The sequence below is a fragment of the Odocoileus virginianus genome, chromosome 2, assembly GCF_023699985.2.
Source record: "Odocoileus virginianus isolate 20LAN1187 ecotype Illinois chromosome 2, Ovbor_1.2, whole genome shotgun sequence".
Lineage (NCBI taxonomy): Eukaryota > Metazoa > Chordata > Mammalia > Artiodactyla > Cervidae > Odocoileus > Odocoileus virginianus.
This window is the reverse complement of record NC_069675.1, coordinates 44,727,379-44,871,557: the sequence shown is the minus strand read 5'-3', so window position 1 is coordinate 44,871,557 and position 144,179 is coordinate 44,727,379. Positions and strand designations below refer to the sequence as shown.

The 144,179-nt window shown below is 48.1% G+C and overlaps 1 protein-coding gene and 1 long non-coding RNA gene across 2 annotated transcripts; both read left to right on the top strand.

Annotated features, from left to right (window-relative positions):
• Positions 1–51,348: 51,348 nt before the first annotated feature.
• On the top strand, positions 51,349–51,939 carry LOC139039088 (uncharacterized). Its single transcript, XR_011492262.1, has 2 exons — positions 51,349–51,451; positions 51,818–51,939. It is a non-coding gene; the product is annotated as an uncharacterized lncRNA (long non-coding RNA).
• Positions 51,940–78,919: 26,980 nt separating this feature from the next.
• On the top strand, positions 78,920–140,580 carry PAX8 (paired box 8). The gene is made up of 12 exons (XM_070472741.1): positions 78,920–79,054; positions 79,337–79,436; positions 113,294–113,459; positions 115,459–115,659; positions 117,468–117,556; positions 117,850–117,975; positions 118,418–118,593; positions 122,402–122,522; positions 122,955–123,161; positions 130,854–130,955; positions 137,944–138,030; positions 139,445–140,580. Exons 1-12 carry the CDS (start codon positions 78,920–78,922, stop codon positions 139,519–139,521), a joined length of 1,587 nt encoding a protein of 528 aa, XP_070328842.1. The 3' UTR covers positions 139,522–140,580.
• The last annotated feature ends 3,599 nt before the right edge of the window (positions 140,581–144,179 follow it).

Here is a 144,179-nt window from a genome sequence, read left to right as displayed (position 1 = left end):
TGGACTATATTGTGGGTATGAGTTTGGTAGAGGACCCAGACAAGGAAAATTAATATTTATAACTCAGAGGGAACAGTATCTAGTGCTCTGGACACACCTCAACCCAACAAGACCACTAAACTCCTCTTACTGAAGTCTATATGGCCAGCACCTGGCACACAGATCATTACACATGCATAATGATAACTTCATAAGGGAATGAATGGTGGGAGGGTCAACTGTATGAATGGGTGGATGGACAGACAGTTGACTGAATGAAGCTCAAGAGCCAAAATAACATGAAAATATTTAATAGAAGCTCTAGGGCAAATGGGAGAAGGCAGCAGGAAGCTAAATAAGATTTGAGAACTGCAGCCGGAACTTCCTTTCTCCTATCTCCCGAATGCACTCAATCAGATAAAATTAGAATCATCTAATTTAGCATAAACCTAATTGAATCCCTCTTTATTAAATGAAAAGAAGACTAACTGTTAATTCGGCACAACCCTACCGCCACCACCCTATCCTCACCAGTCAGCTTGGAGAATTGCCTGTTCTTTTTCAACTCTCTCATGTTTGCCCTGAACCCAGCTCAGTTTTCCTAATGTACTTTGATTATGAACACCCTTTACTGGTTTGCAAGCGTGATGCCTTTCTGGACCCTTCTAGGGTGTAGGCTTGATGAAGGGAAATGTGTTCTACTCATCTGCTAATCCTGCATCTATTATGGTACTTTACGGATCACATGTGTTAGACACATACTTCTTTTGAAATTAACAGACAGGAGATGCATTAAAAGCAGTGTATCTGAGTCAATGATTCCAAACTCAAATATTAATAGATCAGCAGAGTAGGAATCTCAAAATCAGAAGGAAGGGCAAAAATAAAAAGTAGACCCTAGGCTGATAATGGCTAAGATGTAAAAAAGCACTTTACACCAAGCCCTGAAGTCTTGCAGAGTCTTCTACTAAGCCAAGCCAATCTGAGGCACACAATATGCCTAGCGGGCCACACACAGCCTAGGGGATAGAGTCTCCGTAAAGTTTAGACAAGCTATCTTTAGAAGGTTGAGTAAAAGTCGGCTTTGTGGAGACTCAAGGGGGAGCATATATGGTATACTTACAGCTGTATATATGATATAGTATATATACGTGTATACATACAGTATATGTGGTATACTTATGTGGGCTTCCTTGATGGCTTAGATGATAAAGAATCTGCCAGCAATTCAGGAGACCTGGATTCAGTCCCTGGGTTGAGAAGATCCCCCAAAGAAGAGAATAACTACCCACTCCAGTATTCTGGCCTGGAGATTTCCATGGACAGGGGAGCCTGGCAGGTTACAGTCCATGGGGTTGAAAAGAGTCAGACACAACTGAGTGACTAGAACTTTCACTTTTTACTTATAGCTGATTCACATTGTACAGCAGAAACCAACACAGCACTGTAAAGCGATTATTCCCCAATTAAAAATTGTTAAAAATTCAGCTTTGAAAAATAGGATGTTTGAGATAAAAAAAATTATTTTTGGTATTTATCCCTGGAAAACACTCACTTTAGGCTGCCCTGGAAAGGACAGGTAGGTGACAAGGCCAGGAAGATGTGCAGAAACACAGTGAGGTGAAGGAGCGGGGGGAAGTCACACACAGAGAAGGGTGAGCCTTGCATGGAATTAATCACACCTCTGTGATGACTCAGGTCATTGTCTGCATTGATCCTATAAGAATTCTTGTGCAGTAGCCAAAAAACTCAGTTAAAATTCTTCTAGCAGACACTGCTGCAAATTTCTCTTTGAAAAATCTAACTAAGTTGCTTGATTTTGTTTATACACTAAATGCCTGTTTGCATCCAAATGTAAAAGCAGAACTCAAGGACGAGACCAGAACTCATAACTGGATCTGATGATTTCTTTCCTTCTTCCTTTTGGAAATATTCTCAAATCTCAGTAGTTTGCCTGATTGGTGAAAGGTGCTGTTGTTCAGCCACTGGATGACATGCCACACAAGAGCAACAACAGGGCTATTACAACGTGTTGACTGGTTGACCACTCACTACGTGCAGGTACTCTCTTAATCCATGAACCTGCATTTTCCTTGAAAGAGTCACAATAGTGCCCTCGAGTCGGAATTATTACTCCATTCTCTATATGAGAAAACTGACTTTTGAGAGAGAGAGTAAGCTAAGCAAAGGTATGTCTCCATGCCTATCTAATTTAATCTTCTTCTATTTGATATTCATAAAAAGACACCTTTAGGGATGTCCCTGGTGGTCCAGTGGTTAGGACTTCCCCTTCCAATGCAGGGGGTGCAGGTTCCATCCCTTGTTGGGCAGCTAAGATCCCACACACCTCAGGACCAAAAAATCAAAACATAAAACAGAAGCGAGACTGTAACAAATTCAGTCAAGACTTTAAAAATGGTCCACACCAAAACAAAACAAAAAAATCTAAAAAAAAAAAAGAAAGAAAGAAGGACATCTCTAAGAAATACTGGGCTCTCTGCAAATATTGTCAGATAGTTCTATCCACTTAGAGGGCACAAAACAGCCACTATTAAATCATGGGAAACTCATGGGCAGGGGTCAGCAGAGAACTGGGCACCATGAAACTCAGTACATTTACTGATTGAATTTTGTTCAGAGATAATGTGGGGCATCAGGGCTTCGAAAATGTCGAAGAGTGAGAATTTCCCACTGCCTGTGGTCCTTCTTTCCTTTTCTCTTCTTTCCCTTCCTCCCCTTCTTCCTTCGTCTCCTGCCTACCTTCCATTAAATGAGCATTTTTAAGTACCTGCTAAGTACAAGCTTTGTGCTAGGACCTGAGACACAAAATAAACATGGATCCACACTTGGGTATCTTGATGAAGAGATGTGGAAACACATCATAACACAATGAGAGAGAGGCTATGCAAACTCTAGGGAAGAGTGGACAGACAGGCAGAGTCAAATTCATCTACTTGTCCTCGTGTTCATCCAGTAGACTACAGGGCCATGCTTCCAAATGGGAGAGGAAAACCAGGGACATCTGCCTGGCATAGTGAAGCCAGGTTCATCCACAAATGAACCAAACCACATTATACATAAAGAAGGACAGTGTGATTACACAGAGGAAGAGCCATCAGCCAGTGGGGGAGGGAAAGAGGGGCCAGGAGAGAGACAGTCTCCCCCAGCCCTAGGAAGAGGGGAAATAAGCAAAATTCCTTTCTGACCAGTCACTCTCCCACTCCCACTCTCAACCCCTTCATCTCCCAAGGAGGACTTAACTTCTCTCCATCCTTAATCATGTAAATAAGAACCAAGAATGTAAATTGCATCAACACTGGTGAGCAGGACAGAACCAGAGCCTGCCCATTGAATGGAGGGGGAAGATCCATTCCAATATTTATTTATTATTATTATTTCGAGGAGAGAAAAAAAAGGCCGAAATATTTCCAAAATGTCAACACTATTAAGGAAATCTGAACACCTTAATCCATTTAAATGTCAGCTAGAAACCAGGCGCGGGTTTTCAGGAGGGGAGAATGAGAAAGTAAGGAGGGGCAAAGGGAATTAATGCCAGATTCCACATAATCTATCAAAGTTTCTTTCTTTTCTTAATATATTAAATATTAAATGCTTCTTTGCATCTGAGTGAGAGAGGAGAGAGAAAGGGACCAGGGTGGAACTCATAAATGCCTAGATAATTGGTTTTGAGGGTTTTTTTTTTTCTTCTTTCTTTCTTTCTTCTTGGCGGATTCTCAATTTCCCTATAAAAGAGAAAATTCATTTCCAGCCGCTAATGTAATGTCAGCGTGCTGTTTACTAAGCATGGATGATGTATAGGGGGACACTACTTTCAGAGGACTACTTAATGATGCATAGAATTAAATCCTGAGCTCCTCAGCTGAGCCTCCTCCCTCCCTCCTGGTTCCCAGGCTCCCAGTGCATCCTGGGAGAAGCAGGGTTGGCCTAACCTGTCTCCCCAGTTGCTAGAATTCTGGGGGCTCTGCCAAGGAAGCTTGAAAATAGCCCCTTACCCACCACAGACACATTTGCCCCTGGCATAGCTGGGGGTGACCTCCTGGGTGGAAAGAAACTGATGAACTAGGGGAAAGATGACTGCTTAGGGCTGGGGAGAGAGGGGAGGGGCGTTAGTGGGAGGCACCCGCATGGGAGTGTTGGGGCATGAGCGGATAGGAAGGGGGCAAGTGGAGAGCCTTGGGAGGGAGTGGGATGACCAGGAAGAGCTGGAGGTGGAGCTTTTCTGAGCACGCCCTCTGCCCTCTGAAAACCAGTGTTTGGCTGTCAAGGAAAATAGATGTGGGCAGTTCGGCTGCATCCTCGGGGGCCCTCGAGGCTGTCATGGCAAGAGCACACCTTCCTCCTTCTCCTGCACCAGTGGGCGCTGTGTCAGCTCATGGTGCTCTCAGGGCAGGGCTGGGCAGCCCGAGGAATCCTGGCCTGCCGAGGGGCAGCATCCACCAGGGGGACCACCCAGCTTCCTGCCCTGGGGAGGTGACCCAGCCATGCCATCTAAGAGACCACTGGTGGGCTGGCATGGCCACCTGGAGATTGAGAGAGCCGGTAGGAAGGTAGACGGTGAAGCCATTGGTGAGCTGAGGGGAACTGGGGAGATGCAGGGCTTAGTGTAGAGATGTGGGGAAGGAGTAACCACATAGCCCATTCTGCACCTCCTCCAGGGCTGCTCTGGCCCCCACCATCCTGCTGAGACCAGTCCCCCTTCTGTCCCTGGGTAAGACAGGTGGCCTCATTTCTCTGTCCTCTCGAGCATTTGATGTCACTGACCACTCCTGCTTTCTGGAAGTCCTCTACTCCTCTGGCATCCTGTACGCCACGCTCCTGACAGCTCATTGCTTGTATCCCTCAGGGATATCTTTTGTTCCTGCTGTCTGCACACCGTGGACTTTCTACAGGCATCTTTCTTGGGAGTTCACTCCTTTGTGTTTTCACTCCTTATACAGGTTCCCGTCTTTTGTGACTACAAGCCTCTGTCTCTAGTCTAATCATGCTCCTGGGCTCTCAGGGCACATTGGCAACCAGTTCTGGACACCTCAGTACAGGTGCCTGGCTCTTGGGTCATGTTCGGTTTCATCCCTACGGTCAATCACACTTCTCCCACTGCATTTCTGCCAGTGTGTTAGTCTCTCAATCATGTCAGACTCTTTGTGACTCCATGGACTACAGCTCACAGCTCCCCTGTCCATGGAATTCTCCAGGCAAGAATACTGGAGTGGGTTGCCATTCCCTTCTCCAGGGGATCTTCCCAACCCAGGAACTGATCCTGCAGTGCAGGCAGATTCTTTACCGTGTGAGCCACAGAGAAGCCTTGTTTCTACCCATGCATTTGCTATTTTTCCAAGTTCTCAGATCAGAAAACTGGGAGTTATCATTGTCTCTTCTCTCATGTATCGGTTTTGAAATGTCCTCTGGCTTCGATTCTTTTCTATTCATTCTTGGGCCCAGAATCACCCTGATCCAGCCCTGATACCTGGATTTCTGCCAAGGTCCCCCAGGTTTCACCTGACACCAACCTGAACTCTGAGACTGGACTCATCTTCACAAAACAGCATATTTATTAATACTAAGTCATTAATATTATATCATCACCTAGGGCTTCCCAGGTGGCACAGTGGTAAAGAATCTGCCTGCCAGTGCAGCAGATGTGGGTTCCATCTCAGGGTCGGGAAGATCCCCTGGAGGAGGAAATGGCAACCCACTCCAGTATTCGTGCTTGGAAAATTGCATGGACAGAGGAGCTGGGGGGCGACAGTCCATAGGGTCACAAAGAGTTGAACACGACTGACTGACTGAGCACAGGTCCCCACCCACTCAGCTGTGTCCAAACAACACAGTCCTGCTCAGACCCCACCCCAAAGAAGAATCAGCCTCAAGCCCATAGCAGTAGCACTAGTCAAAACTGGGAGGAGATCCCGGCCTGCTTGTGGAAAAGTGATTGAAGAAACTGACTTTACAAACTCAAAGAAGGAAGGCTAAACATTTGAGCTTAATTTGAAAATCTAAAGAGCTTCTCTACAGCCAAGAAGGATCAGGAGTTGACTGACACAGGGGGACATTTCTGGAACACATGGACACAAGAAATCATGAGCTAGATTTTAGCAGAACTTTCCAACAGTCAGAGACATCCAAAGGTGAAATTGTGTTCTCCTGTGCCTATGTATGTTTCAACAAAAATTGATGATCATAGGTAGGGTTATTATAGAAGAGACCCACATGTGGGACTGGTGAGGCAGGAAGAGTTTTTCTAACAGGGCTTTAATAAGTTCCTCCCTACCCAGAAGTTCTATGCTGTTCTACTGAACTTCAATGCCCTCCATCACCTGACCTCATGTCTGTATCTATCTTTTCCAGCATCCTCAGCATGTGTCCAGACAGGCCAGATTCTTCACTATCCACACACACTCAATGAAAAGTCTTTGCCCATGTGGCTTCTGGAACAAAGAATGCCTCCTGCTGATCCTTCAGATCCACTCAGTCGTCTCTGCTCTCTCCCACCTTTGACCCACATCCATTCGACCACATAGTCTTGTACTGTACTTTCTCTTTTTACCCTCAAATATTTCTAAGTGTGAATCGCTCATGGCCTTCTGATCCAATCATGATGCTTTTTTTGTACTTTCACAGTATGTAACACAGATCCTGGTGCACACTGGCCATTAATAAATATTTGATCAGTTAATTGATTAACCACTAGTACACACACATTTTCACTGCCCACCTTGAATCTTACTCTGTTAGCCTTTCCATTCCAAAAAAAAAATGTCTTTGGAACTTCCCTGGCAGTCCACTGGTTAAGAGTTCACCTGCCAAAGTGAAGGACCCGGTTCAATCCTTGGTCCGGTAAGATCCCACATACCATGGGCTTCCCTGGTGCCTCATGTGGTAAAAAATCTGCCTGCAATGTGGGAGACCTGGGTCTGAATCCTGGGTCAGGAAGAACCCCTGGAGAAGGAAATGGCAACCCACTCCAGTATTCTTGCCAGGATAATTCCATGGCCAGAGGAGCCTAGTGGCCTACAGGCCATGGGACTGCAAAGAGTCAGACATGACTGAGCAACTAACACACGCACATGGGGTAACTTAGCCCACAAACCGCAACTACTGAAGCCTGAGTGCCCAGGGCTTGTGCTCTGCAACAAGAGAAGCCAACGCAATGAGAAACTGGTGCACCGCAATGAAAAGTAGCCCCCTCTGGCTGCAACCAGAGAATGCCTGCAAGCAGCTATGAAGACCCAGTGCAAACATAAACAAATAAATCACTTAAAACTGAAGCAAAAAAAGAAAAACGCCCTTCAAAGAAACATCCTGTGCATGCCTTCTCATTACATACTGACTATCCTAAGTATGACACTCAGAGCCCATCACGCCCTCATCACCAGCTATGTTTCTTCAACCCTCACCACCCAGCCACATGCTTTGCCCTGGCCATAACAGACTCCCACTGTTCCCCTTCCCCCTGCCTAGAAGATGCTCTTCCCATCTTTGTTCATCTGGAAAATTCTTATTCAAAAAATCCCTTTTCTTCAAAAGGCAACTCAGAAATCACCTTCTCAGTGAAGCTTTTCCTGATAACCTCTAAGGTGGCTCCTGCACCCCCTCCTCTCTGCTCCCATGACACTTTGGGCAGAACTCCATTATATCACTCGCCATATTTTATTATAGTTAATTGTGTACACATCTGCCTTCCCATTGTATGATGTGCTTGTCCTTCAAGGGCAAGGACAATGTCTTACCCATCTCTCATCCCTCTAGTACCCAGTGGAGTGTAAGGTATAGAGTAAGTATTTAATTAGTAGGAAAGACTGGGGGGAGGGGATAGAAGGAAGGGGAAGGATAGAAAAAGGGATACAGGAAGGAAGGAAAAGAGAGGAAAAATCACAGGTGGTGAAGGTGTTATAAGAATCTGATGAGGGATATATGCATGGCCACAGGTAATAAGTGACCAAGAAGTAGGTACTTTGTGTGACTTCATGGGTCTAAAAAAGAGGCGGAATATTTGCCTTCTCTTAGGAACATCCATTCTGGTACATGATCATGGCTTCTTTGCATTATTTATTAGTGTTGCTGTTTAGTCGCTAAGTCGTGTCCAGTTCTTTTGTGACCCCCATAGACTGTAGCTCACCAAGCTCCTCTGTCCATGGGATTTCCCAGACAAGAATTTTGGAGTGGGTTGCCATGCCCTCCTTCTCCAGGGGACCTTCCCAAGCCAGGGATCAAACCCAGGTCTCCTGAACTGGCAGGCAGATTCTCTACAACTGAGCCACCAGGGAAGCCCACCTTGCGTTATAGTCCATGTTACAGTCCATGGGGTTGCAGAGAGTCGACACGACTGAGCGACCTCACTTCACTCACTTCATACTTTATCACTGGAGAAGGAAATGGCAACCCACTCCAGTATTCTTGCCTGGAGAATCCCATGGACAGAGGAGCCTGGCGGGCCATGGTCCATGAAGTTGCAGAGAGTTGGACACAACTCAAGTGACTGAGCACAGTTGAAGCAAATCTCTCGGTCTCTTATAGGACCTTGAGGTCCCCCTCTGTATAAGAGAGAAGGAAGAATTTCCATGAAGGATAAAGATCTTGAGTGATAGGATAACTTGGTGTAGGAACTTAGGAGCGTGTATTGCCAGGCATTATGGTTCATTAAGCCCACAGAAGAGGAAGAGGGTCCTTGACCTCACAGGGGTGTCAGGATAAGTCAGAATAACTCTATTTGGCATCAGTTCTCAGCAGAGTTGGTCCTCAAGAAAGCTCTGAGCCTGGTCTCTCTCCCTAGTCAAGCTGCTAATTGGAATAACAGGGTGCTGCAGTTAATCCAAAGCAGACTCAGGTACAACAGACATGTCTGATGAGCTACTGGGTGGCTCCCTTTGGTAGCTCATCTGTAGGAAGGAATGGTGGGGACTTGGTAAGAAAATTCACCATGAGGAAGAAAGTCTTTCAGACTCAGCAGCAGCACCAAGGGTTGGACAGTCATGGTAATATCCTGTGCAGCATGAGTTATTTCCCAGATCAGCTACCCTGAGGACACAAGGGAAAAATAGGTCTGTGTGTCTGTAAGGTGAAAAAGGTATTTCAGTAAATTCTGATTCTTTGGGAATATAGGCAACCCTACCTGGAGATTTCCCCCAGTTGAGCACAGAGGGTACAATGTTCTCACTTCCTAAGAGCATTAGTGATTGAGCAGTGGTTTCAGATAACAGAGCCCCCAGTGTTGGCATTTGGGGTGGTAGGTAAGCAAAGATGTTTGCTAAGCAGCAGAGATGGCAGATCAGTAACAGACACCAGCACCACTAAAGTAGCCCAGACTAAAATGCCTGCAGAAACTACCCCTCTGGTAGTACAAAAATGTTCAAGAGAAGGAAAAGATTGCATGAGGAAGCAGAATTCAAAAGCAGCAAGCCTCAAAATTATTCAGGTGTCAGCCCCTGAACCCACAGAGAGGCGAGAGTCAAGACGTTGAGAATACACTCTTTAACTGTTGTTGTTGTCATTGTTATTTTAACTTTTTAAAAATTTGTTTAAATACAGAGGGTGATGGTGCAGGCCAGGAGAAGAGAAAATAAAATAACACTGGCAGATCCAAGTCATGACACTTATAGCCATGTTGTTCTCCAAGTTCAGGTTCTATGAGTGGGGCATCCACCCACTAGAGACAAGAGATTCCACCTGGGAGCCTTGGCTTCAGCCCTGAGAGTCAAGTACACTGAGGATGAGTTGCTGAGGGTGGAAGGCAGAGCTCAAAGTCCACCTCAAAGATATCAGAACAGCTCTTCCTTCCATGGAGGTCCCTCAACATCAACACAAAGAGACTTCAAAGGATCTCTAAGAAAGCAAACCCCTGGTCATTATTAGTCCAGCCAAGAACTCTGCTTAGCACCAATTTTGTACATCTGAGTGTCTGTTCCTGTGGCCTGGGCACAACCAGCATTTCTTTTTTCTTTGTGCTATTTATGGAACGCTTGACTTTTTGCCATCAAATATGAATTCCTTCAGATTATGTCTTCTAGATTTTTCCCTTTAACATGCTGTTGTTGTTTAGTCACTAAATCACATCCAACTCTTTTGTGACCCCATGGACTGTAATCTGCCAGGCTCCTCTGTCCATGGGATTATCCAGGCAAGAATACTGGAGTGGGTTGCCATTTCTTCTCCAGGGAAATCTTCCAGACCTAGGGATCGAACTCAGGTCTCCTACATTAGCAGGCAGATTCTTTACCACTGAGCCACCAGAGAAGCCCACTCAACACACTAACCTTTGTATAATATCCTAATTTCTTTCCTTTCTCATCTTCTTCACAATCCAACCCACCTCTGTTTACAGCCCCTCTGTCTTGAAAAAATTGGACTGATACAAGGAGGAAGTGAAGACCAAACAAAATCTGCCTGTCCAATGGTTCAGCATTCTTCTCCTCCAAGACATTGAGCCACCAGTGCCTCTACACCTGGCCCTGAACTCAGACCCATCCCTTTTCCTCAGCCCCACTGCTTCCTGCTCATCTCAGAATCAAATATCCTTGGTCCCATACGCTCTTCTAGGTTGAAACAGTAGTGGCTAATGCGAGTAAGTTGGAGCAGGTAATGGCAACTCACTCCAGGAAATCCTATGGACAGAGGAACCTGGCAGGCTACAGTCCATGGGGTCGCCAAGAGTCGGACACAACTGAAGCGACTGAGCACATATGCACACAATGCGAGTGAGTGGCTTATATTTTCTCGGGGCCTTTTGAAGTCACCAAGGCAAGAGAGTTCCACTCAAATCCTTCAGTAAGGGGTACCTGAGAAAAGTACCCACATTTTAGTTCTGGGGAAAGTACCATGACCAAGCTGCTGGGAGACCCATGTCCTGAGAGACACCCCCCACCTACTCCCTACTCCACACCTATTGTGTCCTGTCCTAGCCCGTCTCAAGTTTGGGTCAGAGTCTCTGCCTCACTGCTCGTGGGGGGGTCTCCACATTGGGGCCAGTCACCAGCCCCATAGGACTTTGTCTCAAACCCATAGTGGCTGATTGTTCTAGAAAAAAACTTACTTACTTGGAAATTCCCTGGTGGTCCAGTGATTAGGAGCCCTCTCTTCCACTACAGCAGGCATGGGTTTGACCTCTGGTCAGAGAAATAAGATCCCACATGCCATATGGTGCAGCCAAAACAAAGGATTAAAAAAAAAAAAAAAGAAACTTACTTACGCACACCTCAACTTTTCACCCTAATACATTGGCCACCTGTTAAAAAAACTGACACATCGGGAAAGATCCTGATGCTGGGAAAGATTGAAGGCCAAAGGAGAAGAGAGTGACAGAAGATGAGATGGTTAGTTAGGGTCACTGACTTGACCAACATGAATTTGAGCAAACTCTAGGAGATAGTGGAGGACAGAAGAGCTTGGCATGCTGCAGTCCATGAGGTCACAAAGAGTTGGACACAACTTAGTGACTGAACAACAACACCGTTCTCTCTGCCTCTTTCTCTCTCAACAACACCGTTCTCTCTGCCTCTTTCTCTCTTTCTCATAATTCTTCACTCATGCTTACCTGCCTCAAAGACAGTTTCATGAATTTTTTCAATGGGATCTATAAAAAAATAAAGAGAAATTTCATCCCTCTGGATGGCTTTTGAGACAGTTACAAATGACTAATCTTGGAAATCTGGATGGCAAGAGTTTCCCAGCTGTTCTTAAAGCTAAGCACAGACGCTTCACAAAGGGAGAGGGCAGTGGGGATGGCAGGGGGCCACTCAGAAAAGTGAGGAGTAGAATAAATGTTGCCTGACTAGGAAATGAGACCCGGGGACGAGAAATTCTATTCCAAACCCTCCTCAGGCCATAAAGACTCAATCACACACCTTCCCATGATGGCACGTCCCACAAGACATGTGTAAACAACAGAGGGGCTCCAGGGAGCCGGGTGATGAGCAGGGGAGGAAGAGGGATGAATCAGTCTGAACTCCAAGGATCTCAGTTCTAAGTCAGCTGAAGCACTCCCTCCCAGGTCTGGATTTGGGGAAAGTGTGCCTGTTTCCCCATTTGCAAATAATTATAACCAAAGCTAACAGCCACGGAGGCTTCTCTATATGACATTGCAAAGTTCTTTATGTGTATTCATTAACTTTCTCCTCACAACAACCCCCCAAGGCAGGTCCTATTATAGATCCCATTATAGATGAAAAAACTAAGGCTTGGAGAGATTAAGTAACCAGCCAGAGGTTATGGTGTGCACCTGTGATTCAGACCCGAGTCTGCCTATTTTTCCACACTGCTTGTCTAGAGGCTTGTATGACAGCCATTGCATCTTATTATTCCCTGGCCTACAGGCATCACCTTCTCCCCTCCATGGTTCATTCTGCTACTCATCAGACTGGAGGCAGAAATAAGGTGAGTTTCTGTAGGTTGGTCAATTAGAAAGGTTCAGTTCAGTTTAGTGGCTCAATTGTGTCCAACTCTTTGTAACCCCATGGACTGCAGCAATGCCAGGCTTCCCAGTCTATCTTCCCTAACTCCAGGAGCTTGCTCAAACTCATGTCCATTGAGTTGCTTATGCCATTCAACCATCTCATCCTTTGCCATCCCCTTCTCCTCTTGCCTTCAATCTTTCCCAGCATGAGGTCTTTTCTAATGAGTCAGCTCTTCACATCAGGTGGCCAAAGTATTGGAACTTCAGCTTCAGCATCAGTCCTTCCATTGAATATTCAGTGAATAATCAATGAATACTGATTTCTTTTAGGATTGACTGGTTTGATGTCCTTACAGACCAAAGGACTCTCAAGAGTCTTCCCCAACACCACAGTTCAAAAGCATCAATTCTTCAGTGCTCAGCTTTCTTTATGGTCCAACTTTCACATCCATACATGACTACTGGAAAAGCCATAGCTTTGACTATAAGGACCTTTGTCAGCAAAGTAATATCTCTGCTTTTTAATATGCTGTCTAGGTTTTTCATAGCTTTTCTTCCAAGGAGCAAGTGTCTTTTAATTTCATGGCTGAAGTCACCATCTGCAGTGATTTTGAAGCCCAAGAATCAGAGAGTTAGCCAGTGCCAACAACCAACGCATGTGGATACCATTTGAAGTTCGTAAGGTTTTCGTATACGTGCTCTTTCGGCTGTCACAGTAGGCTAAATCTATAAAGAGAGGCAGGTTTCCCTGTCCATAAAATGAGCGTAAAGTTGATACAAAGATGAGGTGATGCCCCTTTTGCTCCCCTTGAGCAGTGTCAGGCATAGAATTTGCACTTTCCTTTTTTTTAAAGATTTTTTTATGTGGACCATTTTTAAAGTATTCATTGAATTTTTAAAGTTTTTATTACAATATTGCTTCTGTTTTATGTTTTGGTTTTTCTGGCCATGGGGCATGTGGAATCTTAGCTCCTTGACCAGGGATCAAACCTGTGCCTCCTGCAGTGGAAGGCGAAGTCTTATCACTGGACCACCAGAGATGGCCCCAGAATTTACTCTTTCAAGAAATGTGAGGTCCATTCCAACTCTCTCCAAAGTGACAGGATGAATAAGCAGCAAGGACTGTGGTCTTACAACTGCAGTTACACCTAGCCAGGCCTCCTCCCTGGAAGCAAGCATGTCTTGGCATCCCTTGCCTCTTCTCTGGACTTCATTTCTCCCTTCCACTTTCTGATCCTCCCTACCCACCTCCAACACCTCATAACTTCAAGTCCTAAGTGGATTTAGGTGCTATGTTTTAAGGCAAGAATCTAAAAGAAGACCCAGGTTTGAAATGGGTAAGGAGTGCTTTGGGGTGACAGCATGCAGAAGTCTTTAGGGAAAGAAGGGCTCAGGTCACTGAGGGAAGAAAAGGCACATGGCACTGAGAGATGGACAGGTGAATGCACACCAGTCAGTCAGGGGTGAGCAGAGTGCATGCATGCACATGTACACACACACACACACACACACACACACACACACACACACCGCAGGGGTGAGCAGAGTGCATGCATGCATATGTACACACACACACACACACACACACACACACACCAGCAGGGGCCTGGGTAGAGCATGCCTCTGATAATAGTAGTTTCAGCAGATGAGACTCTGCTCACTCTAGCAAGGAGCTACTCAGGCAATCTGGTCTTCAGGAAACACTCTTTCTTTTTTGGGGCATGTGTCAAATATGTTTATGTAGCCAAGTGTGTCTGAGGACCAGCCCCCTCTGCTGCCTCTCAAGTACCTCCACAGTTCCTTAGGGCTCCACAGAACACACTTTGAGAAACACAGCTTTAAACCAGAGAAGGAAGAGATGCAGAATTTTGAGGTTGGGAGCCAGAGGGAACCATGGTTGACCTTCAAACCACACAATGTGGGCAGTGGCCAATGTGGCTTTGGAGGGGTGGGATGCTTGGGTCTTTAGTGATTTGGTGGAGTCCCTGCTCCAGTGTTCAGCTTTCAAACCCACACTCCTTGCTTTGGGAGAGACAGATAAACCCCTGCTTTATTTAGGCCACTTCATTTGAACTCCCATTACATGCAGGTCAACTGGGGCCCTAAATGATCCATCATCCTATTCATTCCTCTCCTGGCCTCCTGCATCCCAGACTGACCTCCCAGTCTGATGCTTACTCTTTCCCCTGGACCTGACATCACTTATTCTCTTCATCCACACAAATCACTCAAGCTGCCTTCCCTGCCAGATTCATTGCAGTATCCCCAGGTCTCAGACCCACGCTTGGCACATAGTAGGCACCCAATAAATATTTCTTAAGCAGTGAAATGAATTATCTAAGCAGCTCTGCCCTGTTCCATTATCCTAAAGCTGTTCAATCTCCATCTCAAACCCTGACCCCTTGGTCCTCTACTATCTCATATTTCTTGTTGTCCACGGAAGATCACTATTTGGTTGACCTTCCAACCCCTGTAACAAACTTGTCTAAAGCAGAGCTTGTTATCTTTCCTTCCAAACCAGAGCCCTTTTCCACCTTCCCTATGATTGCTGGCCGCTCAATTAGCCTTAGGATAGCACCATCATTGCTCTCCAGTTTTCTCTTTGTTTTTGGCATTTACTCCCTCTTTGGGTCTCGCCTGTTCTTTCTCAGCAAGGACTCCCAAACTCCGAGCTCTCCCTTCCCATCCCCACTCCTGATCCAGGTGAACCCTCAGTGCAAGAAGCCTCAGCAGGTTTCCTTCATGACATCACCCAGCATCACTCCTGCCATTTCCCTGATACAGACGTGCAACATCACCCAGCATCACTCCTGCCATTTCCCTGATACAGACGTGCTCCAAAGTGAGTGCTGGATGGTTGATCCCCACACTGGCTTCTCCTAGGGGAGACAGGTCGTCTGTGTCCTGTCTTTCCAAGATAAGCACAGTAATTTCCAGACCCTTCTTAATTCTTCAAGTGTCTTTCACCCTCAAAACCAATCTGAAAACATATCCCCTCTCTGCTGCCTTCACACCCTCCACTCTCTGTCCCTCTCTGTTGATTCTGGACCACTGCCCTCCACTGAGTGACATCCACATGACGACTGGGGAAGGGGCCATGATGGGGAATCGCTGGTGATCTCAAAACCCTACTCATGGGAACAGATGGTCTTGGCCCATGCACCTCCTCCTGCTGCTGGACTTCCCAGGTTTTGTTCTTCGCCTCTGCCTAGAGAACACTTCAAAGTTCCTGTTCCCTTCAGTGTTTACCATAACATGCTATCTTCCAAATAAACAGATAAACAAAAAGAAAGAAAAATTTCTCCCCAGAAGCAAGCCCAGCTGATTTTCCTCAGCACCACCCCCAAACTCCAATCTTCAACCTACCTAAAGGTGCTCTTCACCTGGAGAATGGGTGAGAGGATTTCTGCCCACCTTAGCATGCTTTCTGGGTATAACTGTATGTCCAGGATGACTCTTTGGGTTTCCTGCACTCTCTGACCACCCACACTGCTCAGAGTCTATCTGTGTTGACTGATGTATGCGGGGCTAACTAAACCCCTTTCTGAGAAAAAACTTGGGATTTGGACATGCACACAGGTGACATTGATGGGGTCTTCATGGAAGTCAGACTGCAGTGAGGAACTCAAGTCACCACTGAATCAGTCTGGATAGAGGGCCTGAGCAGCAGATAGAGCGGGCTTGGCACAGGGTGAGGCCACCGCTATGTGTGTTCAGTCAGCCCAGCCCTGCTGGTGGCCAGGATGCTCTTCTGCAGAAAAAAAGGCTGTGTCTATGCCTTCCCAGGTGGTTCAGTGGTAAAGAACCCCCCTGCCAATGCAGGAGAGGTGGGTTTGATCCCTGGGTTGAGAAGATCCCCTGGAGCTAGAAATGGCAACCCACTCCTGTATACTTGCCTGGAAAATTCCATGGACAGAGGAGCCTGGTGGACTACAGTCTATGGGATCGCAAACAGTGGGATGTGACTGAGCATGCATGAACAGTTAAATGAGCTGCAAAGTCTTAGGGTTCAAGCAAGCCTGCTCTGACCCCTTAGAAAGAAGTCATGGACCAAGAGAGGAACCTCTTCCTCTCCCATTTTGCAGATGCTCAGCATATAGCCATCCAGAGCAAGTGAAGATGGCTGCCTTCAACAGATCACCTGAACAGAGTGACAACGGGAGCACCACCAAGAAGCAAGTGGCATCATCAGAGGAGGAGAGCAAAGAGATTCATGAGAGCACCATGACACCCCAGGCACTGCCTAAGATGGATGGGAGGAGCCATGGGAGGGTGAGGGAGGAGGGAGGGGGGACGATGGACTCAAGTTCCCAGAAGTGACCTCTCCAGTACCAGGAACCAGGCCCACAGATCACTGTGACCTCATTGCACCTGCAGGCAGTGAAGTGAAGGAGCATTCAGATTACATAAGGTATCCTCCAAGTCAAGGTACGTCAAACAAGTCCAAAGAGTGAAAAAGGGAGAAGAAAAAAACAAAACACCAGGGCTTCCCAAGCATTGAGCACATTTGAGTACAGGCAATGCTTGGTCAGACACTGTTTGAAGGGGGTTGGCTGGGAGAGGAAAGATGTGGCAGGAAGTCAGCCCCTGGATCCCGATCCCCCCAGCCCACTCTAAGCCATCACAGTGCTTGGAGTCATGGGTAGTTCAGAGTTGTCCAAAAACACTCGGATGCCTTGGAGACTGGTGATTCAAATTCCTCTGTTTTATCAATGGGTCAACGAGTTTTGCCCAAAAGGAAATAATTAGAAGTGGCATTTGGATGGCATACAAGGCCTCCATTAGTCTGCATAATTCTCATAATACCCTCATGAGATATGGCTATCCTTGCTTTAAAGCTAAGAAATAAAGGTTCAGCAACATTAAATAGCACCCACGTTGCCCTGGCTTCCCTGAATACCTTGCTTTGTTAAAGGGAGATGTGGTGGGGTTGGGGGAATGTTGGTTATGAGAACTTGGTGAAATACTGTCAGCCCTTTTATCAGTAAATATGATGTATATGAAAACACATTCAATATTTTTAACTGCAAATTGGGCAGATTTTTAAGAATTGGAAAGTCCCATAAAATAGTGAGAAAATGTGAGATTCAGAACAATTCAAGAAATATCTCATCCAGTGTTTGATGTACATTAAAATTCATTAAAAAATATATGCATGTGGACCCCATCCATAAACTACCAAATTGGGATTTCTGAGGGGACTCCCTATATCCAAGCTGTCCAAGTGATTCTGCTGTCTGTGAAAGTTTGAGAACAATCTAGGTTATTTGTTGTTGTTTAGTCACTAAGTCATGTCTGATTCTTTTGCAACCCCATGGACTGTTGACCGTCAGGCTCCTCCCTCCATGGAATTTCCCAGCCAAGAATAATGGAGTGGTTTGCCATTTCCTTCTCCAGGGGATCTTCCTGACCCAGGGATCGAACCCAAGTCTCTTGCATTGGCAGGCAGATTCTTTCTTTTTTTGTAAATTATTTAATTGAAGGCTAACTACTTTACAATATTGTATTGGTTTTTGCCATACATTGACATGAATCAGCCATGGGTATACATGTGTCCCCCATCCTGAAACCCACCTCCCACCTCCCTCCACGTCCCATCCCTCAGGGTCATCCCAGTGCACCAGCCCTGAGCACCCTGTCTCATGCATTGAACCTGGACTGGTGATCTATTTCACATGTAATATACATGTTTTAATGCTATCTCTCAAATCATCCCATACTCACCTCCTCCCACAGAGTCCAAAAGTATCTTCTTTATATCTGTGTCTCTTTTTCTGTCTCGCATATAGGGTCATTGTTACCATCTTTCTAAATTCCATATATATGTATTGGTGTTTTTCTTTCTGACTTACTACACTCTGTATAACAGGCTCCAGTTTCATTCACCTCATTAGAACTGATTCAAATGCATTTTTTAATAGCTGAGTAATATTCCATTGTGTATATATACCACAGCTTTCTTATCCATTCATCTGCTGATGGACATCTAGGTTGCTTCCATGTCCTAGCTACTGTAAACAGTGCTGCGATGAACATTGGGGTGTACGTGTCTCTTTCAATTCTGGTTTCCTTGGTGTGTATGCCTAGCAGTAGGATTGCTGGGTTGTATGGCAGTTCTATTTCCAGTTTTTTACTCCTTGGAAGGAAAGTTATGACCAACCTAGACAGCATATTAAAAAGCAGAGACATCACTTTGTCAACAAAGGTCGGTCTTAGTCAAGGCTATGGTTTTTCCAGTGGTCATGTATGGATGTGAGAGTTGGACTAAAGAGGAAGCTGAGTGCTAAAGAATTGATGCTTTTGAACTGTGGTGTTGGAGAAGACTCTTGAGAATCCCTTGGACTGCAAGGAGATCCAACCAGTCCATCCTAAAGGAGATCAGTCCTGGGTGTTCATTGGAAGGACTGATGTCGAAGCTGAAACTTTGGCCACCTGATGTGAAGAGCTGACTCACTGGAAAAGATCCTGATGCTGGGAAAGATTGAGGGCAGGAGGAGAAGGGGATGACAGAGGATGAGATGGTTGGATGGCATCACCGACTCAATGGACATGGGTTTGGGTGGACTCCAGGTATTGGTGATGGACAGGGAGGCCTGGCGTGCTGCGGTTCATGGGGTCGCAAAGAGTTGGACATGACTGAGCGACTGAACTGAACTGAACACTGTTCTCCATAGTGGCTGTACTAGTGTGTATTCCCACCAACAGTGTAAGAGGGTTCTCTTCTCTCCACATCCTCTCCAGCATTTATTATTTGTAGATTTTTTTATAGCAGCCATTCTGACGGGGGTGAGATGGTACTTCATTGTGGTTTTGATTTGCATTTCTCTGATAATGAGTGATGTTGAGCATCTTTTCATGTGTTTGTTAGCCATCTGTACTTCTTTGGAGAAATGTCTGTTTAGTTCTTTGGCCCACTTTTTGATTGGGTCGCAGGCAGATTCTTTACCACTGAGCCACCAGGGAAGCTGGATCTAGCTTACTTTAATTTATAATTATCAAGACAAATAATTAACTAGTTTGTGAAAGCCATGTTTCTTGATTGCTGTCATGTTTCTCTCTGATAATAGGGGCAGATCTTCATGAGGACTAACTCTCTGCCACATACTCTGATAATTTTCATAAAAAACTTCAGGGTGTTATTACACTCACCTAAAGGTCAGAGCAGTGGAGTGATTTGGTTGTTATTAAGCATCCTCGTTAATATATGGCAAAGCTGGGCTCTGCCTCCAAGTCTGGGTTCAGTCCATTGTACCTGGGACATTATCCTCCTTGGTTGGAGGCTGGGTTGGGAGGATCTGGAAGTATGTCACATGACTCCAAAAAGAAACTGAGGAGCTTGATTCTCAGAACAGGTCCCGACATTTCTTACAGCAGCAAATAAAGCCTTTTGAGAAGAAGTTGGTGAGGAAAAAAGATGAGGAGCACGTATGGCTTTGATAAAGCCTAGAAGGAACAGGGAGCTTGTCTGCTAAAGAATGAAGAGAGATTAGAGAGGGAGTTGGAGGTGATGGAGATAAGAGTCGATGGAGAACGGGAGGCCTGCTTGAGGAATGTGAGTAGCTTGGAGCCAGCATCTGTGCAAAGTGAAGGAGTGAGGTGCTGTGAAAGGGAAATCAGGTAGAAGGAGAGGAAGGAAACTTCCAGATGGAGGGAAGGGGTTCAAGGACAGGGCTGCAGTGAATGATGGGGGCAGTACAAGAGCAAGAGACGAGTGAGGGTGTGGGGAGGGGGAGGTGAGAAGTGGGCTCGTTATTTCTAAGCCAAACTCAATCAAACGTGCAACTAATAAGCTTTTAGAGATATGCTCTGTTCCCACAGTTCTCCAAAGGTTGATCTCAGGATCTTTTTACACTCTAAAAAGTTATCAGCCCAAGAGCATTGTTTATATAGGTTACAGGTATCAATAGTCATCTTATAAATCAAAACTGGCACGTTTTAAATATACATTTTAAAAGTCATTTAAAAGTAGTAATAAACTCATTCATGCTAATACAGATAATGTATTTTTATGAAAATATATTTTCAAAACTGAGTGAGCCAAAGATCATTATTATTCATGTTTGCTCATCTCTTTAGGTCTGACTTAATAGAAGATGCTGGCTTCTCACATCTGCTTTGACATTCAGTGTTGCCATATGTTGTTTTGACTGAAGTGTATTGAACAAACCCTGGCTTCACATAGATATGTAGTTGAAAGGGGGGAGAGTATATATTAATCTCCTTCTCAGATAATTGTGGGTATTCTTCTTTGACACAACCTCACAATTCAACAAATGGTAGTTTCTTAAAGGTTATTTGTGATATGGAACCTGAAACCCTATCCACAAGGTTTTTGTATCCTCTTACTTTTAGATGCATTTGATCTCATTTGCACCTTGAATGGGTGTTTCTCCCAAGCATGATTTGTAACATTATGTGTTGGTGTTTGGAAAATGTTGGCTCCCTGAGCTCTTCAGATCTTCCAAATGTACTATAGAAAATCCACTGCACAAATCTGTGTGCAGGGCATACATATGTTAAGTTAATCTTAAAAATGCATCCCATTATACAGTGCTGCTGCTGTTTAGTGGCTAAGTCATGTCTGACTCTTGCAGCCCCATGGACTGTCGCCCACCAGGCTTCTCTGTCCATGGGGTCTCCAAGGCAAGAATACTGAAGTGGGTTGCCATTTCCTTTTCTAGGGATCTTCCTGATCCAGGGACTGAGCCTGCATCTCCTGCACTGGCAGGCAGATTCTTTACCACTGAGTCACCAGGGAAGCCCCCAATATATATTAGGTGAAGACGAAAACTTTGTTTCCACTTATATGAGGTACCTGGAATAGTCAAATTCACAGAGTCAGAAAGTACACTGGTGGATGCCAGGATCCAGGGGCTGGGGAGGAGAGGAGTGGGGAATGAGAACTTAGCGTTCAATGGGGATAAAATTTCAGTTTAGGAAGGTGAAAAACTTGGGAGATAAATGCTGGTTAGAGTTGCACAACAATATGAATGTACTTTGTGGCACTGAACTGTGTAGTTAAATATGGTTAAAACAGCATGCTTTGAAAAAAAAAGCATGCTTTGTATTATGTGACTTCTACCTCAATACAAAAAATTTTTTAAATAAATTAATTAAGAAGAAAAGAAAACCCACTGTACATTTCTGAGCAAGTGAGCAAGGCAGGAGCAAACGATTCTGAAGTAGCCTTGACCTCACAGGCCCTCTGAGAGGGTCTCAGGGAATCCAGGGGCCCCAGATCACACTTTGAGAATCCCTGTTTTTGTGCATTGAAAACTGTCCTGAACTGTGAATCACACAACCCTGGGAACTAGATCAGAGTCTCCTTCTCATTAGCTTGGACATACCCTTGAACCTCTCTGAGCCTCTTCAGCCAAACTGGGTGACTCAATCTTTCTTAAAATTTCCCCAAGAATCCCTCCCACCAAGCCTTCCTTCACTCTGTCTGAAATTACACTCCTCACCCATTCTTCAAATGCCACCTGTGTCACCGCCCCCCGCCCCTTCTGGAGGCCCAGTCGCTTGACCAACTCTTCTTTAGGTCCTCAGCTGCCTTTGTTTGGACCTCTCTCAGGCTTCTTACCTCATTCTGCTCTGAATGACATTGTCATACTGAATGATGTAAGTCAGACTGAGAAAGACAAATATGTGATATCGCTTATATGCAGAATCTAAAAAAATAAAATGATACAAAGTAACCTATTTACAAAACAGAAATAGAGTCACAGATACAGAAAACAAATTTATGGTCACCAAGGGAGAAAGAGGTGAGGGATAAATTGGGAGATCGGGATTGTTATATGCACACTACTATGTATTAATATGTTATTGCTCAGTCACTAAATCGTGTCTGACTCTTTGCGACCCCATGGATTGTAGCCTGCCAGGCTCCACTGTCCAGAGGATTTCCCAGGCAAGAATGCTGGAGTGGGTTGCCATTTCCTTCTCCAGAGGATCCTCTTGACCCAGGGATCAAACATGCACCTCCTGTATTGGCAGGCATATTCTTTTACCATTGAGCCACTGGGAACTATATCAATATAAAAGTTAACAAATAAGAACCTACTGTATTGCAGGGAACTTTATTCAGTGCTCTTTAATGACCTGTATGGGAATGGAGTCTAGAAGAGAGTGGATATAAGTATACATATGACTTCCCAGGTGGTGCAGTGGTAAAGAATGCGCCTGCTAATGCAGGAGATGCAGGAGACATGGGTTTGATCCCTGGGTTGGGAAGATCCCTTGGAGCAGGAAATGGCAACCCACTCCAGTATTCTTTTCTGGACGAGTCCATGGACAGAGGAGCCTGGTGGACTACAGTTCATGGAGTCTCAAAGAGTTGGATATGACTGAGCACCCACAATCCAGAAACGATCAATGACTGATTCACTAACACAGCACTGTAAATCAACTATACTCCAATTAAAAATTAATTCAAAAAAAGAAAATGACCAGAGTGCTTGTCTAGCACACCCCCCCCCACTCCACACTCCCAGCTCTCCCCCAAGCACACTGTGCATCCCTGAAAAGCAGAGACAACAGTCTTATTCATGTTTGTGCCTCCTTCAGCCTAGTGCCTAATGTGAAGTAGGCGCCCTGTGGAAGTGAAATTAATTGGTTAGCATGTTTCAGAAAGATCTATCTGTAAGGCTGAATGGATATTTATGGGAGAAGAGGCAGGGAAGAGGTGACTGGGAGGTGAAGGAAGAGGAATGACAGTAAATGGAAATAATGAGAAGACGGATAGAAGGAGACAGAGAGGAGAGGTCACAGTTTGCACCTAGAGGTCACGGAGCTAGACGAATCGGGGATGGGACCCAATGGTGAGAAGATAAGAAGAACATTTTAGGGTGGATTTAGACAATTGAGGGGGGTGGGATGCTTTGGAACTGGCATTCCATTGAATTAAGAAAAATAAAGCATACTTGGGATGACAATCCTAAGAGGCTAATGGGCAGAGGGGGCTGAGTCCTGGGAGGCACTGGGATGAGATGCGTGCTTGAGTGAGGGGTGTGAACAGGGATGTAGGAAGTCAGTCCATGTGGCCATGTTTCTAATTCTCTCTGCTAACAATTTCGAGGATGCTCCTGGCTCCTAGGTACCTCAAAAACCCATTGCCAGCTCCCACTCATCTGGTACAGGATAAGTCCGCACGAGGCGGAAGTGGAAAAGAGCAAGACACTCCAAACCTCTATTTTTTCTCTTCAAATATTTGCAGAGAGGGAGTGTGGCGTGGGCACGGGAAATACGGTGCTTATTGCTCACACTACATTAAAATTCAGATTGGCTTGTGCAATATCCCCGGCATAACTGCTCTGTGCTGATATTTTTATAACTCTTAATATCAAACAAATTGCCTCTTCACTGAGACAGTTTAATGTGACGGGGGCTGTACCCGCCAGCTTCCTCACGCCGGCCCCATAAAGATCACCGTTCTGTTACTGGGAACAGAGGAGCCGTGAATTTCCTATCAAAAATATGGCTGGATTATGCAGAGTAAATCTTGGACCATATTAAAGGGATCACAGTGTTTTAATTTCTTTTCTGCCCCCCCTCCACCACCACATCCTCCACCGCTTCTTTTCTTACTAATAAAATGAAGTGAGGGGCCTCCAGATTGAGTCAGTCATGAATCATCTTTTTTGGCTGAGATCCCTATTTTTGTCATATTCATGCCTCTTCCCCAGTCATTATGGATGCCTTCTGCCCCACCCTCCCACCCGCAATAGATGTCACCTCTCTTTTTCATGATCTGAGGGAGAAAGAGATTTGAATGGATTTTCCGAGGAAATCCCCACCATGCTGTCAACTGCAAGGTCAAGAGAGCCGTCTCATTTGGGCTTCCCTAGTGGCTTGTGGTAAGAAAAAAGAAAAAAGAAAAGAAAAAAAAAATCCGCCCGCCAATGCAGAAGACACAGGAGATGCAGGTTCAATCCCTGGGTGGGTAACATCCTCTGAAGGAGGGCATGGCCACCCACTCCAGTATTCTTGCCTGGAAAATTCCATAGATGGAGGAACCTGGTGGGCTACAGTCCATGGGGTTGGAAAGAGTTGGACACAACTGAGCACACATGCGCTTCTTTGGGCAGGTTTTGCCTCATGGCAGCAGCAGAGAGCGAGCCATGGATGATATTCTACTCTGCCTCTCAAGCTCTTTTCATCAGAGATCCCCTTTACTACCCACATGAACTCCTCCATGATTAGAAAAAAACAGAGTGAGTTTATTAAACAATTGGCTCTTCCTTCCATATATTAATCAAAGACCTAGAAAAATGTTAATCAGAGTAATCCATTTGAGATAATAAGTAGAGGTATCATAGAGCTTCCCTGGTGGTCCAGTGGTTAAGAATCTGCTTGCCAATTCAGGGGACACCAGTTTGGTCCCTGGTTCAGGAGGATCCTGCATGCCACAGAGCAGCTAAGTCTGTACCCCAAAACTACTGAGCCTACATGCTGCAACTACTGAAGCCTGAGCACCCTAGAGCCTGTTCTCTGCAACAAGAGAAGCCATTGTAATAAAAAGCCCGCGCACTGCAACAAACAGTAGCCCCTGCTCACCACAACTAGAGAAACCCCTTGAGCAGAAGGAAGACCCATATTTATTTTTAGCCAAAAATAAATATAAAAAAGAAATATCATAAGTTGGTAGAAATTAATTTAAAGCAAAGAAATTGACATTGTACTATCCCATGATGCTTTATGGTAGGTAATCCACATATTTTTTCAAATATTGAAAATAGTTCATGGACTCTCCTGTCCTTTCATTACTGTCCCTCCCACTCAGCACACTGAAGTTTTTAACAAATGATGTAAGGTGTCCTTAAGAGTCCCAAGAAGTAGATTGAAGTGTTGCATCCATAGGAATGGTTGTTATTTGTTTATAATAAAAATGCTGATGACAGCACAAACTCAAGGAGCAAACGATCAGATTGTTTGGCCTCATCTATCAGCCTTCTTGAGACCTGCAAACTCCAGGCTGACAGACAGACATAAAGACGGACACCTTACTCTCCAAGGAAGGGAGATGACCTTCACCTCAAAAGTGTCCAGTAACTTGGTTACCTGTGTCGTCACTGAATTCCAAAGTTATTCTTTTAAATTTTGTTTTAAATAAAATTTTATTTGTTTCATTTTAAATAAAATTTTATTTGTTTTATTCTTGGCTGCACTAGGTCTTTTCCTTGTTGCGCAGGCTTCTGTCTAGTTTCAGAGAGCAGGGGCTACTCTCGCGTTGCAGTGTGCAGGTTTCTCATTGTGGTGTCTTCTCTGGTTGGAGGAACATGGGCTCTAGAGCACAGGCTCAATAGTTGTGTCTTGCATGGGCTTAGTTGCCCTATGGCATGTGAAATCTTCCCCAACCAGGGATTGAACCCCTGTTTCCTGCACTGGCAGGCAGGTTCTTTACCACTGAGCCACCAGCAAAGTCCAGTGAATTTCAAATTTTTCCCCAACATCTTTATACCTCAAATTCCTTTCTTCTCCACTCATATGATACCAGACCCACTAGACTCTTAGGGTGATGCCACCATTTTCAAGTGTTACATTTTAGCACACTTTGAAATTAGTAGATTTCAAAATTATATAATTAATTTGGTTCACGTTTTATTTGCAGACTTCTTACGAAATTCAAGCTGAACAATCCTTTTCTTCAAATACTGTATCTTTGTTGGTTCTTATAACAGCTAACGCCTAATCTACCTCTCTCGCTGGCAGAACGTTCTCAAATCGTCCTGGTGGGTAGATTCAGGTGGTCTTTGAAACCTTGAAAAGTTCTAGAAGAACCGATCCAGAGTGGGCTGTCAGATCAGAACCCTTGGAGTTGTTAACTTTTAAATGTGTCATGTCTTATTCTTATAAAGCCAGGAAGGAGCAGAGATCACCGCTTTTATCACCGACTATGACCCAAAAAAAAAAAAAAAAAAAATAGTATAATCTGGACCATACTAAGATTGGCATTGCTTTATAACAGTGAAAATTTGGAAATAATCAAAATGAACAAAATATGTGCCTTGTTATTAATAATGAAGCTATACATGGAACATACATACAATCGATAAACTGTTTCCATTTAACATTATATCTTAGAGGAATAGTGAATACCATAAAAAAGGATGCACAATATAATACTGTAAAGCATATCAAAAATATGTGCAATAGGACCCTTTTTCTTTTCAAACTCAGATAGACACCAAACTATAGAACTGGTAGGTGATTTTTCTTTTCTTGTCCAAGCTTATCTCTATTTTCTTCACATTTGACAGAACAATAAATGTATTGGGGTCTTTTCACATTATCTTTCAGCCCTCCTACTTAATTTATTTCAACTTCTACATTTCATCTTTCAATTTCTGAGACAGATTCTTTCTTGTTTACTAAAAGGGAAATTAAGACTTTAAAAACAGAAAAAAAAACAGATAAATACAAAACAGAGTTACAGAATAATTACTGCTCTCCTGGAGATAAGAGAAGATACTGCATCCATTAAAATGTATTGTTTTTAAAATAAGGAAAAACATGTCCTGAAAAACTGGCTCCAGGGCACATCCCATGGGAGTTGAAAATGAAGCCTTGAGTTTGAAAGACAGGCTTGTGTTGGTGCAATCACTCCCTCCACAAATAGTATTCAGGGCCTACAGTGAGCCAGCCCTAAGGTGGATGCTGTTCAGTGGCTAAGTTGTGTCCAACTCAGCGACCCCATAGACTGTAGCAGCCAGGCTGCTCTGTCCTCCACTGTCTCCCAGAGTTTGCTCAAATTATGTCCATTGGGCCGGTGATGCTATCTAATCATCTCATCCTCTCCCGCCCCCATCTCCTTTTGCCTTCAGTCTTTCCCAGCATCAGGGTCTTTTCCATTGAGCCGGCTCTTCACATCAGGTGGCCAAAGGATTGGAGCTTCAGCTTTAGCATCAGTCCTTCCAATGGGTTTCCCTGCTGGCTCATGGTAAAGCATCTACCCGCAATGCGGAAGACCCAGGTTCGATCCCTGGGTCCGGAAGATCCCCTGGAGAAGGAAATGGCAACCCACTCCAATATTCTTACATGGAAAATTCCATGGACTGAGGAGCCTGGTAGGCTACAGTCCATGGGGTCGCAAAGAGTCGGACATGACTGAGCGATTTTGCTTTTGCTTTCCAATGAATATTTGGGGTTGATTTCCTTTAGGATTGACTGCTTTGACCTCTTTGCAGCCCTTAGGTTCCATCAGAAAACCCAAGACCTCCCACCTGCCCTCAGGGAGCTTACAGTTTGCTGCTCAGACGACCAGAAGTGTTAAACCCCTGCCTTGGAGCTGAGGCCTGGGGGCTTGCTTCAGTCATGGGCTTCCACTGCCTCTGTGTCCTGAGTCATGCCTGTGATCCAGATAAGAAACTGGTTGAGCTCCCATGGGATCTGCGTATGGCTGAAGTAACCAGGACGTCAGATGGGGGTGGTCCACGGGCACCCACCCACCCAGTCAGGCTGATTTCACCACCCCTCCAATCTGTCAGACATCCAGCTGCTCTTCGGTCCCCTCCCCACCTCTTTCCCCTCTGTCTGGTTTCTTCCTGAGGACCACCAGAGACCTGCTCCTTCAGCCCCATCTGTTGCTTACGTCCTTCTAGAAAGGTCTCTGCCCTTTTCAACGACCACATCCAGGGGGAGGAAGAAAGGCGCCCCGGGGTCTGGAAGTTCTTCTTGGGGAAGAGCTCCCTGGAGTCTGCGGCAGATGGGGGAGGCCCCAGTGGGGCGCACGTGGATGAATCTCTGGGCGGAAACCCTGTACCAGCCGCTCTCGCTCGCTGCCATCCCGTGTTTTCTTCCCCCAGTGAGTCTCTTAATTTTGCTCATTTATCTTAAAGAGCTCCGTAAGCGCCGTGGGCTCTGGTGGGGGGGCCCGCACGGGGGCTCCGAACCCGACCCCCACGCCTGCCTCCCAGAGGAGCCATCCAGCGCGGACCAAATCTCATTTTCCTACAAATAGTTTGTCAGAAGCAGCAGGGCGAGTAATAAATCACAGAGAGCGAGCGCAGAGACGGAAGGGGGGAGGCTGGGCGAGAGGAGGGCGGGGCCGAGGGCGGAGGGAGAGCTGCAGGCGCAGATGCGGGCGGCGGGGAGGGGGCTGGAGTGAGGGGTGCGTGGGGAGGGGGCACCGGGGAAGAAAAACAAACAGAAAAGGAGGGAAGGAGATAGCGAGACAAAGAGTAGAAAACGCGCGAGAAGAGGGACAGAGAAGGGGGAGGAAGTTGAGAGAAAGCAGGGGGAAAGGGAGAAGGAAAAGAGAGAATAAAGGATGAATCAGGAAGGGGGGTGGGGGGGGGAGGTAAACACGAGAAGAAAATACATCCAAATGGGTCTTGAGATGTCTGGTCAAGAGGCAGACCACCGGAAGGAGGGTGGTGAGCAGAGCCGCCCCGTGTCCTCCTCCACCTCGGGTGTCCTGCGCTGCTGGGGAACCTGCGGTCTGACTCCTGGTCCTTCTCCCCACCTCTGTCCCTGCTGCCTGCTCCAGGCGGACAGACACTGGATGGATGTCAAGTGGGGTCCTCCCAGTCCACTATGTTAGCCAGCCTAGAGAGCAGGTCTCCAGTCACTGCATTTAGTGTGTGTGTGTGTGTGTGTGTGTGTGTGTGTGTGTGTGTGTGTGTGTTAGACACAGAGAGGTGAACCTGAATCCGGACTATTGCCATGATGCTTTGTGGCCATAAGCAAGCCACTTGGCTCCCGTGTGCCTCAGTTTCCTAATCTGGAAAATGGGAAAAATGATCCCCATTCCCAGGCTTGGGTAGACCAGAAGGGTAAGCCACCTAGAAAAGCATCTGGCACATAGTGCAGGCTGTTGATTAGGAAAGGGAGCCTCCTTTGAGTGTCTGCAGTCTGTGAACTTGGCCTAATGGCCACAGGCAAAAACCTTCAGACTCTGCAATGCCGTGCCACCCCCACAGCCTGTGATCCCCAGCCAGGCACTCTGATCCTTCAGCTGTCAACACAAGCACACTCCAGTGCTTTCTGCTCTGCCTTCGGTCTCCCCTGGGAAACTTTGAACACTAGTGAGATCATCGTTGTCAAGCTCTCCGGGTTTCTGGGGCAAGGGCAGTCAGATAAGGAGGACCACGGACCTGACCCCCTCCACTCCATCACCAGCCCCAGGATCTGCTCCTCCTCCCATCCACCTCCTCCTCCCTGGCTGCTGGGAGGGCGCCCTGCTCTAGAGGAGAACTCTCCGGTACCTTTACAAATGAGAAGAGGGAAGTGGTACTCACAGGGGCCCATGCTGTGAGGCTGGGCTCTTGTCTGTGTGGATCACAGAACTATCCCCAGGCCCAGCATTGGCACATAGAGGGCTCATAAAATGAATGAAATTCATCTAATATCATGAATATATATTTGCTCATTCATATTTTATGGCAGTGAAAAAAACTGTTGTTACCGCATTTTATGGAAGGGGCAACTAAGACACAAAATCACCCATCCATGAACGGGCAGGGCTGGGGTTTGACCCCCAGCTGTCCATCGCCAAAGCACATATTCCTTCCACTGTGGTCCAGGGCTGGGCAACCTGCCCATCAGCTTTACTCTTCAAACAGCCTATGTTGATCAAGGGCCTCTTGATACCCAAGGTCAGAGATAGCAGAGGGCCCCAAACCTGCGGAGCTTGCCCTGCCTTTTCTTTACCCTCAAGATCCTGGCGACAGGACCCTAGAGGGGGCTCCATTCAGAGTGAGTCCTTCTTTTCTGGATCCTGTACCACTGGCATCGTCTTCTAGCCCTGGGCATCAGGCTATGCCAGTCCCAGACAGATCCAGAGTCTCTGGGCCTCTGCCCAGCTTGGGGCTTTGAGGATAAGATGTGCCTCAGAACCTCTCCCAGTTCAGCTTTTAGGACCTCAGCCATGCTCACTCTGCTCCCGTACTCTTTAACCCTCCAGCAAAGTGAACATCCTCTGGGGACCCCATGTTGAACCCCAGCAAGGAGCACAGCTCAGGCAAGAGAAAACCAGGATCTGCCATCTGCCATTTACCAGCTGGATGACGCTGGTCAATTGTTTTCACCTCTCCAGGCCTCAGGTTCTTCAACTGGAAAATGGGGATTGAAGAAAAGCTCCATGCCTAACTCCCAGAGCTGTCATGAGAATCAATTAAAGCAAAAGCTGGAAAGCACTTTACAAATGAGAGGGCCTGCTCCTCTGCACCCTCTTCTGACGTCAGATCCCAAGTTCTCCTTCCTGATGGCCCTGCCTGCCCTGCCCGCTGTGCACAGGATCCTTGATCCCAGGGCCTGAACCCTAAGGGCCACAATGCCTCCTCAGCCTGCCTCTCATGAGGAACCATGACATGACACCGTCTAAAAACAGAGATGAAGGCTCATAAGTGAATTGACTTAAAGAAGGCAGGTTAAAGCAGTGCCTAAGAGTTCTGATAGGATTTGAAAAATCAAGTTTTAAAATTCCAGCTCTGCCACTTATTAAGGGCTTCCCATGTGGCTCAGCAGTAAAGAATACGTCTGCCAATGCAGGAGATGCAGGTGATGCAGGTTCGATACCTGGGTTGGGAAGATCTCCTGGAGGAGGAAATGGCAACCCATTCCAGTATTCTTGCCTGGAAAATCCCATGGACAAAAGAACCTGGCAGGCTACAGTCCATGGGGTTGCAAAGAATCAGGTATGACTGAGCAAGCATCTGCACACCACTTATTAACAGTGTTAACCCTGGGCAATCATTTTACCTCTCTAAACCTCAACTTTCCCATCTGTAAAATGGGATAATTATAATACCCACTAGGATGTGATAGGTAGTATATATTAATTAAGCACCCAATAAGTGGTTACTATTGTTATTTCCCCTTATTTTTGTCTTGACTCCTCAACAATAAATCAATTGCAAACTTTGTAGCTTCTGGCCTCTATTTCAGTTGTCCCAGTGCTGGGACCTTAGTCTAAATCTTTGCCCTCTCCTCCCTCAGCCATGGCCTCTCCTCCCAGGCTGCAAACCATAGGCTCAGCTCTGATCTGGCCTCATGGCCGAGGAGAAAATCTACCTTGGGTTTCCAGGGTACCCGACAACAAAAAAGGAGGAGGTAAACACAGCAGCCATCCACATGATGTGGTGATGAGCAAGATGGGAGAGGTGAGGTTCCCTGCCCAAGGTCATGGGGATGCTATAATTAGAGCCACTGTTAGACTCCTGGACTCCTGGGGCCCATTGTTCCCATTACCCTCGCCCAAAGCCCTGGTAGGCTGTTAAATCCCTTTGCAACCTGGAACCGGCTTCCCATCTGACAGCATGCTCTGCCTCAAAACCCTCAGCAAGGTGCACACAAAGTTTGGCTCTATCCCAGCCCCTCTTCTCAGCCCCTTTCATTCACCCTTTCTCTCAGCTTCCTCTACGGTCCTGTCCAGCCTTCACCTGTCACCTGCACATTTCATTCATGGTTCTTTCACTGCTGTGCCGGGCCTCCCACCATAGGAAGCGGTACCAAGTGCATGGTCTCTGCCCTCCAGGAATCCCAGTGAAGTGAATGAGCACCCAGTCTTCCAGCCCAAGGCTGCTCTTTCAGTCCTGAAAGCCTGCTTCCTCCAGGAAACCCTCCCATATTGGTGCACGGATGGAAGTGTGTGTCCTCAGTTGTTCAGTCCTGTCTGACTCTTTTTGACCCCTTGAACTGTGGCCCACCAGGATCCTCTGTCCATGGAGATTCTCTAAGCAAGAATACTGGAGTGTGTTGCCATTTCCTTCTCCAGGATATCTTCCCAACTCAGGGATTGAATCCACATCTCCTGCATTGGCAGGTGGATTCTTTATCACTGGGCCACCTGGGAAGCCCGCTTCCCAAATCCTTCCAAATGGTGCTATTTCTCTCTAGACATTCTATATGTGTGATGTTGTTTTGGAAATCAGTCCTGAATATTCATTGGAAGGACTGATGCTCTAGCTGAAACTCCAGTACTTTGGCCACTTGATGCGAAGAACTGACTCCTTGGAAAAGACCCTGATGCTGGGAAAGATTGAAGGCAGGAGGAGAAGGGGATGACAGAGGATGAGATAGTTTGATGGCATCACTGACTCAATGGACATGAGTTTGAGCAAGCTCCGGGAGTTGGTGATGGACAGGGCCTAGCGTGCTACAGTCCACGGGTCACAAAGAGTCAGACATGACTGGGCGACTGAACTGACTGAGGTTATTTTTATTTCCTTTTTAAAAATTGAACTTTCTTCCTTGTTGATGTGGCTCACATTTTTGAAGAAATTATTTTTAAAACAAATACTGTCTTGTCTAGGCTTCCTGAATATAGACGTCTGCATGCATTTTAAGCACTGAGGCAGACCTCAGTTTGCTGTGATTTGAGGGGAAAGAAGGCCCAGAAGGCCACTGGCAGGTAGGGGCAGCCAGGCCTGCCTTGGAGAGGTGGGGAAAGGCACCCACAGGGTCAGCTCCAGAATCTCGCTGATGCCTCAGAGAGGGGAGAAGGAAAAGACCATTTCTGGAATATTACTCAGCAATAAAAAAGGATGAAGTAATTAGAGATACCAAGGGAACATTTCATGCAAAGATGGGCTCAATAAAGGACAGAAATGGTAGGGACCTAACAGAAGCAGAAGATATTAAGAAGAGGTGGCAAGAATACACAGAAGAACTGTACAAAAAAGATCTTCAAGACCCAGATAATCACTATGGTGTGATCACTCACCTAGAACCAAACATTCTGGAATGTGAAGTCAAGTGGGCCTTAGGAAGCATCACTACAAACAAAGCTAGTGGAGGTGATGGAATTCCAGTTGAGCTATTTCAAATCCTGAAAGATGATGCTGTGAAAGTGCTGCACTCAATATGCCAGCAAATTTGGAAAACTCAGCAGTGGCCACAGGACTGGAAAAGCTCAGTTTTCATTCCAATCCCAAAGAAAGGCAATCCCAAAGAATGCTCAAACTACTGCACAATTGCACTCATCTCACACACTAGTAAAGTAATGCTCAAAATTCTCCAAGCCAGGCTTCAACAATATGTGAACCATGAACTTCCAGATGTTCAAGTTGGTTTTAGAAAAGGCAGAGGAACCAGAGATCAAATTGCCAACATCTGCTGGATCATTGAAAAAGCAAGAGAGTTCCAGAAAAACGCGTATTTCTGCTTTATTGAACATGCCAAAGCCTTTGACTGTGTGGATCACAATAAACTGTGGGAAATTCTTCAAGAGACGGGAATACCAGATCATCTGACCTGCCTCTTGAGAAATCTGTATGCAGGTCAGGAAGCAACAGTTAGAACTGGACATAGAACAACAGACTGGTTCCAAATAGGAAAGGGGGTACATCAAGGCTGTATATTGTCACCCTGCTTATTTAACTTATATGCAGAGTACATCATGAGAAATGCTGGGCTGGAGGAAGCACAAGCTGGAATCAAGATTGCTGGGAGAAATACCAATAACCTCAGATATGCAGATGACACCATCCTTATGGCAGAAAGTGAAGAACTAAAGAGCCTCTTGATGAAAGTGAAAGAGGAGAGTGAAAAAGTTGGCTTGAAGCTCAACATTCAGAAAACTAAGATCATGGCATCTGGTCCCATCACTTCCTGGCAAATAGATGGGGAAACAGTGGAAACAGTGGCTGACTTTATTTTTCTGGGCTCCAAAATCACTGCAGATGGTGATTGCAGCCATGAAATTAAAAGAAGCTTACTCCTTGGAAGGAAAATTATGACCAACCTAGACAGCATATTAAAAAGCAGAGACATCACTTTGTCAACAAAGGTCCATCTAGTTAAGACTATGGTTTTTCCAGTGGTCATGTATGGATGTGAGAATTGGACTATAAAGAAAGCTGAGCGCCAAAGAATTGATGTTTTTGAACTGTGGTGTTGGAGAAGACTCTTGAGAGTCCCTTGGACTGCAAGGAGATCCAACCAGTCCATCCTAAAGGAGATCAGTGCTGGGTGTTCATTGGAAGGACTGATGTTGAAGCTGAAACTCCAATACTCTGGCCACCTGATGCAAAGAGGTGACTCATTGGAAAAGACCCTGATGCTGGGAAAGATTGAGGGCAGGAGGAGAAGGGGATGACAGAGGATGAGATGGTTGGATGGCATCACTCACTCAATGGACATGGCTTTAGGTGGACTCCAGGAGTTGGTGATGGACAGGGAGGCCTGGCGTGCTGCGGTTCATGGGGTCGCAAAGAGTTGGACATGACCGAGCGACTGAACTGAATGCCATTTGCAGCAATGTGGATGGACTTAGAGATGACCATACTAAATGAAGCAAATCAAAGACAAATATCATATGATAGAGCTTGTATGTAAAATCTTAAAGAAAGATTTAAATGAAATACAAAATAGAAACAGACTCACAGACGTAGGAAACAAACTTGTGGTTACCAAAAGGAAAAGGGTTGGGAGGGATAAATTAGGAGTTTGGGGTTAGTAGACACACACACTACTATATATAAACTAATCAGCAAGGTCCTACAGGATAGCACAGGGAACTATATTCAGTATCTGGTAATAATCCTTAATGGAAAAAATCTGAAAAAGAATATATACATATATAAGAATTATACATATATATATATACATATATAACTGCGTCAGGGTCTTTTCCAGTGAGTTGGCTCTCCACATCAGATGGTCAAAGTATTGGACCTTCAGTTTCAACATCTGTCCTCCCAGTGAATTGAAGGCAGGAGGAGAAGGGGGCAGCAGAGGATGAGATGATTGGATGGCATCACCAACTCAATGGACATGAATTTGAGCAAACTCCAGGAGACAGTAGAAGACAGGGAAGCCTGGTGTGCTGCAGTCCACGGAATTGCATAGGGTCGGACACGACTTAGCAACTGAACAGCACTATATGACTGAATTCCTTTGCTGTGCCCCAGAAGCTAACACAGCACTATAAATCAACTCTACTTCAACTATCTTAAAAAGGCCTTTTCCCGATGCAGAGAAGCCAGGGAGAAACCACCTTTGATTCTGCTCAGCTTCAACGTGCCTGTCCTTGGAGAGGCGGCTAAATGCCACACCCGCCCGATAGCTGCCCTGACCTCCACTTGCATTAGAGAGGGGAACACCATACTCTGTGTACACCTGCCAAGGTCACTTTGTGGATTCTGTGAAGGCATTTTGCACACTTACATCCATGCACAGCTTTGCTTTCTCTCTGCAGTTCGGTTCTACAAATTCTTCCCAAAGAGAGACTAGAGTCTATTAACTTTCGTATCCTCTTCCTCCACAACATCCCCACAGATAACACCTCATACTTAGTAGATGCTCAGTAAATGTGTTGAAGGGAAGAAACAGAAAGGAAAAGAGAGAAAGGAAGAAAGAAGAGAGAAGGGAGAGAGGGCAGGAGGAGAGAAGGAGGAAGAAAGAAGGGAAGGAGGGAAGGAAGGAGGTTTCAGACAAGCTCTCAGGTGGAAACAAGAATCTATCAACAAAGTCAGGCAGCTCTCTGTACCTCTCCTCTCCCTCCCAAGGGCTGACAAGAAGACCCAGGAAGCAGTCTGAATTTTCTCTTGTCATCCTGGGGGTAGATGCCCTGTCTCGCCACCACCCTGTGTGGAACCCAACACTTTATGGATAGCGCTGAAGATGTGTTTCTGATGAGAAGTAACAGCTGCAAACTCATCTGGATGATTAAGAGTCTCAGATCAACAACCTTGAGCAGGATCCAGCCAGATAGAAGAAATCCATCAGCATCTCGACTCCCTTTAGGAACAGGAGGTTGCTGAGCAGAGGGCGAGTACCAGGGTTCTCCAGCCAAGAGGTTGGTGAGGCTTCCAGGTAAGCACAGAACCAGGGGATGGCTGGAAAGTGGGGGCTCTGAGCCTGGAACCGGCGATATTTAGGATGGAGTTGGCTGAAATGCAGTTGAATGGAAATGTACTCCCATGTTTCTTTTTTTGTTTCTGAGAACTGGGGGACCTCAGATTCCCATGGTCATTTTTCCCTAGCAGAGGAGGAATTGCCACAGAGGTGAGCGGAGCCCAGGAAGGAACAGCAGACTTTACCAGAGTCTGCAAAAGATTCTAATAGATGCTAAGAGCTGGCAGCATGACCTTGGAGCATGACCTGTCCTCATCTGGAAAACCTGTTTTCCCACTCAAGGTGGTCCCATGTCCCATCTTCAGTCTTTACAAACTCTCTTTAATGGGATTTGGAAATAATTCTTTCTTTTCTTAGGGTTTCCCTGATGGCTCAGTGATAAAGAATCTGCCTGCAATCCCTGGGTCAGAAAGATCCCCTGGAGGAGAAAGTGGCAACACACTCCAGTATTCTTGCCTGGAGAATCCCATGGACAGAGGAGCTTGGTGGACTACAGTCCATGGGGTCACAAAGAGTTGGACATGACTGAGTGACTAAACACACAAAAGATTCTAGTGTCAGAGATACTAAGAGCTGGCACCATGGCCTTTGAACGCTTAGTTAGCCAACCTTGTCCTCATCTGGAAAACCTATTTTCCTACTCAAGGTGGTTCCATGTCCCATCTTCAACCTTTACAGACTCTCTTTGTGAACCATGAAGCTTCAGTGGAATTTGGAAAAATGTCTTTTTTGTTGTTGTTGTTGTTTTTCCTTTTTTTTTTTTCCAGAAAAACCTGAGGCTGCACTTATTTACCTTATTCAAATTCAAAACTAATTCCTCTTCCACCCCACATACTTCTGGTCTTTCCTCATTTGTTGCCAACCAAAAGAGAATCTACTCTGCTCTCAAACTCATGCAAGAACATGGTTATTCTTTGTCACATATTCACAACACCTTCACCTATTCATTCATTCAGCAAACATCTTTTTGAGCACATACATATCAAGTCTATAAGGGAAACAAAGATAGATAACACAGCCCTGTCTTTAAGTAGTTTCTTTATGGGACAAAGAAGTTAAGCAAATAAATCAATGACTGTATGTACAGCATCTTTAATTCCATACAAAATCATGTTCTAGATTGTAAGTTGATCAAAATCTTAGTGGTCACCCGGTCTTTAAAACATCCAGCTCCAGAGGTTTTGCTAGACTAAACACAAAATATCATTTTATTTGTTTAAAAGTGAGGATTTAAAGAAAAAAGCAACTTTAAATTGAAACTAACTTCCACAGGAAACTATTGATATATTCAATATATTGTATATACTATACAGTCCATGGATATCTCCAGGCCAGAATATTGGAGTGGGTAGCCATTCCCTTCTCCAGGGGATCTCTCCAACCCAGGGATTGAACGCAGGTCTCCTGCATTGCAGGCAGATTCTTAACCAGCTGAGTCACTAGGGAAGCCCTCAATATATTGTAATAAATGATAATGGAAAAAGCTGAAAAAAATAATATATATACATATATGCCTATATATGTATGGGCATCCCAAGTGGCTTAATGGTAAAGAATCTACCTGCCAAGCAGGAGACGTGGGTTCAATCCGTGGGTTGGGAAGAACCCTTGGAGAAGGAAATGGCAACCATTCCAGTATTCTTGCCTGAGAAACCCCATGAATGGAGGAGGCTGGTGGGCTACAGTCCATGGGGTTGCAAAAGTCTGACATGACATAGTGACTAAACAGCAGCAGCATATAATATATGTATAACCAAATCACTTTGCTCTATACCTGAAACTAACACAGTACTATGAACCAACTACACTTCAATTTTTTTAAAAAGCAGCAACCAAAAAATAATTATAAAATAAAATACTCAGTTCCTCAAAGTATCAGCTTTACAATCACAGCATCATCTTTGCATTGGAAAGGCCTAAGTTCTGTGATTATAAGAAAAAGAGATCAGAGACTCTTTATCAAACCATATAAGATAAAAGCCTGCCCTTCCTGATGCTTCCATGACTCTCTATCCAGCTTGCCTTTTAAATCCAGGATTTAACCCCTCCAGACCTCAGTTCTTTCCCCTGCTAAATGAGAGGGCTGGACTACATGACTTCTGAGACTCTTCCACCTCTAACATTTTACGATCTCCATTTAAAACTGAGATGACATTGCTCAACCTGCTGTCCAGAGGGTAACCCGCCAACTTTCATAAAAACAATCATCATTAACCTATGTTAATTGGTCAATAAAACCATCACAGTTTTATAGCATGAAACTTGGGACCCACCGAAACCAACGCTACCAAGGAGTCAAGTGGAAGTTCAGCCTTAGAATCAAAAAGAGCTAATGAGTAACTGCCATTTTAGTCAAAGTGACATAGACTCAAACTTATTAAGGCTGAAGTAAGAACAGCTGACAGAGAAACTGAGTGACACATGAAACCATCTCAGGATTGGAAGAACATGAGCCAGTCAGATGGTGGAAGAGGCTTTCCAGGGTAGAACTGGTACCCAAAGAGGACTCCAGAGGGCTTTCCACTACTCCCCCCCCAACACCACACAGAAGTCACACCATCATGAGCCCAGTGGAAACTCCATCCCAAACCTCTGTATTCAAAAACAATTAGGGTTTCCTTTTCTCCACACCCTCTCCAGCATTTATTGTTTGTGGATTTTTGGATGATGGCCAGTGGGATGGGGTGGGAGGTGGGAGGAAGGTTCAAGTAGGAGGGTACATATGTATAGCTATGGCTGATTCATGTTGGTGTATGACAGATACCAACACAATATTGCAAAGCAATTATCCTTCAATTAAAAATAAATTAATTTAAAAAACAAGAATCATTAAAGGGTTTTGTTGTTTTGTTTTTTAATGTAATCCCTGCCCCCAAGACTGCTGGGGGTAGCTTTTTAAATGGGCAGTGATTTTCGTTTGTCCTAGAACTTGCTGCCCTGCCTGCTAGAGAAGAGATACAGCAGATGAATTAAATCACAGAAGTGTGTTCCAGTCTGACTACCCCAGGGTCCCTAAAAGACCACCACAGTCACCCCTGGGGCCAGGATGTCTATGGTCAGTGAAAAAACCTGGGGTCTGCCTTCCAGCCTCATCTGACAACTGCTTCCCACCCTTCCTCAACCTGCTTAATTTTTTTTTTTTTAACCGCATTGTGCAACATGGGGGATCTTAGTTCCCTAACCAAGGATTGCAGGGGAAGTGCCAGGTCTTAACCACTGGACTGCTAGAAAAGTCCCCTCAAATGGCTCAATCTGCTCAGTATCTGCCCCACTTAGATTTGAGGACCATCTCTCAGCCCTGACTCTTCATTTGTCCTTTGGCCCTGAGAGAATTCTGCTGAACTCACAGCTCACCCTCAAAATCAAAATTGTCCTACTGTGTGCCACTCTATTCATAATAAAATGAGAGTTATCAGGTGTTACCATCTATCATGGATTTGCACACTGTGTCTTGCTAAATCCTGACAACATCCCTGTGAGATCAGAATTGTCCTCACCATTTTTGTAGCCAAGGAACTGACACTCAGGGAGTTGAAGTGTTGATAAATTTCCAAAGTCATATACAGGTAATTGGTGGAACCAAACTTCACATCCACATGGGCTCACTTTCAAAGAGATTTCTCCATCATCTCTACCCCTACTCCATTCACACCCTGGCCCTCCATCAAGGAGGCATGAGCTAGGTAGATCCATTGTAAGTTATCAATCATGTCACCTTGCCCAGGACTTCCCAGGTGGCTCAGTGGTAAAGAATCTACCTGCCAATGCAGGAGACTCTGATTTGACCCCTGGGTTGGGAAGATCCCCTGGAGAAGGGCATGGCAACCCACTCCAGTATTCTTGCCTGGAGAATCCCATGGATGGAGGAACCTGGGAGGCTACAGTCTTTGTGGTTGCAAAGAGTTGGACACAACTTAGCAACTAAACAAGAACAATTTACCTTGTCCACTGGGACAGGTGAAATGGTGACAAGCAAAAAGTAGAGGTAGGTTGCTGTGAAAGACTGGCCCATGACTACCCAAAGGGCCCAGAAAAACCCACAAGGTGACAGCCATGGGCTTGGAGGTCATAGAGGTAAGGAGCCAAGCAGTAAAGATGAAAGTAGGCAGCTCAGAAACCAATGCAAGACTTTGGAGGCTGTGGTGAGAGGTGGCTTTTAGCACAAGGCACATCCTGCCAGGGGGAGGGCAGTTCGTTACGGATGCTGCGTGTGGCTGGACAAAAAGAGACATTGAAGGTCAGCCACCTAACTTCCATCATCCTGTGTTAGCTCTGCCAAGACTCCTTTCAACCTGGTACAGAAAGACAAAGTCACTCCATTCATATAGATCATTATATGGAGACACTATATGGTAACTTGTTGTTTAGTCACTCAATCGTGTCTGACTCTTTGCGACCCCATGGACTGTAGACCACCAGACTCCTCTGTCCATGGGATTTCCCAGGCAAGAATACTGAAGTGGATAGCCATTCCCTTCTCCAGGGGATCTTCCCGACCCAGGGGTCAGACTCAGGTCTCCTGCATTGGTAGGCAGATTCTTTATCACTGAGTCCAGGGAAACCCTGATATATTCTTACCAAGTTATAAAAAGAAAATATATACCCATAGAGAGAAGTGGGAGAGGAGTAATTATAGGTGGAGGAGGGGAGGTACAAACTACTGGGTGCAAAATAGGCTACAAGGATGTGTTGTATAACATGGAGAAAAGAGCCAATATTTTGTAATAACTGTAATTGGAGTGTAACCTTTAAAAATTGTATAAAAATTTTTATTAAAAATAAAAATTAAATGAAAAAGGAACATATATAAATATAGACCTGCAATCTATACCCCTACCATCTTATATAAAGACAGAAATAGTCTTTATAATGTTCAACAGTCAGCCCTGGAATATTCCAGGTAGGTTTTGCTTTAAGAAAACTTGTCATACAATTGTGTAAATGCATTAAACCTGATTCTGGAAGAAGCGATTCTTCAAGTTACCTACAGGTTTTGAGTTGCCCAAGTTCAACTTAGAGACACGTTTTCTAGAACATGTTTACTGTGTAGAATGTAGATGTCTGCAAATGGATCAATACAGTCCTACAAAACATGGCTGGCAGTGGCTGCAATCACGTGTGCATGCCCTTGGGGATGTGCTTTTCAATTTAACACAGCCCAGCTTATTTTTCTGTTGTGGTATCACTAACCAGAAAGGTTCCAGATGCATATGTTTGAAAATTCAGGAGGGATGTGACTGGTTATATGTACTGTGTAATCAATGCTCATGTTGCTATAAGACATTATAACACGGTGGTGTTACACATGGGTTCTAGATGCTTGATTAGCAATACATAATATTGTTAGTGTTTTAATGAAGGATAATAAGGTGGCCTTCCCCAAGTACTCACATTGAACAAAGTATCTAAATGTGAAAAAATATTCACCAGGGAGCACTGACTTTCCAAGCCATAAGGATGGAATCCCAAGTCTGCTTTTTCTGTGTTGTGATATTGTCCAAACCACTCACCCTTTCTGAGCCTCAGTTGCCCTCTGTAGCTCCTTTTTAGGGCTGTCTCCTAAGCCCCATCCTCCCCACACTTTCTTCTGTCCCACCCCAGCAGGGCTGACCCTCCCACCACTTGGCTGCTATGCCTTCTGCTCACTGTGCCCGCTTTCTTTTTCTCAGTTTTCAGCCCACTTGGCATCCGTAGTCCTTCAAATCTCAGTTCAAGCATCATTTCCTTAGGGAAGCCTCGCAGGCACGGCCAGGTCCAATGCTTCCTTTAAAGACCACATTGCACTGCATTTATCACTCATGCAGATGTATATGCATCTGGGTGATGATTTCATTCATGTTTATCTCCTCCAGTGGACTATCAGCTCCTGAGAAGAGAGGCTGTCTGTACTCATCACTGAACCCCAAGAAGTTGAACATAGTGGAGGCTCGATTAATGTGTGTTGGGTGAAGGAATAAAATCAATCAATCAATGGATGACATCTACCTAGTGCTAATAATAATAATAGAACAGCGTACTCTCATCACCATACACCCTTCCCCAGCATACAACCCTTAATTTCAGGTACATATAGTCTCAAATTATAAATATCTGACCTTACAAATATTTCATTCCTTCTGCCAGCTGCCCACCACCCACCACTGATCTACCCAACCAGTGTGAACATAATCTTTAATGTCAGGCAGGAACAACTGTCCACCTCCTTCTGTTTGTCCACAGCTTCTTTTCTCTTCCCAAACAAGCTGCTTTCTTTCTCTCTTTGCCTCTCTCAGGAGCAAAGTGAAGAAGACCCTAAACCATTTTGCTTATCGAATCAGCGATAGTTCAACATCTTTAAAGACATCTGTATTTTTCCCCTTTTTCCTGTTCTGTCTGCCTTTCCTCCTCCTCATACCTCCCTTTCTTATACCCTTATTTCTCCGGTCATTCTATTTGTGAGCCAAAAAATTGACCTTAATCATGACTGATAAATGCAAGAACAGTGCCCAAGTGATTCGTCTGAATGAAGGAGGAGAGAGGAATTAGATGTCATAAAGAAACCAACCTCAGAAGTCCTTGAACATTCCCACATCCTTCCCCAGAGTCCCCACAAAAGTTTACTCCTTCTGCTCCCCACCCCCGGCAATTCTATTCCTTCCAGAATTCAGGGTAAATGCAGACATAGGATATTCAACTTTAAGACTAACTGTTTAATTACTAACACAGCAATAAGATGATGCCTCCTTTCCTTGTAGATGTGCAAAATCTCAGCTACTCTGTGATTGACTGGTTCAGGAATCTTAAACAAGATTCAGAATATTGTTCTTACATACAAGGCTCGGATTCCTCAACTCCTTCACAACTTTCATCCTCCCTTCTAAGAAGTTGGAAGCAAACTGGTGGATCATTAGAAAGATCTGTTGGAGGTAAGACCATCCAAATTTTAAAAAGAATGGTAGTGGGGACTTCCTTGGTGGTCCAGTGGTTACCATCTACCTTGCAATGCAGGGGAAGTGGGTTCAATCCTTGGTTGGGGAACTAAGATCCCACATGTCACAGGACAACTAAGCCTGTGCACCATGACTACTGAGTTCAGACACTTTAGAAGATTCTGAATGCCGCACCTAAGACTCAACACAGCCAAATAAATATTAAAAAAAAAAAAAAAAAAGAGTGCTCGCAATGCCAGATCTTTGGCCTGGGATCTGCATAGCGCTCCCAGCATCTGAGGGTCCAAGGTCCATGACAAATGAGGTTCATGTGAAGCCCCAACAGCAGCAGCACTGATAATTCCAGAACTCCTGTCTCCACCTCCTTGAGAGTATCCCTATGCCTGGGCCCTCCTGGGCCCACCTGTCTGTCTGGTAGAGTTGGCTTCCCCTCTCTCACCACGGTGCCTTACCATCTAGCCCTCAAGAGAGCCTGTGGTCACAGCTTAATAGAAATCACAGTGCAATACAGTGATGGCAGCCATCTTTCATGAAACATGTCCCAAGTCTGTGCCACATCCTTTACAAACACTGCCAAGCAATCCATGAGGAAGAATGACTGTCCCCACTTTGCAAATGAGGGGATTCAAGTTACATGACAAAGGCTGGGTGTGGGAGCTGAGGTCCCAATGTCTCCATCAGTCCCCTTCTCTCTAAAACCCCTCAAGTTCCTGTCTATCCCCTCCCAGTCCTGGGGTCTGACATGCACATTTCTAGATTTCTTTTCCAAGAGGGTACTTTGCACAGAGTGCAGAGCAGACAAATCCCAAATGGTGAGCGTGGCATGCATACAAAAGGGAAGCCAAGGTGAGCCTGAGAGAAACACTATCAGGGTTCCAGCCAGAGGGATGACCACCTACAACCTGGGTGCCAGTGAGCAGCTGGAGCCAGAAGCCAGAAAAAGGTGAGCAGTAAAGAACAGGCATCTCCAGGTACAAGAATCTGGATGGAGCTAAGAAGTTTGGAGCTCTAGCAGCACACATTTACTCGATCAAGTCACGAATTCCAGGCCAGCTGGGACAGCCAGGGAGGCACACCCCACGGCCCCTCCCAGGAAGAAGCCACTTTCTGAGCCTGAAGGCACACACACCTTCATACGGCACTCTGAGATGTTTATCAATGACGGAAATCCAATTGTAAATGCACAGGGGAGATTCACTTATTAAAGGTCCATGAGAGGAATCAAGGAATTTAAGATGACTAAATAACCAGGCACCCGCAGCCATCCTGAACTACAAGTCTGTGTTCTGGAAAAGCAGATTTTCTGGAAGTGGGACGCCTAGGCTGACCTTGGTCAACACTTTAGCAGCCCACCCTGGTTTCTGATGAACAGCGAACCACTAATTATTGCCGCTGATGGCTGCTATGGCCTATTTGCTGTGGTCTCTGGGGAGGAAGAGCCACAGTCTTTTTTTTTACCAGTTTTTTTCAGCTCCTAAACTTTTTTTCCTCTGCCCCCAATCTCACACTCCCACTTCAGGAGCGGGTGACCCTTCCCAAGAGTCTCTTTGTGGGCTGACAAACCATTTTAACTTTTCACATTCCTGTTTTTCCACTGAATGCCCAGATGCATTTTATTTTCCCCCAATATAGGGAACCCCTGGCTAAAGAGGTTGGAACATAGTGATGGTCTGAAACAGACTGTGAGATGGAAGGTCCCCCCTCTGCCACTTGTTCTGAGCCAGCTTGGTCTTCTGTGCTCTGAGCCATGGTTCATGATCTGCATAAAGGAGATAGGAATAGCACCCACCAGGCAGGGTTCTCAGGATTGAGAAAAATCAAGTACATCATACCTGAGAAGGTAATTGCGACCATCATTGCCTCAACCTTAGTCCCCTTCCACCGACTGTAATAACATCTACTGTGTGGCTTGCACTTCACAATTATCTGGGGAATTTCATGGGGACTCCATTCAGCCCCCCAGTTTTCATGATGCTTACATATGTGTAGCTACGTTGAGTTCTTATAATACCTGTGTGTTTGGTTATTGTAGTCCTCAGTCATGTCCGACTCTTCGCCACCCCATGGACTATAGCCTGCCAGGCTCATCTGTCTATGGAATCCTCCAGACAAGATCATTTGCTAGTTACTGGATTAACTGTCTACCAGAGATGGTCAAAGCTTCATCAAATGTAGCCACTGCGTGGATTGGGGTCACATGTTAAGGTATATTCTGAGGCCAGGGCTTTGGGAAAGAGTGCTTTGGGATCTGGGAGGAAAAGAGACAGGTGTTTGGCATCCTGGCTTTTCCATCTTGAAGGCTCCATCGCAGCATCCTTCAGGTCCACTGATGGGAAGGATTCTTCAACTGTTCATAGTCTCCTAAGAACACATTCATGCTGAGGTCCAGGCACTTTTTTCAGAGGTGAAGACCTGAGGTGGAGAGAGGAGTGTGTGATCTGAGCAAAGTGCTGGCACCCAGACTGTCTGCCACGTCCTTCCCTGGGCAATGGAGCCAGAAAAGGGAGCAAGTTCTACCCTCCCAGTAGAGAGCAAGGATTTCGGGTTCAGTGTGGGATGGACAAGCCCTGTGCAGCCATTCCCCTGAGACTTGAAATGCCTGCTCCCCACATGTGGTCAGGAGCTGATTGCAGAAGTTACAACTCCTTGTGAGTTGCTCCAAAGACAGCTGTGCTCCTCACCTCCTGTCCACGTAATTAATCAGCAGTTGTTGTTGCTTTGTGGAACACGGGCTAGGCCACCCCTGCAGTGTCCTATGGGGACGTTCCAAGTCTGCGGCAGACAACTGACAGGCAGGAGAAGTTTCTGCAGTGCTTGGCTGAAGGGACTGAGGGCAATCTAGTTTTTTCTTTCCCATCTCACATCATCCTAATTGTCCTCTCCTCTCCCTCCAGACCCTCCCAGAGCGCTCCTGGACACAGACCCCACCACTCCCCTAAGGAGATCCAGCTCAGCCCCAATTTTCACCTCTGCATGGGAGTTTGAATTGAATCCCTAAAACCACTGAATTCTAGTGTGTCTAAGCTAGAAGAAACCTTAAATATCTTGAGGTCAATCTTGCTGCCACGCAGAAGAGGAAATTTACGCTTGGTATAACCAAGGACACACAGCTGGCCAGAGTAAGGCTGTGCTGACTCCCAGGGCTGGTCATGGCCACATTCCACTCTCATTTGATCCTCCCCAAACCCTACAAGACACTCAATCCACAGCAATCTGGACCCTCACGATCTTCCTAGACAAGCTGTGCTGCTCTCTTAACTCTCAATTCTGTATCTTTAGCACCAACTGCTTTCTAAAAATTGAAGTATAGTTGATTTGCAATATCATGTTATTTCAGGTATACAGCAAAGTGATTCCATTTCATTATATATATATTCTTTTTTGTTACAGATTATTGCAAGTTACTGAATATAGTTCCCAGTGCTACACAATAAATCTTTGTTGTCTATTTTACATATGGTAGTGTGTATCTGTTAATTCCATACTTCTAATTTATCCCCCCCTTTAATAACCATATGCTTAATTTCTATGAGTCAGTTTCTGTTTTGTAAATAAGTTCATTTGTATTATTTTTTAGGTTACACATATAAGTGTTATCATATAATACTTGTCTTTTTCTATCTGACTTACTTCACTTAGTATGATAATCTCTAGTTGTGGCAAATGGCATTGTTTCATCCTTTTTTATGGATGAGTAATATTCCATCTTCTTTATCCATTCATTTGGTGATGGACACTTGGGTTGCTTCCAGTTTTTGGCTATTGCAAATAGCGCTACTATGTACATTGAGGGGTGGATGTATGTATGTGGTCATCTTTTCTGAATATGGGCTCAGAAGTAGGATTCCTGCTTGCAGCTGTGTGTGGATCTATTCTGGGAGAAAATGGATGCCTGCTCCTCTGGTCTCAGCCAGGTAGCCACAGAGGAATTGCTGTACCAGCTGCACCTCAGCCATGAAGATAGCACAGGCCACCAAGATGACTGACATCCCTTGGTGGATGCTCCAGGAGTAGGCAGAGAACCTTAGATGTCTGACAGCTGTCCAGATTCAGGAACAGAAAATCCCTTTCACCCCAGGTGATTCTGTCTGGGGAGGGGTGTTAGAACCTAGTTCTGCCTAAAGGCAAAGTGAAACACACCTCTCTCCAAAGTCCACAGTACTAATTAACTCTATGTGATAGCCTTGCTAATGTTTAAACATAACCCTAGATACCCCCAGCACTTCCTAGGTGGCATAGTGATAAAAGAATCCGCTTGCCAATGCAGGAGACTCAAGAGACGCAGGTTCAATCCCTGGGTTGGGAAGGTCCCCTGGAGGAGGAAATGGCAACGCACTCCAGTGTTCTTGCCTGGAAAGTTCCATGGATAGAGGAGCCTGGCAGGCTACAGCCCATTGGGTCACAAAGAGTCAGACAGTACTGAGCATACACAGCACAGCACAAGTCCCCCCAAACCAAACATTTCCTCTCCTCTTGTCCCAGCATCTCCAGGTCCCAGTGCTCACAGGACCTCATCCTCAGACTACCCCAGGCACACACCCTGGTTGTGCTCCCAGAAGGACAGTGCTCAGAAGGCAGTTGAATAGGGGAGAATCTATTCACAGTATCATCTCTCATGTCCCAGCAGGGATGACCATCCTGGCAGCCTGAGGTCATGTCCATCGTCTGGGCAGCCAAGTGTGGAGGACCTCTTCTGTTTTCTGAGAAAATGAGGCTCAGTCTCCATCAGCAGTGTCTCCTTCCTGCTCTCAGCCATGACATACCCCCCACCTCCTTGTCTTCTCATAGCCGCTCCTATACTTTTTTCAAATGAAAGTGAAAGTCGCTCAGTCATGTCCAACTCTTTGTGACCACATGGACGATACAGTCCATGGAATTCTCCAGGCCAGAATACTGGAATGGATAGCCGTTTCCTTCTCCAGGGGATCTTCCCACCCCAGGAATCGAATCCAGGTCTCCCACATTGCAAGTGGATTCTTTACCAGCTGAGCCACCAGGGAAGCCCAAGAATACTGGAGTGGGGAGCCTATCCCTTCTCCAGCGGATCTTCCTGATCCAGGAATCGAACCAGGGTCTCCTGCATTGAAGGCAGACTCTTTAGTCCTCCTCAAATCCCTCCTCTTGCGTGAGGCCTACTCTACATACTCCTCACTGGGATGGCTTCTCCTAAATGCTTTTTGTAAAATAAGGGGATCAAGCCAAGGGATCACTCAGGTCTCTCCCAGCCCATCTATACCGTTAATCAATTTCCTTCTGGGTTAACTGAACCACAGCTTCTGGCTGATCTTCATCCTCAAAGGGGTGATCAAGCCTGGCCAGTGCACTTGCTCATTAAGCTGAATTAATACATATTGAGTGAGGGAATGGAATGGGGAAGGTAGGTGTTGATAGAGAGTGAACCAATCAATCATTCAGAAAGAGACAGAAAAAGGAAGTCTTTCCCCAGGAAAGTGATTCATGGGGGTCCAGGGCAGGTGGGGGTGGGATGAAAGGGATGACAACACTCAAAGTGAAAGAGAAGACAACTGTTATCATGGCTGTGCCTCTTGTTTTGGATTTGGGGTTCAGGTAGAGTTTTTAAAAAAAGAAAGAGATTGGAAGATGAGGGGCATGACTGTCATTAGGCCAGGAACTTGGAAACCAAGGTTTTTAAGGTACCCATATCCACGCTTGGAACTTCATCTGTGAAATGAGAGACCTGGAATCAGAGTCTCAAAGTGTGGGCTGAATTAGTTAGAAATGCAGAGTCCGTGGCTCACCTGGGACCAAATCAGCCCTTAACTAGATCCCTAGGTGATGCTGTGTGTGCTGAAACATGAGAACTGCTGTCCTGGTCAACCTCTCTGTGACTGCAAAGCAGAAACTGTTGGAACATGAGCACTGGGGCCCCAACAGTGCTCAAATGTTGATGTACCCCCAAAATCATCTGGGAAGCTTTTAAAAGCTCATGTCCACAAGGGCCCTTTCTGGGAACATAGGCTATTCTGTATTTTGATTGGGACAGTGGTTCTATATGTATACATATGTGTCCAAACTGTACTACATTTCATTATATTCAAATTATATCTCAATAAAGTTGACTTCAAAGGAAAATTGTCCCTAAACCTAAATCTTTTACTAACAGTAAAGCTATAAGGAAGAACACTGTGTTCAAAGATAAAAAGAATGTCTCAAGGGGCTTCCTGGAGGTTCAGTGGTTAAGACTCTGTACTGTCAACATAGTGGGGTCATGGGTTCCATCCCTGGTCTGGGAACTAGATCCCACCAGCCATGTGGTATGCCCAAAGATTAAAAAAAAGAAGAAAAATGTCTCAGGACACTGTCCACTCCTTCCCCTAGAGAAGGGCTATGCTCAAGCATGAAAGTGAGCTGGTATGTTTTCCAAGGAGACAAATCTGTTTTTTTTTTAACCAGTTCTTAAAAATATTCTTACATGTCACATGAATCACACACACAACACATACAGTCCCAATGCCTAGCTCATACCAAGTAGGTCAAAATCCCTGTATATTTTTTTAAACCTCTCCAGGTCATTCTAGTGTACAGCAGGGCTAAGAATTACTCTAGAGCTTCTTATAAGTTTCAGCCATCAATCCTCGTGGCTTCACTGGGATCCCCCCACCGAGTGCCCAGCACTGTGCAGATGGCAGAATCGGGAGAAATGGGGGAACCGCGTGTGACACATCATGGTCCTGAGTAATTTACAGTCTGGTTTGGGATGCAAGACAGGGGTCTGCATAAAAAGGAAGTAAAATTATAACTGAGGGATAGCCACTCGCACAACTGGAGAAGTTCATGTCCCCATGCAAGGGTGACAAGTGTGGGGTAGCCCCTGGATATGGCAGGTACTCACCTGTCAGGCAACTTTTGAGAGCCCTCCCTTTGGTTCCTATCCCATTTCTGCTTTTAGAAATGAAAAGGTAACAGTGGAAGCGGCGACAGATTTTATATTCTTGGGCTCCAAAATCATTGTGGACTGTAGCCATGAAATTAAAAAATGCTTGCTCCTTGGAAGAAAAGCTATGACAAACCTAGACAGCATATTAAAAAGCAGAGATATCACTTGGCCAACAAAGCTCTGTATAGTCAAAGTTATGGTTTTCTAGTAGTCATGTACAGATGTGAGAGCTGGTCCATAAAGAAGGCTGAGTGCTGAAGAATTGATGCTTTCTTTTGGTGCTGGAGAAGACTCTTGAGAATCCCTTGGGCTGCAAGGAGATCCAACTGGCCAATCCTAAAGGAAATCAACCCTGAATATTTACTGGAAGAACTGATGTTGAAACTGAAACTCCAATTCTTTGGCCATCTGATGCCAAGAGCTGACTCACTGGAAAAGATCCTGATGCTGGGAAAGATTGAAGGCAAAAGGAGAAAGGGATGGCAGATGAGATAGCATCACCGACTCAATGGACATGAGTTTGAGCAAACTCTGGGAGACAGTGGAGAACAGAGGAGCCTGGTGTTCAGTCCATGGGGTCGCAAAGAGTCAGACTCAACGTAGGGACTGAACACCAACAACAGAGAGGTTAAGCAGCTTCCCCAAGGTCACACAGCTAGGAACGGAGGAGGGAAGCCTTGAAACCAGACGACATGGCATGCTTTCCATCAGGCACAGGCTGAGATCTCCCCAACCTTGTCGATTTGCCAGAACCAATTGATTGTTAAACTCTATGGTGCTCCGACTCAGGACACGGGAACAGAAAAATAAGCCAGAGCTGTGGTGATGTATGTTGGAATGTCACTGGAGACATCTACCCAGTTTGCAATCGCAAGGACACGTGGCTGATGGCAGGGTACAGGTGCCTGGTGCCTCCTGGGGAAGAGGAACCGCCATGTGTGCGGAGGAATAATTCAGCTCCAGGAGGTGGGGGCGCGGCGCGCCCCACCGCCCCTCCCCCTTTGCCAGGGCAACGTAGGGCGTCAGACAACACTGCGGCCGCCTCATTATTGGGCGGCTCGGCCATTGTCCCCGGGACAATGGTTTCCGGCTCCGGCTTTGTGTGGGGCTGCCAGCCGAAGTTATTAACCACAGGAGCTGCCTTTGAGGGACATCCAAGGAAGGGGTGAAAGGTCACCGGGAGCAGCCAGGGGAGCGGAAGTGGGAGGGAGAGGCAGCACAAAAGAGAGGGATGAGCCCCTGTCCCCTCCCTCTCCTCCTGAAGGAGCCCCAAACAGAACTGGGCTCAGAGGGAAGCCTGGTGGAGTGGGGGGTGGGGGGTGGGGGGAGTCGTCAAGAGGAAGTCCCTGCTGCCGAGCAGAGAGGAGCCTGGGATGGCTGGCCATCCTGAGGGGTCTCGGATGTGGAAGCACCGAAGGGACACAGGCTGCATGGGGAGAGGTCAGAACCTGGGTTACTGGAAACAGGAGGAGGTGACAGAGGCTGGGTCTGGGCCTTCCCCACTCCGCCCTAAAACAGGTGCTCAATACCCAGGACCTCTGACGTCCATGCTACCTGCCTGACCTGCTCTGGGCGGGCAGGGGCGAGGACGCCATGCTTTAGGCTGCCTGGCAGGTGGCCGTGAAAACTAAGCCATAGATAGAGCTGGTGACCACCTGCCCTTAACTGGACAGGAAACTGGCACCCGGACAGGAAGAGGACCATGTAGGGCACAAACCCAGTGATAGGCAGTATTGGAATTCCCTCCCCTGAGGAGAAGCCCTAGGGGTCTCTTACATTCACCTGGAGCCTCCATCCTCACCATAGAAGTTCCAGTTTCTTGGGTTCCTATGGCAACCCCAACTTCCTGGATAATGTCAAGAGGCCTGAACCCGCTCCTCTCCAAGATGCCAAGCAGAGGGAAGACAACCTCGTTCTGCCTCTCAAAGGCTGAGGGGGCTGCTCCCATCGTGGCTACCACCCATACCAGGCTTACCTCCTGCTCTGCCAGCCCAGAGGAAGATGCACAGACCAGAGTTTGCCACCCGGGGTAGGACCAGAGCTTCAGGTCATGAGGCCACAAGAGGCCTGTGTCTCGTCCAAGGTCAGAGGGGTCAGGGATATGGGGAGGGGCAATCCACTGAATTATAAGAGAAGCATTTACAGCTCTCTGCAAGTTTAGATGGGGCTTCCCAGGTGGCTTGGGCTGGGAATAGGATACCCACTCAAGTATTGTTGAACTTCCCTTGTGGCTCAGCTGGTAAAAAATCCACCTGCAATTCAGGATACCTGGGTTTGATCCTGGGTTAGGAAGATCCCCTGGAGAAGGGAAAGGCTACCCACTCCAGTATTCTGGCCTGGAGAATTCCACGGACTGTACAATCTGTGGGATCACAAAGAGTCAGACTCAACTGAGTGACTTTCACTTTCACTTTTCCCAGGTGGCTCAGTGGTAAAGAATCCACCTGCCCATGCAAGAGATACAGGAGACTTGGGTTCAGTCCCTGGATGGGGAAGATTCCCTGGAAGAGGAGATGGCAACCCACTCCAGTATTATTGCCTGAAAAATCCCATGGACAGAGGAGCCTGGCAGGCTACAGTGCATGGGATCCCAAAGAGTCGGACACAACTGAGCACACACACACACAGACACACGTAAGTTTGGAAATGTAGAGGTTATTACTGGGAAGCATAAATTATTCCACTCAACTTTTATATTTAAGGTTCAGCTCAGTTCAGTCACTCAGTCGTGTCCAACTCTCTGAGATCCCATGGACTGCTGCACGCCAGGCTTCCCTGTCCATCACCAACTCCCGGAGCCTACTCAAACTCATGTCCATCGTGTCAGTGATGCCATCCAACCATTTCATCCTCTGTCATCCCCTTCTCCTCCTGCCCTCAATCTTTCCCAGAATCAGGGTATTTTCCAATGAGTCGGTTCTTTGCATCAGATGGTCAAAGTACTGGAGTTTTAGCTTCAGCATCAGTCCTTCCAATGAATATTCAGGACTGATTTCCTTTAGGATGGACTGGTTGGATCTCCTTGCAGTCCGGGGGACTCTCAAGAGTCTTCTCCAACACCACATTTCAAAAGCATCAATTCTTTGGTGCTCAGCTTTCTTTATAGTCCAACTCTCACATCCATACATGACTACTGGAAAAACCATAGCTTTGACTAGACAGACTTTTGTTGGTAGGGTAATGTGTCTGTTTTTTAATATACTGTCTAGGTTACTATTTAAGGTTATTCAGTTTTTAAAATTAAAAAGAAAGTTTCAGTTACATGATATGGTTGCTTGGAAGACAGAAAAAAAGAAACACCTGAGAGGTGAGGATTGCAGGTGGAGTTGGGAGGGACCACAGACCAGCCAGTTTGGGCAGCTTGCAGGAAAGGCCCCCAGAAGGCCAGCATCCCATCTCCTCTCCAATTTCTCATCCCAAATCCTGTTTCCGTTCCCCTGAATCAGTCATCTCCCTGCCGTCTCCCCGTCACGGTGGGAATGCCCACTTCATGGCCCCCTCCACCCCATCACCCGTCAGCAACTCTCCAGGCTTCCTCCTCCCCAACTCCAGCTCTCCTCACACTCCACCCTGGTTCCAGACATCTCTTTATTAACCACCCCCTCCACCCTGGTTCCAGACATCTCTTTATTACCCACCCCCTCCTCAGGCCATGAAACCTGGCAGCTCACTCCTCCATCCCCTCTCTTGCCCACCCAGCATATCCCAAGGAAGCCCAGAAAAGACCAGTCAGCTCTCTCCACCCTCAACCCATTTCCAGATATCCTCCCGAGCTTTGCTAATCTCTGACCATCTCTCCCTGCCTCACTCTTGGGTGAAGACTGCCTGGTATATCCATAACTGCCCTTTCAGAAGCCAGACAGTTGCATGCTAAGTTGCTTCAGTTGTGTCCGACTCTTTGTGACCCCATGGACTGTAGCCCACCAATCTCCTCTGTCCATGGTATTATCTAGGCAAAAATATTGGATTGGATTGCTATGCCCTCCTCTAGGGGATCTTCCCGACCCAGGGTTCGAACCCACGTCCCTTATGTCTTCTGCTTTGGCAGGCAGGTTCTTTACCACTAGAGCCATCTGAGAAGTCAGACAGTTGACCTTAGTGCAATAAACAGCTAGGGGTAACTTCATTTTAACAAACTCATAATGAGGAGATCAAACTAAGGTAAAAGTGAGCCCTCTCTCTCTCTCTCTCTCTCTCTCTCTCTCTCTCACACACACACACACACACACACACAGAGACTCATACATACATGCTTCCCTTGTGGTTCAGCTGGTAAAGAATCCGCCTGCAATGTGGGAGACCTGGGTTTGATCCCTGGGTTGGGAAGATCCCCTGGAGAAGAGAAAGGCTACCCATTCCAGTATTCTGACCTAGAGAATCCCATGGACTGTGCAGTCCATGCGGTTGCAAAGAGTTAGACACAACTGAGCAACTTTCACTCACATACATACATGCACACATTCACACACACACAGCCAGGCACAGCACAATGCTGCAAACATTGCCTATATTCCCATGGTCATTCTGACTACCCTCCATGTCTCTCCAGAGCCGAGGACACTATGCCTCTCTCCTCCATTCTAAATCCCCTGTCCTGAAGCTGTCAATACTGCAACCCTGACCCAAAACCTGCAGCTACTGCAAACTGCACAGAAAATACAAAAGGCTTTCATTTCCCCCTCAGCATGCTCCATCCTTCTGGCAGCCGGATACCACAAGCACCGATGTCATGGGATGGACTTGCACATGATAACAGGGCTCCATCCAACTACTGCCCCAGTTCCACTTTGATCCTCTCCTCACCAGCACCTCAGAAGCCAAAACCTTCCAGAACTGGCAACAGAGGAAAATCTGAGCCAACAACTGGAGGAGGAAGTGGGGGGAGTGGAAAGCAAATGAAATGTTAAGAAAAAATTAAGCAATACTTGCATTCTCATTAGGAGGAGCATGTGAGATGAAGCACGTTATGTTATTAGGCATTCTCTCGATTCAGTAAACACAAGCTGAATAAATTTATAAATATCAGCATTAAGTGAGATTTAACGGGGGGCTGTTTGTCTTCTGCCTGTCAGGCGGAAGGCAACACTCTCCATGTATCACTCTCAGGCCAGGCCATTTCCACTTGCCTGCCCTGGGCACCTGGGGGCCCCTCCCAGCCCCTCCAGTGGCGCTGCAAGTGTCTGGGTGATTTGAGGACACACTGGACACCCCTCTGAGCTCAAGGGCCTTAACTGCAGCCTTAAGAAACCTGGGGAGCCTCATCTGACTGTTGGAGGGTCAAATAAGGTACTGTTTAGACAGTGCTTGGCGTAGAGTAGGTTCACAGCCAGACAGCACCCCTGATCACTTATCCCCAGCACAGAGTTGGAGGAAATGCCCCTGCAGCCATGGGCACTGCCAACCTTGATGGGAAGGAAGCAAGTGGCAGGTGCAGGGGATGGCGGCTTGGGGTGGAGGGGGGGACAGGCACACGGGACCCTGGGTTTGTATTATCCTGGCTTTGCTGTGGACACCGGTGGGACTTTATGTAGGTGACTCACCTGGTTAGTGCCTCATTTTCAAACAACTGAAGACAGAAGGAGAAGAAGGCAACAGAGTATGAGATGGTTGGAGGGCATCACCAATTCAATGCACATAAACTTGGGCAAACTTCGGGAGATAGTGAGGGACAGGGAAATCTGGCATGCTACAGTCCCTGGGGTCAAAAGAGTTGGGCACGATTTGATGACTGAACAACAACAAAAAGTCTTGAAGTCCCTCTGACAGCCCAGCCTAGGTGACAGTGGCCTATTGTGGTCACAGGCAATAAGTACTGAGTGTCAGAGAACAAGGTCACTGAGACCAAGAAGACTTCATGTAACAGTGTGGCCTAAATGTTGGGGAGACACCACTCCTCTGAGATGCCTGCAGCCTGTGTCCTCCTTGCCTAGACTCCACCTGCAGCCCAGGCCTGTTCACCAGCTCTGGGAATGAGCAGCCGTGATTCTGAAGGTCTTCCCAGACCACACAGCATCTCCTGGATCTGTTGGCTTTCAGTGTAGAGCCTGGACCTCAGGTCACGTCTAGGCACCCATCTTATTCTCCCTCTCTCACTCTCATAAGACAAATCATCTTACATCAAATAAAACAAAACCTGCACTCCTCCATCTCACTATGTATGAAATGCTATATCATGACAAAGCCTCCAACAACAAGTTCTCAACAAAGAAGTGCTGAGTATGTGACTGATGAAATTTCCAGCTATCCGATGAGGCTTCTTTTATTTTATTTTTGAATTTCTCAGCTATATCATTTGGTATGTGGGATCCTAGTTCCCTGACCATGGATGGAACCCACGATCCCTGCATTGGAAGCAAGGAGTCTTAACTACTGAACCACCAGGGAAGTCCATTAAGGCTTCCTTTATTGAAAGAAGTCATAAGGTCCCAGCAGAGTCCTTGAAAATATAACATATACTTGGGCTTCACATGAACCAGGACGTAGCCCAAGGTTTATAGTTCCCAAAATGTGACAACACAGAAATACTCCTTCTCTTTCCTCTTCCCTCCTCAGCCCTCCAGATTCCAAGGAGTCACCCCAGGACAGACTCCCTAAAGTTTTCCTGAGATGCTTGGCTGCCAGGCAATATTTCCGTGATGCAGTGGGTGGATATCGCAGGATAAAACTGTGCAATGGGATGGCACCTCCCCCCACCAACACACTGCAGGCAAGTGAGCTCGTAGAAGGGCCCCCTCTGCCTGCTCCAGCAATGGTCATCAGAGCCCAGTGCTATCCTTTCTAAAGGGAGAGTAAATAAAGGCAGGTAGCATGAAAGGGAGAGTGGGCCCCAGGCAAGTCCCTGACTGTCTCCAAATGTCTGCCTCCTTTTCGATGGAGGAGAGTTGGCTTTCCAGTCCCCTCCAGCCTGTATCTTGTTCACTTGCTCAGTTGTGCCTGTCTCTTTGCGACCCCATGGAGTGCAGCACGTCAGGCTTCCCTGTCTTTCACCATCTCCCTGAGTTTGCTCAAACTAGTCTCCATTGAATTGGAGATGCCATCCAACCAACTCATCCTCTGTCACCCCCTTTTCCGCATGCCCCCAATCTTTCCCAGCATCAGAGGCTTTTCCAATAAATCAATTCTTTCGCATCAGGTGGCTAAAGTATTGGAGCTTCAGCATCAGTCCTTCCAATGAATATTCAGCCAGAATATTAACCATCACTGTTACTATGCTCTCTGGCTATGCCTGGAATGAAGATTCTGGGGAGTTGAGTGGTAATGAAACAGCATTAACTGCTTATTTACAGACCCTTGAGTGCAAGTGTATTGGGTTTTATGGCTGAGATAAGCACTCAGGCGAATTCCATCATTCAACCACATTTATAGGAAGCTGGCTGTGTGTGGGGTTCTCTACCAGAGACTCTGAAAAAATTGCAGAACTAGTGCAAAAATCATAGATCCCCAAACAAGCAGCATTTGAAAGAGAGGGTGCCCTCGGGCTTCCTTGCATCTGAAACCAGGCCTAGAGTCATCCATATGCCTAAGTGGCCTGCTACACATGCTCTTGCTATTGTGGCTATTAGAGTATCAGCCACAGAATCAAGCATAGACCAGACTTTCCCTGGCCTTTTGACTCCCTGAGTCTAAAGCTGGGGTCACAATAATGGCAGTAGGACACATCTCACTGGTTGGGTCCCACTCACTCTGGTGGAGCCTGTCCAAGGTCAAAGTGCCACAATATTTCTGGAAACCTCAGAACAATTTCACAAAGACTAATGTGAATGCATGGAAAATAAGGATCAGGAGGGTGGTATTAATACCAGCAATAGGGAGGGCAAGAAGAGAAATAATTGTTTCTTTGGTCAGGGGAATATGTGTGTGTGTGTGTGTGTAAAGACAATGTGTTGTTTTGGGGATATATCACCTTGGAGGCTCTTCAGTGATTTCCAAGAGGCAGTGCTTGCCCTGAGCTCGGGAGACAGTCGGACCAGAGAGATATATTTGTTATCTGTTCAATACTTCGAAGAGGGTACTGAAGCATGAAGGTTGGGTAAAGGCCAGAGGAGACAGTGAGTTGAAAGAAGAGAATATGACCAAGGCCCCAGCATTAAAATGCACCTTGAAGTGGAGAGGGGGAGAGAAGGAAAAGACGTAGAAGATATATGCACAGCACTATGGAAGATGGAAGGAGCCACGCTTGTGCACAGTACCTGGACACCAGCTCAGCAGAGGGATTCAGGAAGGAGAGAAAAGGTAACCATGACAGATACTGCAGGGCGGCCACAAGGCTAGGGGCTGAGGAGAGCCACTGAACTTGACACTGACGACCTTCAGGGGAGCCATGTGAATACCAAGGCACGGAAAAGAAACCCAGCCACAGGAAGGGAGAACATCTGTGTACCCCAGAAAGATATGTTGAAGTCTTCATCCCTGGTTCCTGGGAGTGTGTCCTTATTTGAAAGTAGGGTTTTAGCAGATGTAAGCGAGTAAAGATGAGGTGGTTAAGATGAGCCTTTGAGAGGCACAGATGTAAAGAGCAGACTTCTGGACTCAGTGGGAAGAGAAGGTGGGATGATTTGAGAGAATGGCATTGAAACATATACCATATGTAAAATAGATAACCAGTGAAGTTTAATGCACGATGCAGGGCACTCAAAGCCAGTACTCTGTGACAATCTGGAGGGCTGGGGTGGGGAGGGAGGTGGGAGGGAGGGTTCAGGATGGAGGGCACACATGTATGCCTATGGCTGATTCATGTTGATGTATGGCAAAAACCAGCACAATACTGTAAAATAACCATTCTCCAATTAAAGTAAATAAAAATTTTAAAAAGATGAAACTTTGATGGTCTCTTCTGCAAAGCAGAAACAGAGACACAAATGTAGAGAAAAAACATGAATGCTAAAGGAGGAAGGGCGCATGGAATGGATTGGGAGGTTGGGACTGACGTATGTACACTACTATGTATAAAAGAGATAACTATGAGAACCTACTGCATAGCTCAGGGAACTCTACTCAGTGCTCTGAGGTGACCTAAATAGGAAGGAAATAAAAAACAGAGGGGATTAAAAAAAAGAAACAGAGGGGATGTATGTACATATATATATATAGTTGATTCACTTGGATGTATAGGAGAAACTAACACAACATTGTAAAGCAACTACACTCCAATAAAAACTAATTTTAAAAAAAGGTGGGGCCTTTAGTCCATATGACTAATATTCTTATAAGACACAGGAGAATATGAAGACATAGACACACAGAGGGCAGGCAGCCACGTGAATAAAGGCAGAGACCAGAGTTACGCGGCCATAACCCAAGGATTGCTCAAGTGACCTGAAGCTGAAACAGCTGGAGAAGGATCCTCCCCTAGAATTTTCAGAGGAGGCAAGAAGCTGCCAACATATTGATTTCAGAATCCTGGCCTCCAGAACCATAAGAAAGTAGATGTCTGTTGCCTTAAACCAGTCAAATTGTGGCACTTTGTGATTGTGGCCCCAGCAGACTCTTATAGGCAATGAGTATAATTATAAGAATTTGTTCATGAAGAGGTAGAATCAAACACTTTTAGTAAAAGAAATGCTTACTTTTTTTATGGACATCCTTAAGTATGTTCACAGAGCGAGAGAAAGGAATCCAGAGAGAGGGAGAAGTTGGAAACTCAAAGCAATGGAAGAATTTATATGCCTGTGTGCATCCTAAGTCACTTCAGTCATGTCTGACTCTCGACGACCCCATGGACTGTAGCCCGTCAGGCTCCTCTGTCCATGGGATTTCCCAGGCAAGAATACTGCCCTCCTCTGGGGGATCTTCCCAACTGAGGGATCAAACCCAAGTCTCTTATGTCTCCTGCCTTAGCAGGCAAGTTCTTTACCACTAGTGCCACCTGGGAAGCTCCTTATATGCCTATTATACCTCAAATTAAAAAAAAAAAAAGGAAGAATGGTTACTTAATGAAGCATGGAGGAGGCAGAAAGAGATTGAATCAAGAACCCAAGTGACAAAAGTGGTCTTACCAAGGAGTTGGAGGGGGACACGTTGTCCTCTGAGGCCAACAATCTTAGCCTCAATCTTATAGAAAGCAGAGCCTGAGGCAGGGATTGAAGTGCTGACACTTTAGATGGGAGAAAGATATAAGCCCAGGACAGTGAGGGGCAGGAAAAAATGGAAGGCGGGCAAGGGAAAACATGAAGCACTTGATGAAATGCAATACTGTGCTAGAGGCAACCTCACAGCAGACTAAGAAGACACACAGCCAAGTTTCTCTGTAAGAGATATAAAGAGAAATCAAAACTTGAAGTATACGCTGAAAAGAGGAAAGGAATTTATCTGACCGCTCCCCTCCAGTATCTCATTTCCTACCAGTCAAGATTTATCCTACAGTGAGCAAATGCCCCTGAATTGCCTCATTCAGTCTTTATTCGCCAAAATCTCAAATCTCAAATCTCATGGTGTCATCAAGTCTGTAAATGGAGGGACGACTCAATGGAATGGGCACCAAACAAGAGAGATAAAGTGGGAACCCAAGAAAGCACTCAAGGTTTGAGGCTTATACAGGCATACTATATTGCATTTCACAGACAATGCATTTTTTGCCAATTATTGTGGCAACCCTGCATCAAGCAAGTGTATCAGTGCCATCTTTCCAATGGTATTTGCTCATTTCATGTCACCATGTCACATTTCGGTAATTCCCTCAGTATTTCAAACTGTTTCATCATTATTATATTTGTGATGGTGGTCTGTGATCAGTGATCTTTGATGTGACTATTTAAAAATGACACCTAGATAATGGCTAGCAATGAGGTATTTTCAAACTGTGTACATTTTTAAGACATAATACTGTTGCACACTTAACTACAGTAGAGTGTCAACATAAGCTTTTACATGCACTGGGAAACCAGAACATTTGTACAACTCTTTTTGTGATATTCGAGTTGTGTGGGAACTGAACCTTCAGTCTTCAAGGTTGGCCTGTAAAGCAAAGAAAGGAGGAGAATGGATGAGCGGAAATATAGAGACTTCTTATTGGTAGAAGTACAGGAAATTGACATCAAATGGTTATTGATGAGACATAGCTCAAGTAAACTGTGGGAAAGGAAGGGGTGGGGAATACAGTTAGAACCCCCCAGACTTAAGGAGGTAGAAGAAGTAAAAGATAACTAAGATAAACCTTATCACAAATGTTATATTATGGAATCCTAGAATTGGACATTAGAAATCACTTTGCTTACCTGTTACACTTTAAAGATGAGGTCTGGAGAGAATAAGTGATAAGTAAATGCATTTACAATACCTATTAAAGGAAGAGTTCCTCCTTGGTAATGAGCATTTTGTGATTTTTTGTGGATGATTTTGAGCATGTTATTGCAACCATCTTCTCAATTACACATGCCCATGAGAAACCATGCAAGGCAAGCATTGTAATCCAGACACTTCTCCACCTAGCGGCACCTGACTGAATTACAGGCAGAGTCCGTAATGGGAAGAACCCACAGAGGACAGTCCGGGGATCCCAGGACACTCACGACCCCTTCACAGACACAGACCAGGTTCTCTTGGACTTGTTTCTTCCTTTGCTTTAGTTCTCAGGGACTCAATGTGTTTGTTGCCCCCTTCCTTCCCTCAGCCCACACTGTGTTCCCTGCTCTGTAGCTCTCTTTTCAGGAAGAGGAAGTCAGAACAAGGGGGAAAGAAATCAACAGACGTTGTGACATTCTGCCAGTGGTGGTCCTGGCCTCTTAACTCTTTGAAAGATGGTGGATGGAATGAACAGCTGCACACATGCGCACGCAGATGTGAAGTGCAGGGACTGAGACGCTATACCTGATGGACCGTCTCTCTTCTTCTTTGACTCTGAGAGATGTCCCATCGACCTCAACCACTGCCCTCCAGCCCCGCAGCTGTCATTTGCACCAACTTCTCTCTTGGAAAGGCCATGCTATTTCTCCCCCCAGGACAATTCCTTGACTCACCCAGATACCCAGCCAACACAGAATAAAGCAACTGCTGGATTCAGAGGAACATCCCTAATGTCTCCAGGACAGCCTCTGGGAGGATTCCCTTAGAGAATTTCATCACAGTTACATTTAAAATGCCGAGAAGGAATTAATGTGTTAATTCACCAAATCTCCACATTAGAGCTAGAGGCAGGTTTAAAGCTCAGAGAAGTCAACTGAGAATTTCCTTTTTTTTTTTTTTTTAAGGGAAGAATAAAAAAAATCTATTTTTGTTCTAGCAATGAGGATATCCTCTGAGCTGCCTGCTAATGAAACACTCTTGGGACCAAGAGTAGAATTTCTCAGAGCAGATAAAAGAGTAAAGTCTTAGTTATCCAGAGCTGTGCAACAAATTATCATGAACTTAACAACTTAGAGCAACAAACATTTATTATCTCACACAGCTGCTGAGGGTCAGGAATCCAGGAGCTCCATAGCTGGGTAGTTCAGGTTCTGGGTTTCTTAGAGGTTATGGTCAAGCTGTCAAGCAAACCTGTGGCCATCTGAAGACTGGACTTGGGCTGGAAGGCTGACATCCAAGATGTCTCCCTTACATCCTTGTTGGTGGGGGTGGTGGGGGGCGATAAAGAGAGCCGGGGTGGGGGGGGGGGGAGGGAGTAGAATCAGTTCCTTGCCACAGCTTCCATTTCATCCTTGGCCTTTTCTTGGGTAAAATATCCCCTACCCTTTTCATCCTCAGTGGGAATGGTTTAGAGTCCTTTTATGTGCTTCTGATCCCCTCCATTTCTGTTTCTCGCCTTCTTCCTTTGAAGGTTGTGTTTAGAACTGAACCCAGGGACTTCCCTGGTGGTCTAGTGATTAAGAATCTGCCTTGCAACGCAGGGTACATGGGTTCCCTGATCGGGGAACTAAGATCCCACTTGCCTCAGAGCAACTAAGCCCGGGAGCTGGAACTACTGAGCCCGAGCAGCGTAACTAGAGAGTCTGTGCACCCCAAAGAAAGATCCTACATGATGCAACTAAGAGCCAAATAAATTAAAATAAATAAGTAAATATTTTTTAAAAAAAAGAACTGAACCCATAACTCAGGTGCAATGTGACTCACAAGGAATGCGGAGGGAATATCAACACTTGCACCTTGGATGCCCTGTTAGCATGAATGCCACCTAAGACTATGATCTTTCTGTCAGCCATGCACCTCCTGCAAGTTGTACCTCAACATCTGCCCTTTGAGGATCATTCTTTTGCTTTGGGGTGACTGAGCTAATCAAATGGCCCAGTGTTTGATCATAAGTCTGATGGGTCTTTGGATTGATATTGTCACATTCTTTTCAAGACAAACACGTGTTTTAATACATCTCTGGAGTCCCTGTACCTTAATTAGAGAAGAGACCCATTTAGGGTCATTTTAAACAAGCTGTTCAAGTGTTCTTCATCCAGGAAGCCAAAGCCTGGAGATACAAGGATCTTGCCAAGGCTCCACTTGCCTTCCAGATGGTCTTCCACACTGACACCCACCCCAGTCTCAGGAATTAGAAGGTCTGGGGCCAAGCTCTGGCTCCAACACTCATAGTTAGGGGCCCTTGGGTATGTTAGCCCATGAGCACCTCACTTTGCTCACCTGTGAAACAGATCAATACTCACCGCATCAATTGTTTGCCAGGGTGGTATGAGAAAGTGCCTTGCGGGTGCTAGTCATTGTCATCGTTCACAGGAGCCTGCCCACCTCCCCTGATTCAGCAGAACACACATGGCAAGGGACATGGAGAAAGGGGGGTGGCTTACTGCACTCTGGGGTGCATGGCTGGGAAAATGCTAATGAAAGACTTTTATCTTCCATGTGCTTTACCATCTGGTAGGGAGGAGGAATGAGGCACTAAAATTTTTAACAGAAAACACACCTCTAATGGAAATCCTGAGCTTACCCTGCCCTCTCGTGGGTCTGGAATGGTGTTGACTGTCTGCCTGTCTGGGTGATTCCAGAAGGCAAAGCAACCCCTTGGACTCCCACTTCCAGAAGCTTAATAAGGTACAGTGAGTGGGAATACTGACTGACTTCCTCTGGAGCACTGCAGGAGGAGCTGATGTCATGACAGCCCCCAGAGGGTCCCAGAAATATGACAGGTTTATTGGACATGAGTCAGTGAATAGGGGGTTCTGAAAATTTCCGCATTTTGGTGCATGCCTCCTTCCTCCTTTAACTTGGAAGTCTGAGTCTAATTCTGAGCTCATTCATTCATTATTTAGGAGTGGGTATGTGCTCACTTGTGTCCGATTCTTTGCAAACCCATAGACTGTAGCCCGCAGGGCTCCTCTGCCCATGGGATTCTCCAAGCAAGAATATTGGAGTGGGTTGCCATTTCCTATTCCAGGGGAATCTTCGCAACCCAGGGATGGAATCCACATCTCTTGAGTCTCCTGTATTGGCAGGCAGATTCTTTACCACTAGTGCCACCTGGGAAGCCCCATTCATTCATTATTTGTTTTCTATTCTATATCAGACACTGCATGGAAGAAATCAGAGCAACCCCCAGTACCCCATGACATGTTGCCCATGCCCTAGTTTAAGGAAATGAAAAGGGATTTGTAGAAAAGGGAGAGCTAGTTCACAGAAGTCAGAAGGTTAATCTTCAGAATCAATCTGGGAAATGGGATAACAACTAATCTTTAAGTGTGGGGGCTGCTACACAGAAGAAGGTTGACCCTATTCTTGCCTCCCTGGCCTTGAGACCTTAGGGCATCAAGAGAGGAAAGCTGGGTACAGGCCTGGTGATGGAGGAGACTCAGGTGAGCAGGGTGCTGAGAAGGCTAGTGGGAGATTATGAAGAGAACTCAGGTCTTGAGGAAGCCAGAGCCATGAGGCAGAGGCAAGTGTGGGGTCAGAAGCAAAGACCTCGACCTAGAGTCTCCCATGTCTGGGTCTTATCTTCTCACTAGAGCAGGAACACCTGGGAAGGAAGGGGTCTGGTCTTCCCAAGGTGGAGCTTGCTCTCCTCTTGAGTGAGAAATGATGGGCCTGGGCTTAAGCCATCTACGTGACCTTGGTTAATTTGCTTGCTGGGTCTAAGCATCAGAATCATCATCATAATACTAAGCGGTAAGTGTCTGGCATTGACTGGCAGCTCAAGTCCTGCTTTTCTCTGCATTCTAGTGCCCTTCAGGTGGAGACTTCCTGAGGCTTGGGTAATCTCCAACACAGTTCTGATCCACCATCAGTTTCTTCCAGATAGGAGCTATGTGCCTGTGCCTGTGTAGTAAGTCATTTCAGTGTCTCACTCTTTGAAGGAGGGCATGGCACCCCACTCCAGTATTCTTGCCTGGGGAATTCCCATGGAAAGGGGAGCCTGGTGGGCTACCATGGTGTCCATGGGGTCTCAAAGCTAGGAGCTGTGACTCCAGGAACTCAGTCCAGGACCCAGCAAACACCTGGCTTCCTAGTGGATTCAATACTCAGCCATCGAGGATCAGGCCCGAGGCTGCAGAAGTGCAGAGGACCACGCCCCCTGGCTTCAGGGACCAAGGTGGAGTTAGCTGGGGCCACGCCAGCTGGGGCTTGGGACGTTGAAGCCTTCTGCTTCTTTTGGCCTGGTCCGAGTCAGGCGGGGCGGCCAAGGAGCTAGAAAGCTGGCAGCTCCCCGCCCCCGACTCCTCCACCCTCCTATCTTGCCCGGAGCAGCGCGCAACGAATGGGGGCGGAGGTGAGGGTGGGGAGTCGGCTCTGGCTTGCCTTCTAGGGCTCAGCTCAAGGATGCTCGGTGAAGCTCCTGGCTTCTTATGATACTGAAGCTGTAAAAGGGTAGGATCCCATGCAAATGAAGGCCAGCGTAGAGGAAGGCTAGGTACCTGGAGCCCCAGCCGGTGGGAGGAACGGGGATCTAAAGCAAGTCTGCCACGCTGCTGGGGTGGCGGGGGTGGGGGGTTGGGAGGGGTGGAGCTGAGCCTAGCAGGGCTCGCCCTTTGCTCGAGGCCCCTCCTCTCATATCCCCACTCTCCTCCAAGCAGAGGAGGGGCAGCCTCACCTGGCCGCCGCGGGGGCAATGCACCGGTTACCTGGAGAAGGAGAGGGGCTTTTCGGTTCTTTGGAATAGTTCTGACTTTGTGCCCCTGGCCCAACACCTGGACCCAGTTCCCAGACCCCAGAGTCAGAATGGTCTAGAGGAAATCATTGACCCCAAGTGGCCAGGCAAGTGAGAAATAGAGTCAGGCCCCCAGGACTGCCTGCATCAGGGCCCTTCAGCTACCAGCTGGAAATTCCAAATAGCCATGAGGCCAGGAGGAGCATCTACAGGCTTCCCTGTGGCTCAGTGATAAAGAATCTGCCTGCAATGCAAGAGACTTGGGGTTGATCCCCGGGTCGGGAAGATCCCCTGGGGAAGGAAATGCCAACCCAGTCCAGTATTCTTGCCTGGAGAATCCCATGGACAGAGGAGGCTGGCAGGTACAGTCCGTGGTGTTGCAAGAGTCAGACATGATTTAGCAACTAGACAACAACAAATAGCAATATATATTGTATCATATATAGTATACTTAGTATTATGTGTTGTTGTGTAGTAGATACAAATAGCAATACTAATAATACAAGTAATACTGAGAAATATATTAAATGAAATAAATGGATAAGGTAGCCTTTATTCACTGTAAAGTTTGTATCAGTCTACAGTATTACTATGACTTCTAGGGTTTCAAAGTACTTCCACACACACCAGTTCATAAGAGCCAACCCAATGACATTAGTGAGGAAGATATCCCTAAGCACTTTGTACTGAAAATGAAAAACTATGGCGTAGAGATATTGAGTGTTTTTTTGCTCATTTGACACATTTCTAGGAAATATTCCTCTGCACTGGGACTTGAAAGCCAGTACACTTTCCACCTCCCACTTAGTCCTCATTTATAAAGTTGGGGACACCAAGGCCCAGATAAACCCAGTGACTTCCCCAAGGTCCCATAGCCTCGGTCTCAAGTTTAAGACCCTGTGTGTGTTATTTGCTCTGTTGTGTTGATTCTTTGCGACCTCGTGGGCTATAGCCCTCCAGGCTCCTCTGTGCATGGAGCCTGGCAGGAATTCTGCAGGCAAGAATACTGGAGTGGGTAGCCATTCCCTTCTCCAGGGGATCTTTCCAACCCAGGGATCGAACTTGGGTCTCCTGTATTGTAGACAGACTCTTTACCATCTAAGCCACCAGGGAAGCCCAAACTCCTGACTCTAAGCCAATTCTTTCTCTTTTTTTTTCCTGTCCTACACAGAGGCAGATATTCTTTATATAACTTTCCAACCTGCCCCCCACTCTCTCCTGGTCAGTGTTTCTCTGTTCTCAGTCACAAGGGTGCTATCTGTGTCCAGATCAGGGTGGGATTTGAAATCCAAAATCCTCAGCAACTTTTAAGTGCATTCTTCCTCTCCTTCCCATCAGCCCATCAATCACAGCCTGGGTCCTGGACCAACATCTCCGTTCTCTCTTGACGGATCTGTCACCAGACAAACTCCTCCTGGGCCATTGGGAGGTTTTGAGAAGAGCCCAATCTGTCTTCCTTTTTGGGGGGACCCTAGGTCTGAGTCCTCCAGAAAACGTAGGAAGGTAAGAGGGCTAGCACTTATATTCAATCTGGTTTTCATAGGACTGCAACCTATCACCACCAGACCAGTGAAACTGAGAGTCAACAGGTGACCATGACGATGTTTCTGCCACTCCATCCCCATCATGCTTGGTCTCCACCTCTGACGCTTCCATCAGCCTGAAGGGAATTATGGTACTGCAGCCTCTCTGTGCCTGCAACCTGGACTCCTCCAAGTCTTTCTCACACTGCACCAGAAAGAACTTTCTAAAACAGGAGTCTGGCCATTCTCTCCCCACCTCCCCCACTAGAATCTGCTTAGACACATCCCTTTGCTTTTTAGGATAAAGTCAAATTCCTTATGGACTGCCATGATCCAACCCTGCACACTTTCCCAGTCCTATCCTTCAGCCCTCTCCCCATACCTGTGTGCACTCATGTGCACACACACACATATTCTATAATTACACTTTATTTCTCACTACAGGCTTCCCAGGTGGCACAGTGGTAAAGAATCCACCTGCCAGTGTAGGAGACACAGGTTTCATCCCTGGGTAGGGAAGATCCCCTGGAGAAGAAAACGGAAACCCACTCCAGTATTCTTGCCTGGAGAATTCCAAGGACAGAGGAGTCTGGTGGGCTACAGTCCATGGCACTGCAAAAGATGTGAACACAATTGAGCATCTGAGAATGCACGCTTTCTCACTATAGCGAATTGGGTTCCCTAAGAATGCCTACCAGACCCCCTCTCCCTGCCCCCAATCTCTGGATCTTCACATGCATTATTTTTTTCTGCTCATGTCAGAGTATTCTACTTTCTCCCTTTCCTCTGTTTGGTTGGTTCTACCTTTTCCTTCAGGTCTCTGCTTACAGGTCCTTTTAGAACAGCTAAGATTTTGTGAGGTGCCCTCCAGATTTTTTGCTGCTTATAACTCCCACTCTACACCCGCCCCATCACACAGGCAGCACACCTGCCTTCAGACCTGTCTGTTCATTCCATACGGCATGATTCTTGTTCTGGTCAGCACGGTATTCCCGGGTCTTGGTGGAGTACTCAGCACGTAACAGATGCTGGATAAAGATTTGCACAATTACATACATGGAAAGGAAACATTGGGGTCACAGGAATAGGGAAAGAAAGAAGGAATAAGAAGAAGGTTGGAGGGAGGGAAAGAGAAAGTGCTATCCTGGTGAAGTCATCCAGGCATTATATTCAACATCATAACTGCTTCAAACCCATCATTCTTCACATTTCTTAAAAGTTTGCAATTCACTCCACCCTGCTAATAGGATGTGAATATTATATGCATTTTTTTTCTACTAAGTATGAAGAACCTGAGAATCAGAGTGGGTGAGTGACTTTCCAAACATCACACAGCTCAGAGCAAGACTGTATCATAAACTCAGGTCTCTCCCAACTCCTCAGGCTCCAAAATAGAGAGAATGAATCCCAAGCATGGGAGTCCAGCTCTCTCTTGAATCTTGAAGGAGTCACTGTAACACTGAATTCAGTCACCCGATTTGACCTCTGAAGGTGTCTTTGAGATCCCAGGGAGCAGAAATGCAATTATTCCCTGATTAGTTTGGGGCAGTCCATAATGTGCTCGGGAGGAAGAACATTCCCCAGCAACATCTGTACACCATGGAGGATGCCAATGACCCTGGATGAGGAAATCTCACAGGCACCTTCTTACTCCACCTGACCTGCTTACCTTCCATCTTGAAAGGGATATTCAAGAGTCATGAAAAGAGAAGCCAGACTAGGCTTGAGGGAAGCCAAGTAGTTCATCCCTATTTTAAATGTGCCCACCCCACCCTGTGCTCCCATAATCCCATTTTTCAGTTTCAATTTCTCCAGGAAAATATCCACATACATACACAATGAGTTAATTGAACAATTTTGATGAGAACCCAGATGAGTGATAAATATCCATCAAAAGGAGAACAGTTGCTTAGACTCTATCCCATTCACATTTTGGACCCTGATGGAAAAGTGCAAAAGAACAAGGCAGAGGTATCAGTCTTGAAATGTAAAGATATTTCAGATGTTGCTAGTGAATAAATACAACTTGCAGAGCAAAACTTACTTTTGGTATGCTGCTAGGCAGAGTGAAACTTACTGCTGGATGCTATTACACATGCTAAAACACACACTCCAAACAGAGGTCATTATTTCTACAGTTACAGACATTAGGTATGAATAGAAGAGCAAATATTGAAAAGATAACAGGGTTACCTCGGGGTAAGGGCTGGAAGAAGGGAGACATTCATCATTTCTGTTTAAATTATTTATGACCTATTATGTGTATAAGCTAAAAGTAAATAAATAAAAACAAAGAAAACTAGAGAAGACACTGGCTTATCAATAAATCTGAAAGTGACAGATCAGACATCCCTGGAAGAACCCCCCCTCTCCCCACCCTACTCCACCCCAGCCACCTGGGAAGCTGAGGCCCGTGTCAGCCCCTCCAGGAATGATGTCTTATGTTCTGGAGTCAAAGGAACAGAGACTGGGAGGAGAGTTCTCTGATTGAAGAACTTGGCAGAGCTGGTCTGGTCTATGAGCAGTCTCAGGGAGCCCAGGGTGGGTGCACATCCCCCGATGAGGGGGGAGAGGGACAAAGCAGCTCACATGTACCTGGTGACCTCCTGCTCTGGTTTTCCCAGGAACCTGCAAGTTCAATTCTCCTCTCCAGTGCCATTGCCCCACTGCTCTCAGGAATCTCTCAGTGTCTCCTCGTGTCCTGAGTGTGGTGACAGTGACGCCACTCCCCGAGGTCCATGAGTAACAGTCTTCATCACCTGTGTTGTGACTAGGCTTTTTGTGTTTGTTGAGGCAGGCTTACAGAATCTCAGTTCCCTGACCAAGGACTTGGAACACACGCCCCCTGCAGGGGAGGTGCGGAGTCTTAACCACTGGACTGACAGGGAAGTGCCTGTGACTAGTTTTATTTCCAGTCACTAACCATTTCTGAGCACCCTTTGTGCTCCAAGCGCTCTGTCTGACTTAAACATCATAATATAATACAAGAGAAGTGCCCTTATTATTCTCACTTCTCAGACTTGGAAGCTTCAGCTCAGAGAAGTTGGATGCTTGGCACAAGATCACACCACCTGTGCGGAGTGGTGCCAGAGCATCAGATTTGAGCATCAGACTCCCAGCCTGGAAGAGAATGTTGACTCCTACCCTTTCTCTGTATGACGGAAAGGCAGGTGTCAGGATCTAAGTGGGAAAAGATCCTTCTCTAGGACTATGGGGTCTCTCCCCACCACCCCCCAGAGTGAGCCTGAGAGAAGTCATTCTACTTGGAAAACTAAAGTTTCAGGGAAACAAGATGAAAGTTTGTAAGGACAGAGGCAATGAAGATGAAGTAAACAGGAATCATAAGGCCCACAGCTTCAAAGGAGAGGCGTTAAGGATGAAAAAAAAAAAGACATGCTACCTTATATAAAGACCACGTGCCTACAAATGGAAAGAACTTTTTAAGAAGTTTCAGAAAAGATACAGATTTTTTAAAAATTGGAGTATAGTTAGTTTACAGTGCTATGTTAGTTTCAGGAGTACAGCAAAGTGAATCATTTCTAGATTCTTTTCCCATATAGGCTATTACAGATAATTGAGTATGGTTCCCTGAGCTATACAGTAGGTTCCTATTAGTGACCTATTTTATATACAGTAGGGTGTATGTGTCAATCCTCATCTTCCAATTTATCCCTCCACACCTCTCCCCCAGTAACCATAAATTTATTTTCTACATCTGTAACTCTGTTTCTGTTTTGTAGATAAGTTCTTGAGGATCTAATGTACAACATGGTGACTAGAATTGATAACACTGTTTTATATAGTGGTGGCGCAGGTTGTAAAGAATCCTCCTGCCAATCCAGGAGATGCAAGAAATGTGGGTTTGATCCCTGGGTTGGGAAGATCCCCTGGAGGAGGAAATGGCAACCCACTCCAGTATTCTTGCCTGCAAAATCCCATGGACAGAGGAGACTGGCAGGCTACAGTCCATAAGGTCACAAAGAGGTGGACACGACTGAGCGACTGAATACACAGACACACACACGCACTCGCAAGAGAGTAGAACTTACATATTCTCACCAAACAGACAAATGAATGAGATGATGGGTGTGTTAATTAACTAGATGGTGGGAATCCTTTCACAGTGTATACATATATCAAATCACTGTGACATACGCCTTAAATATCTTACAATTTTATTTGCCAATTATATTTGTCAATTTTATTTGTCAATTTTATTTGTCAATTATACCTCAATAAAGCTTAAAACAGGGGGAATAAAAAGGAAAATTCGTAGGTAGATGATTAACTCATTCTTGCCACAAATGTGTTCTGTGTCTGCACTTTGCTAAGGGCGTGAAAACTCAGTTAGGGAGAAAGGTAAGACTCAATATGACTTCCACCTTGATTTTTTCTTCATTCTTTCATTTACCTGGCCTGTCTGTGAACCTTGGCAGTGTAAATCTCATTACTAAGGGTCATGCTTTCTCCTATTAAGCCGCTGATGGCCCCTGAAACTGACAAACAAAACAGTTTTTTAGTTTGCTTCTTCCTAGTTTGTTCCAATAGCTTTCTTGGAGCTGTTAAAGCTGTCCTGCCCTGTAAACAGCCTGTGGGAAAGTGGAGGGAAGGCTGTCTCAGGTCAGATGAGCTCAGGTTCCCATCCTGGCTTCACTGCCCAGCCGTGGGATGATCCAGAGCAGCCACTATGCCCACGTTTCCCCAAAACTCAGTTTCGCTGGCTGTTATGGAAAATAAATGGGGTTAGATGTAAGGCATTTGACAGTTTCTGGCATTTAGTAATACTTCGTAAATAATAGTAGATTTAGCTGTTGTTCTTAGAAGGAAATAAATGCTCAGTGCTCCATCAACGTGATGGCGTGTCCCACCCTCCTACGGGGACCAAAGAGGACCACATTGTTGGGACAACTAGAGCCTAAAGACCAAAAACGGAGAGGCCAAAGCTCTGCTCCTCCAAACGCAGGGGAATCAAGGGCCGTAGAGTCTGTGGAAGAATGCAAGAGGTCTAAGCAGGAAGAGAGTTTTGGGCCCAGCCAAGGCCCAAAGCGTGGCAAGGTGCCCAGGGTTACTCAGCTCAGAATGTGGGAAGCCTGCCAGGGGGCAGGCAGTGAAGGCTGGGGGCAAGACGCAGGTTAAACCTTCCAAGTCCTTCTCTATCCCTCAGCTTCTCCCCTCTCCTCCCACCCTACTGCCAGGGTCTCAGATCCTTTCCTCAGGGCCCTGGGCAGTACCAGGCTCTGTTCTATGGTTTGTGCCAACATCAGACACCTCTGGCCTTCCAAGGCCACAAAGAACAAAACCAACCCTGAATCTGATGAAAAAAGTCTCAGACCTGGTTTTTCCCCTTGGCACCTCCCCAAGGACAGCTGTCAGGAGGGCAGCCCACTTCAGTGCCCTGGCTTCCACCTAAGAGGATTCCTGTGTCCTGACCCCCTCAGCTCTGGGCTGGACTCTGGGGTTGGGCCAAAGGGAGGGCATTCCTGCCTGGTGAGCTGCACTTTTCTCCTGTGGCAAGAAAGTTCTCTGGCCCTGGGAGTTTGATCTCACCCTGACCACACCCTGGGATCCAGAACCTTCCTTTCTGATGGGAGGTAGGGTAGGTGCTGGGGAGTGAGGAAACTAGGCTGGGGTGAGCAGAATTTCTAACATATAAGGGCAGACCTGAGCCTCTTGTGTTTATTTGGACACTGAATCAGCCACCTACCAGCTGGGTAACCTTGGAAATGGTACTCACTTTTCCTGGGCCTCAGTCTTCTCATCTGCCAAATGGGTGGCAAAGGAACCTAGGTCATTATTTACAACTTTTAAAAACACTGTAAAAAGCAGGGGAAAAAAAAATCTGACCTCTCTCCGCTTCCACAAAAGAGATTCTTTCTTATTCAACCCTGAAAATACCAAGTCTCTCTGCTCCCGACCATCCCAGGGAGCAGCCACCAGGTGCTTTGGGGTAGTCAAAGAGCTCCAGAAACCTGTACCCAGGACACATCTCCAACCCCCAAAGCAACTGGACAGATGCCAAGGGTGGCTTTTTCCAAACTGCCTTCCACTTTCCTTTCCCCTGCCAGGATCTGTATTTGTATTTCTGTGTTTTGAAAGCCCGGAGGGTGGGGGGAGGAGAAGAGGAGCACAGGGTAATTAATGATTGATTCTCTGGCACAACCGCCAGGAGGCCTCAGGGCACGCCATCAGCTACTTCCTGAGGCATGGGGGACAAGGTAAAAATCCCACCTGGCTGTGACACAATTGGACAGGTCTGGGAGGTGAGGAAGGGGGAGAGGGTGGTCCCCTGAGCACTTCTCAGGGCATCAAAGCTCTGCCCTGGCGCCCCGCCCCCCCCCCCCCCCCACACACACACACATGCACTGGCTCTGCTGCCCTCTTTCTGGGTCAAAAACTATTCACTGCACCCCTCACAGACACCCCTGGGCCCAGAGCATTCCCTACACCCGCCCACAGCATAAGCGCATGCTCACTGGCCCTCTCCTGCCCCACAGCTCACCTGTCCATCACCCAGTGGCTCACATGGCTGTTTGACGAATGCACAGTGCTGCTGGGAAAGGATGAAAGGAACCGACTTGCACAGCAAAATTTTAGAGGAGCTTTAACTCTGCCCTTCTTGGAAGTATCGCCCGGCCTTTGTTGTCTAATAATAATTAACTTTTGTACAGAGCTGCAGTTTTCAAAGGCCTTTTACGTTCATAATTCTATTCATCCTCACAGCAAGGCTGTGAGGTGGGTCTCACCCTCCTCACCCCCTCACTCCCACCGCTACCCCTACCCATATGCTACAGAAGAAGAAAGTAAGATTCAGAGAAAAGGAATGGTCCTATTTCACACAGCCAGGGCTGACACGCTAGCCTTCTAATTCAGGGTAAGGAGCTGCTGTTTCTTTCCCAAAGGATAGACTTAAGTCCTGGGATCGTTTACCGTGTAGGGGAAGGTGGCATGGTGGGTAAGCAGGGGGCAAGGATCTCCCCAAAGACTGGTGGGGGCTGGGATCTCCTCCTCTGGATGGAAGAAGTCTTGGGTCCCCTCACCTAGGATATAGGGAGGTGATAGGGAGAGAAGCCTGTGGACCACTCTGGGGTTCAAGAACCTGAGCCAGGAGGTTGCAGAATTCCATCTGCACCCAACCAAGAGACAGTTTAAACTCTGAGCTTCTTATAAAAGACCCCAGACCACCTTCCTTCCCAACTCTATCGCTGACATGACCAACACATTCTGGTTTCCCCAGGACATTTGGGTATTTTAGCACCCCAAATCCTGTATCTTGGGAATGTCCTCGGTCTCATCCTCAGCTGGGTGGATTTCAGCTGAATTGTGGAAAGACAGACCCCCTTTGGAAGTTTCAGTGGATCAACTTGGAATTTAAAAATCTCAGAAGACTCACAGGGGTTAGGCAGCCACCTGGGATGTATATTAACCTCTTGGAATGTTGAACCACAAGACAATTTGTTTCCACAAAGAAACACTCAGATCTGTGGCCACATCTGCCAGATTTTTAAAGGAAACCAAAGTTACTCTCTCTTTCCTATTGATTTTCATATCGGCAACTAATTACATTTTCTTGGAAAAAGACTGAGTTTAAAAAATCATAACTGGGTTTAAACCACAGATTGCCAGATGATAGTCTCAGTGTGAAAGGCTTATGGACAACAAATCTGAGAAGGGCAGGAGAAGGTGTTGGGTTTTGAAAGAATGTCCTAAATTTCCCATTGCTCTGAGCATCTTAATCAGCATGCTAACTGTATTTGTAAATTGTAATTACATCAAAGGAAGGCTTGAGATGTTCATGTTTAACTAAAAGGATCATGGAATTTTCCTGTGTGAGAAAAAACTGTGATAAAAGCCATTTAAAAATTATATGTATATAATTTTATATATATATAAAATATATATATATACACACACACACACAAACTTTGTAGAGCAAATGGCATGCATGTACAGTTGTATCCGGCTCTTCGTGACCCCATGGTCTATAGACCTCTAGGCCCCTCTGTCCATGGAATTTTCCAGGCAAGAATAATGGAGTAGGTTGCCATTTCCTCCTCCAGGGGAACTTCCTGACCCAGGGATCAAACCCAAGTTCTTGCATCTCCTGCATTAGCAGGTGGATTCTTCACCACTGCACCATCTGGGAAAATTATAATATATAGATAGATAGATAGATAGATAGATAGATAGATTTTTTCAACTTCTTTATTTTGCAAAAAGTCGGGATACTGGTTAATAACTATTTCCTTGGCCTTGGCTGAAAAAATTAGAAAGTGGCAGGGAACCCAGGCTTTGTTTCCCATTGTAATTAGAAAGCAGAACCAGACTAAGAGGCAACGGAGCTCACTGTGTCCTCACTGCTTGTTGGCTCTTGGCTTTAGAAGAACTTGTCCATGGTGCCTCCTCCTGGCTATCCACTGTCATCCCAGTCTGAGGGAGGGCTGTTCTCAAGGTGTACGGATGTCCATATTAAGTTGTCATATTAAAATGAATTTTTTAAAACACAAACTCACAATTGGGACCTGAATGTTTCAATAACTTGCTGTTTTTGTCCTCTGAGAAATTTTTCTAAAAGCAGAGAGGGAGAAGGGGCTTTGTTTTGCTAAACAGGAGGAAAGTCTTGGCAAGACTGAAATGGGTGCATTTTAAAGGTTATTGGTACCTGTCAGCCCCTCGACCTGGGCAGATCTTCTGAGGTTTGCAGAACTGTTTGGGTGAGGGCTTGTCAAGTTCACCTTGGATGGAGCACTGCCCTCCCCAAACCCCAGGCAGGAGGGGAGCTTGGGTGGACAGTCTCTGAGAGGCCTTCACACTCCACAGCTCCCCTACAGACAACAGGCAGGCATCAGAGCAGCAAACCAGCCAAGGCAGGGCAGAGGGGTCCGTGGGACCTATACCCAGGTTCACTTTCATCCCGACACCCTTCTTTCCTCCCTCTCTCTGGTGTGAGAGTGGAGTTGGGGGGAGGTCTGACCAGAGAAGCAGAATATCTGAACATTGTGAAACCACAGAGCAATCTTAAGTAACAATTTTCGAGAAGCACTTAAAACAATAAGGCACCAATTGTTTTTTGTTTCAAGTCACATGTAGGGGTGGAGGATCCATTTCAGGACATACATATTCTTTTTCTATTCATAGAATGATTCATTTCTGCTAAATCCAGAAAAAGCAAGGCTGGGCAGGAGGAGGAAATGGATTAACCTGAAAGCTTTTGTGGGGTGTTTGTGTGTGTGTGTGTGTGTGTGCTATTCAAACACGTGTACACACACTCCTGCATTACCCCTGTTTCCTCTGCCTCATCCCTTCCCTCTCACCCCAGTGGCTCTGACCTCTGCATCCCAGAGCAGCCCCTCCCAGTTACAAGCATCACTCTCACCCCAGGTGTAACCCTGAGTCCACAGCAGGCCTGAGTGTGGGAGCACCCTGCTGGCTGGCGCTGTAGGACATTGGTTCACCCACACAGCCATCCCTGTATCTGCTTCCTTAACAGAAGAGGAGAGCAGTGAAGAAGGGGAGGAAGCTTTCGCCCCCTCCGAGGGCTTCTCATCTCCACCCAGAGAGCCCTTCTTATCCAACCCTTCTTACCCCTGCTCCCCTGAGGCTGCTGATTCCCGCAAAAAAGTCAAAGGTCAGCTCACCCTGTCCCTTTCTAACACACTTGCAGCTTGAGTTGCAATCTAGGCCCTCAACTAGGCCTGTCCTCTGAACTCTTCCCCCAAGTTCAAATTCCTCAGGGAGCAAGAAAGGTGGTGGGCTTCACTGGCTCCAGAGGTTCCCAGAGACCCTCGTCCTCCAGCTCTAAAGCCTCCATCGCACACTCCTCAGATCTTTCCAAGCCTGCTGAGTTAGGGCTCAGCTGCCTCTCTCTCCTCTCTCCACTGGAAACAGAAGCTCCAGTGAATGTTTCTAACTCCTGAGTCCACTCAGCCATGTCCCCCTTGCAAAATCCTCCCCTTCCCGCACCCAGCCAGCCAATCGGCGGCCTGCGAGCCTCTCCAGACCCATCTCTCCGGGCCCTGGCGGGATAAAACCGGTCGGCGATGCCGGGTGGATGGGAACAAACTTCGGAAGGAGGAGAGACACGGGGTCCAGGGCACCCTCGAGGGCGGACCCGGGCAGTGAGGGCCTGTGGCCGGCCGGCCAGGTATGCCGCCCAGGGGTTGGCTGAAAGCTGAGTGGGAGAGAGGGGTGATTGGAGAAGGGAGAGGGTCCCAGGAAGCCCGGCAGCCTTTTCTCTCTCAAGTTAAACTAAATGAGGCTGGGGCAGCCGAGCAGAGGGCAGCGGGTTAAGAGTTTGGCGCTGCCCAGCGGACCCGAACGCCGGCTCTTCCGGACGGGCGCATGGGTTAGGCCGGCCTGAGGCTGGCCACTCTTCGCCTGAAAATCCTGCGACCCCTGCCTGGCGATGAAAGCCTCGGGGTAGGGCCTGGGGAGGAGGTCTAAGGCGGCAGGCCGGAGTCTCATACCCGTGCCCCGGGTCTGTGCAGGGCAGCGGCGTGGCGGCGGGCGCGGCGCGGACCTGCGTGAGGAAGCCCTGAGCCCTGGGCGGGCTGCGAGCGACTCTCCGGGATGCCTCACAACTCCATTAGATCCGGTAAGAACGCGGCGTGGCCGGGGACCCCCGGAGCCCCCGCGTCGCTGTGCGTCCGTGCGTGCGCTCGGGTCGGTGGGGCTCGCGGCTCACTGGACCCCTTGCGTGGGGGCGCAGCTGGGGACGCCTCGGGCCTGGCTCTCCGCAGCGGCCGCCTCTCCACTCCCTTGGGCCCTGAGGTTCCCCCCTCGACCCGGCGGAGCCGACCTCCCCAGGCCTGGGTTTCTGCGGACCACCGGGAGGGGCGAGGAGCTCTCCGTGGGGTCAGAGGAGTGTCCTTCGCGTCCCATCAGCCTCTCGCCTGGCCCGTCATAGTGGCCATCCTGCGCGCTCTCAGGCCCTACGCCGCACCCCTGCTAGACTTGCAGTCCCCTGCTCCCGACCTCTACGCCCTCGTCCCCGGGTGCGCGCAGCTCTCGCCTGAGGCTCCGGTGGCGGGACCCTGAGACCCGCGCACCTCTCCAGCCCACACGAGAGGAGTCCGCGGTCCGGGTCCTGGGACCCGTGAGCACCTGGGATCCAGTGAGCGCACTGGAGGGCTATCGGACTCCTCTTTGCTCAACACCGGTCAGAAGGGGACCCGCGTGCGGGGCATCCGGCCGGGCGAGGACTGAGCCCTCCGCTGGCCGAATCCCGCTCCCCACCGGCATCCGGGTTCACGGCCTTCTAAAGCTCTGGGAGTCACTGGCCGCGGCGCCGACTCTCCGCGACCTCCGGGCTCAGGTCAGGGTGGTCTGTGCCAGGAAGGAGCAGCAGGGCTGGGGCCGGTGGGCACGGTGGGCATGGCCCGCCGGGCGCTCTGCAAGTGTGGACAGCAAGCAGGAGTCGCGGCCCGGCCCGCGGTGATGGATGGAGCCGGGCCAGACCCGGGGAAGGCGATTTATGGGGCCAGGGCGCAACGCTATCGATTTGGGCCGGTGGAGTGAGAGGAAATCAATATTTCAGATGAATTCTTGGCGAATATGAAGTCCCGCTCGGCAAGCGGGACATTTGTTATAATAAGGAGGGTCGCATCGGGCGCTGCGCGCGGCTGAGATCTCAATTTAGCCCAGAGCGCTGCGCTGCTCCGGGACTGAAGGCGGAGGATCCACAGGCACAGGCGCGGGGACCCCCGTGGACGCCCGAAGGTTTCTCGTTCGGGTTCGCTCCACCACCGGAGACTGAGTCAGCAGCACGCTCCCTCCGCATCCCTGTGCTAGGAGGTGAGCGAGGCCACCGCGGTCCTGGCCCGGCTCTGCGGGCGCCCGGCCTTCGGGGGAGCGGAGCGGAAATCTCACCAATGCTCCCGGGAGCAGCGGGGTCGGCGAGCCAGGAGACCCAGCGGAGCGCCTGGCACTCCTTACTCCGCGCCCAGGCGTCATAAAAGCTCCTTGACCACTTTCTGGGACCAGGACCAGGTTTTAGTCTCTTAGTCTTTAGCCTAATGCGGGTGTAACGACACACGTTGCCCTCGCCTCGGAATCTGGACTGATCTCCCAGGCAGAGCGCGCGGCGCGGCGTCAGGTGCCGGATGCAACGCCAGGCTGGTTCCGCAGCTTCTGCTCGGCTCCCTGTTTCTTTCTACCCAACCCTTAAGCCACCGCCGACCTTCCCCTGACCGCTCTGGTGGTGATAAGAGTGGGTGCGCTCTCTCGGTCCTCGAATTTACAGTCCTGGACCAGACCTTTTCCTCCCTGTCTCTGCGTGAGAAATAAGACGGTGTCATGGTCCCTCGGGTTGGCTGGATTTTGTTTTCACTAGTGATTGTCATTACGGAAGCGCTCTTTAGAATACATGGAAATCAAGAGGGAAAGAAGAAAGGGCACAATTTATTTTTACTTTATTTTTAATCAGCCCCAAACCCAGATGAGGAGACCCTGCTTTTCCATTAGCTCGGAGGCATTCGCCCTTGGGTTTGCGGAGGGAGCGGTTTCGCCCCTATCGCAGGCGGGGCCTGGGACGGAAGTATTCTCTGTCTAGAGGGGACTTCTTCAATCCTCTCCCCAAAACAAATTAAAAAATAAATCTAAGAGAGGGAGAAAGGCTTTCTCCTATAGTTTAATTTAATGCTAATGAAACAGAAGAAATTTGCTTAAAGCATAGCTCAAAAGATTCAAGGCTGTCCCCTGTTTCTTTTTCAAATCCTCTCTAGGTAAATCTGAGTGAGAGACCCTCCGTCTTTCTAATCACTTGACACCATTGTCTGTATTTAGAGCTAAATTCACAAGCTGAGCCCTCCAGTTTTTTATAAGCCCATTTCCCTCTTTGGTCTTAGAGATTTCCTTCTTTCTCCCCCGCCGTTTCGCTTTCTGAGATCACGACTCTGCATGGACTTTGCCTGGAGAAGCCTTCTTGAAGGTTTTCCCTGGAGCAAAATGGGGCGAAGGCGGGCGGCGGGACCTTTTCGCGGGAGCGAGGCCCAGCGCACCGTTTCAGATAAAACGAAACGCGCTGAGAAAAGTTTTGCGCGGCCTCTGACGCCCCCGCCACTGCGGCTCACCCCCGGCTGATCTTGCTTCGCAGAGGGATCTTAAAAAAAAAATTTTTTTTTTTCCTCCCTACGTTTTATTCTGAAGGGATGTAGAGAGCGAAGAGTGATTGAGTCTGATTTGCCGATGGTCAGTGATGGGATGAACGGTCCGTAAAATCCACCGGGAATTTTGTAGCATCAAGGAACAGAGATCCTGAGCAAGAACTTTTCTTTAAAGAATAAAAGATGCCACATAAGTATTAGAATGTAAACGGTACTACATCCGTGAAGAAGAGGGCTCAGTAAAAAAAAAAAAAAAAAAAAAAAAGCAAGCAGGTTGTTATTAAAAGTTATGCATAGTAACTTTCCAGAAATCCTCTTCCCCCAACTCCTGAAAATATATTATTCAAGAAGTAATATGAGACTTTCCATTATGGAAAGAGCGTTTCTCTAACTTCCTTAGATCACAGATGGAAAGTCCCCCATACCCTCCACTTGGTTTTAAAAAGGAGCAAAGTAAGCCAAGAAACTGTTTTCTCCCCAGGTTTCTTGCCTGGGTTGAAAATAAGGTCTAGGGATGAGAAAAGGTCTTGAGGAACATAAAGAGGTATTGGGGTTCCTCAATTCATCTTTGTTTGGAGATGGTCCATCCTCCAACCCTCCTCCATGCAAGTTAATTAGGAGATAATTTAGCTACCTTGTGAATTAGTTTTAAGATAAGTATCTTTTCAAGCTTTGTCACTTTAATTGCCCCACCGATTGATAAGAAGTAATTATTTCTAATTGACACTTTTTTGATGTCTATTGGAAGCATTTATTTGGGACATTTTCAGGGTGGAAGGAAAGTTAATTAATTTTATCAGTCTATACCCAAAAGGACTGTACCTAATTTTACTGAAGAGGACAAAGGAAGTGGTGGGGGAAAAAAACACAAAAATCAATCTCGGAAATTTAATTATTAAGAGATATTTTGGTTCAGAGGAGAGCACCTACCATTATAACTACATGTCAAAACTTTCTATTTATGGCCTCGAATCTTGAATTTTAATATGGCACGTGTTTTATGTGTATGCCTTTCGCCAGGAATATACATCCCTTTATATACTGACTTCATTTTGGAGGTTACTCAGCTTTGTAATTAATTTTTGTGAAAAGTAAGATCAAGGGAGCTCAGTACACTCAGAATAAATGGTATCATTTTTGTAAGAGCAAATTGTAAGAAAGATTTACTAACCGTCATCCTTGCTCTGTAATTATTGATAGAGTTGGGTATAAAGGTGAAACTTTACTTACGGTGACATGACTTTTCATACCTCAACCTCAAACCTCGGAGTAAACAGTTTAATCATTCACATCCCCTAGAATGTGTTCGTGTGAAAGAAAAAGAAGGGAGAGACTAAAGAGAAAAAGAAAGACTGAAAGGAGACAATGAGGGAGGAGAGACTGGAGGGGAAGAAGGTGATTGGAGAGGAAAAAGAAAGAACTCATTTCAGAAATGAAGGTAGCCAGGTACTTGGAAACTTTGCCATTCAATATAAGGAAATCAGAATTCTACTTTAAAACATGTCCTTTTGAATATGATCTCAACCACAGTCCCTAACCCCTCACCATCACCAAAACCCCTACTTTTTCATGCATAAAAAGGCAGGATCTTTGGGGACTGGGTGGTCTGACTTTGGGGTGTCTAGATATCAAAGTTTGGATTTAGTGTCCATGAAAAGGAAGCAAGAAAAGAGACATTGTGCTCTGGTGGCTTATAAAGAGATTTAGGTGTTGTTTATTTTTATTATTAAAGCCCCTGAGATCTTCATTCCTAGTTCTGTACCCACAATCTTTTCCGTGGATTGACTTGTGACTCACTGACATAGGAAAACATTTCCACGTTAATCCAAAGTGGAGACGCACGCTCCCGCACACCCACGCATGCCTGAAATCAGAGCAGTTTCATCAGACAAGATACTGTCCCGTCAGGTTCATTTCAGCCAGTGCCTGTTTCCATCATTTATGTTTAAAATCTTGTCTGCTTTTAATGATGTTTCTCCCAGATTACGTGGAGCTACAAGAATGAGGAAACATGTTAAATGAAATTTAAAACTTACAAACAGCAGATAATATCACATACCAACCTCACTATTAGTGAAACTGAAATAATATATAAATAATGCAAAAAAAATCAGCAAGGGAGAGTTTAGTAATGGAAAATTCCCCTGCAATTAAATGAAAGAGTAATTTAGTGGAGATATGCCTGGATGAATTAGCATTTATTAATTGGTTCTCATAAAAACAATTTGTGTGTGTATGTTTGGGGGGAGAGTGTTTAAAGTATGGATTTTTGATGGGAAAAGTTCCTCAAATATTCATATCAAATTATGTAGCAATCACAATCTATTTTGTGAAAAATTCCAGTTTTCTCACTGGCGAATTTCACCTGCACACAGAGAGAGAGTAGGGGTAAGGGAGACAAAACCCTCGAGATCAAAAGAAGCAAGCGGGGTTCCTTTTTCTCTTGGGACATTTTCGGGCGTGAAACCAGTTGGCAGAGTTGGCTATGCTTCGGAACATCCGAACCAGGTCCTGAGAGGACTCCCAGGTGACCCCTCCTCTGGGACATGACTAAGAAGCAGAGGAGACTGCTTTGTGGCTCTGCTCCCCTCCAACCCCGCCCAGTCTGCTCCAGCATCCTCACCAGCTCAGGCAGGAACTGCAGTTTGTAATCTCAGCGAGGAGCTTGCTAGGGTTGACTGATGCGGGGATGTGTTTACTTTCTCTCGCCACAGTTGGTCTGTCTTCAGTTCTAAGCATTTTAAAGCTGCTCTATTTATCAATCCAAGAGGTACTGACTTCTCAGTTGCTCTGAGAAAGCTTTGAGCTCCGAGGTTCTGAGTACACAAAGAGATAAAAGACACAATTTCATTTAAGGGGGGGGGGGGAGATGATTTTAAAAGGAGAGGGGAGGGGAACATGCCCCTCCCATTTCAGGCTACAATTTGCTTTTGTTTTAGTTGAGATTGGGTGAAAGACTGTGTCTCAGCCCCCAGGAACCTTCACTCCCTTCAGAGATACAACTTGGGGGTGTAAAGCTCGGTCAAAAAAGAGGAGGATGCAGCCTCCCACTCAGAGCTCTTTGGTGGGGAGGATTCTTTCTAGAACACCTTGGCTCAGGTTCTTTTGGAGACGGAGTTAAGAAGATATTCTGCCTAGGAAGTAGGTGCAATGCCTGCTTCCAACAGAGGTGCTAGGTGTTTCTTTTTTGGAAGAAAGAGTATAGAAAGCACAGTCCAAGGGTCTCCCGGTTCCTGAAAACTTCACCCTCCCAGGCGAATCTCAGTTTCTCCAGTCCACAGTCAGTGACCCTAGGATGGAATTTCTGGATCAGGGTGGAGTGGGCAGGGGCATCCACAATTCCTCATTTATCGGTGGTCTTAATTATATACTGGGTCGTCCCTGGTGGCTCAGTGGTAAAAATACAGCTTCAATTCCTGGGTCGGGAAGATGCCCTGGAGAGGGAAATGGCAACCCACTCCAATAGTCTTGCCTGGAGAATCCCATGGACAGAGGAGCCTGGTGGGCTACAGTCCTTGGGATCGCAGAGTCGGACACAACTGAGCAAATAAACATGTTATGTTATGTTTAGTCACTGAGGTCCAGAGTCAGGGCTGACAAGTCTTTGGGGGTTTCTTAAAACCCCTCCAGGTGGGCCACGTGAGCAAATGTCTCTTACCAGCTCTATGTCTCTTACCACCGTTGGTCACTGAGTATGGGCTTTACTTGGACTGGGGCTTCTTCCGCACAAAGGACAAAGGGCCTGGGTACACACCAGTGTCTCCAATGCCACGGCATGTCCCAGATCAAAGGGAGGGAAATTCAGGGGTCCTCCAGTGATATGTGGGTCTTGCTTCTGTGTTAATGCCGGAGGATCCTCCTATAGTCCTGAATGCCATGGAAAATGCCAAGGATCTTCAAGGCTTTGCACAGCCTGCCCACAGCCGCGGCAGCTCTGCCCATGCCTCATTCATGTCCAAAGAAAGAGATGCAATACACAGTGCTGAGCACACCGTGACACCTAGTGAGCCCTCGGTAAATGTAAGCTCTGCTTATTTTATCTCTGAGGGCTGTTACAGGTGTGGAATTCTGCTGGGAGAGAGCACATCCATCATCTCATTTAATTCTCAGGAGTCCACCAGGCAGGTGTGTTATGGACATTTTTACAGAAGAGAGGAGCACTCGTGCTCAGTGAGGCTGATATGTCTCCAGCTCCCTTTCCACTGCCTTCTTTCTCAAAGTCCAGCTCATCAGAACTCCCTGTGTCACTAGATGGCTTCACGCCTGCAACTCCATCGGAAACTCAGGCCAGCATCTTGGGTCAGGAGGCTCAAGGATTCTTACCGACAGAGTCAGATAGCACCTTCAGTCTGTTGGCTTGGTTTTCTTATCACCATCCCTAAAGCTCCAACTCAGTTAAAACAGACTATTCTCAGTCTTCCCATCTGCACAATGGGAGCAGTGGTCCCTATCTGGATGTCCCTCCTGGAGGTCCTGTGAGGAGGAAGAAGATGGTCAGCCACTCAGGAAAAGCAGAGAGAGGGAGCTTTCTTTTAACACATCCCCCTCCAGTGCTACCATGTTTCCATCTGCATCAAAAAAAGCGGCTACCCACCAGAACCTCAGAGCTCCAGTGGTGCAATCCGTTAGCGCATGGTACTTATACAGTAGTACATGCAGAGCAATGCCAAGGCTGTGATTTTAAGTCTCACCTAGAGCATGACCCTTTGGGCTTCACAGGTGGCACTAGTGGTAAAGAATCTGCCTGCAATGCAGGAGACCTGGGTTTGATCCCTGGGTCAGGAAGATCCCCTGGAGAAGGGAATGAGAACCCACTCCAGTATTCTTGCCTGGAGAATTCCAGGGACAGAGGAGCTTAGTGGGCTACAGTCCATGGATTTGCAAAGAGTCAGACATGACTGAACGACTAACACTTTCATAAGTACCTCCATAAATCGTAGACCATCAGGGAACTTGCTCCCTTGGCATTTCCAAACCCCACTGGGCCTGCCTGCTTGGGTACATTTCAGAGACTAACAGGTTAGTGGAAATGATGGACACAGGTTCAGAATTACTGGGAAGACAAAACCACAGTGTCAGGGGTGGTTGCTGGGTGCCCTCTCCACAGGCAGCAAGTGGGGAGCCCTTGAGATGCCAGATCTTATTTCCCCAAGTTTAGGTTCATTCCCTCTTCTGCTTCCTGAGGGTTCCTCTCACTCAAGAGTTCAAAATTAAGTCATCTGCTCCTTTGGAGCTTCAGCCAAGGTTCCACTTGTACCAGGAGCTGGAAAGGGAGTTGTTTTGTCCCTTTTTGCTGTGGAATGCAACTGCCCAGCTCCTGGCTGATTGCGTTTCTCAGATGCAAACCCATCTTTGATTTAAGCAGAGAAAGACATGGAGAGAGAAATCTACTTCTTTCCTCCCTTCCTTTTAAAAATTTTTATTGGAGTATAGTTGCTTGACAATGTTATGTTCGTTTCTGCTGTACAGTGAGGTGAATCAGGCATACATATACATACATCCCCTCTTTTCTGGATTTCCTTCCCATTCAGGTTGCCACAGAGCATTGAGTAGGGTTCCCTGTGCTATACAGTAGGTGCTCATTAGTTATCTGTTTTATACATGGCAGTGTATATATGTCAGTCGCAGATCTCCCAACTCATCCCACCCAGCCCTTTCCCCCTTGGTTTCCATATGCTTGTTCTCTACGTCTGTGTCTGTATTTCTGCTTTGCAAATAAGATCATCTCTACCAATTTTCTAGATTTCACATGTGTGTGTTAATGTACAATATTTGTTCTTCTCTTTCTGACTTATTTCACTCTGTGTGACAGTCTCCTGCAAATCATGCCTTTTGCAGAGACATGGATGGACCCCCTCCTTCTTTTCTAACTCTGTTCTTTTTTTCTCCTGTCCTCAGCTCCAGTGCTCCTCCGTATCGTCTTCTGCACCTGTTTCCCTAAGTGGCCTTGGAGTGACCTGAGTCGTTAGTGCTAATTAGTCCACCGGGATGTATTGTTACTGCCAGGCCCACACAGCAGAGTGGTCGGGAGCTGGTTGGGTGACGCATTTGAGGGACAAACAGCTTAATCTGCTGTTATCGTGTGAACTGCGTGTTTGCACACACCCAGGGCCCACCATGTGTGTTGCATTTTGATTCCTCAGCTTCTTAGAGAGAACTATTATTCCTCAGATCAACTCAGGGGCGGCTGTGGGGTGTCAAGAGGGCGAAGGACTTTTGAAGTCACTGTGAAGCCAGGTCCTGTGGATGAATGCCTCTCCATCTTTGTAGGTGTTGGGAGGGGCGCCTCCTCAGAGGCTTTGCCCCTGAACCTGACCCTGCTGCTTTCTTGCTGTGTGATTTTGGGCGAGTCAGTTGTCTCTCTGGGGATGAGTTTCCTCTGTATAAAATACGGGCCTATTGCAGGATTTCTAGGAAACACTGAAAGTGAAACCAGTATCCTCACCTGGCACATAGCAACTACTCAAGAATTTTCCCCTGTTCTGATAACACGGGCACCCAGGGAGTAGAGTCCCCCAAAATTCTCCAGGACAGTTGCTCAAACAAGACATTGTTTTAGCATTTCCTGTGAAACTCTCCATGAGTAACTTGAAACTCTGCGTCAAAATTTTGCTCCACTTAAGATTTAGGACAGGGCTTCCCTGGTGGTTCAGTGGTAAAGAATCACCTTCTAGTGCAGGAGACACAGGTTCGATCCCTGGTCCAGGAAGATCCCACATTCCACAGAGCAACCAAGCCCATGTACCTTAACTATTGAGCCTGCCCTGTAGAACCTGGGAGCTGAAACTACTGAGCCCATGTGCCCTAGAGCCTGTGCTCTGCCACAGGAGAAGCCGCTGCATTGAGAAGCCCCAGCACCCCACAACTGAAGAGTAGCTCCTGCTTGTCCCAACTAGAGGAAAACAGCGCAGCAATGAAGACCCAGCACAGCCAGAAATAATAAAAATAAATTAAGGGGAAAAAAAAGATTTAGGACCAACCTGTTAATATTCCACTTGGACAAAATCAGATCTGCAGTCTAGGGGGTGTTGGATTAAATGAAAGGATGCTGACTTTCAGCATCCTTGACCCAGAACTATATATATATATATATATATATATATATATATATTTTTTTTTTTAAAAGAAGAATCCATGAATCTGCTTTCTGTCTCCTTCTCTCCAGCCCCACCCCTACCTTCTGCCTGATATTTTCCTACTTTGTGTGATAGTAATCCAGCTTTGGCACCATAGCAAACCCTGGTTGACATTTAAAAGTCTGGAATTAGCTTAGCAAGAGATTCTTGACTCCAGCTCTGTTGTGCTCTTTCCCTTGAACCTGAGATTGTTCTTGATGACTGTCAAAATGGAGATGGCAGGAATGGGGTGATTTCCTGATAAGTCCTCGGGGCAGCTGGCTGTGACTTCCAATTGGAAGGAAGAGGCTTCCTTCCAACTGGAGGAAGAGGCTGGGAGGAAGAGGAAGAGGATGTTGGGTCAGGAGAGGCACTGAGGTCAAGCTGGAATCTCAAGGTCAGAGCTTTCATTCAATTTCACAAGCTCTAGTGGATGCTACCTGCCACATGTAGAGCATCATGCCACTGCTGGTGGCACCCAGTGCCAGGGTATTCCAGGCAAATGACAGGGGTGAGAGGCACCGTCTCAGGGCAGGGAGCTAAAGTCTTGTGATTCCTTGACAAAGGGGTCAAACAGACAGCACCAGGGATGAAAATAATCAGACAAAACAATTCAGTGTCTGGATGAGGATTGCAAACTAACAACCTAAGTAGTGGGATCACCAAAGGTCATTTATCACCAATAGCCACCCCAGCACAATCATGTGGTTGCTGATAGCAGATAAACCTCATCTGGCCTTCTGGAGTCTGATTGATCTCTGCAGAAGTCACTGTTCAAGAAAGGCAGCATGTGAGGCTGTGTTGGATCAGTCAGCTCCATGATGGTTTACACTGGGGCTCCAGGTGACTGGCCAGCTTGTGGCAAAATGTCGCAGAGTTGTAGGTGCAAACAGCATGAACCAGATCAGAACCTTTGTTGGACACATGTAATGCTTAACCCTCCTGTGTTCAGAGATTTTCAGATTTTATAAGACATCTCCCTTTAGGCAGAGTGACAAGACCTGGGTCCTTCCAGTCCCTGTGTTCTCTCGTGATACGAAAGTGAAAGTGTCAGTCGCTCAGTCATGTCCAACTCTTTGTGACCCCATGGACTGTAGCCCACCAGGCTCCTCTGTCCATGGAATTTTCCAGGTAAGAATACTGGAGTGGGTAAGCCATTCCTTTCTCCAGGGTATCTTCCCGACCCAGGGATGGAACTGAGGTCTCCTGCATCATAGGATATGACAACACCCCAGAGATCCCACAAGCCCCTCATCTCCTGCTGGCCTCAGAGTTGCCTGGACAGGTGCCCCCAACTGAAAGAGACATGCTCTGGGTCTTGGGGTTCGCCCTCTTGTTGAGTGTCACCCTCTTTAGAGTCTTCCTGGAGCCACACAGTTGCCACCCTGATTGCTTCATCACAGTTGCTTTCCTCAGAGTCTGACTGGTCGGCTTGGCTGGAAGGTGTCCATCTCCCCAGGAAAGCTAAGGCAGGAGCGTGGTGAGCCCCTGCCCACGCTGCTCTCTGTCCCCACCTCCCGGGAAGTCACTCACTGTCCTACTGTGTACACACGATTGCACACAGCCTTGTGTTGTTTACAGACTGTTTTCTGTGCGTTCATCAGTCTGCCCTGCATAGAGGCCTGGGAACCTCTTTACCCTGGATATGTGTGTGTGTGTGTGTGTGTGTGTTAGTCACTCAGTTGTGTCCAATTCCTTGTGACTCCATGGACTGTGGTCCACCAGGCTCCTCTGTCCATGGGATTCTTTAGGCAAGAACACTGGAATGGATTGCCATTCTCTTCTCCAGAGGATCTTCCCAATCCAGAGATCGAACCCAGGTCTCCTGCAATGCAGGCAGATTCTTTACTGTCTGAGCCACCAGGAAGCCACCCTTCCCCCTGGATGGAGGTAGCCAAAGATACGGGTCCTTGGGGGCTCAGCACATGTGGTCTGAATCCCCTTTCAGACTGTGGACACCTGTGTGACCTCAGGAGCCCCTCACCAGTGAAGCAGACCCATGATTCCTGCCTCAGTGGGCAGCTGGGGAGCCTGCTGGACCTCACATCCATGATACATACATCTCAGCCATCCTCAACCCATGCTGCTCAAATGCCACCTCCCCCTAGAGCCTTCCACAATTCCTCTCCTCCCCAACATCTTTAGTACCTTATTTTTATGGCATGTTCTGCAGCCTACTTTGTATAAGAATGTCTGTTTCTATACCTCTCACCTTCCAGACTTGAGGATAGCACGTCACAGAAGCCTTGTAGGTTTTGTTACATCAAATTGGCTGCCTAGACCCAGAGTTGTTTAAGGCCAGGAGGGTGAGGCCCTGTTGCCCCATTTTAACGACAAGGAAACGGAGGTCAGACAACTATGCTGTGTCCCGGATGGCATAGGTTAGTGGCAGAAGAATGGCGCCATGCCTCTGACTTGGACTCTCATGAGATGGTGCTCCCTTTTGAAGGGTGGCATGGGGCAGAGTAAAGGCTGACCCAGGGGAATGAGAAGAAGGGGCCCCCTAGTTGCTGACTGGATGGGCAAAGCCCAGTGACAGCTGCCAAGATAGACACAAGTGCACACGCATATACACTCGTACTCACACCCACATGTATGCACACACATATACACACGCTCCCATACACAACAGTATATAGAGACTCATACATACAAACACGTCACACAACCACGGCTGAGACTAGAGTGAGTCACCAAAGCATGCAAGGTGCAAAATTTAAGGCGGCCCCACTCTTGGGCTCATTAAAGGACAGAATCAGCTCTGAGAGCAAGTGTCTCCTTAAATTCTGTACCCTGGATTCCTGGCTGTCCTCATCCTGGTCCACAGTCTGTGATACACACTACCCAGTTATACATACACTCTTTCACACATGTGGTTGACAAGTACTCACACACACACACACACATGCATACAAGACTCACCCTTTCATACACATAAACACATGTGTGTGCACAGAACACTTTCCTTGGTTTGGGAGTGATAAAAATGGCAATCAAAGGAATCTCTGCTGTCAGAGACCCCAAGAAACTTGGTTGTGAAATTATAGGAGCAGTTGATGAGAGATGATTGAGTCCATGACTCTAAACATGGTGAAGAAAGTGAGGTTCCAAGGGGTCCAGGGAACCTGCAGCATGTTGAGTATCAATTCTGGTCAGTCTGGCCTGCGGTTACTGATTTGTAACCTCCATGTTCTTGAAATCTGTGGTTTGTAGTCTGAGCAGAGAAACCTCACTGTCCAGTCATGACCTCTGCCACCCCCTATCCCACTTAGATTATGGGACATCTGTAGCTGTGGAGTCCTGCAGAGACCTTGTTTTCAAATGAGACCCAAGGGCAGGCAGTCATTGGCACAGGTTGCTTGTCTGGCCAGTGTCAGAGCCGCTGGAAACACTCAGGCTCTGGGGTTCATGGAGACTCTGCCCAGGTGAGGGAAGGGTTACCAAGAATGTGAGCAACAGCAGCAGGACTTGGACTTGCCTGTTCAAGAATCTGACCTCTTGCTTCCCCAAGGATGGCAACATGGAAGACAGCGGGCAGAAAACTGTCACTGGTGGGCTCCTCGGCTCAGACAGTGAGAAAGTCCTTGCTCAGAATCCCTGGGAGCCCTGCCCTGGAAACTTAGGAACACGCACGCCCTGTGCACTAAACTAGCAGGTGCAGCGTGAGCAGGAACCACAGTCTCGTGGACACACAACACCACACCATGCTTGTTGCAGCACCACAGGAACCAATCATTACAATGTGGTACATAGGAAATATTTCATGCATTTGATCAACAAGCATTTGTATAACTTCCATAAATCAGTGATTCTCAAACAATGTTTCCCTGTGGAGTGGGCAACTCCACTTGTGGATATCCACTTGTGGATATGATGAGTAATCAGTAATGAGTAATGGTGACAGGAAAAACTACATTTATGGATAAAATACCTGTGAGTTAAAGAAGTATTTTTTTTTCCTCTCTAGTGGCCACTACCTCACACTTTTCTTAGGTCCTAGGAGTTGATTTAGCATGCATGTACTCAGTCGCTCAGTCTTGTCTGGCTCTTTGTGACCTCATGGACTGTAGCCTGCCAGGCTCCTCTGTCCATGGGATTTCCCAGGCAAGAGTACTGGAGGGGGTTGCTATTTACTTCTCCAGGGGATCTTCCTGACACAGGGATTGAGCCCGTGTCTCCTGCATTGGCAGGCAGGTTCTCTACTACAGAACTACCTGGGAAGCCAGGAGTTCATCTAGCAGCATGTTTTAATTTTCACTAAGTTAGGTTGAGTTTGCTGTGGTGTTCCTGGAAGAACACTGTGTTGGGACCCTCCAGATGCCCCATCCCTTGGGAACAGCTGAGGTCAATATGAGACTGGTGTTGCCTGACATCCACACAGTGACCCCAATTCTGTGAAATGATGAGGTCCCCATGCCTGTGTCAGAAAGCATCCTGAGCATATCCATCATGGGGAATTTACATTGCCACCATCCAAAGAAAAGATGTGCCCCCTCCTCTCATCTTTACTTTCTCTGACAAAGCCCCTTCTTTCCAGGCACTTGGTATAATATACCACCTATGTATCAGTCATTTAAGGAGCCCAGTCACTTTGTGGACCATAAGCACATACACCCAAAAGGCAGGCTACTGGACTGGGGTCTCCTGGCACTCAGCTGCCTGCATCCGTTCGCCCATCACACCTTGAGCAGTTGCTCCTTTGTTTCATTCTCAGCTCTGCTCACACACACCTAGAGCCGTGTCACCTCTGCTCAAGATTTTCTCTGAAGATCCTGTCACCTCTGACCTTCCCATCCCAGTCACCTGTCTTAGTAAGCCTGGGCTTTGATGTCAAAATGCCACAGACTATGTGGCTTAAACAACAGACACCTATTTCTCAAGCTCTAGAGGCTGGAAGTCTAGGGGGAAGTGCCAGCATGGTCAGGTTCCAATGAGGGCGCTCCTCCCAGTTTGCAGATGGCTGCCTTCTTGCTGTGTCTTTGTACAAGTTTTCCTCAGTGCAGGAGACTGAAGAGAGAGAGCTCTGGTGTCTCTTCCTCCTTTTGCTGCTGCTGCTAAGTCACTTCAGTCGCGTCTGACTCTGTGCGACCCCATAGACAGAAGCCCACCAGGCTCCTCCGTCCCTGGGATTCTCCAGGCAGGAACACTGGAGTGGGTTGCCATTTCCTTCTCCAATGCATGAAAGTGAAAAGTGAAAGGGAAGTCGCTCAGTCGTGCTGACTCTTAGCGACCCCGTGGACTGCAGCCTACCAGGCTCCTCCGTCCATGGGATTTTCTAAGCAAGAGTACTGGAGTGGGGTGCCATTGCCTTCTCCACTTCCTCCTCTTACAAGGGCACTAATCCCATAATGAGCTGCCTACCCTCACAACTTCATCTGACCTTAATCATCTTCCAGAAGCCTCCACCTCCAAATATTATCATATTAGGGGTTAGGTCATCAATATATGAATTTGGATGGACACAAACATGCAGCCCATAACACCAACCATAGAAATCATGATATGTTTTTCTTCCTTTCAGATGCACAGACCACTCTGTCCACCCTCCAGAGATGCTTCTGTTCCCTGCCCTCTACTCCTATGATGCACCTGTCTCCACTCCTCCTGGCCTCTTTCACTTCTAAGTGGGTTTCCCTGTGGATGCTGTGCCTGCATCACTCCAGGTTTTATTGTAGCTTCTAAGGGTGCATCTGTAGTCCCTTCACCTCTGACTCTGACTCCCCGGCAAACCTGTACCTGCCTGGCAGTGCCTGGCACATGTGTCTCACCTCACCCCCACTAGTCATGCTTGGTTACTCCCAATTCTTATGACGTGCTCTCCCCAAACATACATCCCCAGCCACAGAAGCCTAGAGTTCTCACTACTGTCTCAGAGAGCATCATTACTCTAATATTCAGCTCAGTAAGTAAACATCCACTGAATCCTTTAGTATGGCAGGCTTGGAGTTTAGCTATGGGATTGCAGAGCTCAAGAACCATGCTTCTGCATTCATGCTGACATTCTAGAGAGGAAAGCAAACTGGACTTTTAGCCACAGCATGGAGAGAGAGTGAGGGTTTCAGTCCAGAAGGGCACAAAATGCTGAGCTAGTAGGAGGTGGTGGCATGCTGGGCTGTGGGTGGGTGGCGGGTGGGAGCCTGTCCTGAGTCAGGGCAGAAATCCATCAGGGACTCAGGAGGGACCAGTGGGAGCAGAGATGTGATGTCCTAGGAGTGTGGGCAGGTTCCAGGACTCAGGGTCAGCCCTACCCATAGCAGACAGCAGTGGCAAGACAGGTGGGTTCAGACAGACTGTGTGGGGCTTGGACCAGAGGGGCCAGATGAAGGAGTTCACTCTAACCCTGCCATCATCAAGCCTGAGTCAAATGTACTCAATATGCATCGGGGGTGGGGAGCTTTTCACTTGCTGTGCATGGAAATTGCCATCCTCCGCCAGCTGGACTTCACATTTCTCTTGTTGCTGATTTCCAAATTCCTTTTAGTTCTCTTGTTAGAGCCACATACCCACTTACTCTGTCTTCTTTGGGCTTTGTGGTGTTTTTATTAAGTGGAACAGCTTGGCAATGGTCTCTGATCACTAGATGATTCACATTATCAAAATGTTCTGGTTTCCCTCCTTTTCCAGTCCTGTTACAGTGAATCTGAGTCTGGTGATTTTTCAAATTCATCTTCGAGTCCTGCTAACTCTTCCTTTGCATCCAGTCATTAACAGGCATTTGTGGGCAAACCGCTGGTGAACAACCCGAGAAGCTTTGATCTCACCCCTCTGACCCTATTTCCCACTATTTCCGTATGCAAACTCATGTTCCAGCCAACTAGCCTTTGTTTCCAAAATACACCATGTACATTGCCACCAATGTGCCTTTGCCCAGTCAGTGGCAGCTACCTGGAACTTTGTCCCCACCCTCTTAGTCCCCTTCACAATGCCCTGTTCGAGTTCTTTGGGGTTGGCCAGAAAGCTTGCTTGGTTTTTTCCATGTTACAGAAAAACCCAAACAAGCTTTTTGGCCAACCCAAGACTTCCTTGGGCTTCCCAGGTGGTTCAGTGGTAAAGGATCAGCCTGCAACACAGGAACGCAGGTTCAATCCCTGGGTCAGGAAGATCCCCTGGAGAAGGAGGAAATGGCAACCTACTCCAGTATTCTTGTCTGGAAAATCCTGTGGACAGAGTAGCCTGGTGGGCTACAGTCCATAGGGTCTCAAAAGATTCAGACATGACTTGGCAACTCAACAACAAGACTTCCTTAAACCAGACTCTCCCTCTCTGATACCCTCACATTTAGTGACCATCTTCACCTGCCCACTTCACCTGCCTCTGAGCTATACTAAGAACTCTTTTAGTTGTCTCTGTATCCCCAGCATTTCCCTAAAATCCTATAAGGTATAAGGGTTCTATATAACTTCATGATGGTAGTTTTCACATAATTCTCTCATAACATGCTTCGTTGTCTTCCTAGTTGACCTAACTTGTTCATCTGAAGTTTTAAATGAAGTTTTCCCAATCTGAAATATACTTGATCTTTTAACATGATATTACTGTAATTACTGTCCTATTTTTCTTTATAGTAAATGGCCACTATGGGACTGAGGTGGGGGCTTCCTAGGTGGCTCAGTGATAAAGAATCCGCCTGCCAATGTAGTCGACATGGGTTTGATCCCTGAGTTGGGAAGATCCCCTGAAGGACAAAATGGCCACCCACTCCACTATTCATTCTTGCCTGAAAAATTCAGTGAACAAAGGAGCCTGGCAGGCTACAACCCATGGGATCCCAAAGGAGTTGGACATGACTTAGTGACTAAACAAGCAAGATATATGCTATATGCTTAATAAATATTTGCTAAATGAAAGAACCATTTTGAAAACTTGCTTTCTACAAATATTTCTCAGGTGTGGTCTCTAGACTAGCATCAGAGGCTCCTGGGGCTCTGTTACCCAATGTGGTGCCCTGGAATCTACCTCCTTCACTGGCTTCCCATGTTGCCACTGTAGATCAGCACCGGGGAACCACTGATCTGGAGTCAGCCCACCACAAGTCCCAGCTGGAAGTCAATCCCATGTGGAGTCTCCCATGCCAGCCTTCTGAAGAGACACAGTCCTTCTTTGTGACTGGCACCTCCTCTATTGGGAGATCTCCCATCTGGGTATGGACAGGAGTGGGCCAGACTCAAGTGTGGTCTCAGTTTTGCTCTTAACTATGTGTGCTCAGTCTCTTCAGTTGTGTCGACTCTTGGAAATCCCATGGACTGTAGCCTGCCAGGTTCCTCTATCCATGGGATTCTCCAGGCCAGAATACTGGAGAAGGTATCCATGCCCTCCTCCAGGGGGTCTTCCTGAGCCACGGATTGAACCCGCATCTCTTATGTCTCCTGCATTGACAAGTGAGTTCTTTACCACTAGCGCCACCTCCTTAACTATCCAAGGTGGTATCCTCAACTACAAGGGTGCTTCCCCAAGCCTACTGTGTCTGTTCAGAGCTAGAACCTTGTTGATCTGTGTGTGTGTTTGCTGGAGCTGCTGTAACAAAATACCACAAACTAGGACTTCACAACAGACTTGTATGGTCTCATGGCTCTGGAGGCTGGAGGTCTCAGGTCAAGATGTTGGCAGGATTGGGTTCATCTGAGGGCTGAGAGGGAGAATCTGTTCTGTGTTGGTCCTCTAGTGTCTGATGATGTGCTGGCCATGATTGGTGTTCCTTGGCTTGCAACGGCATCACTCCGATCGTCTCATGGCATTCTCCCCACGTCTCTCTCTCTCTGTGTCCAAATTTCCTCTTTTGAAAGGATGTGGCCACAATGAATTAGTGCTCACCCTGATGACTTCACCTTAACTTGATCATCTACAGAGACCCTATTTCTGTATAAGGTCACATTCTGAAATGCTGGGGCTTAGGACATCCACGTGTGAGTTTGGGCGGAGCACAGTTCAATGTGTAACAGTCTGAGTGTTGGTGGTAGGTCTAGCTCAGTCCCCACTTTAGCTTCTTTGGGTTTGAGTGATGCCAGCTGTAGAAGCCCTGGTTTGGGACCGACTGAGAGAGAAGTGGACTTCTCTGGTGATCCGGTGGTTGAGAATCTGCTTGCCAATGCAGAGGACACAGGTTCAACCCCTGGTCCGGGAAGATTCCACATTCCAAGGGGCAACTAGGCTGGTATGTCACAAGAACTGAGCCTTCACGCCCGAGAGCCTGTGCTCCATAACCAGAGAAACCATTGCAATGAGAAGCCCGTGCACCCCAACTTGAAAGTAGCCCCAACTCACCACAACCAAAGAAAGCCTGCATGTAGCAGTGAAGACCCAGCACAGCCAAAGTGAATAAAAAAACAAATATAACACTAACAAAAGAAGGAAGGAGAAGTGACACCTATTCTTGAGGGGATTTCTTGTTGCTCACAGCCCCGTAATCCCATGGAGGAAGGGACTCTGCTTCCCAAACTCAAAACCCATGGATAAGAACTTCAAGACTCTGTTTCCCCACAGAAGAAAATAAAATGACAAGCAAACTGGGAAAAGGACCAGGACTCTTCCAGGGTGTGCCTGGGCTCAGAATACATTGTCCATCATCTGCACTGCCATCTTCCTTCACTGTCGGCCAAGATGGCCCCAGCTGAGATGGTTGAGATGGCCCCTGAAATCCCACAGGGCCCCCTGGGCTGTGGAATGAATGGGAACATGGTTCAGAAAACATGAGTCCTGTCTGGGCTCTGCCATGAAGTGAGTCTGTGGCATCAGGCAGGTGACCTCCCCATCCTGGCTGGGGACCCTCTCAGATGTGGCCCACAGCCTGGCACTCACACATGTCCCCCTCCGTCGTTGGTCAGCAGAACATCTTTGTCTGCCATCATTCAGGCCATGAGCAGCCTGAGGGCCCACTGTGTGCCTCTCCCTTAATCTTTCCACAGGTGGCCTCAGGGCCACCTACGGGAGGTTCCCCCATGGAGAACTTGCCCAAAGTCCCTCCACAGAGCTCTCTCTGCACCCCCTCTAGTATTAATAGTTCCTGGCTTCTATTCTCAGGCCTGAGGGCAGTCTTGCAGTTGTGGATGTCAGGACTAAAAGGACAATAGAGATGATCTGTGCCTTTCAAGCCAGGTGAAGAAACCGAAGTGCAGACAAGAGGCTCCCAGAGCCAGCGCGACCCTGGTCTCCTAGTTCTCAGCACCCCTCCAGTTTCCGCTCTGAAACCACAACCTGCAGGCTGAGTCTGTCCCCTGCACCTTCCTGTCTCCTCAGGCAGTCTTGTAGCGTGTGTAATCCACTTTGCTGCAGCTTCTGATTCTGGGGAACCAGCTGTTGACAGGTGTGGAAGCCACAGATACGCAGTTTTGTCACAGATTTTGCTCAATGTGTCAGACTCACACGAGCCATTGTTCTTCATTTGTTCCTGCCTGTTTGACTCCTCAGGGCAGCCAAGACCTCTCCTGCTGCCAACAACCAAGTGACACACACACACACACACATAGGGACACAGACACAATCCCACACACTTACATATATACATAGGGACACAAACAGTCACGTGCACACACCACACACACAGGGACACTAACAGCCACACACATAGACACAGGCTCATACACACAGAGGGACACAAACAACCACACCCACACAGACTCATCCACACACACAGGGACACAGACACACACACGCACATAGGGACACAGACATACACTCACACACTTATACATACACACAGGAACACAGACAGCCACACATATACGGGCATGAACAGTCACACACACATATATACACAGAGGGACACATACTCACACACACACATGCATACACATGCACACAAGGGCAAGAATAGACACACACACATTCATACAAACCGAGGGACACACACACTCAGATAAACACACAGGAACACAAACGGCCATGTACACGCAGACATGAATAGCCACACACACATACACATATATACACACAGGGACACAGACACACCCACACACACTCATATACACACACACAAGAACACAGCCACACACACACATTCATACAAACTGAGGGACACACACATTCAGATAAACACGTAGGGACACAAACAGACACACTCACACACACACACACTCACACAGAAATGTACACATACACCCCACCACAGGTTTTCCACAGGGTTATAAAAAGAGTTGAAGGAGACAGTGCTTGTGAATAGATTTTAAAACTCTAAGGTTCTTTTGGGTATCAGGGATGATGAATTTGTAAGTTCCTCAAGGGCAAGAACTGTGTCTTCTACTCCAAAACCATCTCCCCACATACACACAGCCTGGACTATTATTAGGCATAGAGTAGGCTTTCGTTGAATTGAAATCTAATGAACTGAAAATTGCTTTAATATAGAACCACTTAAAGAAAAACAGCATTAATATCCGTAAGCCTCTGACCCCAGGGGGAGTTGAGGGCACAGCACAGTGACTGGTACAAATGCTGGGCTCCTAAGGGTGGGATCAGTGAGTGCTGACATGCCTGTCTCGCATGTGCCCACTCTCCGAAATGCAGAGGCCCTGGTCCTTCCCACTGCAGCCCCAGGTGTGCGAGTCCAGGAATCTGGAGGCATCTAAGAGGCTCAGTGGGAAGGAAGGAGCTGACAATGAGCTCTAGGCAACCACCAGCGAGCACCGGCAAGTTCCATTTGCAGCCTCTCACCGGAAGTTTGTGTTTAATCCATAAATTCATACTTTCAATAAATATTTATTGACCGTCTACTGAGTGGACATAAACTCTGGGCAATTGCCAGATGAACTTTTTTTAAAAATACGGACATTTTGCCAAGAGATTCTGGTTGAACTGATGGGGAGCAGGGGGCGGGGGGGTGGAAAGTTTCTGAATATCCCAGGTACTCAGGCAGGCAACCAGGGTGGAAAGCACCAGTCTTATTCCTGTGATGCAAGCTTAGATGGTCAGATAGGACACTATACCTGTCCTCCAGGAGCTAGGTGTCCAGGGGTCAGGCAGAGCACTGGCCCCAAGAAAGACCAATAATGAGACTCAGATGGAGGGCTGTGGACCAGGGCAATCAGAGGGGAAGAGGGTAGACGATAGGGAAGGCTTCTGAGAGGTGGTCCAGGCAGGTCTCTGTCCTCAGTAACATGATGGTCAGGGTGCAGGGTATGTTTTAGCCACCCCAAAGCCACATCCACAGAGAGGAAGCTTCCGCTCTTTATGAAAGGGAAGGGATGTGTCTCCAGCTTGGGAAACAAGGATGGGGGAGAGACAATGCCCAATATTAATCACAGGGAGAAAGTGGCCCAGTGCTGTTTGGCTTCCTAGCATCATCGACTCAGTGGACATGAGTTTGAGCAAACTCCAGGAGATAGTGAAGGAACAGGGAATCCTGGTGTGCTGTAATCTGTGGGGGTCGCAGGGAGTAGGACACAATTGAGAGACTGAACACCACCAACAACAATCTATGGGATCTGAGAAGCTTGCAGAGGCTTCCAGAAAATTTGAGGCAGCCCCAAGGGGGAAGATGGCCAGGAAACCCTTGGGCTGGGTGATCTTTCAGGGCTCAGAACAGCCTGTTACATTCCACTTGCCTCCAGTTCTCCAGACCCCGCATTCTTGAGCTTTCTAGACAGGCTTCAGGACAAGGCAGGAACTCTCATCAAATACTTTTTTGAGGGAGCTTAGAGGTCATCTAGGGGGCTTGCCTGGTGGCTCAGGGGTAAAGAATCCACCTGTGATGCAGGAGATCTGGGTTCGATCCCTGAGTGGGGAAGATCCCCTGGAACAGCAAATGGCAACCCACACCAGTATCTTACCTGGGAAATCCCATAGACAGAAGAGTCTATCAGGCTATAGTCCATATGTGTCTCAAAAGAGGCAGACATGACTTAGCAACTAAATGATAACAAGATGTCGACTGACATTTACAGGAGCTCCATCCCTGGAAATCCAAGCCTTGGGTCCCTTTCTGGGAGGGAGGTGACAGGGTTAATCTCAGGGCTGGGGGAGGCAGAGAAAGGCCTTGAAACCACACAGTGAAGCCAACCAGATTAATAGAAGTGGGGGGGGGGTGGGTAGACCATTAGGAAGACAAAGAGAAAATCATGCTGGAGCAATAGAAAGGGAAATCTAATATCAACTAGGGAAAAATAAATGGAGATTAGGGCAAACAAATTAGCTTTAATGGGTTCAATGCTAATACAAGAATAACAGCCGAGCTGCGAATGCCTTTGAGGGGAAGATGGGCTAGAGAACCAGAGCAGTCATGCAGGCAATAAAGACAAGACAGCTCAGGGAGGGGGGATCAGCCAGAAGAGTGAGGGGAAGGGGCAAGGTAGAGAGAAGGGAAAACTGGGGATGAATGAGTTGGGGGAGAGGTGCAGGGGAGGAGTCTGTCATCTTGGACAGGAGTGGAGGGGACTGGGGCAGGGAAGGGGCTGAGAGGAGCAGGGCAAGGGATGGAAAGAAAAACTAGCAAGACAGTGGGAGAAGACTGAGGACAGAGGAATAAAAACCTGCATAGGAAGGACTTGGGGCAGAAAGGGACTGGAGGCAGATGACAATCAAGACATGGAGGAGGACAAACCAATGTGGAAGAAGGGGGAAATATAATGGAATTTGGTTCATTCTCTGGCTAAAGAAAACTTGTAAGAAAGGAAAAATTCAACCTCAACAGCATGAAAACCTGGAGAGGCTTCTGAAGTGGGCTTTGCCATGCACCCATGCTTGGCAGGTGATGTGAAGACACATTTGCCTGCAGAGAAAGATCTGACTGTCCATCTGGAATGGCCACACACTGCCAGGGGCAGTGCCGGGAGCACCTGGGAGCCCTCAGCTGGAGTCTCAGTTCTGCCCTTTGGTAATGATGCACCCTTGGGCAAGTTACAGACAGTCTCTGCTCGCATCTCTTCATCTGTAAAATGGAGATCATGTGCTGTTATGAGAACTGGGTGAGAAGATGCAGATAGAGAGCTCAGGCTAGCTCCAGAGTGAACCCCTCCCACCCCGCTGGCTGTCAGTCTTCTTCCTAAGCACTGACTCTGGGGGGGGTTGTTATTCAGTCTGTGTTGTTCTGCTCAGTTGTGTCTGACTTTTTGCGACCCCGTGGACTGAAGCACGCCAGGCTTCCTTGTCCTTCACTATCTCCCAGAGGTTGCTCAAACTCCTGTCCATGTAGTCAATAATGCCATCCAACCATTTCATCCCCTTCTCCTCCTGCCCTCAATCTTTCCCAGCATGACGGTCTTTTCCAATGAGTCGGCTCTTCACATCAGTGGCCAAAGTATTGGAGCTTCAGCTTCAGCATCAGTCCTTCCAGTGGGTATTCAGGGTTGATTTCCTTTAGGATTGACTGGTTGAATCTGCTTGCTGTCTAAGGAATCTCAAGAGTCTTCTCCAGCACCACAGTTCAAAAGCATCAATTCTTTGGCACTCAGCCTTCATTATGGTCCAACTCTCAGGTACATACATGACTACTGGAAAAATTATAGCTTTGACTATACGGACCTTTGTTGGCAAAGTGGTGTCTCTGCTTTTTAATACACTCTAGGTTTGTCTAGGTTTGACTCTAGGGGGAGGGTGGTGAATACTGAAAGTAGCCTATCCTCCCTTTCTCCTTCCCCTCTTTCTTCTTCTTCTAAGAAAATCTCAGTAAAATACCAGCCAAGCTTAGTTTTTTCCCAGTTAGAGACCAATACAGGGGAATCCTCTTTATCCACCCTCTGTCTCCCTCCCTCCACCCCTGCCAGTCCTCTCTCCCTGCTGGAGATGAAAAAACAGGGCTACACCCTCCCACCTCTGGGCTGATCTAAGGCAAGAGCATCTGAGGAAGCCAGACCTCTTACCTCTTATTCCAAGGGCTCTGGGAGACCCTCAGATCTGCTAAAACATCAGAGTGTAGGGTGCTGGGAGCTGGTCCTCATGACCTTACAACCTGGGGGCTTCTTGGGCTTCATTAAAGTGCATGAAGGCCCCATAGGAGGGATGGTGGCCAACAGGCTAGGAGAAGGAATCAACAAGAATAAGCCCATAAATCAGTGACTGACCACCCAGCCAGGGAACCCAAGAGGGGAAAGAGGAGCGGGGATAACTTCCTGTCCCTCAGGGAAATCTAGAACCTCACCTTTTGCTCATCACTCAGGATTTTGAAGGAGGAAAAGCAGAAACTGATCCAGGCAGGAAGATGGGGTAGATGGGGTGTGAGAGATTTGTCACTTGCAGAGAAATGAGTTAATTAAATTAAAACTATTCCCATAAAATTATAACCTCCAAGAGGGTGAAGATCCACCTGTCTTAATCCCGTACATCCCTGGAGCCTGGAGCCATGCCTGGCCTGGAAGCAGTGATGGTCAGATGATCATGGAGAATGTTTTTGAGTGCTATACACGCAGCGTGTATAGCATACAACACTATGTAGATCACACAACACACCTAGGAAGAGAGGCAGAGAAAGGTGAGGCTCATGCCAAAATCAGAGGGGGAGCAGAGCTCTGTATGCAGGCAGTCTGTCTCCTGAGCCTGCTCTTCTAACCTCTACCCTATACAGATTCAGTGGATGAAAATAAACGAATAAATGACCCTCACCCCACTCATCAGGGCAAGAGGACAGATTTGCAAATTGCTTATAGTTTGGGCTTCTATGAAGGACTGATAAGTGTGCCATGCAGAAGGGCTAAAAAGCTGAAGGATGAGACAGGGCTTTGCTCTTATTGCACGTGGTTCTTGTCAGCATTGCCTCACCAGCAGCAGGTGATCCAGAGACAAACTCTCCAGGAATCCAGCCTCCTGTGCCCCTCGGATGAGCGGTAGCCAAGAGTTACCATCACCTTGGAGGTCCGAGCCCAGCCCCCTTGGCCCATCCTCCAAGTGTCAAGGTTCTGATAAGTCCAACCTCTTCCATTTGTTCCCTGGTCCTAGGAATGGGGGTGTCTTCCCACAGTTACTGTCTCAGGGTTACCCCAGTGCTCCTCTCTGCTCTTACAGCCTCCAACCACCTAGATAAACAGGTCCCTCTATTCAAGCACCTCTGCTGAAATACCTAGAAACAGGTTTGTGTTTTCTGATCAGATCCTGACTGATGCTCTACTTAATGCCAGAGGAGGTCAGAGGAAATAGGATCCCAGGACTGGCTTGGTCATGTCCTTGGCCTTGAACCCAAAACACAGTGCTGAACTCCTTGGCTGTGAGGTCTGGGGAACCAGTTTCCTTTTTATGGACAGATATCAGGGGTAACATCACCCCACAGCCCTGAGTCACAAACTTATCAAGTGGGTCTCTGAGTCAGGGATGTCCCAGTTCCCAGGAGAGGAGGTTTTTGCTATCAAACTGTGGTCCTCCCTAGCTGGAGCCAGCTCTTGTGGCTCTTTCCTTCGGTGCACATAGAAATCTCCCCACCAGCACTGTAAACCCCTCATCATTCTCCATAGCCCTCTATGGCCAGGGGTAGGAAGAAAAGGCTCCCCAATTTGGAACCCAAAGTTTTGAGTTGGTGACAGTCTTCTTATTGGTGTAAACTGGTGACAGGAATATTCATCTCACAGAATTTTTCTGCCCAACTGATAAGGGTGCATGTGAGCCATTGTGCTCCCCGCAAAGGTGTAAGCCTGACAAGTGTCACACCTTAATGATGACCTTGAAGGTTGGATGTAAAAGCCAACTGAAAGGCCCTTGCATTCATCCCATGGTTCCTGCAGAAGGAAGGCAGACCTCTCTTTTCCTGTGTCATGATGTCTGGGCCTCCTGTTTAAAACAACTCATGTCTAAGCATATGTGTCATTGAAAGAGACGGAATTCTGCTGAAAGCAAAGAATGTGTGGGCTTCACTCAGCTTGCTTTGGGCCTGCTTTCTTTCCTGCCTCCCTCCTTCCCTCCCTCCCTCTCTTCCCTCCCTCCCTTCTTTCCTCTCTCTTTCCTTCCTTCCAACAATGGACTCAACCAGCACTTATTGGGTACCTACTGTGCATCAAGCATTACATTAGAGATTAGGGTTTCAGAGACAAACAAGCCAGGCAGGGGCTTCCGTTGTGGTCCAGTAGTTAAGAAACCGCCTTGCAATGCAGGGGGCATGGGTTTGATCCCTGGTCAAGGAACTAAGATCCCACATGCATCATAGCAAGAAAGCCCATGGACATAACTACTGAGCCTACCACTCTGGAGCCTTTGAGCCACAACTAGAGAGTCCACGCACCTCAATAAAAGACCCTGCATGATGCAACTAAGATCAGACACAGCCAAATAAATAAATACATATTTTTAAAAAAGAAGAAGAAGAAGAAGCCAGGCAGAGGGAATATCCTGTGCAAAGGCCCCAAGACAGGAGGACACAATGAACTCCAAGGTCACACACAAGGTCTCTGAGCATGTAGTGCGGAGAGTGTGATAGGGGGTGGCCTCTGATGAAGCTGAAGGTCAGGTTTTATGCTTGCATGGCGGATGGTATCGTGACCAACCCAGACAGTCTTAGAGGAGGTGCCTCTGTCACCCAGAAATTTCTGATAGCAAGCCGAATATAAACATGGAGGAAGGACTTCCCTGGTGGCTCAGTGGTAAAGAATCTGCCTGCCAATGCAGGAGACACGGGTTCGATCTCTGATCTGGGAAGATCCCACATGCCATGGAGCAACTAAGTCTGTGAGCCACAACTACTGAGCCTGCGCTCTAGAGTCTGGAAGCCACAACCACAGAAGCCCACACACCCAAGAGTCCATGCTCTGCAACAAGAGAAGCCAAGGCAATGAGTCCTCGCACAGCAACCAGAGAGTAGCCCCTGCCCCCTGTGACTAAAGAAAAGCCCACACAGCACAACAAAGACCCAGTGTGGTTGAAAATAAATAAATAAAATTATTTTTTTTAATGGGGGAGAGATCTGGACTAAAGATAGCTGGATGCCCAGATCCCATCAGTACAGGGTTAGAAGATAAAACAAGGAGAGAGCGTGGGATCACCAAGGATGACGGTGTAGAGTGAGGCAGCACTGAGACCTGAATGAAGCCTGAAAAAAAGTAGATAGCATAGAACAAAACAGGGAAGAGACCCCATTAAAGAGAAACACAAGGAACTGGGACCAAGCACCAAGCCTTGTCATGGAAGCCTCTTTAAGAGGGAGAACTCAGCACCTGCCATCCACCAACTTCCTAGCATTTGAGCACCTGCTAAGCATAAGGCATATCGCGAGGTGATCCCTGAATAGCAAGGGATGAAGGGAAGGACAAAGGAACAGCCAAGTATGACCACTTGTTGAGAAATCTGGTTGACATCAATAAGAAAGAGAGGTTTCCTAGTCAAGGGGAGGTCTGGTTTTGTTCTGTAAGCAGACGCTGGGGAGGCAGCATAGATGAATTTAGTTGTTTGGAGGTCCAGGGGATGGGCCTGGTAAAAAAAAAAGGAGACGTAATAAAAGTTAGTTACTTCTTCCTTGGCCTCCCTTGGTGGCTCAGACAGTAAAGAATCTGCCTGTAATGCGGGAGACCTGGGTTCGATCCCTGGGCTGGGAAGATCCCCTGGAGGAGGGCATGGCAACCCATTCCAGAATTCTTGCCTGGAGAATCCCCATGGACAGAAGAATCTGGCGGGTTACAGTCCATGGGGTTGCAAAGAGTCAGACACCACTGAACGACTAAGAATGCACCACTAATATAAAAGACAAAGACATAGGAGGCTGATGGACAGAGTTGCGGCACAGGTGGAAGGAAGCAGTGAGACGGATGAGAGGAACAAGTGGCAGTCTCACCGACCTACTGTTTCTCTTCTCTGGTCACCCTTGGGAGAAGGAGTGCAAGGCACAGAGACCAAGGTTGCACAGCAAGTCCGGGTTAAAACCAGATGCACACCGCTGCTTCTCAGCGTACCAGCCCCTGTGTTGTAGTCCAAAGGCCTAACGTGCCCAGGTAACCTAAACCTCATAGATACTGGAGGGACTCAGCATGTAGACTTAGGGTGGAAGGTAGGACAAGAGGTTGGAACAGTAGGTCTCCATGGCCCTGGAGCATCTTCCTTGGCAGTGATTTGAGGCAGAGGTCCTGGTCTTTATTCCTTTCTATGTCAGAAAGGCATGGAGCCTAAGGGAACAGCTGCAAGGTTACAGCAGGAAATCACAGGCCTGCAGGTGAGTGTGCTGGGGAGACAACATCATGGGGCTGAGATGGTTAGAGACTGGGTAGCTCTAGCACGGCCACCACGCTTGAGGCAGTGGTCCCCAACCTTTCTGGCCCCAGGGACCTGCTTCCTGGAAGACAATTAAACTACCGAGTGGAGGGTAGGGGGATGGTTTCGGGATGATTCAAGTGCATTACATTTATTGTGCACTTTATTTCTATTATTGTCACATCAACTCCACCTCAGGTCATCACTCATTAGATCCTAGAGGTTGGGGACCCGTGCCTTGGGGAGCCCAAGCGGGTACAAGGAGATTTATAGGACACCCGAAAGCATCCATTGCATCCTCCACTGTAGTCCTTCCAAGGCTCAGATGCTCATCTTGACAGTTCTTTTAGGCTGAAACAAAAATCTCCAGATAGTCAAGTGGAAATTTTCACAGCACAATACATTGAATCATTCTTGCTTTTGGGCTAGGCAGCAATGTGAGAAATTGGAACATAAAGGGGGAAAAGTACCCAGCCATGGGACTTGGGGGTCTCGCAGTGGGGAATCCACTCACCAACCATCGCAACAGCCCCCCTCACATTTGTAAAGCATTTTTCTACCACATGTATTTACCAAACTGTTAATTAAACTTTTGTAACAGGTGCTAGGTAGACAAAGACAGGATTCCTGCCCTTGAGAGCTCATAAAAGAATCTAAGCAGATCAAGTATTGTCCAATGCAACCAGTGTTGTGACTAAGACTTGGGCTATGGGGCCCAGGGACTTCTCTGGCAGTCCAGTGGTTAAAACTCTATGCTTCCACTCCAGTGGCATGGGTTCAATCCCTGGTCTGGGAACTAAGAACCCACATTCTGTGCATGTGGCATGGCCAAGAAAAATTAAATCAAAATTGAAAAAAGATTGTGAGGCACAGGGAAATTATCCTACATCTCAAGGGTCTGAGTATCCGTGCATGTAACAGGAATTTGGGGCAATGACTTTTCTCTTGTCCTTGTGCATGTGTGCTCAGTCATGTCTGACTCTTTGCAACCCCATGGGCTGTAACCTGACAGGTTCCTCTGTCCATGGAATTTTTCAGGCAAGAATATTGAAGTGGGTTGCCATTTCCTCCTCCAGGGGATCTTCCTGACCCAGGGATGGAACCCATGTCCCTTGTGTCTCCTGCACTGGCAGGTGGTATCTTTACCACTAGCACCACCTGGGAAGCCCCTTCTCTTTTCCTCCTACCATCCTGACTCCTCAGAGCCCTGTTAAGGAGTGAAGAATGACAAAAGAAAGTCCTCAGATCTCTCCAAATGATCACTTTTCCAAAATATACATTTCTGGACAGCAGGCTTCCCCAGAACTTTGTAGAACTCTGACCCCTCACTATAGGCTCAGAGCTCTCTGTCCCCAGGCAAGTTGGCATCCCTTTGTCTGAGGATCTCACAATCAGAACCCACTTATGTCCAGCCAAGCCGTCTTATCTTCTTCCTCCACCCCCACGACCTCCAGACCAACAAAGGGCCTTTGTTCAGGAAGCCTCAAACCTCTTCCTGGGTCACACCTTCCCCACCTCCCACCCGTGCCCAACTAGGGGCTCCTACTCATTCCTGGCTTCCGGCCTGAGAGCCCACCTGGTCCACAGCCACATGGACAGGTGGTCAGCATGGTGGGTAGCCCTGGGGCAGGAAGGAAGGATGCGCCCACCTCTAGGCTGCTAGTCTGGTGGTGACTCGCCCAAAGGCGTCCACTCCTCCACACCGGACACAGGAGGGACAAAAGACTTTGGGTGACCAGGACTCGGCTCCAAACCTCAAACCATAGGGCCCATCTCCATCTGCAGCCAGCACGCTCTTTCCACACCCTCTACCCTGCCTCTCCAACAGCCACAGTAAATGTCTTTCCATGTCTTGAGAGCACCAAAGCCTTGTGTGTGGGTTTTCTTCCTGTGAAAGCTTCTTCTCCTGGTTACCTCCTAGTCATTATGCCCTACAGCTTCCCTCTGACCACTTATGGGCTCTGGCATCTGACTTACCTCTTCCTAAAAACCTCTCTCTTAACATGATGATTCCCAGTTTATCTGATTGTGTGTGTGTTAGTCGCTCAGTTGTGTCCGACTCTTTACCACCCCATGGACTGTAGCCAGCAGGCTCCTCTGTCCATGGGATTCTCCAGGCAAGAGTACCGGAGTGGCTAGCCATTCCCTTCTCTAGGGGATCTTCCCTACCCAGGGATTGAACTCAGGTCTCCTGCACTGCAGGCAGATTCTTTATCGTCTGAGCCACCAGGGGAGTTCAATTTATCTGACTGCATTTCTCCAAAGATTGTATATTCCTCAAGGGCCAGCTTTCCTGTCTTGTTCAAGGTGACTTTCCCAGTGCTCTGATATATACTCAGTACTTGGTATATATGGGCTTCCCGGGTGGCTCAGTGGGTAAAGAATTCACCTGCCAATGCAGGAGACATAGGGGACGCAGTTTCCATCCCTGGGTCGGGAAGATTGCCTGGAGGAGGAAACGGCAACCCACTCTAGTATTCTTGCCTGGAGAATTCCATGGACAGAGGAGTCTGGTGGGTTACAGTCCATGGGGTCACAAAGAGTCAGATAGGACTTCAAGACTAAGCATACACCCACTTGGCATATATGTGATGAGATCAAAAGAGATGAAAACTGTAATATACAAACAATAAAAACCATTATTCTAAGAAGATAGGGCTGAGGTGGGGGGTCTACATGCAGTTAAGTTTTTCTCTGAAATTTTCTTTATCAGCCATCACCTGAGGTCAGCATCAGACACTGCAGGATGTTTTGTTTAGCTCTTAATAAGTGGATAGAAACAATATGCTTGAAAAAACCCCCAACTTTCTCAACTCATAAAATTAAAACAGGCAGTAAATGGAGCGTAACCCTTAAAAATGTATAAAAAATATATGGCGAGAAAGACAATATCATATGATATTGCTTATATTCACAACCTAAAGAATTGATACAAATAACTTATTTACAAAGCAAATACAGATTCACAGACTTAGAGAATAAACTTATGGTTACCAAGAGGGGAAAGGGGGTAGGAATAGATTGGGAGTTTAGGATTGACACGTACACATTGCTATATTTAAAATAGAAAACCAGGGACTTCTCTGGTATGCCAGTGGCTAAGACTCTGTGCTCCCAGTGAAGGGGGTGTGGGTTTGATTCCTGGCTGGGGAGCTAAGATTCCATGTACCATGCGGCGTGGCCAAAAAAATAAATAAATAAAATAGGTAACAAACAAGGACCTACTATTTAAAAAAAATGACTACATGGTAAAATACTATATACATGGAGGATAAACAAATTAATAATAATAAGCCTTGGGGGGAAAAGAAACTACTCTTCAGAAGGAAATTTAAAGAATTTTTTAAAAGAATTTAAGCAAGTTTACAGAATAAAAGAAACTACTGAAAAAAGAAATTAAAATAGGCAGAGTCAACACAGGAATCTAGTCCAACACCCTTGGCTAGGTAATATAAAGAACTCAGAAGTCAATAAAATGAAATGTCACCAGGGACTTCACAGTTTAGGAGCCCGTGGTATGAGTACATCTTCCCTTTCACACCGATGCCAGCTGATCTAGTAAATAACCCTTGCAGAGGGTTCCGGAGAGTTTGAGTCTCTAAGGATACCTATCAGCAAGTCCTTCAGGAAGATTTAGGACAGTGACCCCCCCCCACAGGTTCAATGGAGAAACAGGATAGGTTTGTTTTTTAAGGCACAATTCCCAATTCATGCTACCAAAAAAAAAAAAAAAATAGCCTTTGTTTTTTTTTTAACCAGTTGCCTTTCTAGGGGTGAAGACTTCCACCTGTAGGAACCCTAGCTTTCAGATGTAGTGGGCCTAGCATGAACACCTTGGCAGTCTTAAGTTCTGGAAAATGGGGACAAAGATGAGCTGCTCAAGGTCTTATCCCTTTGGGTGGCTCTCTGGTGCCCCCTTGTGTTCAGTGTCTGGACCCAGAAGAGCCAAAAGCAGCAGGAACGGCGTGAGGGTGGAAAGGCTGAGCCACTCTCCAGGACTGCCTGTGGCTAATGAGAAGTCAGCCCTCTCCAAAGCGGGCTCAGGCCCCTCTGCTGAGCACCTGGGATATCTTCCCAGCCCTGGTGGAAACACACTGGCCAGGGCAAGTTGCCTAGAACTGGACAGGTGGAAGCAGTGCTCAAGGTCACCCAGTGGCCTCCACTTAGGGAGATGGATCGTAGCGTCCTTCCTGCCAGGTGTTTGGCTAGTGGGCTTTTCCTCCTGACTCAGTGCCCAGGCCAGAGGCACTTGTAGCCTCTTAAAAAAAAAAACAGACATTGACCGCTCTGCTGAAGACAGCTTGAGCCCCCGAGGGGTCATTGCAAGGCAGTTCTGAATGTGCTAAGTCAGTGGGTGGTAATGAGCACAGTGTGCCTAGGAGAGGCACGTCCAGCCCTCAGCCGTAAATAGTCCTTAATGGGCTGACCCAGGAGGCCTGGCAATGGCTCCTCCTCCTCGCCCGTCCGCCTATTCCCCCTGACTCCCAACCCGGGGCTCTGCCATCCTAGCCAGATCACCAAATCATCATGCCGGGACCATGGCATCTCTAATGTGGGACTGTAGGGCCAAGGCCAAGTTTCCAGGATCTGTTCTGGCCATAGAACAGGGCTCTCCCAGCAGCCCCAACAGGAGCATTTGTTCCTGGTTAGATCTTGACCCCCCATCACGCAGGCTGAGTCACATGAGTCACATGAATGTTCACTGTGACTCTCTAAGCCCTGGTCTCTTCATTGGCCAAAGGAAGACCTCAGGCCTTAAGCTCGGCACCCCCCCCGCGCCCCCCACCCCGGAATCTAGGGATTTTAGAGAACTGAATATGTTGATAAATCTAACAGATGCCTTCTTACCTATAAGCCTTTTCACTTGCTGTTCCCACTGCCTGGAACAGTTTTCTTCCTCATCTCCTTCTCTAGTCTGACACCTCTTTATCTTCAGCCTCAGTTTAGACTTCTCCAGGAACTCTTCTAGGGCTTCCCTCATAGCTCAGTCGGTAAAGAATCTGCCTGCAATGCAGGAGAACTGGGTTTGATTCCTGGGTCAGGAAGAACCCCTGGAGAGTCCCATGGTCAGAGGATCCTGGCAGGCTATAGTACATGGGGTCGTAAGAGTCGGACACGACTTAGCAACTAAACCAATACCAACAGCAGGAACCTTTCTCTGGCCCCCTGAGCCTGGGCTTGGTCCCCTCCAGGGGTTCCCACAACCCCTTTCATGTCCAAGTCCCACTGCTGGCTCAGGTCCACTGCAGGTGTCCCAGATGTGGCCATGCCATGCGGCCACCAGCTAGTCTGACTGACTCTTCACTTGAACCCCATGGGGCAAGTACAGGAATCACATCTACCTTATCCAACTCAACATTGGGAGGGCCTGGTACAGTGCCTGCCACGTAGTAGGTACTCAATAAATATGCATTGAGAATAGTAGATGGGCTCAGAATGAAATAAAGGCTGGGGCTGGAGGGTAGAGGCCAAGTCAGGAAGGCAGCTAAGGAGACAGGCGCACATCACGGTGTGTCCATGTTCTGCACCACTGCCCACTGCCTGGCACATCAGTCCTGGAAGCCCCAGAGCATGGGCCAGTGAGGTCTCTGCCTGCAGCTCAGTGCTCTGAACAGAGCTCAAGCTGGGAGCCCAAGGACAAGGTCTGCTCTGTCCTAGCTCAACCAGAGAAACTCTGCTTTTATTCTTTTGAGTCTGGGTTTCTCATTGTCTTTGTACTTAAAAAATCTAGTTCTATAATTCAAAAGAAGAATGAGAACGAGAAACTTAAATACCACTGATTTCTTCATCCCATGCCCTCATTTTAGAGATGAACAGAGACGCAGAGAGGACATGGAGACTTCCCCAAGATCACACAGTTCAGTGTCAGAGTAGGAAGACAGACCCTGAATCCTCAACTCCTTAGATACTTTCCAGAGGGTAGAGGGAGGTGGTGGGATTGTTATTTGGAGTGAGGTGCTGAGGGTCTGAGAGGAGACTGTGTGTGTGTACTCTGTCATGTCTGACTCTGCAACCCTGTGGACTGTAGCCTGCCAGGCTCCTCTGTCCATGGAATTCTCCAGGCAAGAATACTGGAGGGGTTTGCCATTTCCTCTTCCAGGGATCTTCCTGATCCAGGGATTGAACCTGCATCTCCTGTGTCTCCTCATTGCAGGTGGATTCTTTATCTGCTGAGCCCTCTGGGAAGCCCATGAGAGGATACTGAGCAGACACAAAAGGTCCCCAGAGTGGAATGTGCCCCTCTGTGGCATCATACATCCCTGCCCCTGCCACCCTGAGCTAGCCCCCCTCAGAGGCAGGAAGCAGAGGGGTACAGGAGGAGCCCCAGGGGGTGTGACCAACAGAGCTCATGTTTAGGGGCTCTCAACAGCCAAGGCCCACATGCCAGCTGATTCTCTGCCTGGTGGCCCTGACAGCAGTCCTCCTGGATTACTGTCTTTCAGGCCACGGAGGGCTGAACCAGCTGGGAGGGGCCTTTGTGAATGGCAGACCCCTGCCTGAAGTGGTGCGTCAGCGCATCGTGGACCTAGCCCACCAGGGCGTGAGGCCTTGCGACATCTCCCGCCAGCTCCGTGTCAGCCATGGCTGTGTCAGCAAGATCCTTGGCAGGTAAGCACAAAATTCACCCCCACCCCCTTCCCTCCCAGGGACTCAGGTCCACTCCGTTGTCCGGCCTGGGTCCCAGGACCTGAACAGGATGTGGTAGGGCTTCCGGGCCTCGCCCATCTGCTGCTCATCTGTGTGGTTTCCTGCTCTTCCTTCCTCCCTCGTCCATTTCTCCTTCCTTTCCTTTCTCCCTCCCCCATGGTCTCCTCTGCCTCACGTCCCGTTTTCTACAGGCTTCTTTGTTCCTAAGGCAGAAGAATCTTCCCCAAAGGCTTTCCCTCTGCTGAGACCAAGGGATGGACATAAGTTTGAGCAAACTCTGAGAGGTGGTGAAGGACAGGGAAGCCTGGCATGCTGCAGTCCTTGGAGTTGCAGAGTCAGACATGACTGAGCGACTCAACAGCAATGAGGAGGATGGGACACACAATCAGAGGTGGCTCCTGAGGTCTTGCTCCAGCACGAGGGGTGTCTGAGTTTGTGCTTCTCAAACTGTAACTCTCAGAGCTCTTGCAATAGAAGCACTGCAGTGTTTTGATGAAATGCAGATCCTAAGCCTTAGACCAGGTCCATGGCAGCACTCTCTCTGGGAGCCAGATCTGGACACCGTGATTTTTATGAGATGACCAGGTGACGCTTATGAACGCTAACTCTGGAGCAGCAGTTCACGACCCTGGCCGCACAGTAGAGTCATCTGGGGCATCTTAATTTAGAAAAGAAATGGATGTCTTAAGCCCCAGCCCATACTAGTTAAGGCAGAACTTTAGGGGAATGAGCCCAAGTTTGGGTATAGTGTTAAGCCCTAAGATTCTAATTTTCTGCAGCCAGAGTTAAGAACCATTAACCTAAAGGTTCAGGAGGGACCAGGAGCAGCAAAGGGTAGCCCAGCCTAGAAGACCACTTCCAGTGGAAGTGCCCATGCGCAGGGTTTTCTGGGCTTTGTGTCAGTTCAGTATCTCCCTTACCCAACCCATAAGTGAGATTCAGGAGGATTTCTGGTTCAAAGAGATCAAGGCCTGTAATTGGACATGGGAAGCCCTGCCTCCCTGGTGGAAGTCATCAAGGAAAATTGTTGTCCCCAGGTCTCCTGGGGTCAGGAGAGGGGTTTCTCAGGTGGGTTGCAGCACCCCAAGAGGGGCTGAGTGCTAGTGGATGGTGACACCCATAAGGGAGTATTAAAGAGCCAGGTTTTCTTTCATGGCAGAAGAGACCAGAGTTTCCCCAAGGAGGAGAGGTAGGCTATCCTGACATAGGTCACTGATCTGCCTAAGCAGCTGGTTGGGGAATGGGAAATGGGGGGTGGGGAGACCCCGAGAGAGCTGGCTTGGCTTAGGGAGCTGGACATGGCCAGGGCTCCAAGCCAGGCTGGCGTTCCAGAGTCCATGAGGACCAGCTTCAACCTGAACCATGTAACCTGGTGGAAAACCAGTGGCCGGGGCTGTGGGGTGGGGTGGAGGGGGGTTGGAGGGGTTTTATGGAGAACAAAGGTGAAACCGGAAAGTCAGGGCAGAGGGCCCATTGACCCCAGCTGGCTTTCTGGGGAAGGAGGGGTAGAAACAGGATGGTCAAGAACAGTCAGTCATGCTTCAGCCAAGAAAAACTGGATGGAGCAAATGGCCACCACCTTGAGCCTGTTTATACACACAGAGCACACTCAAAATGTCCTTTCTTAGAAGGGAGATCTCTTGTGCTGCATAAGGTGTTTCCTGAAGGTGTTCAGGTGCAGGAGATTGGCCAGAGGGATGACTGGAAAGAGAGAAACCAGGCATCCCAGAGTGAGGCCTTTTGAAGAGTGTTCTGGCTCAGCAGCAGCATAAACCTACCCATGCAAGGGAACCAGGCAGTGACAGGAACATGGTGTCAGAGACCAGCCTTGGGGGTCACCGTTCACCCCCTCAGGCCCTTCCCCAAGAAGCCTCAGAGGGGAACGAGAGTCTCTGGCTAATTTGCTGCCCAAAGATCCCAACCCGCTTACTGGGTACTTCTTTGGGGTTCTCTATTGGAGTAGGTACTACGAGACTGGCAGCATCAGGCCTGGAGTGATAGGGGGCTCAAAGCCTAAGGTGGCCACCCCCAAGGTGGTGGAGAAGATCGGGGACTACAAGCGGCAGAACCCAACCATGTTCGCCTGGGAGATCCGAGACCGGCTCCTGGCTGAGGGTGTCTGTGACAACGACACTGTGCCCAGTGTCAGCTCCATTAACAGGTGAGAGGGACACTGCAGCCAGGGACTGGGGCACCTGGGCTTTGGGGGACTCATGATGGAGACCCGACTTGAGTGGAACAGAGCCTGGGAGGGGGCTGCATGCTGAAAAGTCCGGCTGGAAGTGCCCTGGGCCCAGGGTAGGTACCACACCTCTGTAGCATCCCCACTCCCACCTCAACCTATCCCCCTCCCCAGGGCTGTACTCTCTGTAGTTTTCTTCCCCACATAGCACATCCTCTTTCATTCAATAAAAGAAACTTCTTCTTGGATCAAGTCTTTCCTGCATGAGACACAAGACTCCTAACCTGGACCTCATTCAAGCATCCACTCATTTGTTTAGTCATTCAGTCATTCAGTCACCACCTCAGTCAGTTATTCACTCACTCATTCATTCACACATAATTTACTCATATGTAGGCCCTAAGGCTGGAGTAGGAAATGGCAACCCACTCCAGTATTCTTGCTTGGAACTCCCGTGGACAGAGGAACATACAGTCCATCAGGTTGCAAAGAGTTGGACACGACTGAAATGACTTAGCACACGTGTACGCCCTGAGGATGCCCAAGTCTTGTCTGTGTGGCACTTATAGTCCAGTGGGAAAACAGACACTAATCAAGTCCTAATTGATGTCCACACAAACAACGGTAAAAATGCGGTTCTCAGTCTAGCTAAGGAGAAAAATATGAGGGTATTGAGCTGTTGTCAGGTGGCTTGGTTTAGGGAGGTTATGAAAAGATGTCCCAAGTAAGAAATAACAAATAAGAGTTACCTAGGTGAAAGGGGGAGTGAAAGGAGCTTGAGATAGCATGTGCAAGGGCCCTGTGGCTAATAAGATCTTATACAAGAAGTTGAAAGAGGGAAGTCCCTGGCAGTCCAGTGGTTAAGACTCTGCACTTTCACTTCTAAGGGCCTGAGTTTGATCCCTGGTTGGGAAACTAAGATCCCACAAGCCTCATAGCATGGCCAAAAGAAAAGAAAAGCTGAAAAGAAAGCCAGTAGGTAAAGGGAAGGGGAGAGAACAAGGTAGACTGAGGTGGAGATGTGAATAAAGGCTGTTTGCCCCTCAGAGGCCGGTGATAATGCTGTGTACCTCTCACTTATAAGCAGTGGCAAGAACCTTAGCATGAGATGTTAGCCATGAGACTGACTTGCATTTCAGAAAGTCCAGTCTGGCTGCAATAGAAAGAAAAGATTAGAAAGGGTCAAGAGCAGATAGGAGTGGGCCAGTGAGTGACCCTGGAGGTAGAGTTTAGTGGTGGCAGTGAGATACAGAAAGGGGTCAATGTTGAAGAGAGTTACGAGGTCAAATCTACTGAACCTGATGACGGCTCAATGGAGGAGGGAGGGAGGCAGATATTGAGCCCCACCTGTACTTCTGCCTTGAGTGACCGGTGGGCTAATCGTGGAACGGGAACAGTGGGAAGGACCAGGCGTGAGGAGTAAGGTCGTGGGTTTGAGTGTGGACAGGTTGAGTTTGCGACTTCCTGGATGGCTCAGTGGGTAAAGAATCCACCTGCAATGCAGGAGACTCAAGTTCAATCTCTGCGTCAGGAAGGTCCCCTGGAGGAGGAAATGGCAACTCACTGTAGTATTCTTGCTTGGAAAATCCCATGGACAGAGGAGCCTGGTGGGCTATAGTCCACGGGGTTGCAAAGAGTTGGATGCAATTTAGCCACTAAAAGAACAATGGGCTGAGTTTGAGGTGTCTATAGATACTCAAGTGGGATCTCAAAAAGGTGGATGGAGCTGGGGCAGCCAGAAGCCCTGTCTCCTTCTGCTATAAGGGCCTTTCTTCTCTTCCTTACAGAATCATCCGGACTAAAGTGCAGCAGCCATTCAACCTTCCCATGGACAGCTGCGTGGCCACCAAGTCCCTGAGCCCAGGACACACGCTGAGTGAGTGCCGAGGGTCCCACAGTCACACTCAGCCCCTTGCATACACACTCCCATCCATGTACACGCGCAGAGTCGCACACAAACCTGTCTACACAGACACACCCGTGTGTTCAAACTGAGCCCAAACCTGGCTGGAATCCCAGGGAATATTTTCTGAAATGTTTAGGGCTGGAAACAACACAGGCTAGAACCCGGGCACCAGTAGGCAGGGCCCCTGACTCCTCTGCGGTGGTGGCAGGGGCTCTGAGGGGTGTCAGGCCCACATCCTGACCCTCTGTCTTGCCCCACTTCAGTCCCCAGCTCAGCTGTGACGCCCCCAGAATCTCCGCAGTCGGACTCTCTGGGTTCTACTTACTCCATCAATGGGCTCCTGGGGATCGCCCAGCCTGGCAGCGACAGCAAGAGGAAGATGGATGACAGTGAGTGTTGGGGGGACCAGAGGGTAGGTTGGGGGTGCAGGAGGGCAGCTGCTCAGACAGGGCTTCTCTTGTGGCTCAGGTGGTAAAAAAATCCGCCTGCAATGCAGGAGCCACGGGTTTGATCCCTGGGTCAGGAAGATCCCCTGGAGGAGGGCGTAGCTACCCACTTCATTGTTTTTGCTTGGAAAATCCCATGAACAGAGGAGCCTGGTGGGCTACAGTCCTTGGGGTCACAAAGAGTCAGACATGACTGAGTGACTAATACTACTGCTGCTGATGAGACAGAGACCCCCTTGGGCCCAGGACTTTGTGGGTTGTCTCTAAGCCACCCGGAAGTCTCGCTCTTCCCTCTTCCCAAGTGAGTCTGCTTCCCCACTCTGGCCTGGGCGATGGGTTGGCAAGCCCCCTGAAAGCTTTCTCCCTGCCGGGGGACACTTGCCAGGTGACCAGGACAGCTGCCGGCTGAGCATTGACTCCCAGAGCAGCAGCAGCGGGCCCCGCAAACACCTCCGCACGGACACCTTCAGCCAGCACCACCTCGAGTCGCTCGAATGCCCCTTTGATCGGCAGCACTACCCGGAGGCCTACGCCTCCCCCAGCCACACCAAAGGCGAGCAGGTGAGGGGCCAGCCGGGCACAGGAGGCGAGCAGACAGGTGGGAGGGTGGGGGGAGGGCAGAGCAAGACATGGTCTCTGAAAGCTCCCTAATCAACTGGCAATTCTAGAAGCAACTAGAAGTTGCTTGATGGGCTCAGGGCACGTGCTTCCAGCAGCTCCAAGGCTGTCATGGCATTATTTCACCAGATGCTTGCAGCATCTTCCTGCTCATCCTTCCGGCCCCCTGCCTTCCCTCACCTGTAGCCTCTGAGCTTAGAGCAATGCAACCAACCGTGCCATCCCCCTGCCACAGTGTCTCCCCCAGATAGCAGGGTCAGGTCCTACAGCAATAAAATCGTAGCTCCAGCCTTCACAGCATGACCTCCACCAGCACCTGCAGCCCCGCCTCGAGCCACTCACGCCTCCCCACCCCTGTGCCTGCCATGCTCACGCTCCTCTCGTTCACACCTCTCTGCCCCGGCACACGGTGTGCCCTCCTCGATGAATGCCTTCCTCCCACTTCTCTGCCTGGAAAAGTACTGCTCGGCTAGTATGACTCAGCTCAGGCATCACCTGGTCCATGAATTCTTCCCTGCCCCTCAGACACGCTTCACTTCCACTCTCCCAGACTTTTGCATGTCTGGGGTGGGAGGGGCCGCTCCCCAGAACTCATGGGGTAGTGTCACTGCCTGGCGGACAGAGATGTCAAGATATAGCACATTTCTTGAGCACAGCATCTCAAGGCATCTTTTTTACCTTCAGCATCTCCCACTGTGCCCCTCTAACAGATGCTCAATAAAGGTAGAGTAAATGCAATAGAAATGCAGCCTGAGAAATGAGAAATGCAAGCTACAAGCAAAGTTTTATTCCCAGTGTTCAGGACAGGTGAAATGGCTTATCAGGGGTTGGCTTCTACGAAAAACTGGCAGAGATGACCAAAGTGTCTCCAGGAGCCAAAAAATGACTCTACACCTCTGTTAATTATCTTCTGTCAACACCACAGCCTCAGTGTCTTCCCCATCCCCCAACCCAACACCATCAATCAACTGAGGATTTTCTCTAGACAGGTGTCTGCTCACCCCTCTTGGCTCAAGGTGTCATCTGAGCCAGGAGTGAGGCGAGCCCATATACCTTTAAGATCTGAGCAGCATAATGGTGACGATGCCAGTCACCAGCTGAACCACTGCCAGTGACTATCTGGGCGGCTGGGCCCTTGCCAACAACGCAGCTGGTCAGGCAATCTGCGTCAGCGATTTTATCAGCCTGGGCTGTGGCAACCAGGAGGGCTTCAGAGAAGGCTGGCCGTCAGCAGACCTGGGGAGAGGGCAGGGCAATCAGCCACAAGTCAGCACATGGCTCCCCAGGCCCGGGTTGACTGGGCAGGAGGGGAATGGGGCCACAGCAGTGGATCTGCCAGGAACCTGCTGTGAGACATGGACCCAATACAACTCACTATCCTGGTAGAGAAACCTTGTTGCTGAGACCCACTGGGTTGTGCAGAACCATTCCTGAGCCTCAAGAACTGGGCAGCTTGTGACTCTTCACATAATTTTAAAATAGCTATTTATTGAACATGTGTGTTACTAAGCATTTTGTGCTAAGTGTTTAATGTAGGTATATAAAATCTCCTTTAATCCTTGTATTGGCCTTGTAAAGCAGCTCTATTGTCCCTGTTACAGAGGTGAGAAAACCAAGGCTCAGAGAGGTCAAGGAGACTACAGCTACTAAACCAGTCATTGCAGAACAAGAGCTCAAACTTGTCCAAGTCATGAGGAATTGTGCCCTCTGCACCCCAATTCAAGTCCAAACCCAATAAGAAATCCAATCATCCTTGAGATGTTTAAGGCATTTGGAGTAACGTAATTGAAATGTCTGATTTATAGGTTTGTTTGTTTTTCACCGAATTGTTAGATTTTGGAGAGCTATAGGATTTTGAGGTGTGATTTCCCTGGTGGCTCGCTTCCCTTGTGGCTCAGCTGGTAAAGAATCCGCCTGCAATGCGGGAGACCTGGGTTCGATCCCTGGGTTGGGAAGATCCCCTGGAGAAGGGAGCAGTGACTCCTCACTCCAGTACTCTGACCTGGAGAATTCCATGGACTGTATAGTCCGTGGGGTCACAGAGAGTCAGACACGACTGAGCAGCTTTCACCTCCCTGGTGGCTCAGATGGCAAAGAATCTGCCTGCAATGCAGGAGACCTGGGTTCAACCCCCGGGTCAGGAAGAACCCCTGGAGAAGGGAAGGGCAACCAACTCCAGTATCCTTGCCTGGAGAATTCCACGCTCAGAAAGCCTGGTGAGCTACAGTCCATAGGGTCGCAGACTGTTGGAAATGACTGAGTAACTAACATCCCCAGGATATTGAGGAGGTATTTTATGTCAGATCAACATGTCCACAAAACATTTTAAACTTTTCTTATACTTTCTAGAAATCAGGCATTTTGTTCAATTTCATGAAACCAGGCTCTGAGTAAAAGCAGGAAGCCCCCCTCAGAAGGTGTAGAACCAGAGTGCCATTTAGTCAGTAATTGCTGCTACAAGATAATGGTGCCCTTGTGGTCTCCAGAGTTGACTGCAACTTCCGTAAGTGCTGGGCATGCAACCAGAAACTGCTGTGGCTCCTTGGAGAACCCAGCTCAAATCATTGAAAGCAATTGCCTTTAGAGAGCTGTTATATAACCACGGAGCACAAGTCTTGATTTCAGTTTTTGCACACTGGTTCACAGAGCACATTGGTGACATGTGTGATCAGCACATGTGTGCTGTTTTGTGGCCTGGTGGGAGGGTATCATGATGAGGTGTGTTGTACCCTTGCCTTTAATTGAACAAATTCTTCTTGGAAGAAGCATTGGAGGAGATGGCCCACTCATGTCAGAGGAGGCTCAGTGAAGTCTAAAATGAGGTTCACAAGAAAACCCCCGGGGTTACTTGATAAATAATTTTTAAACAAAAGTAACCACAAATATCATCTTCAAGCTGAATATGCACATTTATATTTGCTTGGATACGGAGAGAGAGGGGAGAAGTCTACCTATTTTGCTTGGGTGTCAGGTTTGTCCTTTTACTGAAGGAGAGAGCGCAGGGGTCAGGATCCGATGGCCTCGATTTAGACTCCATTTCATACTCACCTAGGACATTCACCTCTCTGGTCTTCAGGCTCTCAGCATCTCAGACATAATATTGCTTGCCCACATCACAGGGCTGTTGGGAGCAATGGATCAGGATAATACAGGCAACGTCTAATGCCTGCTCTCTTTATATGTAAGATGTGGTCATGATGTTATCCACCACAGAGCAGTGGTTGAGAACATAGGTCCTGGAGTCAGACCAGGGGAGTGTGACTTCTGTGGCAGTGTGAGAAGTGTCTGGACCAGCTCTGTGCCTGTGTTTCCCATCTGGAGAATATTTTAATGAAAGGAGGAGATCACCCTGAACAGTCCCACCTGCTAACTGCCCCAGCCCTGCATCTTGCACTCTGTGGGCCCAGACAGGGTGAGGAAACCAGGAAGAAGCCCAGCATCCAGCCAGGGCATGGTCCTTGGAAGGACCCACTCTTTTCTGTGTCTGGCGCTGTTGCCACCAGCCAGCCTTGAATTACAGAGCTGCCAGAGGGCGAGTTCTGGGCGAGAAAAACAGAAGGGCTGTGAGTCAGAGCATAAGAGCATAAGAACTGATTAAACAGACTAAGTGGAGTCAAGACTGAGCGGGAAGAGGGGACAGAGGAAGGGGGTATTTTCTAGGGGGAGCCGGCTGGCGGGGATGAGGGCGGGTCTTTAAAAGGAGAGCCTGCTGCCCACAGCCTCTGTGCGCTCACTTCTTCTTGTTCCCCAGGGTCTTTACCCGCTGCCCTTGCTCAACAGCGCCCTGGACGACGGGAAGGCCACCCTGACCCCCTCCAATACACCCTTGGGGCGCAACCTCTCGACTCATCAGACCTACCCCGTGGTGGCAGGTACGATGCCCAGAATTTCCTGGGCCATGCGGGGGCCGGCTGGCGGGCAGAGCTGGCTGGTGGAGAGGAGGAAGGTGTTAGGGCCCTGGGCCTGGAGAGGAGAGGGGGACTCTGCTGGCCGGTCAGCAGGTGGGTCGAGAGGGTCTCGCATTCTATCCTCGGCCCTTTCTCCGCCTGCCCCCCAGCGCGGGGAACACGCAACCTGCGTCTATACTCACAGAGGCACGGCAGGAGGCAGAAGTGCCCTCTCACCTCCTCCCCCCACCTGAGTGACACCGCGTAGCCCCGCCCACTCCCCCCGTCCCGCCTCAGGGAGGAGCCCGCCCGCGCCTCGCCGCCCCGCCCCTCCCGCATCTCATGGCTTGGTTTGTGCATGTTCCCGCCCCATCATCTCACACCCCTCTCTCCTTGTTGTCTCCCTCCCTCCGGCAGATCCTCATTCACCCTTCGCCATAAAGCAGGAAACCCCCGAGGTGTCCAGTTCTAGCTCCACCCCTTCCTCTTTATCTAGCTCCGTCTTTTTGGATCTGCAGCAAGTCGGCTCCGGGGTCCCAGCCGGTGCCTCGGTCCCGCCCTTCAATGCCTTTCCCCATGCTGCCTCCGTGTACGGGCAGTTCACGGGCCAGGCCCTCCTCTCAGGTACGACAGGGAGGTCCCGGGCCGTACAGCCATCGCGGGGGGCGGGAGGGGGAGTCCTCACGGCCGCCCGCCAGTTCCCTACTTTGGGTCTAGCCCCTACTCTCTCCCCGAGTCCTCTCCACCACCATCCTCTTCCCTCATTCCTCCGGCCACTTTTGGGGGCGCCAAGATGCGGTCCTCCATACCTGCAGAGTCAGGCCGTGGGAGGGACAGGCACTCTGGGGGGTACTTGGAAGTGGGGGTGCCTGCTGGATTTCCAAAACCTTGCCCCAAAGCCCCATGACAGTGCCAGAACCTTAAGACCAGGAGCCAGACTCAGTAAAGTCCCAAACCCTTGGTCTGGGTAAAAAATGCAAAAGAAGAAAAAAAGAAAACTCTGGAGGGAGAAAGGCATTGGCTTTTGGGGCCAAATTCTGGATCAAATTTCTAAGGATGGAGGGTCAGTCCCAATTGGGTCCCCATAGTGTAACTCTCGTGTCCCTAGCTTAAGTGTTTCTCTTGGAGGACACTCAGGCAGAGTGACTCACCAACCCAAGAGATGGGGAACCAGGGACTTTTCATCAAGACCCTCATCCAACTCAAGGCTGGAAGCACCTTAGGGACATTTAGTTTAAATCTTTCCTTACACTGGTGGGCAACAGGCCCAGGCAGAAAGACCCGGCCAAAATCCCTGAATAGGAACATGGTGACATGTCAGCTTGCGTGCACCCTGTGGATCAGATCCCAGCAGAGCTGAGTCTCCCTGGCAGAAAGATATTGGCCCGTCCAGGCAAACTCTGAGCAGCGGCTGAAAAAGTCAGAGGTGTTTGGCTAGGCAGGGAGAAGGCCAGAGGTGGAGTGAGGGAGGGAACAGAGACCCATACCAGTCTTCAGATATTTGAAAGGTGGCCACAGAGATGAAACTATTTCAGAAGTGGGTCCAAGGCATTGAACCAGGACCCAGGGAAGAAGCCAGGAGTGGGCCAGGCCTTCTGGACCAGTGGTTTTCAAGCTTGCCGGGTCTCACAGCACTCTCTTGAAAGGAAAAGTTTTGACAGAAGCCAGGTATCAAGACCAGACAAATGAAGAGCTGCTCTGTCTGAAGTAGGGACTCTGCCCAGGGAAAGCCCTTGCATTTGAAAATCACTGCATCATAAGAATCAGACCTCTGCCCACCCAGAGGGACCTCAAGGTCATCTTATTCAAGTCCATTGACCCTTCCTTATAACTGTCTCTACATTTTATGTCTGTCTGGCACCTAAGACTTTTTTTTTCCCCTCTGTGCATCCCCATGTCTAATGAGGGAGGACCTCTTAGGGGAGGTGGGCACAGAGGTAGAGGGTTCATAAAGGAATCCCAGCGTGTGGGCAGAGAGGCAGTGATGAAGGATCTGAAGCAAGGAGGAAAGTGTTGACTCAGTGCAGAATTTCAAAAGAGGGTGAAGTCAGCGGAGATGGGTCATTTGTTTTGACCAAAGTGATTAAAGAAGAAAAGTCTGTGAGCTGAGTGAAGTGATGTCAGCCAGAGAAAATGGGACAGGGTTAGGATGGGAGAGAGAAGGGGGAGAGTCAACGAGACTTAAATTCAGTGTTTGGGGGGGAAGGGCCCAGTTACTGGGCACCACTGCCTGCCTGTGTGTCTGATGGGTGGTGGCCAGGAGGGCTGAGAAGAGGCAGGTTAGGGATGATGGTGTGGGTGAAGCGTGTGGTGTGGGGGAGCAGTTCTTCACTTCCTGGGAATTGTGAAGATGCTGGGCAGGATCAGCCAGAGAGGAACAAGAAGGACCCAGGGCAGTGGGAAGCAGATATGTCAGAGCACAGACCTGGGCATTGGTGTGAAGTGTGGTTGAAACAGCCCAGTGCAGAGTCCCTACTCTCAAACCCCTCCCCCACTTTCTCCCTTCCCTTAAGGGCTTCAAGCACCTCCAGACAACATGAGATCAAATCAGGGGTGATGCTTCCAGCTTCTACGAGCTCTTAGTTTAACAGACATGCCCTGTGTCCGTTGTCCATGCAGGACTGGGAGGTCATCCCTGCATGGGGCAAAGCAGCAGGCAGCAGACACGCAGTGGTCATTCAGGTGGGGGGCCCCCAGAGACAGACCCTGGTGAGGCTAATGTGCAGGGTGTGACCCCCGTGAAGGCTGTGGAGCCCAGCCTGAGGATGGAGGAGGCAGCACAGAGGCAGGGGCTCTGGGATGAGCAAGCAGGGCCCAGGCTTGGAGAGGCTTGGTCTGGATGGTTCCTGAGAGCAGGAAGCAAGTCAAGGCCACAGTCCACAGAACTGGGCCTGCCCCATGACTCAGCACAGGGGTTCAGGATGGCTAGTGTCCATGCTGAGCTTAGGTGGTGGCCTGGAGCTCCTGAAAGACTGTCCCCTTGCAACCTCCAATCAAGATTGAACCTAAATGCCTACCACGTGGCTGAGCCAGAGTGAGCAGACTGGGGAGACTGGGTAGGAAGAAACCAGATTAGGAAGGGAATAATTTGGCACTTCCTTGAAGATCCAGTGATTAAGACTCCGCGATTTCACTGCTGTGGGCCCAGGTTCAATCCCTGGTCAGGAAACTAAGACCCCATAAACCATGAGCACCATGGCCAAAAAAAAAGGAAGCGAATGATATCAAGAGTCTGTGGGCTGGAAACCTATGCAAAGTAGCAAGAGATTGATTTGGAAGAATAAAAAAGAAAGCCGAGACCAAATTAATGCAAGGTAATGATGCTGCAGACAGGGGAGAGGATGAAGGACTAGGTAAATTTTCATTCCATAATCATCGCCTACCTGAATGCCCTCCCCAGCTCTCCTCCTCTGAGTAGCTACCTATGGACTGGACCCTGCCTACCACCTCCCACCAGGTCTTTGCCTGCCTCAGAGTCCCCACCAGGTCAAGTTCTCCCCAGCCCAGCCTCTCTGCTAATGCGATGTCCAGGATGGCTTTTTCTGGGTCTCAGCTTCTCCCTAATCAGCCGAGAAAGAAGAAATCTCAGGGTTTGGGAGACAGGAGGATTGCCCCTAAATGCTCCTTTCAGATGCCCCAGTCTAGGGTCCCAGTGCACTGACAGGGAGCAATATTGATGCTGTCCTTGTCCTGTCTGTTCCCCAGCTGACTCCAGCTCAGCTGTTGAGGAAGCCCTGACTTTGGCTTTATCATCAAAGAGTCCGTTACCCGCCTCCGTCCTTCTGTGCAAAATTATATTTAATCCTGCCAAAGAGATTTCTGAATTGCCATAAATTCTCCTTGCTATCAGAGCAAGATAAGGAGTTGAAAAGAGGTCACATAGAGGGCGGACATCAAAGGAGCCGATAAATGGTCTGAAATCACCTCTACCCTCAGAATTCCCCCAAGTCCTGGTTTTCTGATGCTGGTCTCTACCGATACGTGGGATATTTACCAACATTTCTGTGGTGCTAGTGTTTTCTTGCGGAATCTGACTTCCCAGGCATTTAATATCCAGCTTTGTCTACATCAGCTTCTTTTCATATGTATATGTATATATGTGTATATATAATTTATTTACTTTATGTGGCTGTGCGGGGTCTTTGTTACTGTGCCTGTGATCTCTCTAGTTGGGAGAGATCTGTCTAGTTGTGACGTGCAGGCTTCTCACTGCGGTGGCTTCTCTTGTTGTGGAGCTGTAGGCACACAGGCTTCAGTAGCTGCAGCTTCCTGGCCCTAGAACATAGGCTCAGTAGTTGTGATGCACATGCTTAGTTGCTCCAAGGTATGTGGAATCTTCCCAGACCAGGGATTGAACTCATATCCCCTGTATTGGCAGGTAAATTCTTATCCACTGGACCACCAGGGAAGTCCTACATCAGCTTCTTAGAAATAGAACTATTTTGCAAATATATTTGAGTGCAGAAGAGACGGAATTACAAACCAAAGATAAACTTATGGTGAAGAGCCTTAAAAATCAATTAAGTCCAGAAAATAGGCTGTGAAAGCATGCCTCCACCTTATGGCTTCTGTAGTTTCATTTCTAAGAAGGTTGTAAAGTTCTTGGCTTTGGGGGAAGAAACCGAATATTTAAGGAATTGAAGCAGAGTCCTGGGGCTTCCCAGGTAGCACTAATGGTAAAGAATCCGCCTGCAGTGCAGGAGACACAGGTTCAATCCCTGGGTTGGAAAGATCCCCAGGAGAAGGGAATGGCAACCCTCTCCAGCATTCTTGCCTGGGAAATCCCATGGACAGCCTAGGAGCCTGGCGGGCTACAGTCCATGGCGTCACAAAGAGTCGGACACGACTGAGCCACTAACACTTTCACTCTTTCCTGGGGACTAATGGAAAAGTTGAGGGTGAAGGGTGTCCTGAAGACAATCTCAGCCAGCTTTTCAAGGGGGCCAAGTTTCAGGGGAGGAAGCCTCCAGGAGTTGACGCTCCAGCATCTGACTCAGATACCTCTGTCCCACTGAGAGAAATTTAGGCGACAGAGAAGAAATGAAGATTAAAAATCGCAGAATACAAGGGAGTAAAGCTGATGAAATTCAATTTCCAAGAGCATTTTAGGGGCTAGTTCTCATGGGATGGCACTGAGGGGGACAACTGTGACTGAATTAAATTGTGACTTAAGGATAGCTTGTGTCCTGGTGCTCTGGCCCCCTGAGCTGTGGAGCTTAAGAAGCAGCAGGACCTGGTGATGGAAAGAAAAGGGCAAGATGAGAGTGACATGAGAAGGGGAAATGTGAGACCACAGGGAGCCCCAGAGAGTACCTAGGCCAATAATAGCGAATAGTAGTCTGAGAGCCCATACTTATCCCCAGCCCCAGTCGTAGCAGACATAGATGCAGCCTCAGAATCCTTCTCAACACAGTGCAACAGGAAGCCCCCTACCAATCAATCAAGTATTAATTTAGGTGAACCCAGTGTACAATCTCTCATCTAACTGAGCTCTTCATAAGAGAGATGAGAAGATGCTGGTCAGGGAAATTAAATACTGTCCTCCCTGGCCACAATCTAGACTTAGATGTCTGTCTGTCCATCTCTCGGAAGTAGGGAGGGAAGAGGAAAGGGAAAAGGCTTCAGGCCTGAATTAGCTATCTCCCTCTTTCATCACTCTCCTACTCATGTCACATCCACCCTCTGTCCTCGATCTGCCCACATAGACTTCATGCCACTCCTTGCCTCTTGTGGGCTGTGGTACCAGGGGCTTCATCCAAGGGTCAAAGGGGCTGAGTCTGAGAGCTGATCATATTGCAGTCTTTTTCGAAGAAAGATCCAATTTTCTACCTGTGTCCCCTTCTCCTTCTCATTATACTGAAGTTCCCCTTCTCTCACCTGTGTTGCCAAGCCCTCATTTGTTCAGGCCTGTGTCAAGTGAACTGAACGCATTTGTCAAATTCCAGTGGGTTCCACTCTATTTGGTCCAGCACCAACCACTGCCAGACAGTATGCTCAAAACAAATTAGGAACTTAGGGGGTGGTGTTTATTTTTTACCAAAACATTCACACAGCTTTGAACCATGAACACCGATAGCTCTTTCCAATAGGATTTATTCTGTAAAGTTTTCCTTGGCATGTAATAATTTATAGAATGTGTCCATTGCATGAATCAGTGTGCACCTGTGACATGAAACTTCAACTCTGAATAATGCTGATAACATGATGGTGATAGTAATAAGGTGTGTATGGCTACTCTCATTTATTTATTTATTTATTTTTCCCATTTTACACTTGAAGAAGCTGAGGCTTGGGGCATGTTGGTGGCTGGTCTAAGGACACTTGGAAAATTCGTTGTAGAAGCAGAATGAGGACTGAAGTCCTCTGATTTCTGGACCCTTCCCTCTAGAGGAAGGGTGGAAGTCCCGGAGGCCTGGTCTTGTCTGTTGAGTCCCCTGGACGTGGCTCCAGTAGCCCTCCCAGTCTATCCTCCCGTGACTTAGTGCCTAGCCTTGCTAATTTACATTCTTGCTTACTGCTATATCCCCAAGTGCTTCTTAAAGTGCCCAGGATATCAGGATTAATTAATATTTGTCAAATGAATGGATTGTCTTCAAGGAATCTCTAGAAATAGAGGTAAGGAGGCAGTTACTGTTGTATTGACAACTTACAGGGTTCCCAGAGAGGTACCTTCTCTTCCACTGTTGCTAGGCACCCCCAGAGGGCCTGACACAAGAAGGACCCCAGGGGTGGGGGTGGGGGACTGATGGAGGGAAAACAGTGCCATGGTGCGGTAGACTTGGTAACCTGGTTGACAGAAGCTCACAGGGAATCCATGTGAGTCGTAGGAGAAAAGGCAGTCCCCAGTGTGGAAAGAGGTAAAGGCATTTTGGTAAAATGGTGATAATCTAATCCAGTGATTCTCATTCAGAGGGGACTTTGCCACCCTGGGTCATGTGACAATATCTAGAGACATTCCATGTTGTCGCACTGCGTGGGAACTGTTTCTGGCATCTAGAGGGTAGACCCCAGGGATACTGTCCAACATCCTGTAATGCACAAGGAAGCCTCCCCTGCAACCCCCTGCCACGGAAAATTATCTGGCCGCAAGTGTCAACGGGGATGAGGTTGGGAAACCTCCTATCTCGTAAACATCACCAAGAACTCAGACAACCAGATAATTTCATCATCGAACGGGGGTGTTTTGAGAGGGAAGAGAGTGAAATGTGTGTTCTTTGTAAATACGCTGGCACAGTATTCATATCTAGTCAGATTGGGATGTCTTGTCACCTGGTCAAGAATCCTCGGGCGAGGGAGGATCTTGTGGGTCTGCCAGACAGGGGGCCATGAAAGAAGGGACATGGGTGGGAGGAGGATTGTGGTTGTTGTACGTGATGTGGATGGAGAGAAATCACCAGGTTAAATGGGGTCTCCAGAATGGGATGGCTTGACTACCTGATGGAGAGGAGAGGCAGAGCCAGGACATCAGAACTTCACAGAGCATCCTCCGTGTCACCAAGGCCAGAATATTTCCCACAAATTATAGATAAACAAAGACAGGGATACTTGTCTGTTTTGCGGAAAATAGTTCTTTTCAGGAATGGCATGGATAGATGTCAGTGGTTCACAGGCTTGTGTAAACACTGCCTGTCAACCCACATCTCCTTTCCAGGTCAGGAATAGGCAACATGTTTCATGTCCCTTGCAGCTCTGATAGGTTATATCCACCCTTAAGGCCAGGTTGAGGAGCAGAAGCCCCATTCTGGCTCAGAGGCAAAGAGTGTGGTGATTGATTGGCAATGTCTGCCACAGGTCCAGAAAAGGACAGTGATGGGCCAACGGGCCGCCCCTTTGCCATCCCTTCACAGGGCCTTGTCCTTGGTTCTCCTGAGAGCTGGGGCTGAAAGGGTGTGAGCTCTAAGTCCAGTGGCCTCTAATGTGTTTATTACAGCCCACTGTGCTGGCTGCTATGTGAATGCCACAGGGGACCACAAAGACCTGGAAGACATAGCCCCCAGCCTCCCTCCAATACCACGACATCATTATGGATGACTAAGATTCTTGTAAATAAAATCACTGGAGGATAGGGAATAATAGAGGCCTGTAATAGCCAGGCCTCCCCTACATGGTGGAGCCCCGTGGCCTGGTGAAGGCCCACTGAGTAGGGAGGAGCTTGGGCTCAGAGAAGGAGAGGGGAGGGAGGAAGCGGGTCCAGAGAATGGCTTGGGAGAGAGTGGGAGTGGAAGAGGGCAGGCTTGTGGAGCCTCCGGGGAGCAAGACAGTAAGTACAGGAGCCCACAGTGGCCCGCCTGATAATGCTTTGCTGTATTTTTTCAGGGCGAGAGATGGTGGGCCCCACGCTGCCTGGATACCCACCCCACATCCCCACCAGTGGACAGGGCAGCTATGCCTCTTCTGCCATCGCAGGCATGGTGGCAGGTAAGGGGTGGGGCTGGGCAGGAGGCGAAACATTGTAAAGAGGAAGTGGTAGCCATCGGTGGAGCAGGAGGGCACAGGAAGTAGGGTGTGCCCCACGCAAGTAGGGTGTGCCCCACGCACAGACCTTCCAAAGGACACTGAAGCATGGACCGAGGGATGCAGCTCCTTGTTAACACCCGGAGAAAAGACTCCAGTACAGTCCTGGCCCCTTAACTCTCCCTCCAGCTCAGCCCCCTTCTTCCCAGAGGCTCCCTCTTCCCCATGATGACGAAAAGGGAGAGGCTGAGACACACTAACATTCAAATCGGAGCTCTGCCATTTCTTCCAGTGATTCAGTAAGCCTTCATAGAGAGTCCTCTGGGAGCCATCAGAACAGTGGAGGTAAACCTAAGCCCAGCTCTTAAGCACCCCGTGGTCTCCCAGTTATTTACCTCTGGTGAATCCTGGTTTACCCTTTCTGAAAAATATGAGTGTGAATGGTGTTGGTGATGATGGTGATGAAAATGGTTGAAATATATTCTTCACACCTCACATTCATTCAACCCTGCACAGTCAGGACCCATGGCTTGAGTATTCCAAAAGTACTAGAGTGTGAGATGAGCAGGGAGTGTGTCTCCATTATCACTTGGACAGTCCTGGAATCCTCCCCAACAGTCCTGGGGGTCTCATTGTCTGACAGGGTGATCATCACCCAGCAGTGACCTGGGGTATCAAGGTCTGGACAAGTGAGAACAATGGGAGTTTCTCTGAGTGCATCTCATTCTTTTAGGAACCCTACAGGCAGAACCTCAGCATGGATAGGGTAGAATAGAGCCATATGCATAGGGTCCCTGGTGGCTCCAGACAGTAAAGAATCTGCCTGCAATGCAGGAGACCTGAGTTCAATCCCTGCGTGGAGAAGGGAATGGCTACCCACTCCACTATTCTTGCCTGGAGACCATGGACAGAGGAGCCTCGAGGGCTGCAGTGCATAGGGTCGCAAAGAGTCAGACCTGACTGAGCAACTGACACTTTCAGAGCCACTTGCACTGCCCAGAGAGGTCTGAGGACCTGGTGCTCCTGGAAGGGGCTCTGAATCAGGACATCTGTGACCCCCCTTCTTCCCACCAGCCTACCTGCCTCTGACTCCAGAGACTCAAGGCCTTCACCCAGGCTTGTTTCCCCTCCCCCGCCGGCAGGGGTTATTCTTTACCAGCCACCCACTGTGGGCGCCCTGTGCGAGGCAGGTGGGCTGGGCGCTCCTGGGCAGAGGGAGGGGACGGAGGAGCAAGGGAGGGAAGGAGGCCCTGGGCTCCCTGGGAACCCGCTGAGCTGGCACTTGTTGCTGCCTGGTTACCGTGGCGATGTGCTTAATGCAGCGTTGAAAATACAGAATACTGACTCCTCTCTCCCTCCTGGCCCCAGACTCCCTCCCTCCCTCCCTTCCTCTTCTGGAGCGTGAAATGAGATTGGTCAAGATAAAAAAGGAAAAGATTTCGGTTATTTTTTTAAGAGTGTGGATAATGGGGCCTCTCAATCACAATCCCAGGCTCCAGTCGGTGCCCCCATCCCCCTTCCAACCTCTCCACCTTTCCCTGCCGCCTGCTTAGAGGAGGAGGAAGAGACAGAAAGCCCAGGGCTTTTCTCTTAATTATGAATCATTTCCCGGGGGCAGGCCCAGGGCACAGGGTTCCTGGGGCCCAGAGTCTGACCTGTGAGGTAGCTGGAAGGCTGGGGCCTCTCATCAAAGTCCCCCAGGTTGTTTCTCTAAAGACCTCATCCTGAGTGGGTGTTGCAGAAAAAAAAAATAATAATAACACAAGTACACCATGGACTACAAGTGAATTCCAAGAGGGAGTTTGCCTGGCAAGGTGGATGGGCACCCAGTAAGTTTCATGCAAATCAGTTTTTAGAAAATGCAGTGTTATTTAAATGCATCCCTAGGTTCCCAGTAACTCGGTGGTGCAAATGAATTCTTAAGGAATTTTTTTGGTAGAAAAAGTATTTGTCCATGTCTTACCAGTGGGTACAATCTCCTGATTGATTGAAGGGGGATTTCTTCCATTAAAATCAAAACTTCATTGAGCACCTACTGTGTGCTAGATAGATACAAAATGCTGTCAGCAAGGCATGCCAGTGACAGTCTTCAGTCAGTTGTAGAAGGACAGGAGATCATTTGTTTGCATTTTCTGGGTGCCTGGCCATTCATAAGTATTAGTTTATTTCTCTTTGAATCCTCACCATAAGACTGGAGCATTGATATAACCTCAGGTTTATGTAGATAAGGAATCAAGCTTAGAAAAGCAAAGTGGTGTGCTTGGGGATCATAATCATACTAAGTGGCTGGGTTGTTCAAACACTATTCTTTTGATTTTCAAATTTTGCGTTCTTTCTGCTACACCACGCTGCCTCCCATCACATCAGAAGTAACAACACGAGCTATAAGAGAGCAACACAGGAATAAGACCAGGGCATGGATTTCTCTTGTCCATTCATCTTCTGTTTTCCCTTCTAATTGTTGTTGTTGCTGTTCCTGCCCCGTTAATACTGTTAATGGCCCTTTTATCAGCTTTGGAGCCGAACAACAACTCTGATAGATGGATACACCCATCTATCTCTCCATCTTTCCATATATCCATCTTTTCACATATTTTCCCATATATCCATGCATATTCATATCCATCCTTCCATCATTCTATCATTCAGTCTTCTATTCATCTTTCCTTTATCCATCCTTTCTTCCATCTACCCATTTTTCTATTCATGTGTCCATCCATTCATCTATTAACCCATTTTTCCATTCATCCATCCATACTTCAATTCATTCATCCATTCTTCTATCAATTCAACCTTCTATTCATCTTTTCTTCACCCATCCTTTCTCCCATCCATCCATTCATCTGTCTTCCATCATCCGTCCATCCTTCAATTCATCTATTCAACCTTTTGTCCCTCTAGTCATCCTTCCATGCACCTTTTCATACATCTACTCTTTCTTTTATCCATTATCCATACTTCTGTCATCCACCCTTTCAACCATCTTTGTGTCCTTCCATCCATTTTACCACTTTTCACTTAACAAATAGGAGTTGAGATTCTCTGTTATGGGATGCAGTGACCAAGCCAGGTCCATCTGTTTATGGAGCTTACAGCCTAACAGTGGAGAAAAAAGTATAGTAAACAAGGACTGAATCAACAAGATAATTTCAGACAGTGATAAGCTCTGATTCAGACAATAAAATGGGATGATATAATAAAGAGCTTCAGGGAGAGAAGATAACTACTTTAGATTGGGTGATCAGGTGAGGTCTCTCTGAGAAGGTGTTCAGAGTGATCAGCCAAGTGATAAACTGGGGCAGACCATCCCCAGCCCAAAAGAACAGCAAGTGCAAAGGCCCTAAGGTAGGAACTAGCAGTGTATGATTACACATGGGAAGAGTGTGAGTATAACTGAGAACAGTGAGTGAGCGGGAAAAGCACTACAGAATGAAGAGATATTGGTGGGGGGGAGTGGGGGGTCAAATTTTAAGACTACCTGGGTCACTGGGAAATCAGATGGTAGACAGTCAGAAGAGGACACCTAGAGACCAGTTAAGGGAGGGATAATTGCAGTGGTTGATACAGGACATGACAGTGGCATGCGCCAGGGAAGTAGAAGGGAGGGAGGAGAAAAGAGACATTGAGGATGTAATGTATTTTGGTGGTGGAGCCAATAGCACTTACTAGTGAATTGGCCATAGGGGTTTAATGTCAGAGGAAACAAGGATAAGTCCTTGGTTTGAGGTTTGGGAAAAGGCATGGGTGGTGGCGGCAAGTATTATATGGGAGATCAGAAGAGGAAACGGTAGAGTATTTGGCATATGGAAGTCAAGGATTCTATTGGGCCATATTAGGATTGAGACATCTCCTAGATTACCAGTTTAATACATCAGTAGGCACATGATGTATGTCTATAGTCAGGAAAGACTAGGGCATACATTTCAGCCATTGTGCAGAACTGTTATTTAATGCTTAAGGGATTATGCAAGGTCACCAGAAAGAGGATGTGGATGGAAAATCACAGAAGGCTCACAAACCAAGCTCTGGGGTCCTTCAACATTTAGAGACATAGCAGAGAAGGAACCAACAAGGCAAGAGAGCAGGAAAGGCCAGTGGGTTAGGTGGCAAACCAGGGGAATTGGCGCCATGAAACCCAAAGTCAGGGAGGGAGTGATGAACTGAATCAGAGTCAGCCAAGTGACCTTTGGAGTGATCGGGTAGAGGTTGTAGGGATTTGAAGGGATCAGCGTTGGCCTGACTGGAGGGGGGGATGAGGAGGTGAGGGCAGAGACCGTGGAGCAGAGAAGGGCTGCAAGCTGCAGAGAAATGTGGGCTAAGAAGAGGATTTTTAAAAGAGAAAATAGCAGAGCCTGTTGGCTGGCTAGGGGAATGATGAATTGGAAAGGGAGATGTTGACAAAGAGTGAAGAGAAGGGATAAATTATGAGGGCCCAATCCATGGAAAGATGAGTGGGGTAGGATGCAGAGCAAAGAGGATAGGTTGGCCTTTCATGAGAGCGAGGACATTTCATCTGCTGTGGGTGAAGGTGGGTTGACGGACCTGGTGGTGAAAGGATGCTGCACCTAGGGGTGTACCACCTCCTCAGCCCCATCCTCTCCTCCAACTACTATGTGACCAAAGCACATAGGTACCGTGTAAGTGAGTGTTGGATAAATGAATGAGTGAGCGAATGCATGAAGAAGTGACACAGTGAGGGGCAAACACATTGGATTTTCCACCTTTCTTCCTGTCCTTTGGAGCTGGCTGAGGTTGGCATTGGCTGGGGTAGGGTCAAGGCCTGAGAGCATTGCTAAGGTATAATTGGCTTTCTCCAAGGATGCACTGAAACCAAGGAGGTGTGGGGGACGCTAGCAGATCACACTGTGAATACAAGAAGGCGCACTGGAGTAGGCACTCGAGGCCAGGGTCCTAGCATGTTCTAGGGGAACATGTGGCCTGGGGCAAATGCCTTTCCCTCTCTGGGCTGTAGTTTCTTCATTTGTGAAATGAATCGCTGGATGAGGTCATTTCTTAGTTTCTTTCTATTTTTAATCCCTTGGCGTTTTTTCCTCCCTCCTCTCTCTTCCATGTATTTGTTGTTCACCTGACCTGTGTTAGATTAATCCCTGCCTCTAATGAACTTCCTGTGTTACTGCCTGCCACTAATGTCCTGGACAAGGACCCAGAAGCCTTCCTCTCCTTCAGGCTCTTCCCCCTTGCTTCCATTCCTCCTGTGCAATTGCCTACATCTCTGGCAGGAAAGCAGCCCCCACTGACCCCAACTCAGGCTTTACCACTGGTTGGATGACAGATGTGGGGCTCTAGTGAGCTTTATTTTTGTGCCTGCCTAATGGGGAAATCATAAATGCTGGCATTCCTTGCCTGCTTCTTCTGTTCCAAGAGTGGTACTATAAGTATTTGATGTATGTTATAGAATTGAACCTTCCCCACAACCCCATGAGATAGGGGCAATAATCTGCCCCATTTGACAGATAAGGAAACTAAGGCTCAGAAGAGCTCAGTTACTTGTCCAAGGTTGCACAACTCGGAAGTGGGGCACAGAGATTTGGCTCCAGGCAGGCCGGCTCCAGAGCTAGGCAGCTTCGAGCCCCACTCCCAGAGTCTGGGAATGAGTTCAGGAGCCAAAGAAGGCACTTGACTTGTAACAGCAGCTGAGATTCTGGAGGGCGGTGTGGACATTCATTGGAGTTCAGGATTGGTGGGAACCTGGCTTTGTGGATGGAACTGTCTCCCAAGTGCATAAATGGATGATCTGGAATTTTGAGTGAAGACCTCTCAAGTCAACTTCTCCTCTGCTATTTCCCATCTGTAGGATTTGAGGCTAACTCCTTACTCATGGTGCACTCCAGTTTCCTCTTCTATAAACTGGCACTATTGATAGGCATCTCCCAGTTGTAAGAATAAAGGGGCATCAAGTGTGAGAAAGTGCTTTGCGAACCTTAAGCTCTGAGTTCCTACAGTAATTGCGGTGGTCTGCTTTGTTATTTAAGGGAATTCTTAAGTCATTTTTTTTGGTAAGTAATTCTAGTGAGGCCAAGAATCCACTCACAGAAACAGGTGATCTGATTTGCTTTGTGTAAGTCGTATGCTGAGTTTTCTTCAAGTGGCAGGTTTGAGATGGGACAAGAGTCTCTTCAGAGGAAGTCTCAGGACCCACATGCTCTCCAGGCCCCTCCCCTCTCTGCCTTTCATCCTCTGCACCCATCCCCAACCACACACACTCACACTCACACACTCTTTCCTCCCTAACAAAGCATACTGAAGGAGGCTACAAAGAACCCGCCTGCCACTACTGGAGACCGTGGGTTGGGAAGATCCCCTGGGGAAAGAAATAGCAACCACTCCAGTATTCTTGCCTGGAAAATCCTGTGGACAGAGAAGCCTGGCAGGCTGCAGTCCATGGGGTCGCAAGAGTCAGACACGACCTAGTGATTAAACAACAACAGCACACTTTATACTCCCTTGAGTCCTTCCTTGACCACTAACCTCTCTCACTCATATTGACCCCTCCCAGAAAGACCTTTCTACAGAAGGTCCAGACAGCATCAGAAATGGTTAGAACCTGACTCCACCTGGAGTCACAGCACAGCTTTCAATCTCCACCAAACCCTGCAGCTGTGTGAGCTACAGAGCCCAAGACTCTGTTTCCTCATCTGGAAAAAGGGCAATCATAATAACATCTACCTCCTGGGGTTCCTGTGAGAGCTGGTCGTGTCAGGGCGGTACCCCCAGTCCCTGACGGAAAAGGCACCACCCCCCAAAGGAATGCAGATGGAGGAGCCTCCAAAGGGCTCTTGGAGGGGTCTCCTGAGCTCCCACTGTCCCTGCCCTGGCCCCACCTGTCCCCCAGGGCTCGCTCTGTGTCCACCCTGCGGACCCTCATCCCCCAGCCCCAGCCCTCAGGCCGGGAATCCACCTCATGGGTCTCCTACCTCTGTGCCTCCCACAGGAAGCGAATACTCTGGCAACGCCTACGGCCACACCCCCTACTCCTCCTACAGCGAGGCCTGGCGCTTCCCCAACTCCAGCTTACTGAGTAAGTTGCCTCTGGGGCCTTCTCAGGCCCTCCACTGTGCAGGGTGGGTGGGGGTGCTCTGTTGGACCAAAGTGGTCCGAGAGCTGGGAATCCCCAGTTCGATGGAGGGCCTGGAGAGACAGATGTTATCCCTAATCCGAGCAGGTCAGGGAAAGGCAGGGTACCAAGTTGTCTGGGGGAAGAGGCAGAGGGGAGACTTCTGGGCATCACTCACTTCTCTGTCCTGAGCCCATGTCTGTGAAATCTTTGTTTTGTGTAAGATTCAGGGCTCAGGCTTTGGGAGGGTGGGGGTGGAAGGGACATCTCCACGGGGAAGTCACGTCTCTATGCCCCTCCACATCTTGGAGGGTACCTAGGGGAGTGCCAGCAAACCTCCTGCTGGGGAGCGTGCTGATTGCAAACAGTGCCATCCTGTCGCTTTCATTAACATCTAAGTGGCTTGAAAATACTCATGATTCAGCCCCAGAGCCCTTACACAGAGACCCTCTGTTCCACCACATTCCTAATATTTGGCTTGAGATGTGGACAGCAGCCTTCAGTATGGAGGTCTAGATAATGAACTGGACTGCAGGGCTTCTCATCGGCCCCTCTCCCCCTGGGCTGGGGTTGGGTTGAGAAAACAAGGAAATCAGGAAACCAAGCCCCATAAATGAATGTGAGGGATCCCACTGGAGTCTCCATGACCTGGAGGGTCTGGGAGCAAACCTGAGCCCTGTAGAAGCCGCAGCGCAGTGCAGCTGACCCCAGGGGTCTCCATTCCCAGGACATCCCTCTCTCCTCCTGTTACCGCCTCATGTTCCAGGAATGACTAGGAGGCTGACTGACTTGGACTCTGTTGGCCCTGTGAGTTCAAGCCACGCTTATGTCCAGTTCAGCTCGGAAAGATGAGGGCATAGAGATGTGCCCTCCCCATGGAACTTCCCCAGGCTGTCCATCTGTGGGTGTGCAGAGCAGCCTGGAGGAGTCTCTCAAATCCACATATCCCTTGAGCAGTCAGCTTTCCATCCCCTCTGCTTCCTAAGACACTCTGATCTTGTGCCTTTTGGTCAAGGCCGGGGAACACCCCAGCGATCCCCCAGTCAGTACTTGATTCTTCAGGGCTCCAGTTGTAACTTCTCTTTCTTGCCCTCTCTCAATGCAAGGGTGCTGAAGGTCAAAGGAATCGTGGGGAGGAGAGGGGCAAGAAGCCACTGTTCTCCTTCTGGCCAGAAACTCAAAGGTGAGGCCAGAGAAGGAGGAAATAAGGGCCAGAGAGGAGTTAATCTTTGATGATCAGATAGGCCAGAGGGATCAATGATTAACTCACGCTGTCTTAAAGGTTAGCAGAGGCAGGGGGAGGCTATGGTGCAATTTTTTTCTTCTGACCGGCAGTGTTGTTGTTGTTCTTTTTTTTTTTTTTTTTTAACTTGTCCAGGTTCCCCATATTATTACAGTTCCACATCAAGGCCGAGTGCACCGCCCACCACCGCCACGGCCTTTGACCATCTGTAGTTGCCATGGGGACAGTGGGAGCGACCGAGCCACGGGAGGACTCAGCCTGGGACAGGCCCCCGAGAGTCACACAAAGGAATCTTTATTTATTACATGAAAAATAACCACAAATCCAGCATTGCGGCTCCCTCCCTGTGTGGTTGATTCAGTGAACCATGAGAGACAGGACGATGGTGGAGGAGACGCCACCGGTCCTCCGGGACTCCTTAATGAGGGACAAGAGTCCCAGGGGGACAGACTGTCCCATTCCAAAGAGACAGAATCGGAGGAGAAATGTGGAGAAGAGGGCTGGAGAGGGATGGCCCTTGGGGCCCACCACGGGCTCGGGGGCACACGGAGGCGCCTCTGTGGCTCCATTGTTGACACGCTCTAGCGGCCATGGGCTGTGAGCACGTCCGCCCAGCCCGCAGCCGCAGTGGGTGCGAAGGCTCACCCTCATCACCACCCTGGGAGGCACTGCCTGCTCTACACAGCTTGCTTGGCTCTTCCTGCTCGTCCCTCCTGGTCACGGGCTCAACCCTGGGTCCAGCCAACCAGGAGCTCCACCCGGTGGTCAGGGTGGTCAGCCACCTGCCTTCCCCTTCCCTGCTGCTGTGAATGTACCAGTTCCATCCCAGGGGCTCCCCTGCTGCGGAGGATCCACCCCTCTCCTTGGCAGCCAGACCAGCCCATTACAGCTGGAGACAGACATTCCAAAGCACCCCTCCCACCCCGCCCCGGGCTCCGGGGGGTGGGGTGCAGCCCTGCCCAGAGTAGAACCAGGCACGTAACTGGGGACCCCGCCTCCTGCTCCCAACAGCCCTGCCAAACCCACAGCTACCGAGAGACCCTGACACAACACCCCCACATTTCCCTCTCTGGGCCCCACAGCTCCCGCTCCCCCCCACCCCCACCAGGCCTGACTGTAAATACTGTAAATGAGCCTCAGCTTAAGCAAACTACCCCTTTCCTCTCAGTGTCGTTTCCCTGCCATGTCCGGCTTCTCTCCTTGATGCTTCTTTCTTTTTTAAAAAGACAACCCACCATTGCCATATGACTCAATAAACCATTGCTCTTGGTCTCTGGCTTTGGGGTTGACTGGGTAGGAGGTACCCTGGGACAGGGTTTTCTCCAGAAAACCTCAGAGCCCAGCAGCCAATGAACTTGTATTGGGGCTGCGTGTTGAAAGGACACTATTGTCCAGGAGAACTCTGACTTAGCATTCGCCCTCTGCCCCAGGGAGATGTTCGACGCCAGGCACACCACGTACCCCAAGCTTTGATTGTTCCATCTCTGAGTCAATGAGAGCAGAAAATAAGCACATGGCCTGATGCCTGACCAATCACAGACTCCCCACAGGTGGTGGCCGCTGTTACTTACAGGAAGCCAAAGAATTAGCCAGGAAGGCTGGTGACAGATCCAGGAACAGCTCCACCCGGGAGCCTGCATAAACAGCTCTTAGGATCCCTGAGGTGTGAGAGGAGGGAAGGGAGAAGACAGTTATTGGGCTCAGCTGCCTGGGAAAGTGTTGAGAGTGTCAGTCGCTCAGTCATGTCCAACTCTTTGTAACCCCATGGACGGTAGCCTGCCAGGCTCCCTTGTCTGTATACTGTCCAGGCAAGCATAGTGGAGTGGGTTGCCATTCCCTTCTCCAGGAGATCTTCCGACCCAGGGATCGAACCAAGGTCTCCTGCATTGCAGGGACATTCTTTACTGTCTGAGCTACTGGGAGCTTCAAGGGATCCTCACATAAATGAACCTGAATTCACCCTATTTTACATATGGAGAAACTGAGGCTCAGAAAATAATGAAATAACTTGCCTGAGGCAGGAAGTAGTAGATTGCATCAAAACCTCTTAGCTTAAGTCCAACACTTCGGCTCAGCACCACGGGCAATCATCAGGGATGCCAGGGGTTCTAGACCCAAGGGAGATCCTGGGACTGCCCCCTGAGAGTCTGATATCTTTTGGCTTGGTTCCTAAGTATTGGGTCGGCCAAACCAAATGAACTTTTGGGCCAACCCAATATTTGGCAATATTATAGAATTTCCCAGGTGGCGCTAGTGGTAAAGCACTTGCCTGCCAGTGCAGGAGATGTAAGAGGCTTGAGTTGGATCCCAGGGAAGATCTCCTGGAGGAATTAATGGTAATCCTCTCCAGTATTCTTGCCTGGAGAACCCCATGGACAGAGGAGCCTGGCGGGCTACAGTCCATAGAATCGCAGAGAGTTGGACATTACTCAAGCGACCGCACGTGAAATATTTGGTAAGACTGGGCAGTCAAGAAGCTGGGGCCAGGAAGGGGTGAGGGAGTTACTGTGGGGACTTAGAACAACCCTCTTCTGTGAAATTCCACAGAACAAGGTGGGAAATACAGTGGTGACTGCAAGGGCTGGCTCTGTCCACAAAAGGATGCTTGTCCCACCAGCGGCTGCCTGGTGTCTGTGTGGACCCTCTTCATGAAGGACCCAGCTGGAGCAGGGCCGGGGGTCAGGCCCAGGACAATGCTGACAGTTGGGCAAACAGCACCTGGGGCTGAGTCTGACAGAGGAGGGGATTCCTCAACAACCCCTCATCCCCAGGGACTCTCAGGCTGGGAGGGCAGAGACTCTGACCCCCCTGGTTCTCCCAGCGAAGAGGCCAGGAGTGCTCGCTGAGGATAGCATGGAAAAGGTGGACCCACGAAGAAAGCCAGTCCTTATGTCTTCCTTGTGGATCTGAGGAAAGGCTTGTTCTTCAATAACAGGACTTCCCTCTAGCCTCGAACATGGCAGCAGGACTGAATCCCATTATATCTAAGGCTCTTCATGATCCCAAATCTCTGGGTTCCTGAGCTCCCCAAGACAGTCCCCACCCAGGAACCACCTTGAGTTGCTCAGTGCCCCAGGGAGTCTGCAGAGCGACCCTTTCTATTCATACCCAAACCCTCTCTGGGAACACTGGTGCCCTGGCAGCCTCTTTAAGCCCCTAATGACAGGGCTTAGAGAATGAATAGTGGTGCTTTTGCTGGGTGACAATGGATCAGCTCTCCCCTTTCTTCTCAGAGGTGAGCTGAGCCTCCCAGGATGCTGCTCAGGGCAGGTGTCTGTGGGCATGTGGCATGGCTCAAGTGCAGCGGGTCCCAGCCAGTACCTCTGCAGACATTGTGTACATGGTCAAACCCCAGGGGCTTAGAAAATATAGCTATCTACATGTCAGGGTCTTCTCTGGTGATTCAGATGGTAAAGACTCTGCCTGCAGTGCACACAGGAGACCCTGGAGACACTTGTTCGATCCTTGGGTCGGAAAGATCCCCTGAAGAAGGAAATGGCAACCCACTCCAGTATTCTTACCTGGAGAATCCAATGGACAGAGGAGCCTGGTGGGCTACGATCCACAGAGTTGCAAAGAGACACAACTGTGTGCATGCATGTGCACACACTTGCTGGGGGAGAGAGATGATTTGAGGTGCCCTGTCTTTGGGGGCAGTGTTGGGACAAGTCGGGGAGGTTCATGGGGAGGCCGTGGTGAAAAAGAGCGTGAAGACAAGGATGGGAGGAAAGGGGCGTGGCCACAGGGGATTGTGTTGGGGCATGTGGGATGCATCTACAGGCAGTTGGTGGGAAGTAGGGGAGGGTGGTCTACTCTGTAGCAGAGTAGGGGCCTCTAGTTTCTCTGAAGACCTGGTCCTGGGCAGAGAGAGCCAAGTCTCACCACACCCCGCCCCATCCCCAACCCGCATTGTGCCCTGGAACCAGCCCTTTCACTACCTATGTGGAGAGGCCTTCTCAGCTTTCCAGGCTGCTCTCCCTGGTCTGTCATCCTCACCCTGGCTCCTCCAGCACCCTGTACCCTCCCAGCACACACCAGGCCAGCCCAGGATGCCTGGAGCTCAGGGGTCAGTGTGGGCCAGGCAGCCCCTGCATGTGGGTGGGTTTCCTGCTGGGAGACAGAGCAGTTAGGGTGGAGCAGAACCCATCTGTCTAAGGTGGGCTGGAGCTGCTGTGACCCTCTGGCTCCTGCCCCGTGGCCTGGGGGTGGAGGTAGGTGGGAGTCCTGCTCTAAGGCCAGCCCCTAGGCTGGTTCCAAGCCCTCCTGTCACTTCTTTAATATTCTTGGCATTATTGTTTAGTCGCTCAGTCGTGTCCGACTCTTTTTGACCCCGAGGACCACTTTTGTCTCTGATTCTGGATGTTGGCCTCGTTTCGCACTTGGGGAAACTGGGAGCAAGAGGTGCCTGGATTTTTCAAGGTCATTCAGAGGAGCTGAGACCACTGCCTGAACTCTAATCTGAGGCTGAATCTGCATCCTAATCTAAGGCCTTGAATAGCAGGGTGTGGCCAGGTTTCTTCAGAGACCTCAGGCTCCTGTAGCTCTGTGGCGAGGTAATGAGTTTCATGGCCGCCTGGGGCACGGCCACACACACCCAATGTGGGGACACTCCTGGATGAAGGACCCAGAGGTTAGCCTGCAGGTGGGGAAGGAGTGCTGGGACCGGAGAATACCAGCTGAGCCTCCATCCTCTGCCCCAGGTCTCCCCCAGGCCACCCCTCGGCAGCTCTCCTCCAGCTTTTAGGGTCATAAAGCACCTCTACCTGCCAGGGATCTGATGGTTCCTCTGTCCCAGCTTGCGTGTCACCCTCAGACGGAGAGTGACCAGCCACGCTGCCCACAGCTGTGATGGAAGTGAAAGCATCTTCTC

Excerpts from the sequence above, each read along its gene's own strand:
- PAX8 (XM_070472741.1), top strand. The coding sequence starts at position 78,920 with ATGGCCCGCCGGGCGCTCTGCAAGTGTGGACAGCAAGCAGGAGTCGCG. Across the intron at positions 79,055-79,336 it reads AACGCTATCGATTTGGGCCG|GAGGTGAGCGAGGCCACCGC; the intron begins GTGGAGTGAGAG and ends TCCCTGTGCTAG. Across the intron at positions 122,523-122,954 it reads GACCTACCCCGTGGTGGCAG|ATCCTCATTCACCCTTCGCC; the intron begins GTACGATGCCCA and ends TCCCTCCGGCAG.